Below are 144,179 nucleotides of genomic sequence, written 5' to 3'. Positions count from 1 at the left end.
GCACATTGCGCAGGATGGCATCCAGGCAGGTTTTGAATATCTCCAGAGAAGGAGACTCCACAACCTCTCTGGGCAACCTGTTCCAGTGCTCTGTCACCCTCACAGTAAAGAAGTGCCCCCTCATATTCAGATGGAACCTCCTGTGCTTCCGTTTGTGCCCGTTGGCTCTCATCCTGTTGCTAGGTACAACTGAAAAGAGACTGGCTCCATCCTCTTGACACCCTCCCTTCAGATATTTATATACATTCTCCTCTTTTCTAGGCTAAACAGGCCCACCTCTTTCAGCCTGTCCTCGTACGAGAGGTGCTCCAGTCCTCTAATCATCTTCGTAGCCCTCCTCTGGACTTGCTCCAGTAGTTCCATGTCCCTCTTGTACTGGAGTCCAAAACTGAACACAGTACTCCGGGTGTGGCCTCACCAGAACTGAGTAGAGGGGGAGGATTACCTCTCTTGACCTGCTGTCCACACTCCTCCTGATGCAGGCTAGGATCCCATTGGCCTTCTTGGCCACAAGGGCACATTTCTGGCTCATGGTAAGCTTGTTGTCCACCAGGACTCCCAGGTCCCTCTCCGCAGAGCTGCTCTCCAGCAGGTCAGCCCCCAACCTGTACAGGTGCCTGGGGTTGTTCCTCTCCAGGTGCAGGACCCTGCACTTGCCCTTGTTGAACCTCAGGAGGTTCCTCTCCATCCAACTCTCCAGCCTGTCCAGGTCCCTCTGAATGGTCGCACAGGCCTCTGGTGTGTCAGCCACTCTGCCAAGCTTTGTACTGTTCGCAAACTTGCTGAGGGTGCACGCTGTCCCTTCATCCAGGTCACTGATGAATAAGTTAAATAGCACTGGACCCAGTACCAACCCCTGGGGGACACCACTAGCCACAGGCCTCCAACTAGACTCAGCACCGTTGAGCACAACCCTCTGAGCTCTGCCATACAGCCAGTTCTCAATCCACCCCACTGTCCACTCATGGATCCCACCCTTCCAGAGCTTGTCTATGAGGATGTTATGGGAGACAGTGTCAAAAGCCTTGCTGAAGTCAAGGTAGTTAACATCCACTGCTCTCCCCTCGTCCATCCAGCCAGTCATCTCATCGTAACAGGCTATCAGGCTGGTTAAACATGACTTCCCCTTGGCGAACCCATGCTGACTATTCCTGATCACCTTCTCGTCCTCCACATGCTTAGAGATGGCCTCCAGGATGAGCTGCTCCATCACGTTTCCAAGGATGGAGGTGAGGCTGACTGGCCTGTAGTTTCCTGGGTCTTCCTTCTTGCCCTTCTTGAAGACTGGAGTAATGCTGGCTTTCTTACAGTCCTCAGGCACCTCTCCTGTTCTCCAAGACCTTTTGAAATACTTTGCACAGGTCCAGGTAGATGATGTCAGTTGTCTTCCCCATCCACAAATGCTGTAACCCCATTGCAGAAGGACACCAGATTTGTCAGGCACAATCTGCCCTTAGTGAAGCCATGCTGGCTGTCACCAATCCCCTCCTTATTTTCCATGTGTGCAATGTGTGCACCCTCATTGAGTGCACCCTCGGTAAGTTTGCGGACGACACCAAGTTGGGGGGTGGGGGGGAGTGTTGATCTGCCGGACGGTAGGAAGGCCCTGCAGAGGGACCTGGACAGGATGGGTCAATGGGCAGAGGCCAACTGGATGAAGTTCAACATGGCTACGTACTGGGTCCTGCACTTTGGTCAGAACAACACCATACAGCGTTACAGCGTTACAGGCTTGGAGCAGAGTGGCTGGAAAGCTGTGCAGAGGATAAGGATCTGGGGTGTTGGTCAATGCTCGCCTGAACATGAGCTGGCTGTGCGCCCAGGTGGCCAATGGCATCCTGGCTTGTATCAGGAAGCCAGCAGGACTAGGGAGGTGATTGTCCCCCTGTACTCTGCTCTGGAGAGACCACACCTTTTGTACTGTGTTCTGTTTTGGGTCCCTCACTACAAGAAAGACATTGAGGCCCTGGAGAGTGTCCAGAGAAAGGCAACAAAGCTGGTGAAAGGTCTAGAGAACAAGTCTTATGAGGTGTGGATGAGGGAACTGGGGTTGTTTATACTGGAGAAGATGAGGCTCAGGGGAGACCTTATTGCTCTCTACAACTACCTGAAAGGAAGTTGTGGGGAGCTGAGGGTCGGCCTCTTCTCGCAGATAACTACTGATAGGACTAGAGGGAATGGCCTCAGGTTGCACCAGGGGAGGTTCATATTGGAAGTGAGGAGAAATTTCTTCTCAGGAAGAGTAGTCAGGTATTGGAATGGGTTGCCCAGGGAGGTGGTGGAGTCACTGTCCCTGGGGGTGTTTAAGGAAAGGCTGGACTTGGTGCTTAGGGACATGGTTTAGTGGGTGATATTGGTGGTAGGGGGATGGTTGGACCACATGATCTTGGAGGTCTTTTCCAACCTTAATGATTCTATGATTCTACGTGCCTTAGCATTGTTTCCAGGAGGATCTGCTCCATGATCTTGCCAGGCACAGAGGTGAGACTGACATGCCTGTAGTTCCACGGGTCTTCCTTTTTTCCCTTTTTAAAAGTGGGGGTTATGTTTCCCCTCTCCTAGTCAGTGGAGTGACACAACTTCTCAAATATGATGGGCAGTGGCTTAGCAACTACATCAGCCAGTTCCCTTAGGATCCGTGGATGCATCACATAAGGTCCCATGGACTTGAGAACCTTCAGGTTCCTTAGATGGTCTCGGAATTGGGTCTGTTTATCAGGAAAAATGATTAGTTAAATGTATGATGCAGTTAAACAGCATTGCAAAGAATTATCACAGAATCACAGAATCATCTAGGTTGGAAGAGACCTCCAAGATCACCTAGTCCAACCTATGACCTAACACTAACAAGTCCTCCACTAAACCAGTTCTTCCTAATACCCAACCTAAACCTCCCCTATGCAACTTTAGCCCATTCCCTCTCGTCCCATCACCAGGCGCGTGGGAGAATGACCAACCCCCACCTCGCTACAGCCTCCTTTGAGGTATCTGTAGAGAGCAATAAGGTTGCTCCTGAGCCTCCTCTTCTCCAGGCTGAACATTCCCAACCCCCTCAGCCACTCCTCGTAAGACTTGTTCTCCAGACCCCTCACCAGCTTCGTCGCCCTTCTCTGGACTCTTTCGAGCACCTAGATGTCCATCTTGTAGCAAGGGGCCCAAAACTGAACACAGGACTCGAGGTGCAGCCTCACCAGTGCCGAGTACAGGGGGACAATCACTTTCCTACTCCTGCTGGCCACGCTGTTTCTTATACAAACCAGGATGCCGGTGGCCTTCTTGGCCACCTGAGCACACTGCTGGCTCATATTCAGCCGACTATTGACCAATACTCCCAGGTCCTTCTCCACTAGGCAGCTTTCCAGCCACTCATCTCCCAGCCTGTAGCACTGCTTGGGGTTATTGCGCCCCAGGTGCAGGACCCGGCACTTGGCCTTGGTGAACTTCATGCAGTCGGCCTCAGCCCACTGGTCCAGCCTATCCAGATCCTCCTGCAGAACCTTCCTACCCTCGAGCAGATTGACACATGCACCTAACTTGGTGTCATCTGCAAACTTACTGAGGGTGCACTCGATCCCCTCATCCAGATCATCAATAAAGATATTAAAGAGGACTGGCCCTAGTACTGAGTCCTGGGGGACTCCACTAGTGACCGGCCTCCAACTGGATTTGACTCCATTCACCACGACTCTTCAAGCCCGGCTATCCAGCCAGTTTCTAACCAAACGAAGCATACGCCAGTCCAAGCCAAAAGCAGCCAGTATCTTGAGGAGAATGCTGTGGGAAACGGTGTCAAAAGCCTTGCTGAAGTCAAGGTAGACCACATCCACAGCCTTTCCCTCTTCCACCCAGCGCGTCACTTTGTCACAGAAGGAGATCAGGTTCGTCAAGCAGGACCTGCCTTTCATAAACCCATGCTGACTGGGCCTGATCGCCTGCTTGCCCTGCAAGTGCTGCGTGATGACTCTCAAGATAATCTGCTCCATGAGCTTCCCTGGCACTGAGGTCAAACTGACAGGCCTGTAGTTTCCCGGGTCAGTCCTCTGGCGCTTCTTGTAGATGGGCGTCACATTTGCTAACCGCCAGTCAACTGGGACCTCCCCCAATAGCCAGGACTGCTGATAAATGATGGTAAGCAGCTTGGCCAGCTCCTCCACCAGTTCTCTCAGTACCCTTGAGTGGATCCCATCCGGCCCCATCGACTTGTGCACATCCAAGTGCCGTAGCAGGTCACCAACCATTTCTTTGTGGATAGTGAGGGCCACATCCTGCTCCCCATCCCCTTCCACCAGCTCAGGGTACTAAGTATCCAGAGAACAACCGGTATTGCCCCTAAAGACTGAGGCAAAGAAGGCATTGAGCACCTCTGCCTTTTCCTCATCTCTTTTAACTAAGTTTCCCCCCGCATCCAGTAAAAGGATGGAGATTCTCCTTAGGCCTCCTTTTTGTGTTGATGTATTTGTAAAAAGATTTTTTGTTTTCTTTAACGGCAGTAGCCAGATTGAGCTCCAGATGAGCTTTGGCCTTCCTAATTTTGTCCCTGCACAGCCTCGCAACATCCTTATAGTCCTCCCTAGTGGCCTGCCCACTTTTCCAAAGATTATAAACCCTCTTTTTTCTCCTAAGCTCAAGCCACAATTCTCTGTTCAGCCAGGCTGGTCTTCTTCCCCGACAGCTCGTCTTTGGGCACGTGGGGACAGACCATTCCTGAGCCATTAAGATTTCATTCTTGAAGAGCGCCCAGCCTTCCTGGACTCCTCTGCCCTTCAGAACCGCCTCCCAAGGGACTCTACCAACCAGTGTCCTCAGCAGCACAAAGTCAGCCCTCCGGAAGTCCAATACAGCGGTTTTGCTGGTCCCCTTCCTGGCCTCGCCAAGAATAGTGAACTCCACCATTTTGTGGTCACTCTGCCCAAGACAGCTCCCGACCACCACATTTCCCACCAGTCCTTCTCTGTTTGTGAAGAGAAGGTCTAGCGGGGCGCCACCCCTGGTAGGCTCACTAACCAGCTGCGTCAGGAAGCTATCTTCCACGCTCTCCAGAAACATCCTAGATTGCTTTCTCTGGGCCGTGTTGTGCTTCCAGGATATGTCAGGGAAGTTGAAGTCCCCCACGAGAACAAGCGCCGATGATTTTGCAACTTCTGTCAGCTGCCTGTAGAACTCCTCGTCCGTCTCCTCATCCTGGTTCGGCAGTCTATAGCAGACCCCGACCAGGACGCTAGCCTTGTTGTGCCTGCCGATCCTAACCCAAAGGGACTCGACCTTGTCATTCCCAGCCTTGAGTTCTACAACATAGAAAGACTCTCTAATATAGAGAGCCACACCACCACCCCTTCTGTGCTGCCTGTCCCTTCTGAAGAGCTTATAGCCAGGCATTGCAGCACTCCAGTCATGAGACTGGTCCTACCACGTCTCCGTGATGGCAACCAAGTCGTAGCCTGCCTGCCGCACGATGGCTTCCAGCTCCTCCTGTTTGTTACCCATGCTGCGTGCATTGGTGTAGATGCACTTCAGCTGGGCCATTGCCTTATCCCCCGGCCTTGCCATTGTTCCCCCTGGCACAGCTCCAACTAACCTTAACTTTTCTAACTAACCTTAAGCTTTTCTAACCTTAATGATTCTATTCTATGAGCTTGCTTAACAACTTCCCTATAGACAAGCCGAAATGCTTGTTTCAAATACGTTTCATAAATGCTTTATTATGTCCCCAATTTAGAAAAATGCCACATGATTATTCAAATATAAACATAGAATTGTTTTATTGAATGTATCATCTCCACCTAATATGCTATGCAGTGAGAATTCTAATGTTAGTGATATCACAAAATAACATTCTGAAATGTAACATTTGAGCTAGAAAATACCATCCACAGTCTGAAGAGAGCCATTTAACAAAGCTGCTTTTTTCCAGACTGCAACACTAAAAAAATCCTAAGTGAATAACATCATATTTTCATACAATACTCTTGTTCTACACTATAAATTATAGCTATTACTTTTATTAATTGAAGCTGTCACTTTATGCTGTTAGGACAACTCAGCTATTCCAAAAAAAAAAAAACCTGTACTATTTTAAATGAAATATAATGGGTTACAGAGAACTCATTTGGACTTTCTATTAAAGTATAGTTATGATAAAGGCAAAAAACTATAAACTTCTAAAAGCAGACCAAATAAATAAGGACATTAATCTAGTTTCGATTTTGATTTTACTGGTGTTTAATTTTATTTATTTTTTTAAATCAGTGTTCTAGTTCTCAAGTCAGCCAGGTGAGAAGTTATACAACTAAATTCAAGTTTAAAAAAAAGTAACGCATTTTACTGTTCTGTGAGAGAATGTCTGTGTATCATTCCACATCCATACCACCTACCTGACCATATACTATGTTTTTCACACACCAAATTTGAAAAGGTAAAACTGAAGCCAGGGATAGAAGAATGGAGGCTTTGCTCTCAGACCCTGGAAGCAAAGATATATTCACCTCTGACTGGAAAGACCCTGAAATGGAGCAGAAGCAACAATACAGGTGGACAATTTTACCTCAGGGGTTTACAGGACCACCGATTTATTTGGGCAAGTTCTAGAACATTCTAGAACAGATTTGGAGCAATTTCAACCTCCCAAGGAGGTGTAACTGTTAAAATATGTGGTTTATCTTTTATTGTCAGGACAGTAGAAGACAGTTGTGAAGGAAGCTACTAACAAGCTATTCAACTTTCTGGGAAAACAGGGCTTGGGACTACTGAAAAATAAACTACAATATGTAGAAGGAGAAGTATTTAAGGCATCTAATGTCTGAGGGAAAAGGAAGAATAAATCCAGAGAGTGAAGCCAGGGATAGAAGAATGGAGGCTTGTTTAATCACATTAAAATAGATGTTGCTGAGTGTCTTTGCTTACTACTGTGCAAATTAACCAAAACAAGGAGTCTCGGGGCTCCTCACCGGGGGGGGGGGGGGGCTTTTTTTTTTTTTTTTTTTTTTTGTTTCCTGACAAAAGTGGGGATCCTGTCTCAAAAACTAGCTGAGAGTGACCTTGTGGTTTGGACAAGATCAAGGAGCAGCTGAGTCCGTATAAAGGCAGGGGGACGACTAGTGGTGATGAAGAGGAGTTATTGGACTTCATCCCCATGACCCCCCGACAACCACCACCAGAAGGCACTGTGCAGGCACGGATAGGAGGAGTTTATGGAAGTGACCTCTGGGAGCTAATTTTAATACGAAGTAGGGATAGGTTATGTATATGTATAGGCATATAGGGAAACTTCATGCATATGTAACTCTTCACTGCATATAACCAAAGCAAGTTGCCACGTTGGAGAAGGAGGGGGAAAAAAAAAGCTGCATGGAAGCACAGAGAGAAAGGGCGGGGGGGGGGGGAAAGGGAAGGTTATTTTCTACTTCCCATCAAGGAGCAATGTTCGGCCACGTCCTGGGAAGCAAGGCCTCAAAACACAACAGTTGTTCAGGAGGACAGCCCCCTCCCCCATGAGAGCCCCCCCTTTTTATTGCTGAGTGTGACATCAGGTGTTATGGAATATCCCTTTGGTTGGTTTAGGTCAGCTGCCCTGGCGATGTCCCCTCCCCATCACTTGCCCACCCCCAGCCTACTGACTCTTGGGGGCTTGGAGGGAGTCCTGATGCTGTGCCAGCATTATGCAGCAATAGACAACACTGGAGTGATACCAACGCTGTTCTATCTATGAGTACATAGCACAGCACTGTATGGGCTGCTGCAGGGAAAGTTAACTCCATTCCAGACAAACCCATCACAGAAGACAACAGAAATAAATAGAACCAATGAAGCATTGACTATGCATAAAAGTCATCTAAATGATATTAGTCAGTATTACAAGCTTCGCATAGACAGAAGAATCCCTATAGTAGATGCTCATGTGATCATCTCTTCAGGGGAGGTCTAACTCCATTAGTTTGATTTATACCCCAAAGCAAAAAGAATTGATTCCTTCCAAAACATTTGTACATTTACTTGTTCAGTTGGTGACTTTTATGAAGTCCTACAATGGATTAGTTTAAAGCAGAAGTTGAAATTTGAAAACCACTTCTAGCAAGCATTAAATGCCTTCCTCACTTCATGCACCATTGAATGCTTCTTTTATTTTGCTTTAGTGTGCTATAAGACAAAATAAAGATACACACACCAAAATGTGACAGCCACTCTCATAAGTACCAGAAGCATTCTGAAGTAGCTTTGTTTTGCAAGGGGTTTCCTATTTAAGGAGCTTTTTGTCCCTCAAAATTCAAACTAGCTTATTATGAAAAGAAAACCATGACAACTGTCCATAAGAATAAAGCAAGAGTACATCTGACATAGACTGAACTTCTGAGAGTAACCATTACTGTTCCTAGGAGTCAGTTGCTGTGCAACTTAAAAGGGTATGTGGTACTTTCAGACTAGGAAGCATTAATAAACCTGTAGTCCTCCTTATAAATCCGACCAACTTGCTTAAAGAGCTTAAAACTCCTCACAAAGAGTCACACATACCTACAGACATCTTTTTAAAAAGGGTTATACTAACAGATTTTAACACTATATGTAAATATTAAAGCAGACAAAAATAAAGCAGTACATATCTGCACTGCATTCTAACTGAACGCAAACAGAAGCTTTCCTCTAATTCATCGTTTAGAAGGACAATTTAAAAAAGTGTGAAACATTAACTCAGATTTGGTGTTTAAACAGTTAAAACAACTGCACATGTTCCATAGAGATATTTTATTGTACACTTTCAAGAACAGTATATCAGACTCCATATTTTGGACCATAAATTAACAACCTTAAAAAAAACAGAACATCATGACACTTCATTTTACTTTTTAATATCTAAACACATCCAGAAGATCTTCAAGTTGACTACAATGGGTTCTTCTATATTTGTTAATCATTTTCAATCAAAAAAATCTGCAGGCCAAATTAGATATCTACAATTACCTACACAGGATCAGTGCTTTCAATGAAGTTTTTCACAAATCCACTGGAGAGGGACTAAGAAATAGCACGTAGAAGTAAACAATATGGCTTTTCTCCAAAGAGTTGTTGTATAGTAACAAAATTAATGACATCTATAGGAAATAGTAAGTCTGGCTTATGGATATGTTTAAAGAGCAAAAGCCGTATTACAATAGAGTACATTTGGCAATTGTCCAGCTGTCTATTGCCAAATTAAATACATAACACCTGAGCATTGCCTTTCCTTCAACAATAGGATAAGTTCTTATCTTTCCCAGATGATTATTCAGATGAAATCTGTGTTCAGATACCTCTACCTTTCCTTCAAATTAGATGGAGGGCAGTATCACAAACTATTTCCTTAGGAACACAAAAATAAAAAGATGTCACAAAAGTCATCAAAAAGGCTAAGATTAACTAGTCTATAAAATACCTAGTTTGTACACCTCAAAACATTTCATACTACTGTCATAGTACCTCTCAAAAACAGGTAATAAAAATGAAGACTGCTCTGAAAGCAAAAAGTCAAGGGGGGTGACAAAATTCTTCCTAAGAAATCATTCACGAAGACAAACAGTTTTGCATCTGGTATTTTGTTTCTTCAGAATTCATAAGCTTGCAATGTCCTTTCTAAAGCAAAACCAGACCTTTTCTTGCCTACATTAGGTTAATGGGTTTATAAGACAAACCATCATCTCTTGCCTCAACACTGTACTTTTAGGATTTAGCCTTGTAAAAAAAAAAAAATAAATAAAAAAAAATGCAGTGGCAACTAATGGATTCCAGAATCAAGCAATTATTTCCATCAACTAATTCATGCAAAAAAAATACACAAACTAATAAGCACAGTCTTTGCTACTTTAAATTACTTTAAAGGACAGATCACTGCAACGTTAAAAGCTACCCTACTGACCATGGCCTCAAAAGTGATGGAAAATAGCCTAGAATCATGATATCAACACAGCTACAGTTAAAGATATCTAGATACATTATGAAGTAAAAACACTTATTGAATTGTACTTAAAAATTACTGGTTATCTGAACTACATTGTACTGTCATGAATTTGTCAGATCTCGTTTCCACTGATATTGTATAGACTCACTTTAATTTTTAACCACAAGATTTATTCTATTCTAATGAGAACAAAGTAAATGACATCTTGTTATCTGTTGTCCTTCTGTTATGTTGAAGCATCTTGTTATTTGAAAACATCCCGTTATCTGTTAACCATCAGTCAGGCTGAGACTTGAGATAACTTGAGTCAACTGTCTTATGTCTTGTTAACTGAGACATCCTGTTATCTGCCGACCCTCAGTTAGGCCGAAAGCCAACTCAGCATTTCTACAGCTTGGAAAACAACTGATTAAGCAAAAGGTGAAAAGTGCATCATGAGGAAGTCCTACGGCCTTCCTCCCAAAGACCACTGCCCACATCCCAAAGACCCCGGCCCACAATTCTTGGAAGGCTTTGCGCAAGCGCAAGGACTGATAAGCTAATTAGCATATGAAGCGAGAGTAGGCGGGTTAGGTAATGAATATGTATAGGCGCTAATAGAATATTCATTGTTTCACTGTATAAATATGAGATAGCTTGTCACTTTGAACATGCACGATAGGCGGAAAGATCCCCCGTGCATCCAGCACTGCAATAAAGAATATACCACTTAAGGAAATTTTGGCTTCGATCTTTAAATCACCACTGAGGCAAATTCTTTTTCTGTGTTGCCCAAGGAAATACTAGAGACAGGAGGTACTTCAGCAAATAGCAGTTACAAAATACTCTAACTTGAGTTGTACCATAAGTAACCTTTTATTAGGTATTATAAGATAATCCCTTGAATGTAATTGAAGTAAATGAAACTTCTGCAGACAAACAGGTTTGTTTATGTAAAACAGGACAGAGCCTCAAGTTTGATGAGACAGCTTGGCTGAAGACAGATTTTTCACATAAAGAAATTCAACCAGAACCAGGCCCTACTGATATAAAACCTGCACCTGGGCCAGGGCAATTACAAGCACAAATACAGGCTGGGCAGAGAATGGATTGAAAGTAGTCCTGAAGAAAAAAAAAACCTGGGGGTATTGGTGGATGAGAAGCTCAACACGAGCCTGCAACGTGCACTTGCAGCCCAGAAAGCCAATTGTAACCTGGGCTACATCAAAAGAAGGGTAGCCAGCAGGTCTAGGGAGTTGATTCTCCCTCTCTACTCTGCTCTCATAAGACCCCACCCGGTGTACCATGTTCAGCTCTGGGGCCCCCAGCACAAGAAGGACATGGAAATATTAGAATGAGTTCAGAGGAGGGCCACGAGGACAATCAGGGGCTGGAGAGAACTGGGGTTGTTCAGCCTGGAGAAGAGAAGGCTCCAGGGAAACCTTAGAGCAGCCTCCCAGTACCTAAAGGAGGGCCTATAGGAAAGCTGGGGAAGGACTGGACTCTGTCAGTGAGTGGAGTGATAGGGCAAGGAGTAATGGTTTTAAAGTAAAAGAGGATAGATTTAGATTAGATATAAGAATGAAATTCTTTACTCAGAGTGGTGAGACACTGGAACAGGCTGCCCAGAGAAGTTGTGATGCCTGATCCCTGGAAGCGTTCACAGCCAGGTTGGATGAGGCTTTGAGCAACCTGGTCTAGTGGGAGGTGTCCCTGCCTATGACAAGGGGGTTGGAATTAGATGATCTTTAAGGTCCCTTCTGACCCAAGCCATTCTTTCTAAGACTCTATAAACCAGCACTCCTCTCTCCCCTCTTATGGAGGATCTATCTCATCTGTGAGGCTAGCATGCTTCTACCATACAAGTTGTGCAAGTTGAATGCTCCCTTTAGTCTTTTCCACTCTAATTCTTTCTCCCTCACACCTCAGCATCAAACTTTAAGTAATTGATGCAAGTATGTAGATCAGGCTTTGACAAATACACACATGCTTATTCTTTCTAAAGAACTGTTTTACATGTACATGATAAAGATCTATCTGAAGTGAAAAAGATAATGCCATCTACACTTCAAAAAATGTTTATGGTAAATTTAACATGGTAAAGGGTTATGGCACCAACAGAGGTGTTTAAATCAGCTTTCAGGTTGCTGTTGAGAAAGTGAGAAAAATAGATCCTGAACTGCTAAATAAACATTCTTTCTAGTCATTTACAGTTGACTAAAGAAGTCTTCCTCAAAATAGATTTTAAACATCAATTGTGTGTATGTTCAGATGAAGCCAGTAAAGTTCACCCTCCAAAATAAAACAGGAGATTAACAAAAGAGTAACTGTAGGGTATCCCTGCAGTTCAGTTGGATATACTTCAGATACAACTGATGTGCAATGCTTCCCAACGTTGCCACATCCAAACTATCTCAAGTGAACTGTGAAATGTTAAATCATGTGGAGGTGAAGCATCTAACAAGGAAAAGAACAGTGAATAGGAAACAATTCAGCAACAGGGAACTGAATTGAGGAGCTCAATCAAGACTGAAATTGAGCGTCAGCAAATACAGAAAACAGAATTGTAATATGTAGATTAACAGACAACACTATCAGCAATAGGCGGTGGGAAGCAAAACAGGTCAGAAACATAAATTGCAAAAACAAAAGAAGACGTTGATAAAACAGAAGATTTAAAGACTGATATTTAGTTTAACTCCTTTTCTAGAAACAAAATGAACAAGATATTTAAAGGATGTTATCTTCCACCACTGTCTGAATACAAAAAATCCCTTTCAAAATCTAGCATTTTGTCTTCCACTTTCACAGACTTGTGTCTGTTTGTTTAAAAAAAAAAAAAAAACAGAAGATCTAGAAAACTTTTTTTTTCTTAATACAATGTTACTTTATAGTTAGGTCAAAATTTCAGTCTTAGTTGAGAAAAGGTTTAATTCAAGAAGACCAATAATGGGATAAAAATACCTGTTTTGTGCCAGTTTGTAAGAGGCAACTAATAAAATGGAATTGAACATTAGAGAGATAAACTAGAGCAAATCTAAGGAAAGCAATTATACAGGAAACACCCATGGGATTTATGTTAAGAATCAATGAAAAACACTGGCTAAGGGTCTGTGAAGGATTAGATACCCACACAGTACTAATGTTTTTCTTCTTTTAAGTTAATTTACAAATAGGTTAAAAGCCACAACAGTTCTGTTACTATGTAGAAAAGCAATGACACCTTCATTAGTTAACAGAAAGACACTATAATAGGTACATTTGTTGTAAGAAGGGATTGTCTTCCTAAGACAACATAAGCTAAGGTTAATCAACTATAAGACTGTTTAAGAACATCTACTGAGAGAATACAACCTGATACAGGAACTAAATGACAACAAGAAACCATGCATACCAACTAGCAAGTTTGGACCACCTTAATTAAGAAAACATATGCACATAGATGGTTATTATTCCTATAGAGCTTTTCATTAAAGCCTTCTTTTGCTCTTCAGGAACAAATGTTTCTAAGAAAATAAGACAAAGACACAGCATTGGATGCTCTAAATACACGTAATTCTTCTGATTTTACTGAAAACTTAGTGGTTTCTATACTATCAGATTAAATTCTACAAGTAGTATGAACTAGAGAATTCAAGAAGGTTTGAACCAGTTCATGAAAGATAACGCAGTCAAGTATTCCATTTAGAACAAGTATGTTTATAAATAATGTGAAAATATCAATGAGAACAGAAAGTTGGGAACTCAGAAGCACGATTAGAGTTAAATTCTAAAGCTTGCAACCCAACAGATTGGTTTACAGAAACGACAGCTAATTACAGTGAAGAATTTCATATAGCACCCATTAGCCTCTCAACCTCCACTATTAACCACTAATCACACCTTCAAGCCAATTTTATATGATCTCTAATCCCTCTGCTGTGTTACCCACTGGCCTTCCCTATCAATACACAAAATATTCTGGAACATTACAAGCACCACAGCATCTCAGATCACAACTTCCAATAAAACAGATAAATTCCCTTCATAATAAACAACCACAGAACAATGTGCATCATTTTCGGAAAAAGTGGAAGTTATACTTATTCCCATATTATAAAATGGGTGAGAAGAAAGGTGGAGGACATGAAAGAATTCGAGCTGTCTTCCACCCCCACCCCCCCCCAATAGCAGAGCCCAAAGGAGCAACCCCTGCACAGATGCTGCAAGGAAAGAGAAGATAAAGGTTAGAGTAAAAGGAAAGAAGAAAAAAGGGAGAAAAAGACAAACTGTTATGCAAATGCGTGCATAACAGCTACATTCACCTGAACTGCGGAAGGTTGTTCTTGCTGGTAGCGGCTGTTCTTGTAGGTGACGATTAGGAAGGAAATGGAAAACAGCAGAAGAGCAGCTGTTGTTGACGAGTAATAGTCACCAAGGCTACAGTGACTATGGCGCTTGATTCACAAGGCAACAGTTGCTATAACTCACAAAAGAGAGAGAGAGCAAGCGAGAGAGGAGGAAGCAGTGACCCAGCCTAAGCTACCCGGAAGAGGCAGAGCCTTTCTTATGACGGACAGCTTCTAGGACCGGAGGGGAGGGGGTGCGGTTTCCTTAACGGGGAAGGAAAATAAGGTTGGCAGGGACGTACTAATTCCTCCGCCTCCCTAAAGGCATAAGATGGCACTTTCTATTCCCAACAAATGAAATAGCAGTACTATGACAATGGACAATCCCTGGATGTAAGTCACACTACATTAGAGAGGCTAGGGAAGAAAGATGATGGCTGGTGGCAGTGGCTGATTGTTCAAAAGGATAGCAACCGCCAAGCTGAAACCCGAGTGGGAGGGAGGAGAGAAAGGGGGTGTGGTCATATCTACATATCTATCTCCCGAGTGGATCACTCTTACTGACATCCTGATGTCACATCCGATTAGCAACCAAGAGAAAGTTTTTTTGCTTGTTTGTGTTTTTGTTTGCTTGTTTGTTTTTGTGCAGGGATCTCTGTTCAGGGGATTACTTTGCTTTTCCACCATTCTTGTTTCCTGCCACTCGGAAGCAATTGCAGAGTAAGCAGGAACTTGTTTTGTGCTCACTGTTTGTCACCTTTCTACTAATTTTTCCATCAGAAAATGGCAGGGAAGAGCTGCTGATAGATGGGGTATTTGTGGCCAGCAGGGAGGTGATTCTCCCCCTTCTCCCCCTCTATTCTACCCTTGTGAGGCCCCACCTAGAGTACTGCATCTAGGTCTGAGGCCCCCAGCACAAGAAGAAACTGAACCTGTTAGAGCAGGTCCAGAGGAGGGCCACAAAGATGATCCGAGGGCTGGAACACCTCTCCTGTGAAGATGGGCTAAGAGATCTGGGCATGTTCAGCCTGGAGAAGAGAAGGCTCCGGAGTCACCTCATTATGGCATTTCAGTACTTAAAGGGGGCTTTTAAAAAAGATGGAGTGTAACTCTTTGCTCAGTCGGATAATGATAGGACAAGGGGGAATGGTTTTAAACTAAAAGAGGTGGCATTTAGATGAAAGGTTAGGAGGAAAGGGGAGACCTTGTAGTGACTTTCCAGTACCTAAAGGGGGCCTACAGGAAAGCTGGGGAGGGACTCTTTGTCAGGAAGTGGAGTGATAGGACAAGGGGGAATGGCTCTGAACTAAAAAGGGTAGATTTAGATTAGACATTAGGAAGAAGTTCTTTACTTTAAGGGTGGTGAGGCACTGGAATGGGTTGCCCAGAAATGTAGTGATGCCCCATCCCTGGAAGTGCTTAAGGTCAGGCTGGACAGGGCTTTGAGCAACCCAGTCTAGTGGGAGGTGTCCCTGCCAACGGTAAGAGGGTTGGAATTACAGAATCACAGAATTTCTAGGTTGGAAGAGACCTCAAGATCATCGAGTCCAACCTCTGACCTAACGCTAACAGTCCCCACTAAACCATATCCCTAAGCTCTACATCTCAATTAGATGATCTTTAAGGTCCTTTCCAACCCAAACCATTCTATGATTCTATAAAAACATTTTGATAGGACAGAAAAGGAAGGGAAAATAATAAACGAATATACAAAAGAAGTAAGGCACAACACAGTTGCTCACCACGCACTGACCGATGCCTAGCCAGACCCTGAGCGTCTTCTGCTCCCCCCCAGCCAACTCCACACATATTAATTTTTCAGCTTGACATCATATGGTATAGAATATCCCTTTGGTCCATTTGGGTCAGCTGTCCTGGTTGTGTCCCCTCCCAGCTTCTTGTGCACCCCCAGCCTCCTTGCTGGCAGGGCAGCACAAGAAGCAGAAAAGTCCTTACCTCTGTGTAAGTACTGCTCTGCAACAACTGAAACATTGGTCTGTGTGTGTAGGAATGGGTTAAAAGTGGAAAATTGGTGAGGACAATAGGTTGAGAAGGGAAGATTGGTGAGCATGATTATAAATACACTCAAGTGACATTGCAGCTGGGATGGACTAAAGTCTGGAGAGTAGTAATGCAGGAAAACATACATGTATATCTATTGCTTTTTATGCTCTGTGTGTTTGACAAGTGGAACATCTTTGTATAGACTTGGAGTTGCCCTATCAGACATACTTGAGCTCCCTGCCTTGGTATGAAGAAGATCAAAGCACAGTGAAGATCAAAGCATGGTGGTAAACTACACCTGTGTGAACCCTTGATAAACAGGTGTAAACAACAGGTCAGCAATCCTCTAGCATGGACCGAGTTCAGCAGTGCCTGTGTCCCCATTTGTGTGCCTCTGCCTGAGTGTTGCTTGCTTCAGAGATCCCCTATTGGCAAGGCAATGAAAATAAATGTACCTTGTGTTTCAGCCATGGGTCTGTGGTTGTTCCTGCTGCCTGCGCTGACTCGCACATTTGGCATAGTCAGCAGGATCCAGGAACAGTTATGCCATGGCTAGCAAAAAAGTCAGAGGCTGGGGAGGCTGTGGTGGCGACTCCCCACATTCTGGGATGGCCCAGTACTGAGTGCTGAACCCCTGTGTCTGCTTTCCTAGCTATGATGGCTCCGCTGGAAGCATAGCCTGAGCTAGTTGACAGGGCAGTGGTTACCCCCTAGACAACTGAGATGGCTATGTGAGGATTGCCATGGAAAGTGGCATCAGAGTCTTCTTGCAAGCTGGCAGTGAGATTGGGATGGCTATTAGCTACTGGGTTTAGAGCTCTTGACTGTGAATTTGTAACATTATGTAGTAAAGCGAGAGAGTTGGAAGAGGAGGTCAGGACTTTACAAGATGCAAAGGTGATTGTGCAAGAAGTAAGTACTGCTCAAGCAGAGCTGTGCTATGAGCAGCAGTGCACTGTAGAACAGCTGGTGGTGCATATTGCTAACGAACAAAGGCGCAGATATGGGAAAAGTGGGGGTTCGCCTTCCCAAGTTCATACTCTTACTATTTAACTTTCATGGGATCCCAGGAAATGGGATAGAAATATCTGGAGTGAGTCTTCAGACTCTGAGATTGAATTTGAGCTAGACTTAGAAGGTAGGGAGGTGGTAGAAGCACAACATACAAATGAAGGGGCAGCAGGAGCTGGCAGATGAAGGGGTATAGATGACACACGCTTATACCCCAAAAGAGTTAAGGGAATTTTTAGAAGTGTGTCAGCAAAGCAGTGGGGAAGGTGTATTGGCATGGGTTTTGTGAGCTTGGGATAGTGGTGATGCATCTATCCATTTATTAATGGATGAAAAAGATCTATTAAGCCCTATAGCTGGTGATGATCAGATACAAAGAGGATATGCTCAATTACAAAATACCAGAGATCCCGATGGGCAGGTTATTATTGAACGTAAACTATATCAGTGGTTGTGTGCAGCAATTTTAATAGCATATGCAGATCCTGTCGAATTAGCATCATCCCTCAGAAATTGATATACAATGGAAGAAGTTATTAATTTAGTGCAGCAGATGGGGATGGCTCATGCGTTAAATTACAGAATCCAATCCAGATAGGGTAGCAGTAACAAGAAGTATCAAAATGCAGCTTTTGAGAGGGATGCCTGCTTCACTGAAACCTTTGATTATACCAACAGTCTTGAGTGCTACTGGTAATGTAGGCACCCTAGCAAATATCTAGAGGGAAATTTGGGATCTAACTTCAGGAGGATCTGTGCAGGTGGTACATAAAGGAAAGCCAGCAAAACCAAAAGGAGTTGCATCATGGGTAACAAGGAAACAGATGTGGAATGATCTTGTGCAAGCTGGTATCCCACAATCAGAAATAGATGGGATCACAACATGTTTCACCAATAGCAAAAGTTAGCACCCATGTGGAGAAAAAAAAAATTCCCCCTCCACCCTGCCTGCCACCTCAAGGCAAGGCCCTACCTGGCTGTTGTGGTCTCAGGTGAGACTGTGTGACGTGTGATTGAGACGTGATTGAGACATACTTTTGTACAAAGCGAGTGTGGAGTCCTGATCTGCAGTTCCGTAGCTACGTGAGGGGTGTGGCCAGAGACAGACGAAGTGTGAGATAAGAGAGAGAAAGGAAGAGTCTCGGGAAATTTGGTGTACAGTACCCCTTGCACGGGGAAGTGCTTGGCAGTACACCAGGGAATCTGGTAAACTCATAGGTGTGTGGTACCCCTTGCATGGTAAAGTGCTTGGCAGTACACCCCTATTTTCCAGAATTGGAACGTTAGTGTGTGGTATCCTGTAGGAGGGAAAATTCTGTAGCAGCACACTGACAAGGGCTAGGAAAAATGGGAAAATGTGGATTCCAGGGGACAGAGAGATATCCCTGGGGGAGTGCCTACTGACAGTTCTTCCTGAAGAATGATAAGAAATTGGAAAAATAATCCCAAAATTAGAGATTATAAAAGGAAAAAAAGAAAAAAAAAAGTTAAATATTGTGTATCAGTCTGGATAAAAGAACCAATTAAGGAAACAGCAGTATTTTAGCCAAAATAAGGGTCTGATGAAAATTCAGGCTTTAAGTTTATATGTAAACAATAAGATTCCTTTTTTGGAGAAGGAGCCAAATTATGCTCCCTATCATCCTAATATTGCACTGGTGGCAGCAGCAATTGCTCCAGGAAGGGAGACAGGGACTGCAATTAACACTGTCAACACTGTCCCTAGAGAAGGAGCATACTCTAGGCTCTGGCAAGAATTAGAACAAGGTAGAAGATATATTGAGAATTTCGCCTTCCCTGATACTAACAGTACTAACACTGTATCTTCTTAGGTGAACCCCTCCCACCTCTTCCTTACCAGCAGAGAGATTAGGAGTTTTAAGAAGGAGATTAAGTCTTTAATTAAGGACCCCATCAGGCTAGCTGAACAATTAGACCAGTTCCTAGGGCCTAACTTATACTCTTGGGGGGAAATTATGTCTGTACTAAGTATGTTGTTTACAGGGGGAGAAATGGGAATGATCAGGAGGAGAGCTGCTATACAAGAATGGGAAAGAGCTCATCCTCCAGGACCAGGGGTAATACCGGCAGGGCAGAAATACCCACTTGCCGACCCTGGCTGGAATAATAATAATGCGCAACACAGAAATCAAATGAGAGACTTGGAGTCAGAATGAGAAAGTACTCGTGGATGAATCCCGAGGACCCAGTATCCCAAGGACTCTTAAAAGTTCATTTTGTGATTAAAGCCTGGAAAGATACTCAGAAAAAGCTTCAGAAGGTGGGGGGATGTAGTGAACAGTCACTGGGGGGCCCTCCTGCGGGAGGCCCTGAAGGTGTATGTCAGGAGGGGAGATGAGAAGGAAAAGCAGAGAGTGAAACTAATGGTATTGACAGTGTAGCAAGTAGTGAGGCAGAAAGAGGAAGAAAATCTTCAGGGGGAGTCAGGGCCAGAATGGAAAGGAGAGGAAGATAGATGAAGGAATGGCAGGCAAGGAAAGTTACCTGTGTTGTGGCCTGAATCCTAGCAGGGACAGGCTTTGATAAGATGTTTTAAGTGTGGTCAGGCTGGCCACTTCAAATAGGAGTATCCAGCGTGGAAGAAGGAGGAGAGAGAGCTGTTATACATTTAGAATCTGGGAGTCGGGGCTTCTCAGAAAGCTACTCCCACTAACAGCCCCTGATAAATGAAAAAGGGCTCAAGGGTTAAGACAAGGACATGGGGATCACTCTACAATTATTGTTGCGGGCAAAACAGACTTAGCATAGGAAGATTAATAAAATTTATTACCTATTGCTGATAGGCTGTGACTCATGGAAAGCTGACTCCACAATCAGTAAGATTGTAAAGTAGGTATGTTTATTCAGCGCTGGGCAGCACGGGGGGTAGTCCCACCAAAGTCGTGCACCTCTAACACGGCAACTTTCTTTGGTTATATGCAGTAAATATTTACATATGCACAAGGTTTCCCAGTATGCCTATACATATTCATAACCTGTCCCCGCTTAGTATTAAAATTAGCTCCAAGAAGTCATTTCCATAAACTCCTCCCCTCTGCGCTTGCACGGTGCCTTCTGGTGGTGGAGGCTGAGGGTCGTGAGGATGAAGTAAGATGTCTTGATCAGGGTCGAACTTTTCACCTTGTCTCCTTGAGTATGCTCTCTGAGCCCTTGGTCACAATCTGGGCCATAAGGTCGGTTTGGTCCGGTTGTCCGGGACTGAGGGGCTCCTGTTATCTCGAGGCCTTGCATGTTTGACATTCTTTATCTTGTCCTTTTAAGAACAGTCCTCCTTATCTCTGAGTCCTTGGTCACAGTCCGAACCATAAGGTTGGTTTGATCTGATTCTCCGGGTCCCAAGGGCTCCTGTTATCTGGAGGCCTAAGCGCAGCACAGGCAAATGTAGCACATTTTAAGCAATGAATGTTGCCTACATATTCATTCTTAATCAGTCGCTCTCTAATTTCTAATCCCATGTTTCAGTCCCACCTTTTCTGGAAAATCTAGTAAATTCTTTTACTTAATACAAAAATTCTTCTTCCCAGTCTCTATGATATGTACCCCTCAATGCTTTGCCATGTACTTTTGTCAAGGAAGCTAATATAGCCATTTGTTGTAACAATTTCCAATTCCAAACAAGTATTACAAAGGACAATATTAAACATATACCAACTAATATCAGTAAAACAATAATTAGGTGACACAATGTGTTCAAAATCCCAGTTGCAGTTGCCGACCATCCAAAGAGTGCGTCCCACCAGTTGTGATTTGTGTCTTGTTTTACTCTTTGCAAATCTCTGCTTATTTCCTTTGTATCATGATGGACAGTGATTAGAGTCTTCTCTCCATTTTCCTGAATGCTTTTTAAAATTTTAATCAGGTCTTGGTGTTTAACTAGTTGCTTCACTAGCGTGAGGTTCATCCCAATAGGTGTAGGTAATAACTTGTGATACATTGTGTTGTTAGACTTGATCAACTGGTAGGATACCACTGGTGCCAAATATAGAAAGTCACACCCGACGATTCTAACAAAGTTACAAATACAGAAGTTAGAATGATTTTTGCTACGAAGAGTTATGTTCTCCTTATCTACTTCTACAAAATCACAAGCAGTTCTTAAACACACACAGCCTTGACCAATATATACAAGCACAGTCTTTTGACTAGTATTTGGATGAATTTCAAAGTGGCAGACACCTTGCTTCGTGTCAAAACATACATCCTGAGCATCAATTGTGTTGCTTTCACAAATAAATCCTTGTTGTTCCCAGGTAACACATGATTCTAGATTTACAGACTGCCATTTCCCATTCTCCATCCGTGCCCATGTTCTATGCTCCGAAGGATAGAGCACTGTCTCCTCATGGTTTAATCCTAGTGCAATGATGGGGTGGATAACATAAACTGTGGCATTACTTATAGTAAGCACAAAGGCAGTAGCCATGTTAACAATGGGATCATAGGTAAAATTCCATTAATCATTCGGCACCCTATTTTAATTTTGTCCCCTATGGTTCTTTGGTGTGTCCACCCTTCCCCTAATTTACGTCATTCTGATAGTGTATATAAATGGTCACCATTTGTTCGCCAGATGACCATAACTGCTAACTTTCCTTTAATGCTCTTATCCTCTGTTGTTACGGCTTGGGACCAAGGCCACTCACCATTCTCTATTATCATAGAGGCACCTTCTTGAATCACAATTACAACTATAAGCCATAGAAACAAAACAATTCTATCAACAAAATTTCTGCCAACCATATTACCAAATACTCCCGACCGTAATGTCCTCATTTTGTTCGACTAAGCTTTAGTTTCAGTTCATCGTCACCTGGCATTACTTTCCAGGGAGCTCCTGGAGCCTTCTTCACTTGAGAATGGTGGATCCAAGCGGCTTGTTCTCTAATCTTGATAGCAGTATGAGTTGTCAGCATCACTTGATACGGTCCATTCCAGTTTTCCTCTAGGGGTTGTCCTGAAAAAGTCTTTATATATATATAATCCCTGGGCTTAAAGGGGTGGATTGGTTGATCCAACCCTCTAGCCCTGGTCCCTAAAACAAATTTATGTACTTTATTTAATTGTTTCTGAAGTTCAGTTATATAAGCATATAAATATTCTGATCCTAACTGCGTTAGGTCCTCTCCACTAAATAGAAATTGATATGGCCTTCCATACAAAATTTCAAAAGGGCTCAAATTCTCTTTTGTTCTAGGTTTAACTCTGATTCTAAGTAATGCTAAGGGGAGGGATTGAGGCCATGACAAATTAGCTTCTTGTCCGATTTTAGCTATTTGTTGTTTAATTAAATGGTTCATTTTTTCTACCTGTCCACTTGCCTGCGGTCTATAAGGAGTATGTAGTTGCCAATCTATCTTCAGAATCTTACTTATCTGTTGTACCAATTGCGCACAAAAATGTGAACCTCTATCAGAAGACATTGCTACTGGAATCCCAAAGCATGGTATTATTTCATTTAACAAGACTTTAACCACTTCTCTTGTTTTGTTTGTTCGACAGGGAAAGGCTTTGGGCCATCCTGAAAATGTGTCAGTCAGAACCAGTAAATAACGATACCCCCCTTTTCTAGGGAGTTCTGAAAAATCAATTTGCCACTGTTGTCCCAGATAATTTCCTTTACTGATTATTCCAAATTTTATTCTATTCTTGGTATTGGGGTTATTGTGTAAGCAAATGCTACATTGTTGAGTTACTTGTTTTATCATTGTATATAAATTTCATCCCACCAGGCTCTTATGCAATGTGTCAGCTCCCCAATGTGTTTTATTGTGTTCTGTAAGAACTATGGGCCATGTCAAATTAGAGGGTATTATTACGCGGTTATCTTTTAAATATACCCATCCATCTGGTTTCATTTTACCTTTCAAATCTTCAATTAATTTTAAGTCTTTTTTGTATAATTTGGCTTTTTGGTTCATGTATATAGTTTGGATTTTACCATCTGGTATCAAAGACAATGCCTTCACCTCAGTTATTTCAGCTGCCCGTTTAGCCTCCTGATCTGCCAATCGATTTCCAATTTCAAAATCAGCATTTCCCTTTTGGTGTCCCCGACAATGCATGATAGCTACCTTTTCTGGTTGTTTTACAGCCTCTAACAATTTTTAAATTTCTTCAGCATGTTTTATCTGTTTTCCCTGAGCAGTCAGCAATCCACGTTCTTTCCAAATCACTTCATGAGCATGTACCACGCCGAATGCATATTTAGAATCTGTCCAAATATTTATTTTCCTTCCTGCTGCCAGTTCCAGTGCTCACGTAAGTGCAATTACCTCTGCTTTCTGGGTGGACATCCCAGGGAGTAATGGTTTGGACTCGATTACCTGTTGAGCAGTTGTAACAGCGTATCCTGCCTTACGTTGTCCTTGTTTTACAAAGCTGCTTCCATCAGTATACCAAGATTTGTCAGCATCTTCTAAAGGTTCTTCCTTAAGATCGGGTCGACTAGAATACACAGTCTCCATTGTTTCTATACAATCATGGGTTACGGGTTCATCCAGAGTTCCGCTAAGGAAAGAAGCTGGATTTACGACGTTAGTGACCACAATTTCCACATCATCTTGTTCTACTAATATTGCTTGATATTTTAAAAATCTCTGTGGTGAAAGCCAATGGTTTCCTTTTTGTTCCAAAAACTGTTGAGACCATATGGGAGACTAACACTGTCATTTTCTGTCCCATTGTAAACTTCCGAGCCTCTTGTACAACAGCTGCAACAGCCTGAAGGCATCCGGGCCATCCTTTACTTACTTCATCTAATTGTTTAGAGAAGTAAGCCACTGCTCGTTTATAGGGACCCAATCTTTGTGCTAGTACTCCCAAAGCTATCCCTTGTCTCTCATGAGAGAACAACCAAAAGGGTTTCGAGAGATCCGGTAATCCCAAAGCCGGAGCTTGCATCAATTCTCGTTTAAGTTGTTTAAAGGCATTTCGTGCTTCTCCAGTCCAGACTAACTTTGACTGATTACTCTTTATCAATTCATATAGAGACTTTACCATTAGTCCATAATTATAAATCCAAAGGCGACACCAACCTGTCATTCCTAAAAAGGTTCGTAGCTCCTTTACCATTTGAGGTTCTGGAGTCTGGCAAATGACTTCCTTACATTCAGTTCCTAGTTCTCATTGTCCTCCCGAAATTTCAAATCCCAAGTAGGTCACGCGTTGTTGAACCAGCTGGACTTTCTGTTGAGAGACTCGATATCCATTTAAACCCAGAAAATTAAGGAGACTTATAGTCCATTGAATACAACTCTCTTTAGTCTCAATAGCTATTGAGAGATCATCTACATATTGTAACAAAGCACCTTCAGTGTCCGGAGGCATCCAAGTTTCGAGTTCCCTTGCTAATTAGTTTCCAAAAATGGTGGGGCTATTCTTGAATCCTTGAGGTAGCACTGTCCACGTAAGCTGCGTCTTTCTGCCTGAGTCAGGGTTTTCCCATTCAAAGGTAAATAGGTTTTGGCTTTCTGTGGCTAAGGCTAGGCAGAAGAAGGTGTCTTTTAAATCCAGTACGGTAAACCAGACTTGACTATTCTTTAATTTAGTCAGCAAAGTATAAGGGTTTGCCACTACTGGATGTATATCCTCGGTGATTTTATTTATGGCCCTCAAATCCTGAACTAGCCTATAGCTTTTTCCATCTGCCTTTTTAATTGACAATATGGGTGTATTGTATTCTGATTCACATTCAACCAATAATCCATACTGTAGAAATCTATCAATTATCTCTTTAATTCCGTTCCTATCTTCGATCCTCAAAGGATATTGCTTAACCTTAACGGGTTTCTCTCCTGGCTTTAATTTAATAATTATTGGGGTCACATTTTTAACTCTTCCAGGGACTTCGGTGGCCCAAACTCCTGAATATACTTGATCTGTGATCTCTAAAGGTATTTCACTTTTAGGGTCAGTTTGTATTAGTGCCAAGCTCAACACGTTTATTAGTTGTTCTTCTCCTATCCTTAATTCCATTTTCCCTTTTTCAAAGACAATTTCTGCTTCTAATTGTTTTAACAATAACCCCAAGCAGAACTACAGGCTGGGAGATGAGTGGTTGGAGAGCTGCCAGGCAGAGAAGGACCTGGGAGTGATGGTGGATAGTCGGCTGAATATGAGCCAGCAGTGTCCTCAGGTGGCCAAGAAGGCCAACAGCATCCTGGTTTGTATAAGAAACAGTGTGACCAGCAGGGCTAGGAAGGTGATCGTCCCCCTGTACTCAGCTCTGGTGAGGCCACACCTCGAGTCCTGTGTTCAGTTTTGGGCCCCTCGCTACAAGAAGGACATCGAGGTGCTTGAGTGGGTCCAGAGAAGGGCGACGAAGCTGGTGAGGGGCCTGGAGAACAAGTCCTACGAGGAGCGGCTGAGGGAGCTGGGCTTGTTCAGTCTGGAGAAAAGGAGGCTCAGGGGTGACCTTATTGCTCTCTACAGATACCTTAAAGGAGGCTGTAGCGAGGTGGGGGTTGGCCTGTTCTCCCACGTGCCTGGTGAAAGGACGAGGGGGAATGGGCTTAAGTTGCGCCAGGGGAGTTTTAGGTTGGATCTTAGGAAGAACTTCTTTACTGAAAGGGTTGTTTGACCAGGCTGCCCAGGGAAGTGGTGGAGTCACCATCCCTGGAAGTCTTTAAAAGACATTTAGATGTAGAGCTTAGGGATATGGTTTAGTGGGGACTGTTAGTGAGACTGTTAGTCAGAGGTTGGACTCGATGATCTTGAGGTCTCTTCCAACCTAGAAATTCTGTGATTCTGTGAAGAAATCTCTACCTAAGAGTGCCCATGAGGAGTTAGGTATATATAAAAATATGTCCATGCCCCATTGTTTCCCTAACTTGTCCTTCAAAGGTTCACAAAAATAAGCCTTTTCAGGTTGATCGGTTGCACCTTTTACCCTAACATAATCATTCCGTAAAGGCATTAATGCTTGATTTAGAACCGAATATGTCGCCCCCATATTAACAAGAAATTTCACTTCCGTTCCTCCCCTAACTTCATTATAACCAGTGGAGGATCCGCTAGGGTAGATTCCCCAGGTCCCCGTTATTCCTGTTGAAATCAGGGGCCAATGATTACCCTAGAAAAAGGCTAGTCAGTTTGTCCTCCGAAGCCAGGTCCAAATCGTTGTTTGTTTGTTTGTTTTTTTGTTTGTTTCTTCCATTACGTTTCAGAGTTGGTCCAAAAATTCCATAGGGGTTTCTTTTGGACCTTGTTGGAAGCATATTCTCAATTCCCAATTCATCCAGATTTTAGTATGTACTTAACCGTTCATAATTTTCGGGATGATTAGGGTCTCAGTGGGGGTCGGTCAGGGGAATGCAATTGTCCACAGTTCCCTGAGGGGTCCCATTGGGAATCTGAGCTCACACATGAACTCAGGTTGTTTTAAGAGTTAGCTGCTTTTCTGTTTCCATGACAACTCTCTTGGACCCATCACAGTCCCTCTGCCCCAGAGGGCTAACACCAGTGATTTTGAGATCTCAGCCTCTGTTGGAGGCAGAACTATTAACATTCCTACATCCTCTTTCCCTGCTCATTCAACTTCCAACACCTTTAACACTTTCAACAACCCTTTTAACACTTCCTTTATCTTTCTCCATCCTGTACTTTTCTAATGCCAACATCAAAGGCTCAGTCAGGGCCCAAATTATTTCTGTACCTTTTCCCTCCAAGATGCTGAAACAACATCAGTATACAACTGTCGTGGTTTAACCCAGCCGGCAGCTAAACACCACACAGCCATTCGCTCACCCTCCCCCCTCCCTCTCTGGGATGGGGGAGAGAAATGGGAAAGCCCGTGAGTTGAGATAAAGACAGTTTAATAAGACAGGAAAATAATAACAACAACAACAACAATAATAACAATAATAATACAATTATGATAATACTACTACTAATAATAATGTGTACAAACAAGTGATGCACAATGCAATTGCTCACCACCCGCTGACCGATGCCCAGCCTAACCCCGAGCAGTCCGGCCCCCCCCCCCCGGCTAGCCACCCCTATATATTGTTTAGCATGACGTCAGATGGTATGGAATACCCCTTTGGCTAGTTTGGGTCACCTGTCCTGGGTCTGTCCCCTCCCTGCTCTTACTGCACCCCCAGCCTGCCCGTTGGCAGGACAGAGCAAGAAGCTGAGATGACCTTGGCTTAGTATAAGCACTGCTCTGCAACAATTAAAACATCGGGGTGTGTTGTGGTTCCAACAATATCCTTCTTCCACCCCTCGCCTCTGTTAAAAGCATATTTAAGATTACTCACAACATACTCTTACTTTACAATTATCACAACAACCTTCACAAACTTCACTTACATCAAAAAGAAAAAGAATTCACCACACCAAAATAAACATAACATCATCACAGCACCGACAAGGTGGACATTTTACACACACATCACCCCTCGTCCCTTCACCACACTAACATCTCACAGTTACTGCTTTCTTAAATTCTTCACAACTTGTACATTCCTAACAATCATCCTGCACATATTTTGCCCGTTACTTCTATCAACTATGATCCTTATCTCGTGGGTTCGAGCCCCACGTTGGGCGCCAAAAAAGACTGTCGTGGTTCCGCTCGAGTGGGCAGCCGAGCTCCACCACAGCCGCTCTCTCATTCCCCCTCCTCAAAGAGGAATGGGGAGAAAATATGTGAAAAGGGCTCAAGGGTTGAGATAAGGACGAGAAAATCACGCAATAATTATTGTAACGGGCAAAACAGACTCGGCATAAGGAGATAGTAAGATTTATTGCCTACAACTAACAAGCGAGACAAGTGAGAAAACAAAGAAAAAAAAAAGCAAACCAAAAGCACCTTCCCCCCCATCCACCCTCTTCCATCTCCTCCCCCCGAGCGGCTCAGGGGAACGGGGAATGGGGGTTATGGTCAGTCTACAGCACTTCTTCTCTGCCGCTCCTTCTCGGTCACTCTCGTCCCCTGTGCTGTGGGGTCCCACCCACGGGATGCAGTCCTTGATGAACTGATCCAGCGTGGGCTTCCCACAGGCAGCAGCTCTTCCAGAACTGCTCCAGATATGGGTCCGTACCACGGGGTCCATCCCTCAGGAGAAAACTGCTCCAACCTGGGTCCCCCACAGACAGCAGCTCCTGCCAGGTCACCTGCTCCTGTGTGGGCTCCTCTCCACGGGCTACAGGTCCGGCCCGGAATCTGCTCCGGCAGGGGTCTTCCACAGGCGGCAGCCTCCATCGGTGCAGGGCCACCTGCTCCACTGTGGTCTCCTCCACGGGCTGCAGCATGGAACCCTGCTCCACCGTGGTACTCCATGGGCTGCAGGGGGACATCCTGCTTCACCGTGGTCCTCACCACAGGCCGCAGGGGACTTCTGCTCCGGCGCCTGGAGCACCTCTCACCCTCCTTCTACACTGACCTTGGCACCTGCAGGCTGTTTCTCACTCCCGGCTGCTGTCTGGCGCAGCGTTTTTTCCCTGTCTTAAATATGCTCTCACAGAGGCGCAAAACAACATCGCTTATTGGCTCAGATCTGGAAAACAATGGGGCCCTTCCCAAACATGGGGCAGCTTCTTGATCCTTCTCACAGAAACCACCCCATGGCTCCCTGCTACCAAAACCTTGCCACGTAAACCCACTACAGGGTGTTATCAGCACTCTTCTCATCCTAAGCCAAAACATAGCATTCTACCAGCTACTAGGAAGAAAATTAACTCTGTTCTAACTGAAACCAGGACAACAACATTTCATCCTGTTCTCCTTCTCAAAAACAACATTGACTGTAATATGGTATTATAATTAATAGTTCCATTTAGGGGTCACTTTTCTTCACATTCAAGCTTATAAAGTGGCCACCATTGATTACAATATTTTATCAATGTTTTCCTGTTCACGCTTCCACTGGCAGATCCTCCAATATCCTTCCAATGACTCAAAAAACATTCTAAAGGGCTTTTCTTTAAAATTCCACCACTTTGCCTTCCTCCCATTTTCCCAGTTCACACTTTCAGAATACACTTATAACTTACAAAATGCAGCACGCAGGTATCTTTCTATAGCAATGCCATGAACCTACTATTATTACCAAGAATATAGCCAAAATCACAATAACAATAACCAGAGTCAAATTCCACATGCAGTAAGTCAGAAAACCGAAATAAGTAACACTGTAACAAATGAACCTTATAAGCAAACTTGCCAGGTTCCAAACGGCAATTGAATGCCAACAAAATCAAACAAAATCAACCGTATACTTAAGGTGATAGCCACAAAAGTATACACCACCCTGCAGAACTTTTATCTTCTTTAAGCCGATCGCCTCAGCATTTGCCGAGGCGATCGGCTCCGGGGCAGACGCGTTCTGCAGCGGAGCGGGGGATCGGGCCAGGCAGGGCTAATTTTTCCGGCATCGAGCCTACTGGAGGGAGCCGCCAGGACCCGGCAGCCCTCGTGAGGGAGGCTGACGAGGCGAAGGCGGAGCCAGCAGCACCCCCTCCCCAGCCATTCAAAAGCTGCCCCTAGGAAGCGCGAGCGACCAGGAGCGCGGCGAACAGGGCGGGCAAACAGGGCGTGGCGCGTCAGAAGGGCGTGGCGCGTCAGAAGGGCGTGGCGCGTCAGAAGGGCGTGGCGCGTCAGAAGGGCGTGGCGCGGCAGTTAGCGCAGGCAGGGCGCGCAGGAAGGGCGGAGCGCTCCCCCTACACACAAACAACACCTCGTTAACAACAGCCGTAGCTAGGTGATAATGGTCGCCACCAGGCACGGCGCGCTCTCCAGGAAGTCGGTACACACGCAGACCGACTACCCGTTAAAAAATGCCGCAGTTCAGGTCACCGGATGCAAGGAGTGTCTGAGCCTGTTGCTGCCATCGGCGGGAGGCAGAGAAACTGCGTGCGTGAGGTGCGAGCAGGTGGATGACCTGGTCCGCATGGTGGCGGAGCTCAAGGAGGAGGTGGAGAGGTTGAGGGCCATCAGGGAGTGTGAGTGGGAGATAGACTTCTGGAGTAACTCCCTGCAGGGCCTCAAGGGGAGGTGCCGAGGTGAGACTCCTCAAATGGGGGCGGACCCCCTGCCCTGTCCCCGTCGGGCAGAGGGAGGGGATCTGGGAGCTGAGGAGGAATGGAAACAAGTCCCTGCTCGACATCGCAGGCGATCCCCTCCCCTTCCGGCCCCACCCTCCCAGGTGCCCTTACGCAACAGGTTTGAGGCCCTAGAGATTGAGAGGCCGGTGTGTGAGGAAGAGGTAGCAAATGTTCCCAGGAGGATGCCTGGGGCGAGGAGGTCAACTCCGCGCCTCAGGACTGCCTCCACCAAGAAAGACAGGAGGGTTATTGTTGTTGGAGACTCGATTCTTAGGGGAACAGAGGGCCCTATTTGTCGGCCTGACCCTACCCGTAGGGAAGTCTGCTGTCTCCCTGGGGCCAGGGTCAGGGACGTTGCCAGGAAGCTTCCTAACCTGGTACGCCCCTCTGACTATTACCCCCTTTTGATAGTCCAGGCGGGCAGTGATAACATCGAAGAGAGAAGCCTCAAGGCTATCAAAAGGGACTTTAGGGGACTGGGTCGGTTAGTGGATGGAGCGGGAGTGCAGGTGGTGTTTTCGTCCATCCCTATGGTGGCAGGGAGGGGCTCAGAGAGGACACAGAAAGCCCACCTGTTAAACACGTGGCTCAGGGGCTGGTGCCAACGCAGAAATCTTGGGTTTTTTGATCATGGGGCACTTTACTCAGCACCTGGCCTGATGGCCGCAGACGGGTCCCTATCTTTTAGGGGAAAAAGGATCCTGGGCCAGGAACTGGCAGGGCTCATTGAGAGGGCTTTAAACTAGGTAGGAAGGGGGATGGGGCTGAGGCTAGGATTGTTGGGGCTGTGCCAGGGGGAACAATGGCAAGGCCGGAGGATAAGGCTATGGCCCAGCTGAAGTGCATCTACACCAATGCATGCAGCATGGGTAACAAACAGGAGGAGCTGGAAGCCATCGTGCGGCAGGCAGGCTACGACTTGGTTGCCATCACGGAGACGTGGTGGGACCAGTCTCATGACTGGAGTGCTACAATGCCTGGCTATAAGCTCTATAGAAGGGACAGGCAGCATAGAAGCGGTGGTGGTGTGGCTCTCTATATTAGAGAGTCTTTCGAGGTTGTAGAACTCGAGGCTGGGAATGACAAGGTCGAGTCCCTTTGGGTTAGGATCGGCAGGGACAACAAGGCTAGTGTCCTGGTCGGGGTCTGCTATAGACCGCCGAACCAGGATGAGGAGACTGATGAGGAGTTCTACAGGCAGCTGACAGAGGTTGCAAAATCATCAGCTCTTGTACTCGTGGGAGACTTCAACTTCCCTGACATATCCTGGAAGCACAACACAGCCCTGAGAAAGCAGTCTAGGAGGTTTCTGGAGAGCGTGGAAGATAGCTTCCTGACGCAGCTGGTTAGTGAACCTACCAGGGGTGGTGCCCCGCTAGACCTTCTCTTCACAAACAGAGAAGGACTGGTGGAGGACGTGATCGTCGGGAGCTGTCTTGGGCAGAGTGACCACGCAATGGTGGAGTTCACTATTCTTGGCGAGGCCAGGAAGGGGACCAGTAAAACCGCTGTATTGGACTTTCGAAGGGCTGACTTTGAGCTGCTCAGGACACTAGTTGGTGGAGTCCCTTGGGAGGTGGTTCTGAAGGGCAGAGGGGTCCAGGAAGGCTGGGCGCTCTTCAAGAGGGAAGTCTTAATGGCGCAGGAACGGTCTGTCCCCACGTGCCCAAAGACGAGCTGGCGGGGAAGAAGACCGGCCTGGCTCAACAGAGAATTGTGGCTTGATCTTAGGAGGAAAAAGAGGGTTTATAAGCTTTGGAAAAGTGGGCAGGCCACTAAGGAGGACTTTAAAGAAGTAGCGAGGCTGTGCAGGGACAAAATTAGGAAGGCCAAAGCTCATCTGGAGCTCAATCTGGCTACTGCCGTTAAAGATAACAAAAAACGTTTCTATAAATACATCAACACAAAAAGGAGGACTAAGGAGAATCTCCATCCTTTACTGGATGCGGGGGGAAACTTAGTTACAAGAGATGAGGAAAAGGCAGAGGTGCTCAATGCCTTCTTTGCCTCAGTCTTTAGCGGCAATACCGGATGTTCTCTGGATACTCAGTACCCTGAGCTGGTGGAAGGCGATGGGGAGCAGGATGTGGCCCTCATTATCCATGAAGAACTGGTTGGTGACCTTCTACGGCACTTAGATGTGCACAAGTCGATGGGGCCGGATGGGATCCACCCAAGGGTACTGAGGGAACTGGCAGAGGAGCTGGTTAAGCCACTTTCCATCATTTATCAACAGTCCTGGCTATCAGGGGAGGTTCCAATCGACTGGCGGCTAGCAAACGTGACGCCCATCTACAAGAAGGGCCGGAGGGCAGACCCGGGAAACTACAGGCCTGTCAGTTTGACCTCAGTGCCAGGAAAGCTCATGGAGCAGATCCTCCTGAGAGTCATCATGCAGCAATTGCAGGGGAAGCAGGCGATCAGGCCCAGTCAGCATGGCTTTATGAAAGGCAGGTCATGCCTGACGAACCTGATCTCCTTCTATGACAGAGTGACGCGCTGGGTGGATGAGGGAAAGGCTGTGGATGTGGTCTACCTTGACTTCAGCAAGGCTTTTGACACCGTCTCCCACAGCATTCTCCTCAAGAAACTGGCTGCTCTTGGCTTGGACTGGCGCACGCTTCGCTGGGTTAGAAACTGGCTGGATAGCCGGGCCCAAAGAGTCGTGGTGAATGGAGCCAAGTCCAGTTGGAGGCCAGTCACTAGTGGCGTCCCCCAGGGCTCGGTGCTGGGGCCGGTCCTCTTTAATATCTTCATCGATGATCTGGACGAGGGCATCGAGTGCACCCTCAGTAAGTTTGCAGATGACACCAAGTTAGGTGCGTGTGTCGATCTGCTCGAGGGTAGGAAAGCTCTGCAGGAGGATCTGGATAGGCTGCACCGATGGGCTGAGGTCAACTGCATGAAGTTCAACAAGGCCAAGTGCCGGGTCCTGCACCTGGGGCGCAATAACCCCAAGCAGAGCTACAGACTGGGAGAGGAATGGTTGGAGAGCTGCCAGGCAGAGAAGGACCTGGGAGTGATGGTGGATAGTCGGCTGAATATGAGCCAGCAGTGTGCTCAGGTAGCCAAGAAGGCCAACGGCATCCTGGCTTGTATCAGGAACAGCGTGACCAGCAGGGCTAGGGAAGTGATCGTCCCCCTGTACTCAGCTCTGGTGAGGCCGCACCTCGAGTACTGTGTTCAGTTTTGGGCCCCTCGCTACAAGAAGGACATGGAGGTGCTTGAGCGGGTGCAGAGAAGGGCGACGAAGCTGGTGAGGGGCCTGGAGAACAAGTCCTACGAGGAGCGGCTGAGGGAGCTGGGCTTGTTCAGCCTGGAGAAGAGGAGGCTCAGGGGTGACCTTATCGCTCTTTTTAGGTACCTCAAGGGAGGCTGTAGCGAGGTGGGGGTTGGCCTGTTCTCCCACGTGCCTGGTGACAGGACGAGGGGGAATGGGCTTAAGTTGAGCCAGGGGAGTTTTAGGTTAGATGTTAGGAAGAACTTCTTCACTGAAAGGGTTGTTAGACATTGGAACAGGCTGCCCAGGGAAGTGGTGGAGTCACCATCCCTGGAAGTCTTCAAAAGACGTTTAGATGTAGAGCTTAGGGATATGGTTTAGTGGGGACTGTTAGCGTTAGGTTGGAGGTTGGACTCGATGACCTTGAGGTCTCTTCCAACCTAGAAATTCTGTGATTCTGTGATTCTTACTTATGGGCAGTTTCAAATGACTGGTCTACCAAACAAACAAACCAAAACCAAAATAAACAATACTGTCACTTACAGCGATGGGGTCCTTATCTACCTCCGCAGTGATCCGTTGAGTCAAGGAGTCCCTCCGAAAAATCCTGGGGGTACCCTAGGGGGTCCCATTCCCAGCGGGTCCTGCAGTCCGACAGAGAGGGTGTCCCATCTGGGTCGCCAGATTGATTCAAAGAACAAAGCCTAAATTTCTTAGTGACAAAGTATCCTTTATTGTCAGTGCTGGATGCACGGGGGATCCTTCCACCTAACATGCATGTTCGAAGTGACAAACTATCTCATATTTATACAGCAAAACAATGAATATTCTATTAACGCCTATACATATTCATTACATAAACCTGCCTACTCTCGCTTCATATGCTAATTAGCTTATCAGTCCTTGCGCTTGGGCAAAGCATCCCAAGAATTGTGGGCAGGGGTCTTCGAGACATGGGCAGAGGTCTTTGGGAGGAAGACCGTAGGTCTTCCTCATGATGTACATTTCACCTTTTGCTAAAGAATGCCAAGTTGGCTGAATCAGTTGTTTTCCGCAGGAAAAGCCGCAGGAATGCCAAGTTGGCTCAAGTTAGCTCAAGTTTCAGCATAACTGAAGGTCAACAGATAATGGGATGTTTCAATTAACAGTGTTCTATATGGAGTGGTAATTCGTGTCAGAAAAATGGTTGATATTAATAAAGAAGGGGGAGATTTGGGAATGTGGCAATGGGGGTCAGAAAGCCTTGTGGTTGATGATAACATCAGACTCTTAACAATAAGGAGGGGATGGGAGGCGCAAGGAAAAACCGAGAATTAGAGATCCCAGCCCCACTGCCTCCCTATATTCCACCACCCCCACCTGCAGCCTCTCCGACTCCCGGGCTTCCCCACTCAGGGACCAGTGACTAGGAATATGTGGCCATCCCCATTAACTCCGGGGATGTCCGAAATTTTAAGAAAGAGACAGGAGGAGGGTAAGCGAGCTTTAATGGCAACTGGCATAATGTTTGCAGCTGCTTGAGGAATAATTCTAACTGGAATAATAACTGTACATTGTATATTGTATATATAAAAGCCCGGGCATTTTTGTTAAAGTATTCTTTTATACATATGTTAATATGTAAATATGTAAATATAAGAACTGCCATTGAGGTGTATGTCTAAGGGAACAAAATTTGCCCAGGCATATTATCGGCTCATCAGGTTTAAATGTCCTCAGTGTAATTGTCAACAGGCAGTTAATTTACAGTGGTCTGATTTTACTTGTGTATCTGTATATTGTGGATTTTGGAGGGATTGGGATTGACTAGTAAAGAGCTTCTAGGAAAACGGTGGAATATTAACCACTGTAGATTACAATAGGAAAAGTTCAAAGCAAAGAAATCCCGAGGAAAAGCCCCCTAGGATGTATACTAACACATTGGAGGGATATAGTGGGGTGAGAGGGTACAGAAAGTAAAGAACTCTTATCAAATATTGTAATCAATGGTGGCCACTTTATAAACTAGAGGATGGAGCGGAGTGGCCCCTAAATGGAACTATTAATTATAACACCATATTACAGTCAATGTTGTTTTTGTGGAAAGGAGGAAAATGGGATGAAATATGGTATATTGATTGATATGTTGTTTCAGTATCTTGGAGGGAAAAGGTATGGAATTAAGTTGGACTCTGACTGAGCCTTTGGTGCTGGTATTAGAAAAGTACGGGCTGGAGAAAGATAAAAGAAGTGTTAAAAGGGTTGCTAAAGGGTTTAAAGGTGTGGCATGTAGTATTTAACAGAGCTGTTTGAAATTGAATGAGCAGGGAAAGAGGATGTAGGCATTATCTAAGTAACAGTCTAGAAGTTTTGGTATATTTGCATATTTGCTGTGGTGTTTGTTCAGTTTCCCAAGCATGGGGGAAGGGGACGGGAGAGGGAAACAGCCTGCTCCACCAGGGGCCTCTCCAGCGGCCGCAGGGGGGCTTCGGCTCCAGCGCCTGGAGCGCCTCCTCCACCTCCTTCTGCGTTGACTTTGGTGTCTGCGGGGGGGGGGGGGGGGGGGTTCTCGCTCTCCCAACTGCTGTTGAGCAGCAGGTTTTTGTTTGTTTCTTTGTTTGTTTTCGTGGATGTGCTCTCACAGAGGCACGGACTGTGTTGCTCATGGCTTGGCTCTGGGCAGCAGTGGGCCCCTTTGGGGCCAGATGAAATTGTCCCTTCTCTACCACGGGGAGGTTTCTGGGTTTTTCTCACGGGGGCTGCCACTGCAGTTTCCCACCCCCACACCCCTCACACCCCCCAAACCTTGCCATCAAACCCAATACACTGGGGAACAGCTAGGTCATTACTGACTTGTAAAGTATCAGGGATTAAATTAACTAATGAAACCCTAAAAAGTGATGGGGGCAGAAGGGGCTGGGATAACAGTGCCACTTTGGGGGGGATACCAAGTTGAGACTAGGGGATAAAATGATCACTGGGTAATTATTGTATGTACCCAAGGCAGGGACTAACTTGTTGGGAAGGAATTTGATGATTAAATTGGGCATTCAAATAGTAAATTGTTAGACTGGAATAACAGTGTTATTAATGGAGTGCTCTCTGGCCCTGAGAGCAAACATACATGTACATTCACCTCTGACTGGAAAGACCCTGAAATGGGGGCGGAAGCAACAATATAGGTGGACAATTTTACCTCAGGGGTTTACAGAGACACCTATCTATTTGGGTAAGTTTTTAAAAAAAAAAAAAAAAAAAAGATTTTGGAGCAATTACAACCTCCCAAGGAGGTATTAATGTTACAAATATGTGGATCATTTTTCTATTGTCAGGACAGGAGAAAAGAGTTGTGAAGAAAGCTACTAACAAGCTATTCAACTTTCTGGAAAAGCAGGGCCTGGGCCTAGGAGTACTGAAAAATAAATTACAATATGGAGAAAGAGAAGTCAGGTATTTAAGGCATCTAATGTGTGAAGGAAAACAAAGAATAAATGCAGAGAGGATTCAGGGAATTGTTGAAAATTAAGAAAGAACTAAAGAGTTTTAAAAGAAAGATTTTTTTTTTTAAAGAATCAGGAGCCATGAAGTCTGAAGGAAAATGGATACTCCCTGATGGGAGAGAAATGCTGAATAAAGTGATAATGAGGCAAATATTAACTGTTTTACATCAGAAGAGTCATTGGGAGGTGCAAGCAATGTGTGATGTTGTTCTAAGAAAGTATGTCTGTGTAGGAATATACATTTTAGGGAAGCACATATGCAGAGGATGTACCATATGTCAAAAGGCAAATAAAAAGGTCTTCTGTAACCCATCTAGAGGGGGACGGGAGCCAGGGCTTTGACCTTTCCAAAGTATACAGGTAGACTTTACTGAGTTACTTGTTTGTCCTAATTGACCACGTGACTAGATGGGTGTAAAGCTTTACTGCAAGGATTAAAGCAGACCTTAGAGATTGAGTGGGATTTTCACAGCCCCTGGCGCCCCTCCTCTTCTGGAAAGGTAGAGCGAATGAATGGTGAAATTAAGAAACAACTAATAAAACTTATGCTGGAAACTAAGGCTTCTTGGGTAAAATGCTTACCCCTTGCACTGTTAAACATATGGACGCAGCCCAGAACTGATGTAGGAATTTCTCCTTTTGAAATGCTATACGGTATGCCCTATGACTTGGAATTGCCACTTGATCACCCTCAATTCTAATTAAGACTTGGAAAGAGACTTTTTTAACACCACGATGGGGAAGGCCCCATGTTGTTTTGCTTACCACAGAAACAGCTATTTGAACTGCAGAGAAAGGATGGATGCATGCCAGCCATGTGAAAGGACCAATCTGGGAAGGCAAATGGGAGGCAGCTCCAGGCCCTGACGACTTGAAGTTGACACTAAGCGATAAGTATTGTGTATTATCTGTGTATCATGGGAAGGGGAGGAGGCCCTGATTCAAAGGCTCCCTAGTAGGTTCCCCTGAAGAACACTGCTGCTGCCAAGAAGAACCGATACCTTGTAGTTCACTGCAACCGAACTGACAAGCGAGGCAGAGAAGTGAAAATGGTGGGGGATTGAGGGGCCGACAATTTAAAAACACCCTGGAGAGATGGGCTCCGACCACCTCCTACGATACATGGGAGTCAGTATCATCGTTTTGGTCAGCTATGGGTCTGCGCATCCCCACCAGCCTTTTAAATGGAGCTTGATCAGATGGAAGGATCAATTCATCATCCAGCAAACAACGACAGCGGGTGCTCCCAGTTTCTGCATCACATTATGTGACCTGGTGTCAGTGCAGCCATGCTTTAACCGATCAGGATTTTATTTCTGCCCAAGTTCTAACCCAGGAAAGGGGTACTGTAAATGCCTGAATTTGTATTATTGTGCATACCGGGGGTGTGAAACCATTGCTACAGACTGGACACTTGGGGCTGGATAAATTCTTACAAGTGGGATATGGGCTGCAAGGTTGTAACCAACAAGTGGATCCCCGTTACAGGTGGCGAGGGCATGGTATAGGTTATACAGGAACCTTCCACGGAAATAAAGAAATTTGCAAGGTTCTATATATAAATATAACAAACTCGGACGATACTAGCTGGGTACTAGGAAAAATGTCAGATTTTACGAACACAGAACAGATAGGGGAGGACTCATACTAATAAAAAAGGAGGATGCTGATAGGCCCCAGGCAGTAGGACCAAATGAGGTATTGTCAGAAAATGTCCAGGGAATCCAGCCTGCGGAAAATACTACAGTGCCAACCCTCGGCAGCCCTACAAGCTCAGGTAAAGCCGAGAATGATAACATAGCTGAGAATAACATATGGGGGGGGGTCATGAATGCCAGCTACCAATTATTAAACAAAACAAACCCAAATGTAACAAAACACTGTTGATTATGCTTTAGTATAAGGCCTTCATATTATGATGCTATTGGGGATCCTGGGGAGCCCACCCGCACAAACGAGAACAACCCTCTGCATTGCAATTGGGGAAAAGACATAAGGGTAACACTAACACAAGTCACTGGAGGTGGTAGGTGTGTACAGTTCCTAGTGGGAAGTGTCACCTATGTAATGTCACAGAGAATAGAAAACAATCAGCTGAGTGGTTAATCCCAGCCAACAACGCTAGGTGGGTTTGTTAGTCAGTGGGCGTAACTCCTTGTCTATCACTAAAACTCTTTAATGCGTCTCGTGATTTTTGTATAACAGGTGATAATTATACCAAGGATTCTATACCACCTTGAGGAATATATGTACACCCAACATACTGTAGCAGAATATCATTTAAAAGAAGGGAACCTATTATGGCTGTCACCTTAGCCACACTAATGGTTCTCAGGGTTGCAGGAGCAGGAACTGGAATTGCCTCCCTGGTAAAACAAAGTCAGGAATTTACCTCTCTACACATTGCTGTAGATGAGGATTTGGTCCGCATTGAACAATCCATATCGGCTTTAGAAAAATCTGTTAGATCCCTATCTGAAGTGGTGCTTCAAAATCGTAGGGGATTGGATCTGATTTTCCTGCAACAAGGAGGACTATGTGCAGCCTTACGAGAGGAATGTTGTGTATATGCTGATCACACTGGAGTAGTGAGAGACACAATGACCAAATTACGGGAAAGGTTAGAAAAACGAAAAAGGGAAAATGAAGCCCGCCAGAATTGGTACGAATCCTGGTTTAATTACTCACCTTGACTTACTACCCTGCTATCAACCATAGCGGGGCCCTTGTTGTTACTTATATTAGCACTGACTTTTGGACCATGTATATTCAATCGAGTAATCGCAATTGTGAAAAGCCGATTAGAGGCAGCTCATCTTATGCTTGTGCGTGCGAAATACGAATCTCTGGAGCAGGAGGAAGATGACGCTGAGACTTTAGTGCTAAGCAAGCAAATGCTTCAGAAATTCAATGAACAAAATATGTTAGAAAAAGAAAAAGGAGGGATTGTGATAAATTAGCAGGGGTTTGTTCATTGTCCTTGAGAATTTGAAGAATCTACTGAGGAGATAAGGTTTCGCAACTCACGGCATTGTGACATGAGGATTAAGCAAGTAGACAAACTTCCCCCACCTGAACATGAGCACAACGTTGTGCGTGATCACCGGAGGAAGAATAACGACCCCCAACAACAGACTGTACAGCCTCAGAACAAGTCTCGACAAGCTGGAACTTGAATGCTATAAAACAGCGACACTGGAAAGGGAAGTTGTGTGTCGTGGTAGAGTGGAGACTCCCCAGCCGCCCAGCGCTGTTTTGCTTGTGCCTGCTTACTTAATTAATTAATTAATAAAACACTTTTGATAGACCAGAAAATTTGCGTGGTCTCACTTATAACAAGATAACCAGTTATGAGCCAAAAGAGGTCCCCTATCAATGGTGGATAGAGGTAAGAGTTAATAATGAAGGAGGGTTAATTGGGAAAAGTACAATTATTATACACCTTGTGGAATCGTGAAATTGAAATACGAGCTAAATATGGGATTCCAACCACTGCTAAAAACTTGTTTATAAAACTTACAGAGAATATTGTGAAAGCGTTCTTTTATGGTTCAATTGGCCTTGGCCAAATTCGAAGCCAAGACACGAATTACAGAATCACAGAATCACAGAATTTCTAGGTTGGAAGAGACCTCAAGATCATCGAGTCCAACCTCTACCTAATGCTAACAATCCCCACTAAACCATATCCCTAAGCTCTACATCTAAACGTCTTTTAAAGACTTCCAGGGATGGTGACGCCACCACTTCCCTGGGCAGCCTGTTCCAGTGTCCAACAACCCTTTCGGTAAAGAAGTTCTTCCTAACATCTAACCTAAAACTCCCCTGGCGCAACTTTAGCCCATTCCCCCTCGTCCTGTCACCAGGCACGTGGGAGTGATTTAAAGATCAAAGCCGAATTTCCTTAAGTGGTATATTCTTTATTGCAGCGCTGGATGCACGGGGGATCCTTCCGCCTATCGTGCATGTTTGAAGTGACAAACTATCTCGTATTTATACAGCGAAACAATGAATATTCAATTAGCACCTATACATATTCATTACCTAACCCCGCCTACCCTCACTTCGTATGCTAATTAGCTTATCCGTCCTTGCGCTTGCGCAAAGCCTTCCAAGAATTGTGGGCCAGGGTCTCCAGGATGTGGGCAGTGGTCTTTGGGAGGAAGGCCGTAGGTCTTCCTCGTAATGCACTTTCTTAATCAGTTGTTTTCCAGGCTGTAAAAATGCTGAGCTGTCTTTCGGTTTAACTGGGGGTCGGCGGATAACAGGATGTCTCAGTTAACAGGACATAACAGACAGTTGACTCAAGTTATCTCAAGTCTCAGCCTGACTGAGTGTTAACGGATAATGGGGTGTTTTCAAATAACAAAATGCTTAAACGTAACAGAAGGTCTATGGATAACAAGATGTTTACTTTGTCCTTGCTAATTTTTAATCACAAGTTCTATTCTATCCTAAAGTAAGTTTATACAATATCATTTCACAAGTTTTATTCTATCCTAAAGTAAGTTTATACAATATCAATCCACAAGCTTTATTCTATCCTAAAGTGAGTTTATACTATATCAGGAGAACAGGCCAACCCCCACCTCACTACAGCCTCCTTTAAGGTACCTGTAGAGAGCAATAAGGTCGCCCCTGAGCCGCCTTTTCTCAAGGCTGAACAAGCCCAGCTCCCTCAGCCGCTCCTCGTAGGACTTGTTCTCCAGACCCCTCACCAGCTTCGTTGCCCTTCTCTGGACCCACTCAAGCACCTTGATGTCCTTCTTGTAGCGAGGGGCCCAAAACTGAACACAGGACTCGAGGTGCGGCCTCACCAGAGCCGAGTACAGGGGGACGATCACCTCCCTAGCCCTGCTGGTCACACTGTTTCTGATACAAGCCAGGATGCTGTTGGCCTTCTTGGCCACCTGAGCACACTGCTGGCTCATATTCAGCCGACTATCCACCATCACTCCCAGGTCCTTCTCTGCCTGGCAGCTCTCCAACCACTCATCTCCCAGCCTGTAGCTCTGCTTGGGGTTATTGCGCCCCAGGTGCAGGACCCGGCACTTGGCCTTGGTGAACTTCATGCAGTTGACCTCAGCCCATTGGTCCAGCCTATCCAGATCCTCTTGCAGAGCCTTCCTACCCTCAAGCAGATCGACACACGCACCTAACTTGGTGTCATCTGCAAACTTACTGAGGGTGCACTCAATGCCCTCGTCCAGATCATCGATGAAGATATTAAAGAGGACTGGCCCCAGCACCGAGCCCTGGGGGACGCCACTAGTGACTGGCCTCCAACTGGACTTGGCTCCATTTACCACGACTCTTTGGGCCCAGCTATCCAGCCAGTTTCTAACTCAACGAAGCGTGCGCCAGTCCAAGCCAAGAGCAGCCAGTTTCTTGAGGAGAATGCTGTGGGAAACGGTGTCAAAATCCTTGCTGAAGTCAAGGTAGACCACATCCACAGCCTTTCCCTCTTCCACCCAGCGCGTCAGTTTGTCACAGAAGGAGATCAGGTTCGTCAAGCAGGATCTGCCTTTCATAAACCCATGCTGACTGGGCCTGATCGCCTGCTTGCCCTGCAAGTGCTGCGTGATGACTCTCAAGAGGATCTGCTCCATGAATTATTGACATTCAAATGAAGAGGAGGGATTGTTATATATGGAGTGGTAATTCGTGTCAAAAAAATGGTTGATATTAATAAAGAAGGGGGAGATTTGGGAATGTGGCAATGGGGGTCGGAAAGCCTGGAGGTTGGTGATAACATCAGACTCTTTAACAATGAGGTCATCAGTAATGTAAAGAGTTTACAGGAAACAAAGATGGAGCAGATCCTCCTGAGAGTCATCACGCAGCACTTGCAGGAGAAGCAAGCGATCAGGCCCAGTCAGCATGGCTTTATGAAAGGCAGGTCATGCCTGACGAACCTGATCTCCTTCTATGACAGAGTGACGCGCTGGGTGGATGAGGGAAAGGCTGTGGATGTGGTCTACCTTGACTTCAGCAAGGCTTTTGACACCGTCTCCCACAGCATTCTCCTCAAGAAACTGGCTGCTCTTGGCTTGGACTGGCGCACGCTTCGTTGGGTTAGAAACTGGCTGGATAGCCGAGCCCAAAGAGTCATAGTGAATGGAGCCAAGTCCAGTTGGAGGCCAGTCACTAGTGGCGTCCCCCAGGGCTCGGTGCTGGGGCCGGTCCTCTTTAATATCTTCATCGATGATCTGGACGAGGGCATCGAGTGCACCCTCAGTAAGTTTGCAGATGACACCAAGTTAGGTGCGTGTGTCGATCTGCTTGAGGGTAGGAAGGCTCTGCAGGAGGATCTGGATAGGCTGCACCGATGGGCTGAGGCCAACTGCATGAAGTTTAACAAGGCCAAGTACCGGGTCCTGCACCTGGGGCGCAATAACCCCAAGCAGAGCTACAGGCTGGGAGAGGAATGGTTGGAAAGCTGCCAGGCAGAGAAGGACCTGGGAGTGATGGTGGATAGTCAGCTGAATATGAGCCAGCAGTGTGCTCAGGTGGCCAAGAAGGCCAACGGCATCCTGGCTTGTATCAGGAACAGCGTGACCAGGAGGGCTAGGGAGGTGATCGTCCCCCTGTACTCAGCTCTGGTGAGGCCGCACCTCGAGGACTGTGTTCAGTTTTGGGCCCCTCGCTACAAGAAGGACATCGAGGTGCTTGAGCGGGTGCAGAGAAGGGCGACGAAGCTGGTGAGGGGCCTGGAGAACAAGTCCTACGAGGAGCGGCTGAGGGAGCTGGGCTTGTTCAGCCTGGAGAAGAGGAGGCTCAGGGGTGACCTTATCGCTCTTTTTAGGTACCTCAAGGGAGGCTGTAGCGAGGTGGGGGTTGGCCTGTTCTCCCACGTGCCTGGTGACAGGACGAGGGGGAATGGGCTTAAGTTGAGCCAGGGGAGTTTTAGGTTAGATGTTAGGAAGAACTTCTTTACCGAAAGGGTTGTGAGGCACTGGAACAGGCTGCCCAGGGAAGTGGTGGAGTCACCATCCCTGGAAGTCTTCAAAAGACGTTTAGATGTAGAGCTTAGGGATATGGTTTAGTGGGGACTGTTAGCGTTAGGTTGGAGGTTGGACTCGATGACCTTGAGGTCTCTTCCAACCTAGAAATTCTGTGATTCTGTGATTCTGTGATTCTGTGATTGAGGTGACGCCCTGCCATCTGGGGTTGCTTGTTTTCCCCTCTGTTAAGGCACGGAAGTTGCTGGGGGGGTTGCTGGTTAGAACTGTTAATATTTATTGTTTAATGTTATATGATAATAATATTATTAGTGTGATTTCAAGGGTTAACGAAACGCGGGAAAAGCAATCACGTTTTGTTGCTTCCGGGAACCTTGTGGTGGGCAGAGCATGTGCAGAAGAAGGGGGAGACAGTCGAAGCCGCTCCTGCAGTCTGGAACAAAAGGTTGCTAATGGTGATGGGGAAACCGTGAGCCTTTCACCCACAACGACCACCACAAAGAGAATTATAATATGAAGCGGGGATAGGATATCCATATGTATAGGCGTACTCCGGTTTCTTGTAAATATGTAACAGCAATGTCCTATATATATTTGGAAAGTTCGACGGGTGCGTGTGCGTGTTGGTAGAGCATAGACTCCCCACGTGCCCAGCGCTGTTTACTTGCCTTTTATAAATATTCTTTTATGTTACTAAATTCAGAGTTGAGACTTCATTTATAACAACAATATGCTTCAACATAACAGAAGGTTGACAGATAACAAGATGTCGTATATTTTGTTCTTATTACATTTTTAACTACAAGATTTATTCTATCCTAAAGTGAGTTTATACAATATCACTTCCTGGGCTGTTCCTGAATGGGCTGCAGCGTGGAGATCTGCTCTGCTGCGGTACACCATGGGCTGCGAGGGGGTCTGACTTCTCCACCAGGGGCTTCTCTGTGGGCCACAGGGGGGCTTTGGCTCCGGCACCTGGAGAACCTCTGCACTGCACTCCCCCTCCTCTGCACTGACCTTGGTGTCTGCAGGGAGGTTTCTCACTCCTCACTCTCCCAGATGCTGTTGTGCAGCAGTTTGTTTGCTTTTTTTTTTTTCCTTTTCTTGGATGTGCTTTCATAGAGATTTAAACTGCATTGCTCATGGCTTGACTCTGGGCAGCGGTGGGCCCCTTTGGAGCCGGCTAAAACTGGCCCTTATCTAACATGGGGCAGCTGCTGGATTCTTCTCAGAGGTGCTACCACTGCAGCCGCCCCTGCTGCCAGAACCTTCCCATGTGAACCCAATACACTGAGGCAGCTAGGTCATTACTGGCCTGTAAAGTGTCAAGGCTTTATTATATATGGAGTGGTAATTCGTGTCGAGAAAATGGTTGATATTAATAAAGAAGGGGGAGATTTGGAAATGTGGCCATGGGGGTTGGAAAGCCCCGTGGTTGAGATTACATTAGACTCTTAAAGATGAGGCCATCAGGAATATAAAAGAGTTTAGAGGGAACAAAGAAGGGTGATTCAGGAGACTCCATGCAGTCTGGGGTTTCTTGTTCTCCAGCTGGTCTCTTGTTCTCCAGCCCTTAAGGCATGGATGTTTCTGAGGGTTTGCTGTTGTTGTTACATTCAAAGTTGTTTGACCAATGAAAAGTTGTTTTGAAAAGAACTGCTGTGGGGAGAAGGGTATAAGAGGGGAACCTGTCCTCAAGATGAAAAAAAAAAAAAAAAAAAAGGGCAACACGATGTGATGAAGTTATGATCAATAAAGAAGCAGGAAAAAGAAGTGAAGAGAAACAGGCTAGCAGAATGGAGACCAGGACGGGAACAGGCACATTGATCGCCTCATGAAGATAGGTTCGGCCAAACTCAGCAAACCGCTCAAAGAAGAAAGTCTCTGGAAATAGACGCACTGGAGCTGGAAAGAAGCTCAAGCTGAGAGAAGCTGACCTACACACACAATTGCCTCTCGCTGGCCAAAGTTGCGCATTATGGGGAGTCATATGTCCTTAGAAACACAGACTGTCCTGGTAACCTTACAGCTTATTTTCCTTATTAACAATCGGACAGTTTATGAGCCTGAAATATGGGCCCAAACTGAGGTCAAGGTGTAGGACTCTGCAACTAAAAATGACAAGGTTGCAGCGGGATTTCTCGGTGTAATATACCATAAATGTTTGTTCATTGTCTTTTGTATTATAAGAACAAGGAGTTCTGTTTGGGGGGTGGGGGTAGTGAAGGTTTCTTGCTGAGCATAGTGGGTTTACATGGGAGAGGTGCTCCAGGCGCCGGAGCAGAAGTCCTCTGCGGTCTGTGGTGAGGACCATGGTGAAGCAGGATGTCCCCCTGCAGCCCATGGAGTACCACGGTGGAGCAGGGTTCCATGCTGCAGCCCGTGGAGGAGACCACAGTGGAGCAGGTGGCCCTGCACCGACAGAGGCTGCCGCCTGTGGAAGACCCCTGCCGGAGCAGATTCCGGGCCGGACCTGTAGCCCGTGGAGAGGAGCCCACACAGGAGCAGGTGACCTGGCAGGAGCTGCTGTCTGTGGGGGACCCAGGTTGGAGCAGTTTTCTCCTGAGGGATGGACCCCGTGGTACGGACCCATATCTGGAGCAGTTCTGGAAGAGCTGCTGCCTGTGGGAAGCCCACGCCGGATCAGTTCATCAAGGACTGCATCCCGTGGGTGGGACCCCACAGCACAGGGGACGAGAGTGACCGAGAAGGAGCGGCAGAGAAGAAGTGCTGTAGACTGACCATAACCCCCATTCCCCCGTTCCCCTATGTGAGAAACACTCCGTAGCCAATAACTTAGGCTCAGGCAAGGATCTCAGTGAAGTAGTAATTTATTCGCGATTGCAATGGCGGGCGCCCCACAAGCAGGAGAGAGCGCATCTACTAGTTCCAAAACACAGTTTATATACCTTTTGATGGCAGGACCCTCCCCTGTTTCCCCACTGAGTGGGTAATCCAGGTTCACAATCTATCTGATGCTTCACAAACAATGCATGGCCTTCAGTTGCTGGCCTGTTAAATTTCAAAATTCTTTTGACATTTTTACTGCTTGAAGTGGTAATGTTTCTTCACTTATCTGACTTGACTTGACACCATGATTTTCACCTAATTGTCCTAAGGAGTCTGATTGTCTGCATTTTACAAGGTCGCCTGCTAAACTTTCTTATCACTGTAAGCATATCTCAGTACCACATTCCCTCCTTCCAAACAATGTAACTCTGCAAAAACATTTCTATTCCCACAATTCCCCCCTTTTCTTTTTTTTTTATAAACTGCTGATTTTTGCAAAAACTCTTTCTATTTATTTATTTATTTATTTATTTATTTTTAGTGTAATTTGGTAAATATCTTCCTCTTCTTCACTTTCTTTACCCTCCATTTCCTCTAATATCATTTTATCTGAGTAGGGTGGTGGATCTATGGTCATTTGTTTCAATAATGCGGTTTCAATTAACCGCTGGACAAGTCCCCTTACACAGGGGATAATGTAACAGCCAATAGCTGTCAAAACTCCTGCTACTATAATTGAGGATGTAAATATGGACATTACCATCTCTTTCCATTTACCAAACCAAGATTTCAACCATCCTGTGATGGAAGTGTCTGCTCCCGAATTTTCTGCCAATTCATTGGCAAGGGTGGTAAGCCCTTGCAATGCTCTTGTTACTGTGCCATCCGGGGCAGTATTGTTAGGGATAAAAGTACAACGGTTGCCCAGCATCACACATACACCACCCTTCTCCACGAGCATCATATCTAATGCTATCCTGTTTTCCCAAGCCATTTTGCTGATGGCATCTAGTTGTTCAGCGATTCCTCTCATCGCATCCTTGGTATAATTGATGAATCTCTGCTGATTATAATAATTAATCCAATCCACATTTTTATTGATTGTTACCCACCAGAACAGTGACTCAAACCCTGCAGCAATTTAATTTCTGGCTTTATGTTCATCCGGAACTCCTCTAGGCACCCCAATGGAATCTATGTATACTCTATCATCAAATGATATTCCTAAGCCTCTTTTACTTCTTCTGGGTATTTGTGATGTTTCTTTTTCAAATGCCAGGGTGAAGGGTATAGCTGATTGAACAAGTGCACAAGTACCTCCCCAATTAGATGGTAGGGTGGACCGTAAGATCTTCCCTCCACTGTACCACCAGAGATCTGCCCTGGGGATCTCTAGTCTTGAGCAGTTTCCCATCAAGTCCTTGGTAGCACAAGGCAAATTCTCCCAGATGCCAGGTAGCACTCACACCCTGCCGAGAGAGGCAAGCTGTATGGTTACCTATAGCTGTAGAGAATGCAGGGGGAACAGTGATATTGCTATCATGCAAGAAACAGCAAAGAGAGACTTACAGGCCTCATTTCCCCAGGCAGTCTTTTCTTGGTACAATGCAATCATACATCGCATCCCTTGGGAGTCTTTGGTCCACCCCCATGGGAAGGGCACTATCTGGGCAATCGGTCATCCCGAGGCACAAGCGTAGCAGTAGCTACGGTTGAGACTCTGGACTGTATATTTGACCCATTCTATCCAGGCATTCACATCCCCATACCCTGTTTGAATCTCAAATGTTTGAACTGCCACATTTCAGTGGGCCTCCTGTTTTCTCTCCTGTTTTCTCCTTGAGTTTCTCCCTTTCTCTGATGGCAATAGAGGATTGTTTCCATACAGCTATTCTCAATCTGGCTGTTGGGTCTCTCCCAGTTATTTGTTCTTTCTGCTCAATTGTCATTGGGCATTTAAATCTCCACAAGCTAACACCTCACAAGCATCAAACGTGATGGCTTGTGGTACATAACCCTCTGTCACAGTCACCCATATTTTGATGGGGTATCCCGTTTTTGCAATTATCTGGTCATGCCTTTTCCAAGTTACCAATTGACCGAGGCCTTCTCTGAGGCCTAGAATCACTAAAAACAAAATTAGTAATCGATTTTTCCCTGTCATTATTCTTAAACCTTAGGTTTCCAAATAATTATCAATACAAAGAGTAAGATGTACACTACTACTATAACAACCCCCCCTTGGGAGCACTGCAATTCGCTATAGGTCTGTCCTTTCTCTCAATCACAAGTCACACTCGTTAGTTACCTGTGAAAATAAAAGGTTAGATTACAATTGTAAGCTTTTATCCTACTCAGAGTCCATTATGAGATTTTTCTCTTTGATTTCAACTTCCAACAAGTCTTTTGTAGGAACAGCTTCCCAGGTACTAGGGTCGACGGATGCCTTCACTCGAGTATAGTGAGTCCAACCATTTTCCGCAGTTCTTACTGCTGTTTCAGTGGTCAGTAATTGTCCTTCCCATTCAGGCCGGAATTGACTCTTTCCAGGTCCAAATCAGGACCTGGTTTCCTGGGTGATGGTGGTGAATGGGGAATTCCAAAGGTGGGGTTTGAGCCAACAACCCACAGGTCCTGAGAGATGACAAAGAAGAGGACAACCCCAGAATACAGTTCTTAAGAAAACTCTCTTGTTTTGAATTGTGGTATCTCATCCCTTCTGCCCAGATAGGGCAATCTGAACAGCATCTCATATGGTGAAATTCCTATATCCTTTCTTGGTGCTGTTTAAACCTGTAGGAGTAAGCATTTTACCCAAGGAAGTTGGGTTTCTAACACTAGTTTAGTTAATTGCTTCTTTAATGTCTGATTCATTCGATCCACCTTCCCAGAAGAGGAGGGGTGCCAGGAGCTGTGAAAATCCCACTCAATCTCTAGGGCCTGCTTTAATCCTTGCAGTAAAGCTTACACCCATCTAGTCATGTGGTCAATTAGGACAAACAAGTAACTCAGTAAAGTCTACCTGTATACTTTGGAAAGGTCAAAGCCCTGGCTCCCGTCCCCCTCTAGATGGGTTACAGAAGACCTTTTTATTTACCTTTTGACATATGGTACATCCTCTACATATGTGCTTCCCTAAAGTGTATATTCCTACACAGACATACTTTCTTAGCACAACATCACACATTGCTTGCACCTCCCAATGACTCTTCTGATGTAAAACAGTTAATATTTGCCTCATTATCACTTTATTCAGCATTTCTCTCCCATCAGGGAGTATCCATTTTCCTTCAGACTTCATGGCTCCTGATTCCTTAAAAAATAATACTAATTTTAAAACTTTTTAGTTCTTTCTTAATTTTCAACAATTCCCTGAATCCTCTCCGGATTTATTCTTCATTTTCCCTCAGACATTAGATGCCTTAAATACATGACTTCTCTTTCTCCATATTGTAATTTTTATATATATATATATTTTTTTAATACTCCCAAGCCTTGCTTTCCCAGAAAGTTGAATAGCTTGTTAGTAGCTTTCTTCACAACTCTTTTCTCCTGTCCTGACAATAGAAAATGATCCACATATTTGTAACATTAATACCTCCTTGGGAGCTTGTAATTGCTCCAAAATCTTTTTTTTTTTTTTTTTTTTTTTAAAAAAAACTTACCCAAATAGATAGGTGTCTCTGTAAACCCCTGAGGTAAAATTGTCCACCTATATTGTTGCTTCCGCCCCCATTTCAGGGTCTTTCCAGTCAGAGGTGAATGTACATGTATGTTTGCTCTCAGGGCCAGAGAGCACTCCATTAATAACACTGTTATTCCAGTCTAACAATTTACTATTTGAATGCCCAATTTAATCATCAAATTCCTTCCCAACAAGTTAGTTCCTGCCTTGTGTACATACAATAATTACCCAGTGATCATTTTATCCCCTAGTCTCAACTTGGTATCCCCCCCAAAGTGGCACTGTTATCCCAGCCCCTTCTGCCCCCATCACTTTTTAGGGTTTCATTAGTTAATTTAATCCCTGATACTTTACAAGTCAGTAATGACCTAGCTGTTCCCCAGTGTATTGGGTTTGATGGCAAGGTTTGGGGGGTGTGAGGGGTGTGGGGGTGGGAAACTGCAGTGGCAGCCCCCGTGAGAAAAACCCAGAAGCCTCCCCGTGGTAGAGAAGGGACAATTTCATCTGGCCCCAAAGGGGCCCACTGCTGCCCAGAGCCAAGCCATGAGCAATACAGTCCGTGCCTCTGTGAGAGCACATCCACGAAAACAAACAAAGAAACAAACAAAAACCTGCTGCTCAACAGCAGTTGGGAGAGCGAGAAACCCCCCCGCAGACACCAAAGTCAGCGCAGAAGGAGGTGGAGGAGGCGCTCCAGGCGCTGGAGCTGAAGCCCCCCTGCAGCCGCTGGAGAGGCCCATGGTGGAGCAGGCTGTTCCCCCCCTCCTGTCCCCCTCCCCGATGCTTGGGAAACTGACCAAACACCACAGCAAATATGCAAATATACCAAAACTTCTAGACTGTTACTTAGATAATGCCTACATCCTCTTTCCCTGCTCATTCAATTTCAAACAGCTCTGTTAAATACTACATGCCACACCTTTAAACCCTTCAGCAACCCTTTTAACACTTCCTTCATCTTTCTCCAGCCTGTACTTTTCTAATACCAGCACCAAAGGCTCAGTCAGGGTCCAACTTAATTCCATACCTTTTCCCTCCAAGATACTGAAACAACATATCAATATAGCATATTTCATCCCATTTTCCTTCTTTCCTCCTTCTTCCACTCCAGATATTCCTATTCAAAGTGGCCAGCCTGGCCACACTTAAAACATCTTATCAAAGCCCGTCCCTGCTAGGATTGTGTTGTCCCTGCACAACACAGGCAGCCTTCTTTGCCTGCCATTCCTTCATCTCTCTTCCTCTCCTTTCCATCCTGGCCCTGACTCCCCCTGAAGATTTTCTTCATCTTTCTCCAACCCTCTGCCTCACTACCCGCTGCACTGTCAATACCATTAGTTTCGCTCTCTGCTTTTCCTTCTCATCTCCCCTCCGTACACACACCTCCAGGGCCTCCCGCAGGAGGGTCCCCCAGTGACTGTTCACTACATCCCCCACCTTCTGAAGCATTTTCTGCGTATTTTGCCAGGCTTTAATCACACAATGACCTTTCAAGAGCCCTTAGGATACCGGGTCCTTGGGACTCATCCCTGAGTACTTTCTCATTCTGACCCCAAGTCTCTCATTTGATTTCTGTGTTGCACACTATTATTATTCCAGCCAGGATTGGCAAGTGGGTATTTCTGCCCTGCCGGTATTACCCCTGGTCCTGGAGGATGAGCTCTTTCCCATTCTTGTATAGCAGCTCTCCTCCTGATCATTCCCATTTCTTTCCCTGTAAACAACATACTTATAGACATAATTCCCTGCCCCAAGAGTATAAATCAGGTCGTAGGAACCGGTCTAATTGTTCAACTAGACTGTTGGGGTCCTCGAATAAAGACTTCCTCTCCTTCTTAAAAGTCCTAACCTCTCTGCTGGTAAGGAGGAGGGGGTGGTTCACCTAAGAGGATACACAGTTATTGTTAGTACTGTTAGTATCAGGGAAGGCAAAATTCTCAACATATCTTCTTCCTTGTTCTAATTCTTGCCAGAGCCTAGAGTACGATCCTTCTTTAGGGACAGTGTTAATTACAGTCCCTGTCTCCCTTCCTGGAGTGACTGCTGCTGCCACCAGTTCAATATTAAGATTATAGGGAGCATAACTTGGCTCCTTCTCTGAAAAAGGAATCTTATTGTTTACACATAAATTTAAAGCCTGAATTTTCATCAGACCTGTATTTTGGCCAAAATACTGCTGTTTCCTTAATTTGTTCTTTTGTCCAGACTGATACACAATATTTAACTCTCTCTTTTTTTTTTTTTTTTTTTAAATTACTTTTCTTTTACAATCCTTCTAATTTTGGGATTATGTTTCCAATTTCTTATCATTCTTCAGGAAGAACTATTAGTAGGCACTCCCCCAGGGATATCTCCCTGTCCCCTGGAACTCATATTTTCCCATTTTTCCTAACCCTCGCCAGTATGTGCTACAGAAATTTCCCTTCTGCAGTGTACCACACACCAACGTACTGAAAAATGGGGGTGTACCGCCAAGCACTTCCCCGTGCAAGCGTTACCGCACACCTATGAGTTTACCAGATTCCCTGGAACTCGTACTTCCCATCTTTCCTAACCCTCGCCAGTATGTGCTACAGAAATTTCCCTTCTGCAGTGTACCACACACCAACATACTGAAAAATGGGGGTGTACTGCCAAGCACTCCCCCGTGCCAGCGTTACCGCACACCTGAGTTTACCAGATTCCCTGGTGTACTTCCAAGCACTTCCCCGTGCAAGGATTACCGTACACCAGATTCCCCTGGTGTAGTGCCAGCACTTCCCCGTGCAAGGGCTTACCATACACCAGATCACCCGACCCCCAAGGCAATACTTAATATTTCTTACCTTGGTCTGTGCACAGAGTTACCGGATCGATTTTTAAAAAAACCCGGAGTGCCTACCTTCTTCCTTTCCCCACTACTTCATGGATCCTGCCTCTTTAACCAGTCTCGGGCCCTCTGTCAGCTTTCCGCAGAACCGCCACCGTTGATGCACAGGACCGCTGAAATCAGCGGGGCATGCCTTCCTGCTGCTGCGGCGGTGGGGCTCCCCAGTAGGTGACTGGATCCCAGACGAGCCCCCAAATTGTGAGAAACACTCCGTAGCCAATAACTTAGGCTCAGGCGAGGATCTCAGTGAAGTAGTAATATATTCGCAATTGCAATGGCGGGCGCCCCACAAGCAGGAGAGCGCGCATCTACTAGTTCCAAAACACAGTTTATATACCTTTTGATGGCAGGACCCTCCCTTGTTTCCCCACTGAGTGGGTAATCCAGGTTCACAATCTATCTGATGCTTCACAAACAATGCATGGCTTTCAGTCGCCAGCCTGTTAAATTTCAAATTTCTTTTGACATTTTTACTGCTTGAAGTGGTAATGTTTCTTCACTTATCTGACTTGACTTGACACCATGATTTTCACCTAATTGTCCTAAGGAGTCTGATTGTCTGCATTTTACAAGGTCGCCTGCTAAACTTTCTTATCACTGTAAGCATATCTCAGTACCACATTCCCTCCTTCCAAACAATGTAACTCTGCAAAAACAACATTTCTATTCCCACACCTGCGCCACTCGGGGGGAGGAGGTGGAAGAGGGTGGATGGGGGGGGGAAGGTGCTTTTGGTTTCTTTCCTTTGTTTCTCACTTCTCTAGCTTGTTAGTAATAAGCAATAAATCTTACTATCTCCCTATGCCGAGTCTGTTTTGCCCGTTACAATAATTACTGCGTGATCTTCTCGTCCTTATCTCAACCTTTGAGCCCTTTCCTCTTTGAGGAGGGGGAGTGAGAGAGCGGCTGTGGTGGAGCTTGGCTGCCCACTCAAGCAGAACCAGGACACTGAGATAAGGAACTGTGAAACGCCTGACTAGATATTGTGCAAACTGCGGGTTGTTAAACTGGTGTAGCAACTTCCTTGCTCTATGGGGAACAAACATGACCAAATAAGGAAAAAGAAGTTGAGCCACAATGCAGAGGAAGACTATGGCAGGAAAAAGAAGTGAGCCACAATGCAGAGGAAGACTACGGCCTTCATCTTTACGACCACCAGAGGGACTGAGACGACCCCCTAGCAACAGTGCGCACAGCCGCAGAACATACCCGGATGTGCTGCGTATTTCCGGAACTACCAAGCTATAAAAGGGGACTCTGGTGGGGGTGAGGCGCACGCTGTTGGTGGAGCAGAGACTCCCTGGTCGCCCAGCTCTGTTTTGCTTGCTGTTTGCTTACTCAATAAATTCCTTTATATGATTAGTACAATGCTCTCTGAAAATTAATAAAGGGGGCAACATATAACAAATTTGGTGCCGTGACTTGGATGAAGGCAATTTGATTGAAAAACCCTTCAAAGGGGGCGCCCCGCTGATTTCAGAGGTCTTCGCTAGGACTACTTTCATTCAAATCCTTCACTGATTAATCCTAAATTCAGCAGCAAGCAAATAAAGCCGGCAACCCCTAGTAATCTTTGTGCACGAACACCAAACGAAGACTCAGGAGTGAGTAAGTATAGGCCGGTGATCCGTTCGGTTGGGATTGGGTACCACGGAGCGTGGCGTTGTAAGACGTCCAGCAGGACGAAGCGAGTGCGGACCCCTCGGTAGTGCGGTTCCCACATCCCGCAAGGGACTGGGCCACAAAAAGGGGGAAGCGATTTGTGTGTGTGTGTGTGAAGGTGCTCCGGAAGATGGGACAGAAGAAGAGTAAGCCTTCTGGTCCCATGGGTGGGGTAACGTCTGATGTTAGGTTACCCCCTATTCCTCCAGATAGTCCCTTGGGATTAATGATTAAAAATTGGGATAATTCCCCTTCTAGGCAGGGTAGGAATAAAGTAAAATGATACATTATTGTGTTGAAGTTTGGGGCGGTAAACCGATTAGAGGAGATCACCTTTACTGGCCTGTATTTGGGTCTTTTGAAGATTGGGTTTGTCAAGCCCTAAATATTTATGTGAACTCAAAGAAACCTTTTAGTTTGGAAGAAAGTGAGTATGCACATTTGTGGATCAGCTCGGAAACTCGAGCCAATTTATATCCTCTAAAAGAAAAAGGAGGGGATGGGAGGCGTAAGAAAAAACAAGAATTAGAGATCCCAGCCCCACTGCCTCCCTATATTCCACCACCTCCACCTACAGCCCCTCCAACTCCCAGGCCTCCTAACCCGCAACCCCGGGGAGACTGATAGCAACTCTGACTCTAGTGCTCGGGGACCAGTGACTAGAAGTCAGGCCAGAAGACAGCAGCTTAGAAACGAAGGGGGGTTGTATCCACTAAGGGAAATAGCAATGGGAGGACCACAACCAGGTATGGGATATGTGGCCGTCCCCATTTAACTCCGGGGATGTCCGAGAATTTAAGAAAGAGATGGGAAACCTACTGGAGGACCCCTTAGGGGTGGCGGAACGGGTAGATCAGTTCTTAGGGCCCAATATCTACACCTGGGAAGAGATGCAATCTATTTTAGGGATATTATTTACATCAGAAGAGAAAGGAATGATTAGAAGGGCTGGAATGCGAATTTGGGATCAGCAACACCAGCAAGGTCCGGCAGCAGATGTTAAATGGCCATTACAGAGGCCCAATTGGGATAATCAGGACCCTATACACCGTGGCCATATGAAGGATCTTAGGACCATTATCATTCAGGGAATTAGGAAGTCAGTCCCGAGAGGGCAAAACATTAATAAGGCCTTTAATGAGCAACAAAAAAAAGATGAAACCCCGACAGAATGGTTGAAAAGATTACGCAAAAGCCTACAACTTTACTCAGGACTAGATCCAGGAACCCCTGTGGGAGAGGCCTTGTTAAAAACTCAGTTTGTGGCAAAGTCTTGGACGGACATTAGGAAAAAAATTGTAGAAAATAGAGGACTGGCAAGACCGGGGTCTAGACGAATTGTTAAGGGAGGCACAGAAAGTGCATGTAAGAAGGGAAGATGAAAAGGAAAAGAAACAAGCACGAATAATGGTGGCCGCAATGCGGGAAGGGCAGAGAGGAGTTGAATATAGAAAAGGGTTGAGGATAGTTCGCCAAAAACTAGAGGGAGAAGGAAAGGTGACAGGACGTGGATTGAGGGATGTGACTTGTTTTTACTGCAATAAGAAAGGTCATATGAAGAAAGAGTGTCAACGAAGAATAGAGGATGAGAAGATGTTTAAGGAAGACTAGGGGTGTCAGGGGCTCTATTTGCTGGGGACCCGAAAGAAAAATGAGCCCTTGATAAAGTTAAAAATAGGCCCCAGCACGAGGAAATCGAGTTCCTCATAGATACAGGGGCTGAAAGATCTACAGTCCAAAATTTGCCTTTAGGATGTGAAATCTCGACAGAAAAGGTTCAAGTAATTGGGGCAAAAGGGGAACCCTTCGGCGTCCCTATTATTAAAGAAGTGTTAATCGAATCAGATTCTAAATTAGGGGTGGGATCCTTACTCTTAGTACCTGAGGCAGAATACAATTTGTTAGGTAGAGACTTAATAATAGAATTGGGTATAAGCTTAGAGGTAGTAGATAAAGAACTGAAAATTAGGTTGTGTCCTCTGAGAGCGGAGGATGAGCAAAGTGTAAATCCTGAAGTTTGGTACACTCCAGAAAGTGTAGGAAGATTAAATATTAAGCCCTTTAAGGTAACTATAACCATCCCAGGTGTACCAATGAGAATTAAACAATACCCCCTGTCTGAGGAAGGCAGACGAGGGTTAAAGCCTGAAATTCAAAGGTTATTACAAGGGTTGCTAGAACCTTGTATGTCCCCCTTTAACACTCCAATATTACCAGTAAAAAAGAAAGATGGCAAATATAGATTGGTACATGATCTAAGAGAAATTAATAAGGGAACCGTGACCAGATTTCCTGTTGTGGCAAATCCCCATACCCTATTAGGCCAATTGCACCCAGATGACCAGTGGTATAGCGTAGTGGATTTAAAGGATGCATTTTGGGCATGTCCTCTGGAGGAAGGTAGTAGGGATTATTTTGCCTTTGAATGGGAAGACCCAGATACCCACCGAAAGCAACAGTTACGGTGGACTGTCCTTCCTCAAGGATTCACTGAATCACCTAATTTATTTGGACAAGCCCTGGAGCAAATTTTACAAAATTATGATAGGCCACCAGGAGTAACATTAGTACAGTATGTAGATGACTTGTTATTAGCAGGGAGGGACAAAGATGCTGTTAGGCAGGCCAGCATACAGTTGTTGAACTTTCTTAGCCTGCAGGGACTGAAAGTCTCAAAATCGAAGCTGCAGTTTGTAGAACAAGAGGTAAAATACTTGGGCCACCGACTAAGTAAGGGAACTAAGAAATTGGACCCAGACAGAATCAGTGGGATATTGGCTTTAACGACCCCACGAACTAAGAGACAGGTACGACAATTATTAGGGTTGACTGGCTATTGTAGACAATGGATTGAAGATTACAGCAGCAAAGTTAAATTTCTCTATAATAAATTGACTAAGGACGGGTTGCTAAAATGGACCAAAGAAGGTGAAAAACAATTAGAAAAATTGAAAGAAGATTTAGCACACCCTCCAGTGTTGAGTCTTCCGGATTTGAGGAGACCGTTTTTCTTATTTGTAAACAGCACTGAGGGCACTGCATATGGAGTATTAGCCCAAGAATGGGCAGGGAGTAAAAAGCCTGTGGCTTATCTGTCTAAATTGCTGGACCTGGTTAGTCAGGGCTGGCCAAGTTGTTTACAGGTAATAGTAGCAGCTGCTTTATTAGTAGAAGAAGCACAGAAAATTACCTTTGGAGGAGAGATCAAAGTAATATCCCCGCACAATATCCAGGGAGTACTACAGCAAAAAGCAGAAAAATGGATTACCGATGCTAGGCTACTAAAATATGAAGGAATTTTAATCTCCTCCCCAAAACTGTCATTAGAAACAACTTCTCTGCAGAATCCAGCTCAGTTTCTCTATGGGGAACCGAATGAGCCCCTAGAACATGACTGTCTCCGAAATACAGAGGAACAAACAAAATTAAGACCTGATTTAGAGGAAGTGGAATTGCTAACAGGGGAACAAATCTATGTAGATGGTTCCTCACGAGTAGTGGAGGGGAAGCGAAAATTGGGATATGCATTGGTAAATGGAAAAACTTTTGAAATAATTGAATACGGACCTTTGAGTCCAAGTTGGTCTGCTCAGGCCTGCGAATTGTATGCTATATTACAGGCCTTAAGACTGTTAAAGGACAAAAGTGGCACAATATATACAGATTCTAAATATGCTTTTGGGGTAGTACACACATTTGATAAAATATGGGAAGAGCAAGGGCTCATCAACTCACAGGGAAAGGGATTGGTACACCAAGAACTGATTACCCAAGTCTTACGGGCCATCAGAGGACCCAAAGAAATTGCTGTTAAAGGACATCAGCAAGGCCTCACCCCTCAGATCAGAGGGAACAATTTGCAGACCAGGAGGCTAAAAGAGAAACCCTGCTTAGCTTCACATTACAAGAAAAGAGCAAAATGATCCAAATGGGGATAAAAGAAACAGATAAGGGCAAATGGGTGCTGCCTGATGGACGGGAAATGCTTTCGAAATCTGCAGCTTTGAGGGTATTACAAAGGTTTCACGAAAACACCCACTGGGGAACTCAAGCATTGGTGGATCAATTTGCAATAAAGTACATGTGCATTGGAATTTATAATATAGCAAAATGAATTGTAAATGATTGTTTAACTTGCAGAAAGGTAAACGCCCAACACATGAGAGAAAAAGTATTGGGAGGTCGGGAATTGGCTCACCGACCTTTCACTAAAATTCAATTGGACTTTACAGAGCTCCCAAAAACAGGGAGGTACAAATATCTATTAGTGATTGTAGATCATCTTACACATTTCGTTGAAGCTTTCCTGATGGCAAGGGCCACGGCTCAAACTGTGGTAAAAATATTACTTGAGAATATTATTCCTAGATACGGAATTATAGAAACAATTGACTCTGACTGAGGCCCTCATTTTGTCTCCAAAGTGTCTTGAGAGACTATGAAAGCTCTAGGAACAAGTTGGGAATACCACACTCCGTGGCATCCCCAAAGTTCTGGAAAGGTAGAGCGAATGAATGGTGAAATTAAGAAACAACTAATAAAACTTATGCTGGAAACAAAAGCCTCTTGGGTAAAATGTTTACCTCTCATGCTGTTAAACATATGGACACAGCCCAGAACCGATGTAGGAATTTCTCCTTTTGAAATGCTATATGGTATGCCCTATGACTTGGAATTGCCACTTGATCACCCTCAATTACAGGATGCCCAGTTAAGACCCTATTTAATGCAACTCATGAACCGACAGAAGGAGTTACGAGCAAAAGGTTTGGTAGCACAACGCCCTCCGTTAGATATAGCAATTCATAAGATACAACCTGGGGACAAGGTTCTAATTAAGACTTGGAAAGAGACATCTTTAACAACACAATGGGAAGGCCCCTATGTTGTTTTGCTTACCACAGAAACGGCCGTCCGGACAGCGGAGAAGGGGTGGACTCATGCCAGCTGCGTGAAAGGACCAGTCCATGAGGATAAGTGGGAAGTAGCCCCAGGTCCCGAGGACTTGACGCTGACACTGAGATGAACTCGATAAGTATTGTGTGCTGGCTGTGTATTGTGGGAGGGGGTGGAAGCCCTATTTATCTAGTTCTTTGAAATGGGTGCAAATAATTTCTCGATTCCCCTGAAGAATACTGCTGCTGCCAAGAAGAATCGATACCTTGTAGTTCGCTGCAACCGAACTGACGAGCGAGGCAGAGGAGTAAAACGGTGGGGAAGTACTAAAGAGGCTGAACAAGGCCAGTTTAGAAGCACCTTGAGGAATGGGTTTTGGCCACCTCTTGCAATACATGGGAGTCATTATTACGACCTTGGTAAGCCATGGATCCGCGCACCCCCATCAACCCAACAAGTGGAGTTTAATTAGATGGGAAGATCAAACCGTCCTCGAAACTGTCACTACAGCCGGCGCACCAAGTTTCCATACTACTTTATGTGAAATGATAACTACCAACGGTCTGTGTCTGAATGTAACAAGCTACTATCTTTGCCCAAGTTCTAACCCAGGAAGGGGCTACTGTAATTACCCCGGTCATTATTACTGTGCTTACTGGGGATGCAAAACTATTGCTTCAGATTGGACTCCCGGGGCTGGTCAAGACAAAGAGACTCCCCGGCTGTCCAGCTCTGTTTTGCTTGCTGTTTGCTTACTCAATAAATTCCTTTATATGATTAATACAATGCTCTCTGAAAATTAATAAAGGGGGCAACATATAACACTCAGCACCTGGCGAGCAATCTCTGAGGCCTTAAAGAGCCATGTGGAGCCACAATCACAAACGTGTGGTTTGCCAGACAGTGAGGGAGCTGCGGGCTCCTTTACTGATCCGACTGCTACGCCATCAGCCCCTCTGCTGCTACAGCCATCGAAGGCTTTTGCTGTTCCGCCCCCTGCTGACCTGGACGTGCCTTTTGACCCAGGCCTATTGGCCTTGAAAAGGAGATGGATATGCTTTTCTTCGATCCGGGAAGAACGGGATACATAAGGCCTGAAGACCAAGTTGCTTGACAACTTAAAGCAAGACATATTGTTCAGAAGGAATGGAAAATGGAGACTTGTTTGTAATCAAGAAAAGGAATGGAAAATGGAGGCTGTTAGGTCATGGAACTTAAAGGACTGTTTGTTACCTTTTCTGATTTTACATATGTATAGACATACTTGGGTTTAGTATGTAAAAGCCATGTTCTATATGTTTAGAATGTTTGATTTTCGTGTGTGCGTGTTGGTGGAGCGTAGACTCCCCGCACACCCAGCACTGTTTACTTGCCTTTTATACTTTTTATGAATATTTCTTTTATAAATATTACTAAATTCAGATTGAGTTGAGACTTCATTTATAACAGCTTAAATTAACTAATGAAACCCTAAATGTGATGGGGGTAGAAGGGACTGGGATAACAGTACTGCTTTTTGGGGACACCAAGCTGAGACTAGGGATAGAATGATCACTGGGCAATTACTGTATATATGCAAGGCATGGACTAACTTGTTGGGAAGGGATTTGATAATGAAATTGGGCATTCAAATAGTAAATTGTTAGGCTGGACTAACGGTGTTATTAATGGGGTACTCTCAGACCCTGAGAGCAAAGGTATATTTGCCTTTGAGTGGAAAGACCCTGAAATGGGGCGGAAGCAGCAATACAGATGGGCAATTTTACCTCAGGGGTTTACAGGGCCACTGATTTATTTGGACAAGTTCTAGAACAAATTTTGGAGTAAATCCAACCAAAGCCAGGAGGTGTTACTGTTACAGTATGTGGATGATCTTTTATTGTCAGGACAGGAGAAAACAGTTGTGAAGGAAGCCACTAACAAGCTATTTGACTTTCTGGGAAAACATGGCTTGAAAGTATTGGGAAAATAAATTACAATACATAGAAGGAGAAGTCAAGTATTTAGGGCATCTAGTGTCTGAGGGGGAACAAAGAATAAATCCAGAGAGGATTCAGAGAGGATTCAGGGAATTGTTGAGCTACCCCTACCCAAAACTAAAAAGAAGTAAAAGTTTTAAGAGACAGAAGTTTTTAAGGAATTAGGAGTCGCAAAGTGCAAAGGAAAACAGATATTCCCTAATGGGAGAGAAATACTGAATAAAGTGCTAATGAGGCAAATATTAACTGTTTTACGTCAAGAGAGTCATTGGGGAATTCAAGCAACGTGTGACGCTGTGCTATGGAAATAAGTTTGTGTAGGAATATGTAAGGAATGTTTCAGCAATTCGTATCAATAGAGGGCTTGAAGGGTAAACCTTGAGTCTCTGATATCTGGGGGGATGGTTCAGAATAACTGTTAACTACTGTGTTAATAATACAATATTACGGGCTATATTATGGCGGGGTTAAACCACAACACAGAGCTGTTTGAAGTTGAATGAGCAGGGAAAGAGGATGTAGGAATGTTAATAGTTCTGCCTCAACCAGAGGCTGAGATCTCAAAATCACGGGTGTGAGCCCTCTGGGGCAGAGGGACTGTGATGGGTCCAAGAGAGTTGTCATGGAAACAGAAAAGCAGCTAACTCTTAAAACAACTTGAGTTTATGAGTGAACTCAGATTGCCAATGGGACCGCTCAGGGAACTGTCGACGATTGCATTCCCCTGACCGACCCCCCACTGAGACCCTAATCACCCTGGAAATAATAAATGGTAAATACCAAAATCTGGTTAAATTGGGAATTGAGAATCTGTTCCGACAAGGTCCAAAAGAAACCCCTATGGAATTTTGGACCAACTTTGAAATGCAGTGGAAAACAAAACAAAACAAAACAAGAACAAACAAAAAGAATATGGACCTGGCTTCGGAATACAAACAGAGGCAATTGGCTAGCCTCTTTCTAGGGCAATCAGCCCCTGATATCAGAAAGAAATTGTCTTGGGCTGCAGGCAGGAATGACAGGGACCTGGGACTTCTACCCTAGCAGGTCCACTGGTACTCTGACCAGAGGATGCACTTCACATCTAAGGTGTTACGGACTTAACCACAGCCCTAGGCATTAAATGGGAATACCATACTCCATGGCATCCACAAAGTTCAGGATGAGTTGAGAGAATGAATCAAATGATTAAACAACAACTGGCTAAATTAATGATTGAAACACAACTGTCTTGGATAAAATGTTTGCCATTGGCATTATTGAATATTAGGACTATGCCCCATAGTGAAACGGGTATCTCACCTTATGAGATGTTATATGGAATGCCGTATTCCCAAGGAATGACATTGAATTATTATTTGATAGAGAATTACGAAAGCCAGAAATATGTGAACATGACAGGGAAACAACTACAACAATTAAGGGAAAAGGGAATTTTAGCACAAAATGTCGCACTGGGGTTTGCTATTCATAAGATACAAGAAGTAGTAATGAAAATGTATTAGCCTAGGAGCATAAAAACCAGCCGCCTGATGTAACTTGTGTGCGTCTTGGTGGAGCAGAGACTCCCGGCGCACCCAGTGCTGTTTGCTTGCCTCTATTCGTTTAATAAATTGTAAACTTTGATTGGAATCCTATTTGGGACTCAGTCATTTATTACAAATATATATACTCTGGCTGAACAAGTATGCAGGAGTTGTGTAGTATGTCAAAAAGTAAACAGGAAAATTATCCGCAGTCAGCCCAAAGGGGGGCAAGAACCAGGAATTCAATGCTTCCAAAATGTATAGGTAGGTTTTACAGAACTCCTTAGAGTAGGTAGATTTAAATACTTATTAGTCTTGGTCGATCATTTTTCAGGGTGGGTGGAAGCTTCCCCTTCAGTATCTGCTTCTGCGAACATTGGCACTAAAGTAATTCTAGAACAAATAACTCCCAAGTATGGAATTGTTGAAAATATTGACTCTGATCAAAGAAATCACTTTATGTCAGAAATATTGCAAGGGCTAATGTGGACTCTAGGAATTAAGTGGAAATTTCACATTCCTTCGCATCCTTCCTCTTCTGGAAGCATGGAGAGAACTGAAACTGCAACCTGAGTGGGACGGACTGTTCCAAGTGCTCCTGACTACTGAGACGACAGTAAGAACCACTGAGAAAGGGTGGACTCATACCTGGGTAAAAGCATCAGTTAACCCTGATGCCAGAGAGACTGCATTATCAAAGACTTCTAATGTTGAAACTGTTAAAACTATCTATTGTAAACCTTTAACTTCTCCTTAGAATAATTCTTAATGAATTAATAAGTAAAAGGGATTGAATTACACAGAATTGGAGTGTTTCCAGGGAACACTCTCTGAAAGTGGGAGAAAAAGAAAGGGGAGTGTTTAATCCCCACCAGAAGAATCCTTATTAGTTTGTGATTTTTATTGTTTTTCTTAATTATTATTTCTTTATTATAGGGGTGTATATAGATATATAGAAAGGATGTATTTTAAGTTTATCTTAGTAATACCTGTTCCCAATGGATTAGTGATAGGATGGAAGGAAAAATCTGCATTTCCAGTTAATCCAGAACATCTCTCAAGTTTTATCTCAAAATAATTGTTGGATTTGCACCCAGATGCCTAGAAAGACTGAAAAGGCCTTGACCCTGATTGCTATTTCCATCAGCAACTGTGTCTGGATCCTCTAGATTTATAAAAATGACAGATCATACACAGTCCCAGGAAGGAACAGATTTTGAAGTTGAGTACCCTACACACAATCCTGGCTACAATATACTGTGTTATCAAAGGTGCTTTTTAAACAACATTGATAGAAAACTCGGGGAGCAATATTACTGACCCTGGGTGTGGAAATATCCATGAAGTAGGGAATAATCCATACTGTACTGAATATGGTAGTCACGGGAATGCTAATATACATAATGCACACCAGATACAACATGAGAATGCTGTAACCAGATGGCCTGTCCTGAATGGCAAGGGGTAGTACTGGCTATATGGCAATAAAGCCAGGAAGGTGTTGTCCCTAGGATGGAAGGGAGCTTGCACCCTGGAGGCAATAATTCCAAATATAACTATTATTGAAGACCCACAAAGCCAAAGCCCCCTTGAGACCACACACAGAATTAAGCGGACTCCAGATAATCCTCTAGTAAAATTCTCTAGCATTTCACAGTTTTGCAAGGTGTTTTTTACCTTGGTTAGGGGTGAGTGAATTAGAAAACGCTATTGTAAGTATTTCAAAATCCAAAAATATTGTAAATATATTGAAGATCTAGAACATAAGTTTGATAGGTTTGCAAAAATAGTACTCTAGAATCAAATAGATTTATTAATAACCTCATAAGGAGGAGCGTGCACTGTAATTATTACTAGTTGCTGTATATATGTAGATCAAATGGGACGAATTTGACTGATCTAAAAAAATATTTGGGGAAAAAAAAAAACAACACAGCAAGATCCTACATAGAGCAGCTCAACATGACACTTCCTGGGGATTTAGAAACATTTGGGAGAAGCTAATTTCGTGATTACCTGAATAGAATTGACTCAAACAACTATTTGTTGGTATTGTAATAATCATGGCATTATATATCTGTCATCCCCCGTGACACGCGATGAAGAATATTGCACCTTAATGTTGGAAAAACTCAAGAGTGTGGTATGTGAAGAGGTGCAAAAGCAACAATAGGAGTAAGAAGAGAAGAGGGGGGAATTGTGAGAAACTAAGTTTTGTTTTTTGAAATAGAGAACTAATTTTCTGTATTCCAAGGTAGCTGTGCAGTCATAATAAGGAGAAATGCTAAGTAGATAAGTGGACAGTAGAAGGCCTCACTGTTCCAAAATAAGGTAGCAGCTTGAGAAAAACAGGATGAGCAGTGTGAGAACAGTAAAACAAAGATCACAAATTCTCAAAACATAAGAAAGGATAAATTAAAGGATTGAAAAAAAGAAAAATTGTACATATATGGTATAGAGGAGTGTCGAGTAGCTTGTGAACCTGTAGTACTCAGCCAATGAGGAAACAGGGGAGGTGATCAGGTGTCGGGTAATAGGGAATAAAAGGTTATGATTTGTTTACTAAAATGTGCTCCTGATTGACAGGACGCCCGCAATTGCAATTGCAAATAAAATAGCTTCACAGAAGATCCGTCTGAAGAAAATTATTTGAGATTTTTCTCACTGTCCTGTACTACTAGTCACTGGGTGTCCATGTGATTTAGTCAGTATTTTGTTTTAGTTTTGGATTTGTTCTGGCACTTTGACTCTGAATGTGTTCTTGACATTTCTTAATGGAAAATGCTTAACAGATCACGATTTATACTGGGAAATTTGTTGCAATAAGTGATATTATTTGTAGTAGTGATTGCTGGTTTGTGTTGCTTGAGTGGAAGGTGTAAGGGTTCTCTGCGTGATTGCATGATTGTGCTGTGTGAGTGAGATGTAGTATCGCTGTGAAGCAAGTGTGGAGTCCTGATCCGCGGTTCCGCTATTCTGTGAGGAATATGGCTGGAGATGGATGAAGTGTAAGAGACTGAGAAAAGACATCATAATAGTGTTATTGATAAAAAGACCCCTCTGGGTTGTATCTTGGCCCACTGGAAAGACATTGGTGGACCACCCAGAGGAAATGTTAATTGTAAGACTTCAAGTAATATTGTAACCAATGGTGGACTTAATAGAGAGAAGAAAAAAAAATCAGGATCGAGACTGGGGAGACATTGATCTAATGTTGGGGGAGATGATGGAAACAGAAAAGCAGCTAATTCTTAAAACAGCCTGAGTTCATATGTGAGCTCAGATTGCCAGTGGGACCACTCAGGGAACTGTAGACAATTGCATTCCCCTGACTGACCCCCACTGAGACCCTAATCACTCCGGAAATTATGAATGGTAAAGTAAATACCAAACTCTCATTAAATTGGGAATTGAGAACTGGTTCCGAAAGCTATAAATCATTCAAACATGTATAGTATCCAACAAGATCCAAAAGAAACCCCTACGGAATTTTTGGACCAACTTTGAAATGCAATGAAAAAAAAAACAAAACAAAACAATTTGGACCTGGCTTTGGAAGACAGAGGCAATTGACTAGCCTCTTTCTAGAGCAATCAGCCCCTGATAGCAGAAAGAAATTACAGAAATTGGAGGGACAAGACCCAGAAAGGTTACTGAATGCAGCGTGGAAAGCATTTAGGAATAGGGAAGATGCGAAGGACAGAAGTTATATAAGCAAACAATGGCTGCACTAGAACAGAAAGGGGGGGGGGGCAAGGGGGAATTGAAAAAAGGTAAAGAAAGGACTTCAGTGGGGTTTAGAGGAACATTAGAACAGAACCAGTGTGCGTACTACAAGAAGGAAGGACACTGGAGGGGAAAAAAAAAAAAAAAAAAAAAAAAAGAAAAAGATTGCCTTAGGTTGCAGGATAAACTTGCAACAGTCAGAGCAGGAATGACGGGGACCTGGGGCATCTACCCTAGCAGGTACACTGGTTGAAATAAAGCTAGGGAACAAAGAGAAAGGCTTGGATTTTTTTTGTTGGTTACGGGAGTTTCTTTCTCTGCGTTAATCCAAAAATTGATTCTGGAAAAGTGCTTAGTCTGAAAATATAATAGGAGCAACTGGCCAACAGGAAAAGACATTTTTTGCAATGCTTGAAATTTAAGTTGGGAAAAATGACTGGAATACATCATTTTTTATGCTTACCCAATTCACCAAGGCCCTTATTAGGAAAGGACTTGCTGGAAAAATTGGATGCAAAAATCTCTTTTGAACAAGGGAAAATGGAAATAAAAGTAATGACTTGCGGAAAACAGACTCCACAATCAGTAAGATTGTAAAATAGGTATGTTTATTCAGCGCTGGGCAGCACGGGGGGGTAGTCCCGCCAAAGTCGTGCGCACTTGATGCAGCAACTTGCCTTGGTTTTATGCAGTAAAGTTACATATGCATGAAGTTTCACAATATGCCTATACATATTCATAACCTGTCCCCGCTTCATATTAAAATTAGTTCCAAGGAGTCATTTCCATAAATTCCCATCTGCGCTTGCACAGTGTATTCTGGTGGTGGTCATCAGGGGTCGTGGGGATGAAGATTGATGACTCTTCCTCATCACCGCTAGTTGACCTCTTGACTTTGCGCAGACTCAGTTGCTCCTTGGCTGTGAGGCTGTGAGATCCCGAGTTTGTGTCCTTTTTATCAGCACATATTGTGACACCTACACCATAATCTCGAATTTTAGTAAGTAACATTTTCGCATGGGAGTAGTTCAGATCTCTCCCCTAGATGTTTGCAATCATCCTTGCCAAATGGACATGTTCCATTTCTTGGGTGTGCAAAGGTCAATGTCCAATTCATACTGGGTATGCCCCATATGGGGAATTCTAGGTTGCCTCTAGGCAGCACTGTGCACACCTAACACTCAGAAAGGTTGAAACTCACTGCCTGGGTGAGTTTCACATAGGTATTGTGCACCCACTGTTCAGTTTCCTTGACCAATGATAGAAATGTAACCTTCCAGGTCACATCTGAGTAACCTTTCATGGGGTCTTGGGTGCCTTTTTCATTCTGTTGTGATGGATACAGGCATTCTGCTCCTTGATTCTGATCGCTGTGACCTGGAACAGTCCTTCCCACTGAGGTTCCAAGGTCTTCTCTGCAAGACACTTTACATACACATAATCTCCAGGTTGTCTATTGTGCACTGGTCCATCTAACCCTCTACCCGGAGTCCCACTCACATGCTTTCCAATTTCATTAAGCTGTTTACCTAAAACCACCATATAGGAGGTCATGATTTCATCACCTACTTGCATGGATATTCCTCTTTGTATTCCATAGGGTCATCCATATAAGATTTCAAAGGAGCATAGCCCTTCCTTTGCCCTTGGTATATGCAAAAGGGCTAAAGGAAGAGACTGAAGCCAGACCAAACTTGCTTCCTCTCCCAATTTCACAATTTGCTGTTTGATTAAGTGGTTCATTTTTCTACTTGGCCACTCGACTGAGGGCGATATGTGGTATGAAGTTGCCAATCTATACCCAAATGGCAGCTAATTTGTTGTACCACTTTTGCCCCTGTCAGAGGATATAGTTGCTGAAACACCAAAACGAGGTATTATTTCTTGAATCTTAATTACCGCCCGAGCCTTGGCTGTTCTAGTTGGGAATGCTTCTGGCCATCCTGAAAAGGTGTCAGTTAATACTGATAAATACTGATACCCCCTTTTTCTTAGGAGTTCAAAAAAATAATTTGCCACTGTTTGGAGCTTGATTACTTTTATACCTGTCTAACAATGGTATACAAATTAGGCCTTATCCATTTTTTATTTAAAAACTCTTATACTACTTCAGCTCCCCAGCATGCTTTATTATGTTCTCCAATTACCATTCAATTTAAAATGGTATCACAATTCTCAATCATTTATTTATGTTATAACTGTAGGTATTCTACTTCATTTTCTAAGGCTTTTGTTTATGTCTGGTTTTCTGTTCCTGGTACTAGTGCCAAAATTTGACTCTCAGATGCCCGTTCTGCCACTCCTTTGGCTCCTGCATCAGCCAATCTATTTCCCCTTCCAATATCAGTATCTTCTGCTTGATGTAAGCAGGTATACCTCAGTATCTCTTCTGCATGTTTAATTGAGAAAGATAAAAGTCCTCTCTCCTTCCAAATTGCCCCGTGTGCATGCACCACACCAAAGGTATATTTCAAATCTGTCCAAATGTTTGCCAGCTCAAAAGCTCTTATCAAGGTGATGATTTACACCTTTTGGGATGATGTTTGTTACCGCATATCCTGTGAGGCGAAATCCCTGGTGGACGAAGCTGATGCCATCTATATACCAGTCCTCTGCATCTTCTAGGGGTGTATCCTTTAAGTCTGGTCAGCTGGAGTATACCATGTCCATTGTCTTGATGCAATCATGAATGGGTGATATGGAAACTCTGTTACTAAGGAAAGAGGCTGGGTTCACAGTATTAGTGCCAAAAAAATTAGTAAACTAATAGTCCATTATACACATTCCTTTTCTTCTTCAGTAGCTATCATCTGTGTGTTGCAACAATGTCCCCTTTTCCCGAAGGGGTCTTTCAAACTTCAAGATCACAGTTCCCGAATATGGTGGGGCTATTCTTGAACCCCCGTGGTAACACTGTCCATGTAAGCTGAGTTTTCCGTCCTCAATTAGGATTTTCCCATTCAAAGGCAGAGAGTTTCTGGCTTTCAGTTGCCACGGGCAGGCAGAAAAAGGCATCCTGTAAATCTAGTACCATGAACCAAACTTGACTGTTTTTCTCAGTTTGTAATTCCAATCATTTTTCCCAATTGAAATTTCAAGCACTGCAAAAAAACGCGCCTTTTCCTGTTGGCCAGTTGTTCCTACTACATTTACAGACTAATTAACACAGAGAAAGAAGCTCCCATAACCAACAAAAAATTCAAGCCTCTCTCTTCCTTTCCTAGTTTTTTCTTCAACTAGTGGACCTGCTAGGGTAGATGCCCCAGGTCCCTGTCATTCCTGACTGTTGTAAGTTTATCCTGCAGCCTAAGACAATTTCTTTCTGATATCAGGGGCCGACTGCCCTAGAAAGAGGCTAGTCAATTGCCTCTATTTGTATTCTAAAGCCAGGTCCAAATTGGTTTTTTGCTTGTTTTGTTTTGTTTTCCATTGCATTTCAAAGTTGGTCCAAAAATTCCATAGGGGTTTCTTTTGGACCTTGTTGGAACAGATTCTCAATTCCCAATTTAACCAGATTCTGGTATTTACTTTACCGTTCATTATTTCCAGGGTGATTAGGGTCTCAGTGGGGGGTCGGTCAGGGGAATGCAATCGTCGACAGTTCCTGAGCGGTCCCACTGGCAATCTGAGCTCACACATGAACTCAGGTTGTTTTAAGAGTTAGCTGTTTCCATGACAACTCTCTCAGACCTATCATGGTCCCTCTGCCCCACACCCCTAACTCCCTCTCTCATTTCCCCCTTTTCTAAAAGTTAGTAAATTCTTTTCTAAAAGGTTAGTGAGTTATTGTATTCTCCTAACTCCCTCTCTCGGTAACATATTAAACTCTATCCCTGGGAATCCAGAGAAAGCTCCAGAGAGGACTCCCTGAATGGATGTAATTATGAACCAAGTGTCCGGGCGTTTGGGCTACAGGAATATCTAGGAGAACAAAGAATGTAGTACCTGAAAAAAAATGATTTAAAGGAAAATGCTCCCAAGGTATGCCAAAAGCTATACCCACCAAAAGTGGAAGACGGAATGGGAATGGAAGGAATAATCAATACCTTTCTTAAATATGGACTATTAGTCGAATGTGAGTTAGAATATAATACTTCATATAGGCCCAGTTAGAAAGGCAGATGGAACCTATCATATAGTCCAGGACTTAAAGGCCATCAATAGGATCACAAAAGATGTATACCCTGTAGTAGCCAACCCCTATAACCTTTTGACAAAATTAGAAAACAGTCAAGTTTGGTTCATGGTACTAGATTTACAGGATGCCTTTTTCTGCCTGCCCGTGGCGACTGAAAGCCAGAAACTCTTTGCCTTTGAATGGGAAAATCCCAATACAGGAAGAAAAACTCAGCTTACTTGGGCTGTGTTACCACAGGGGTTCAAGAATAGCCCCACCATATTTGGGAACCAACTAGCCTATGATCTTGAAGCTTGGAAAATCTCTTCAGGAAAAGGGGACACTGTTGCAATATGTAGATGACCTGTTGATCGCTACTGAAGAAGAAAAGGAATGTGTATAATGGACTATGATTAGCTTACTAAATTTTTTCTGCACTAATACTCTGAACCCAGCCTCTTTCCTTAGTAACAGAGTTTCCAGATCACTCATTCATGATTGCATCAAGACTATGTGTTGAGGGATTTTTTGAAACAGCAAGGAGGCCATGACTTGCTGCAGCTGAGCAAACCAAGCTACCAGGACAACTATGAGAAGTTCCCATGAAAATGTTCCCACATCACCCGATTGAGGAATTTAGACAAATATTGTTGCCAGCAGCTGGCTTCAAGGACGGGATGTCTGTCGTGTTTTCGGCCGTTCTTCCTGCAACATATGGTGCCCAAACAGGCTGAGACCCACAGATGCTGAGAGACCTGAGAGACACTGAGAGATGTTGATAGACCTGACAGACGCTGACAGGCCTGAGAGACGCTGAGAGACTCCGAGCACAGACCAAAACAGAGAGATCGTGGTGAGACATGGAGATAACGAGATCGCGGTGAGACGCGGAAAAATGATGTATTGCGGTGAGACGCGGGACATCCGTAGTCGAGTTGCTACGGGAGATCGGAGGTGTCAGTGGAAACAGCAGATGACCGCCACCGGGAAGGGGAGGGATGGGGGGACAGCCTGCTCCACCAGAAGCCACAGAGGGGCTTTGGCTCCAGCACCTGGAGCGCCTCCTCCCTCTCTTTCTGCGCTGACTTTGATGTCTGCGGGGAGGTTTCTTGCTCCTTGCTCTCCCAGCTGGTGTTGAGCAGCAGGTTTTTGTTTGTTTGTCTTCGTGGATGTGCTCTCACAGAGGCACGGAGTGTATTGCTCATGGCTTGGCTCTGGGCAGCAGTGGGCCCCTTTGGGGCCGGCTGAAATTGTCCCTTATCTGCCACGGGGAGGCTTCTGAATTCTCCTCGTGAAGAAGAATCTTCCCTTTCCCCACGCCCCCCCCTTCCACCGCGAATGTTGCCATCGAACCCAATACACTGGGGCAGCTAGGTCATTACTGACTTGTAAAGTATCAGGGATTAAATTAACTAAATTAAATTAAGTAATGAAACCCTAAAAAGTGATGGGGGTAGAAGGGGCTGGGATAACAGTGCCACCTTTGGGGGATACCAAGCTGAGACTAGGAGATAAAACGATCACTGGGCAATTATTGTATGTACCCAAGGCAGGGACTAACTTGTTGGGAAGGGATTTGATGATGAAATTGGGCATTCAAATAGCAAATTGTTAGACTGGAATAACAGTGTTATGAATGGAGTGCTCTCAGGCCCTGAGAGCAAAGATAATATTCACCTCTGACTGGAAAGACCCTGAAATGGGGGCGGAAGCAGCAATATAGGTGGACAGTTTTACCTCAGGGGTTTACAGGGCCACCTATCTATTTGGGTAAGTTCTAAAAAGATTTTGGAGCAATTACAACCTCCCAAGGAGGTATTAATGTTAACAAATATGTGGATCGTTTTTCTATTGTCAGGACAGGAGAAAAGAGTTGTGAATAAAGCTACTAACTATTCGACTTTCTGGGAAAGCAGGGCTTGGGAGTATTGAAAAATAAATTACAATATGGAGAAAGAGAAGTCAGGTATTTAAGGCATCTAATGTCTGAGGGAAAATGAAGAATAAATGCAGAGAGGATTCAGGGAATTGTTGAAAATTAAGAAAGAACTAAAGTTTTAAAAGAAAGATTTTTTTTAAGGAATCAGGAGCCATGAAGTCTGAAGGAAAATGGATACTCCCTGATGGGAGAGAAATGCTGAATAAAGTGATAATGAGGCAAATATTAACTGTTTTACATCAGAAGAGTCATTGGGAGGTGCAAGCAATGTGTGATGTTGTGCTAAGAAAGTATGTCTGTGTAGGAATATACATTTTAGGGAAGCACATATGCAGAGGATGTACCATATGTCAAAAAGTAAATAAAAAGGTCTTATGTAACCCATCTAGAGGGGAACGGGAGCCAGGGGTTTGACCTTTCCAAAGTATGCAGGTAGACTTTACTGAGTTACTTGTTTGTCCTAATTGACCACGTGACTGAATGGGTGTAAAGCTTTACTGCAAGGGTTAAAGCAGGCCTTAGAGATTGAGTGGGATTTTCACAGCCCCTGGCAGCCCTCCTCTTCTGGGAAGGTGGATCGAATGAATCAGACATTAAAGAAGCAATTAACTAAACTAGTGTTAGAAACCCAACTTCCTTGGGTAAAATGCTTACTTCTACAGGTTCGAACAGCACCAAAAAAGGATATAGGAATTTCACCATATGAGATGCTGTTCAGATTGCCCTATTTGGGCAGAAGGGATGAGATACCACAATTCAAAACAAAGAGAGTTTTCTTAAGAACTGTATTCTGGGGTTGTCCTCTTCTTTGTCATCTCTCAGGACCTGTGGGTTGTCGGCTCAAACCCCACCTTTGGAATTCCCCATTCACCACCATCACCCATGAAACCGGGTCCTGATTCGGACCTGGAAAGAGTCAATTCCGGCCTGAATGGAAAGGACAATTACTGACCACTGAAACAGCCATAAGAACTGCGGAAAATGGTTGGACTCACTATACTCGAGTGAAGGCATCCGTCGACCCTAGTACCTGGGAAGCTGTTCCTACAGAAGACTGTTGGAAGTTGAAATCGAAGAGAAAAATCTCATAGTAGACTCTGAGTAGGATAAAAGCTTACAATTGTAAACTAACCTTTTATTTTCACAGGTAACTAATGAGTGTGATTTGTGATTGAGAGAAAGGACAGACCTATAGCGAATTGCAGTGCTCCCAAGGGGGGGTTGTTATAGTAGTAGTGTACATCTTATTCTTTGTATTGATAATTATTTGGAAACCTAAGGGTTAAAAATAATGACAGGGAAAAATCGATTACTAATTTTGTTTTTAGTGATTCTAGGCCTCAGAGAAGGCCTTGGTCAATTGGCAACTTGGAAAAGGCATGACCAGATAATAGCAAAAACGGGATACCCCATCAAAATATGGGTGACTGTGACAGAGGGTTATGTACCACAAGCCATCACGTTTGATGCTTGTGAGGTGTTAGCTTGTGGAGATTTAAATGCCCAATGACAATTGAGCAGAAAGAACAAATAACTGGGAGAGACCCAACAGCCAGATTGAGAATGGCTGTATGGAAACAATCCTCTATTGCCATCAGAGAAAGGGAGAAACTCAAGGAGAAAACAGGAGAGAAAACAGAAGGCCCTCTGAAATGTGGCAGTTCAAACATTTGAGATTCAAACAGGGTATGGGGATGTGAATGCCTGGATAGAATGGGTCAAATATACTGTCCAGAGTCTCAACCATAGCAATTGCTATGCTTGTGCCTTGGGACAACTGATTGCCCCGATAGTGCCCTTCCCATGGGGGTGGACCGAAGACTCCCAAGGGATGCAATGTATGACTGCCTGGGGAAATGAGGCCTGTAAGTCTCTCTTTGCAGTTCCTTGCATGATAGCAATATCACGGTTCCCCCTGCATTCTCTACAGCTATAGGTAACCATACAGCTTGCCTCTCTCGGCAGGGTGTGAGTGCTACCTGGCATCTGGGAGAATTTGCCTTGTGCTACCAAGGACTTGATGGGAAACTGCTCAAGACTAGAGATCCCCAGGGCAGATCTCTGGTGGTACGGCGGAGGGAAGATCTTACGGTCCACCCTACCATCTAATTGGGGAGGTGCTTGTGCACTTGTTCAATTAGCTATACCCTTCACCCTGGCATTTGAAAGAGAAGCATCACAAATACCCAGAAGAAGTAAAAGAGGCTTAGGAATATCATTTGATGATAGAGTATACATAGATTCCATTGGGGTGCCTAGAGGAGTTCCGGTTGAACATAAAGCCAGAAATCAAATTGCTGCAGGGTTTGAGTCACTGTTCTGGTGGGTAACAATCAATAAAAATGTGGATTGGATTAATTATATCTATTATAATCGTCAGAGATTCATCAGTTATACCAGGGATGAGATGAGAGGAATCGCTGAACAACTAGATGCCACCAGCAAAATGGCTTGGGAAAACAGAACATCATTAGATATGATGCTCGTGAAGGAAGGAGGTGTGTGTGTGTGATACTGAGCAACCATTGTTGCACTCTTATACCCAACAATACTGTCCCAGATGGCTCAGTAACTAGAGCATTGCAAGGGCTTACCACCCTTGCCAGTGAATTGGCAGAAAAAGTAGGCATATTTACATCCTTGATCGTAGTTGTAGGAGTTTTGACAGCCATTGGTTGCTGCATTATCCCCTGTATAAGAGGACTAGTACAGTGGTTAACTGAAACCGCACTATTGAAACAAATGACCATGGAGCCACCACCTTACTCAGATAAGGCGATAATGAGGAGATGGAAAGCAAAGAAAGCAAAGAAGAAATCTACCAAATTACACCTTAGAGAAAGGTTTTGCAAAAATCAACAGTTTATAAAAAAAAAAAAAAGAAAAGGGGGAATTGTGGGAATAGAAATGTTGTTTTTGCAAAGTTACATTGTTTAGAAAGAAGGAATGTGGTACTGAGATATGCTTACAGTGATATGAAAGCTTAAGCAGGTGACCTTGTAAAATGCAGACAATCAGACTCCTTAGGACAATTAGGTGAAAATCCTGGTGTTAAGTCAAGTCAGATAAGTGAAGAAACATTACCACTTCAAGCAGTAAAAATGGCAAATGGAAATTAAAATTTAACAGGCCGGCTACTGAAAGCCATGCATTGTTTGTGAAGCATCAGATAGATTGTGAACCTGGATTACCCACTCAGTGGGGAAACAGGGGAGGGTCCTGTCCTCAAAAAGTATATAAACTGTGTTTTGGAACTAGTAGATGTGCTCTCTCCTGCTTGTGGAGCGCCCGCCATTGCAATTGTGAATAAATTACTACTTCACTGAGATCCTCGCCTGAGCCTAAGTTATTGGCTACGGAGCGTTTCTCACACACTGCCACCTTGTCGTTTTTAGTTGCAGAGTCCCACACCTTGACCTCAGTTTGGGCCCATGTTTCAGGGTCATAAACTGTCTGATTGTTAATAAGGAGAATAAGCTGTAAGGTTACCAGGACAGTCTGTGTTTCTAAGGACATATGACTCCCCATAATGTGCAACTTCGGCCAGCGAGAGGCAATTGTGCGTGTAGGTCAGCTTCTCTCAGCTTGAGCTTCTTTCCAGCTCCAGTGCGTCTATTTCCAGAGACTTTCTTCTTTGAGCGGTTTGCTGAGTTTGGCCGAACCTATCTTCATGAGGCGATCAATGTCCCTGTTCCTGTCCTGGTCCGTGTTCTGCTAGCCTGTCCCTATTCATTTCTTTTTTTTTCTACTTCTTTATTGATGACATAACTTCATTATATCGTGTTGCCTTTTTTTTTTTTTCATCTTGAGGACAGGTTCCCCTCTTATACCCTTCTCCCCACAGCAGTTCTTTTCAAAAACAACTTTTCATTGGTCAAACAACTTTGCCTGGCAACCAGCAAACACCCAGCAACTTCCATGCCTTAAGGGCTGTAGAACAAGCAACCCAAGACTGCACGGAGTCTCCTGAATCACCCTTCTTTGTTCCCTCTAAACTCTTTTACATTCCTGATGGCCTCATCGTTAAGAGTCTGATGTTATCACCAACCATGGGGCTTGTCGACCCCCATGGCCCCACTCCCACATCTCCCCCTTCTTTATTAATATCAACCATCTTCTTGACACAAATTATTACTCCATATGTTACCTATTAATGTAAAAGTTTATGCATCGCATCCTAAAATCTAGGGTCCATGAATAAAGGCTAATTGTATTTTCTAAGTCAAACAAGCTATAGAGAAGTGGGAACAGCGTGTGGATGGTGTTCAAGTGTTACTGTTTAATATAACACTCTATGCAAATAACGCAAAAAAGTCTATATACTCAGGACTGTTTACATATGAATAAATAGGGAAAATTAGCAAATACAGTATTTAAAATTATCTACAAAAATGTGTTTTACCAGGTATTCACTGTTTGTATCAAGTTTTAATGCAGAAAGTTGAGGACAATACCAAAGCGTATGAAAGAAAAACTATTTAAATAAAGATGTTTTAAAATTCTCCTTAGAAAACAAACAACTGAACTGAAACAAAGCCTAAAGCCAATAGGTGGCCTTACCAGCAAACATCTTCAATCAAAAGGCCATAACAGCTACGTTTTAACCATTACTTGATTTATTTTACACCATGAGGTAAAAGCAACACATTTCCTTTTAGTAAAGTATACACAAATAGCCTCACTCAGAATACACTTTAAATGCACATAAAAAAAAAGTATTCATCTTACAAATTGTTTTACAAACCAAATATACAATAGCTTTGAAAACACTATTTTAGAAAACAAAATCCAATGTAAAAAGACTGCTTAAAACAACTGAAATGATAAAGATTTCTGTATGGCTATCTTTAAAGTTTTCTTACTGCATCATCAATATCAGAAATCTGTTCCTTCAGCTGGTTCCACTGTTCTGGATTTAAAGAAATACCTGAAATGTATTAGAAACAAACACTTAGTACAATAAGAAAATTGTAATTCAGCATCTTGCATATTTACAACCAAGACTGATTTCATACACAAAGACTGTCACAACTATTAATGTTTGAGCTACATCAAGTGTAATAAGTCTCAGCTGCAGAGTTAAACTACTCAGAACACTTCAGTTTAGACCTTTAGCCCATCTCTGGACAGGTTTACCTTACAAAGAAAATGGGTACAATACAACATTCATTCACAAGTGTTTTGCTAAATGCAGGAAGAGAAAGAGCTCTTGCCCTAATAGGGGGCAGCACAAAATGAGGTGAGATGTAGGAAACCAATTCTATTTCAGTTGGCTGCTAAAAGCCAAATACCTCTGTGGACTGAACTAAGTATTTTCGATATACTATAATTCTGTGTTGTTTTCTTTTCTTGTGAAAACCTGTGGAATTCTTTCTTAAAGCACTGTGAATAACGTATGCTATAAGTAATATTTTAGAGAAGCTTTATTCTATTCCCTAGCACTCAAACCAACATGGAATATCACTACAGATTCTTGTGACATTCAATCAACCACTCAGTACCCCACAACTCATCTCCTCAGTTCTGAATTTTTACTTCCTCAAGCTCCAGTCCAGGCACACATTTCCATTGTGTATTAGCCTCCTCCTTCTTCCCCTACTAATCTCTATGCCAACTCTATGTAAGTAGAGGCTCAGAGGCCTACCTCTCACCCTCTCCAGCCAGGCTCTTCTACTATTTACCCCCTTTCTCCCCCCCTCAGTGATCAGGCTTCTTTCATTGCTTTCTCCCTGTAGGTGGAGCAGGACCTGAAAACAGGTAAAACTATGAATTCCACTTTTGGGGCTCATCACCCCCCCCCCCTTCTACTACTAGTGCTTTATCAGAGTACTGTTATTTTGAGCAGCAAGAAGTCTGCACTGTTACTTTTTCTAACGAGTTCTCCCACTAGTCTTTAGGTGGAAGATGTGTTTTGAAAACAGTTTGGTCAGGCATGCTAACCATTATTGGGGGACCAAATGTCATCAAGTTGCCCCTGAACAACATACAATATGAACTGTATGCAGGCATGAAGTTTAGAACTGCTATATGAAATAAAGGTATATTGTCATACATAAAGGTATATTGTCATGGTATATGACAAAGCAATTCCTAACTTGTGAGGAATGTTTTAACAATTCGTGTCCATAAAGAACAATTCTGTTTGAATCCTGTCTGCCTCTGGGCCCTGCACTGGCAATTTAATTCTTGAACCACAGCTGCAGTGTGTCCCAGTCTCCCCCTCATTCTAGTCAATTTATCACTTCTTAAATTTATGAACCTGTTTGCTTTTGTTATTCCGGACTTCTATTTCTAACACTGCTATAGATGTGTCTGTGAATGGCTGGGGAAGAATGTTTTAATTACTCGTGTGTCTGGGAGTTTCAGAACAACTGATAACAACTAGTGACTGTTATGGGATACTATGTGGATCTTTGGTATCTGGTTAGGGGGGGGCGAGAGATAAAGAGGAAGGAGAAAGAAGCTGAAGGACGGCTGGGAGACAAGACTTGAAGAGGATGTTCTATAAACTTGGCATGGTGCCCAGTAAGTACAAAGGGGGAGAGGAAGACTACGAGCCTTCAGCATGAAAGACCCCTAGAGACCCCCAGAAGAGACCCCAGAGGAGACTGCGCATGCTCCAGTAGGAGGGACTGCACCCCGGAAGCTAATTTTAATAATCTATTTTTTTTAGAAGTAGTAATGAATATGTATTAGTCTAGGAGCATAAAAATCAGCTGCTTGATGTAACTGGTGTGCGTCCTGGTGGAGCGGAGACTCCCGGTGCACCCAGCGCTGTTTGCTTACCTCTATTCCTTTATATTCTTTCAATAAATCCTATTTTTTTATTTAATCCTAATTTGAATCCTGAGCCATTTATAACAATTTGGGGGCTCGTCCGGGATGGCTATAGTTCCTGAATTCTGATTTAATCTAGGAGAGGCGCCCCACCATTTGGTGGCTCCTATTTGAGTCAGATCAGGACTAATGCCATCCTGAACCTGAATAAAGGTAAGCAAAGAATTTGATTTTTTTTTGAGCTCCCTTGCCGGCTGTTTTTTGCCCGTATTTCTGCGCGCGAAGATCCGGACGAAGACGACAGGGTCGTTTGGATACCGTTCAGTTGGATTCCGGTGTCCGGGATCGAACCGGACGAAGACGACAGTCGTTTGGATACCGTCTGGTTCGATCCCAGACGAAGACGCTTGTGGATACCGTCCCGTTGGACTCTGGACGAAGACGACTGATTCGTAAGATACCGTCCGGTTGGGTAAAGGTACGGTTGCCCGTGTTTGTGTGTGAGAGTGTAACTGAGGCTTCTAAAGTCTGCGTAGAAGTCTTTTTGTTTTCTCACTGGTTCTAATCTCCTGTCGGGGGGGGGCTGGTGAATGGAGTGATACGTGGGTGGGTGATAGGTCCTAAACCCCCTGCAAGACACTCTCACTGGGGGCAACCAAGGGCTGTGGGAATTGCCACTAGTAAAATTCCCGGATGGGTCAGATAAAATCGAAGACCAAGGACCAGAAAGGGAGCAAATTACCAGATATATGACCAAAAAGTCCATTATGAATAATGATTAGAAATTGGAACAATAGGGGCCCCAGAAAATTAAAGAGTAAATTGAAAATGATCCAGTATTTTATGATAGAATGACCAAAAGAACCCTTAAGACCCCATGTATTTTGATCCACGGAGGACGGGGTCTGTCAGGCTTTGAACATTAATAGTAGAATACCCGTGGATCCGGAAAAGAGCAAGCTGAAACATTGGAATTAGAAATTAGAGAGCAATTGATTAAGAATGAATATGTGCTACATTTGTGCCTGTGCTGCACTTATACCACCAGATAACAGGAGCCTCTCAGACCCCGAGAACCAGATCAAAAACAACCTCACAGTTCGGACTTTAATCAAGGGGTCTGAGATAAGGACGACTGTTCACAAAGGGACAGGTTAGGAATATGTATATGTATAGGAATGTTCATGTATATGTAACTCTTTACTAGAGCAATTTGCCACGTTAGGCGTGCACGACTGGTGGGACTACCCACCCCGTGCTGCATGGAACTGAGTAAACATACCTACTTTACAATCTTACTGATTGTGGAGTCAGCTTTCTGTGAGTCATTTTGGTGAGCCAGGCAGGAGACACTCTGCTCGGCTGTGGGATCGGCTGTAGCGTGGACGCCCCTAGGTGCACCCTGAGTGTTTTGCTCGGAGGGGACTCCACTCTCAGCTGCTCACCGCAGGAGCAAAGATCTCCTGAAACTGCAGACAAACGGTATGTTTTCAGCTGCTGGAGGGATACTAACTGGAGTGTTAATAATTGTATGTGTTTTTATGTATGTATTTTGTGTTGACATTTTGTATATTGTAATATTTGCATATTGTATGTATTTTGTGTTGAAAGTATTTGTGTAAATGTAAGGGTTTGAAACAAAGTGTTACAAGTCACTTCACAAAGAACACAGTCAGAGACAATACTTATTTGGTTGGTTATCATTCTAAATTAAATTCCTGTGGTATGAATGAGATGTGCTGGAGGCCTCCGTGTGCGATTGTGCTGTGTGAGTGAGACGTAGCGTTGTTGCAAAGCGAGTGCAGAGTTCCGATCCATGGTTCCATACTCTCCGCAAGGGGAGTGGGCAGAGATGAACGAAGTGCTTGACAGACTGAAAAGAAGTGCTGTTTTATCCAAGTTTTGAGTGGTGGTGCCTAATATATGGGCCCGGTGTATCTCGTGTATCTTGTGTATCCTATTTTTGCTCTTAAATGTTTTGACTGTGACAAGAAAAAGGCAGGAGCATGATCTGACTCTACTGGTGCTTTCGCCTGTGCTTCCTGCAACATATGAGGCCCGCACAGGCCGAGACCTGGACTCGCTGAGACCTGAACAGGCCGAGAGACTGGAGCGGCGCTGGGAGACCAGAGAAACTACGGAGGGACTACCGCTGGACGGAGAGAGCCCTGAGAGACACTGCAGAGCCACGGACGGCTCTGAGAGACACAGAATAGACCTGACAGAAGCTGCAAAACGCGGGGAAATTGAAGTAATTGCGGAACATCCGAGATCGAGTTGCTACGGGAGACCAGAGGCGTCAGTGGACACCGGCAGTCGACTCTCACCGTGAGGCGAGTCGGCACAGAGCAGAGGGGCGGAGATCAGGACCCTGCAGCCTGTCTGACGTAACCATGGAGGCAGCGGCAGCAGCGGCTGTGCTGCTTCACTCTAGCATTCTTTTTATAAAAGGTTTATCTTGCAATGCAAAAAAGACTATTCGTCCCCAGATCGGGGTTATAACTATTACTAATGACGACTTAGCTCTATTGCAGGGCAGGAGTGCAGAGACGCAGATTACACTGCCAAATGACCACGGGCAGGCTCTTTCACAAACCTAAGGTTGCAGCTGGCACTGCCTGCAGCCGTATAGCAGACGTTACACTCTCTTTCCTAACTAGTAATCATGTGTCTCATCCAGTTGTGGTGAATGGTCAGTGGCAAAAAGAAAAGGAGGATGCCACTGACACTAACAGCATGGGTAATAGGAGTAGTATAAGTGACACAGGTGACAGTGCGGGGCGCTCTGCCTGCTGCTCGCCCTCGCCTGACTGTGCACTGCTGCCGACAGTGCTAGAGTAAAATGTGAAGACTGCTCAGATGGCAGTGATGAGAGTGCTTGTGTGAAGAAGATGTGTGCTGAATCTGACTTTGTGTGCAACAGTGGTCAGTGTGTGCCAAACAGATGGCAGTGTGATGGGGATCCGGATTGTGAAGATGGGTCTGATGAAAGTGCTGAGCTGTGTCATATGAGAACAGTGTCATGGAAATGTGATGGTGAAAAAGACTGTGACAGTGGAGAAGATGAAGAGAATTGTGGCAATGTGACTTGTAGTGCAGCAGAGTTCACATGCAGTAGTGGACAATGTATTTCCAAAAGCTTTGTCTGCAATGGTCAAGGTGACTGCTCTGACCACTCGGATGAATCTTTGGAGCAGTGTGGCTGCCAGCCTGCACCTCCGGTGAAGTGTTCTGTGAGTGAGGTGCAGTGCGGCTCAGGTGAATGTATCTACAAGAAGTGGCGATGTGACAGAGATCCTTATTGCAAGGATGGAAGTGATGAAATTAACTGCCCTTCTTGGACCTGTGGACCAGACCAGTTCAGATGTGAAGATGGGAATTGTGTCCATGGGAGTAGGCAGTGCAGTGGTGTGAGAGACTGTCTGGATGGCACTGATGAAGCAAACTATAACAATGTTATTCAGTGCTTTGAACCTGGCAAATTCAAGTGCAGAAGTGGAGAATGCATAGATATCAATAAAGTGTGTAACCAGCAGAGAGACTGCAAGGACTGGGGTGATGAGCCCCTGAAGGAATGCAACATAAATGAATGTGACTGTCCAGCTGAGTTTGAGTTTGTAAACAAGAGAAACTGTGGAGGTATTGATGAATGCCAAAACCCTGGTAACTGTAGTCAAATCTGTATCAACCTGAAAGGTGGCTACAAATGTGAATGTAGCCGTGGCTATCAGATGAATCCTGCTACAGAAACCTGGAAAGGGCCTTGTCAGAAGATAAAAAAGAAAGTGTTTCAACAAGCAGCCACGAGAGGAAAGAATCACTGAACCCCCGATGTGAGGGACTGTACCTTGTTTTACTGACTACTGAAACAGCTGTGAGAACTGCAGAAAGGGACCCACGCATCCAGAATAAAAGGACCAGTAACTACTGAAACTTGGAGGGTTGAGTCCGCTCCTGGGAAACTGAAACTCAAGCTAAGGAAGAACTAATATTCTGGCAACGAGGCTCTGCATGAATTAAGGATGCCAAATAAAGGGAACAAGCCTGAAGGGAGGAAAGGGAGAAGGCAAGACCGGGGCAGGACCCTCCACTGCGGTGTGTATGGTCTACCGAGGGAGGCAACCCCTATGGGTATTGACTGCCGAGTGAGAGGGCCTCGACCGGACTTCTCCCATACTAAGATCAGGCTGTCCTGAGAAAATAACATAAAAAAACTCTTTTTTAAACCTATATAAAATTGTGATCATTTTACAGGAGCTGGATCACCCTGACAGGCTGAACGGTAACACAAGCCTGAATTGACCCTGAAAGCGGGCCTAACTCCTTGACGGAAGGCGTTTGCCTATTATGATCCAGATACGTGGGCAGAAGACAGATCCTGGGACTATAGGACCCCAGTATATATACTTAATAGAATAATTAGGTTATTAGCTGTAATAGAAATAGTTATAAATGATGAGAACTGCTTTGTATCAAAATTGCCTAGCTTTGGATTATTTACTAGCACAAGAAGGAGAAATCTATGGAAAATTTAGCTTTAGTAATTGCTGTTTAAAGATTGATGAAAAGGGTGTTTCTTCCTAGTAACTGATAGAATGTTATGTTCTGGTTTAGGATGAGAAGAATGTTAATAATATGCTGATGTTTTAATTGTTTTTAATTGTTACAGAGCAGTGCTTACACCAAGCCAAGGACCAAGCCAAATTCAGCTTCTCACTGTCCTGTCAGCAGGCAGGCTGGGAGGAAGGCCGGACTGCTCGGGGTTAGGTTGGGCATCGGACAGCAGGTGGTGAGCAATTGCATTGTGCATCACTTGTTTCGTACACATTATTACTAGTAGTACTATTATCATCATTATTGTTATTGTTATTGTTATTATTTTCTTGTTTTTATCTCAACTCACAGGCTTCACTTTCCCATTTCTCTCTCCCATCCCAGAGAAGGAGGGGGGAGGTGAGCAAGCAAACACAAACCTGGAAGGATATGGAATGGGATTTATTTTCATGGCTGCCTGGTGGACCATGGTTTAAAAGAGTGTTATTTTTATTGTTATGTGGTGTAATGATGGTAATGATGTTATTGTTTATACCTTGTATGATACCTTGTCTTACATTATTAATACACCGGGTGATAAATAGTAAAAAGGAAGGGGATATGTCAATTATGATTTTTAAGAATTGGACCCTCCAAGGACGGACTGATGAAATCCAGTTATTAACAACAGAAGTGACACGAATTGTTGATATTAAAAAGAAGATAAGGGATTGTGAGGAATGTTTTAACAATTCGTGTCCATAAAGAACAATTCTGTTTGAATCCTGTCTGCCTCTGGGCCCTGCACTGGCAATTTAATTCTTGAACCACAGCTGCAGTGTGTCCCAGTCTCCCCCTCATTCTAGTCAATTTATCACTTCTTAAATTTATGAACCTGTTTGCTTTTGTTATTCCGGACTTCTATTTCTAACACTGCTATAGATGTGTCTGTGAATGGCTGGGGAAGAATGTTTTAATTACTCGTGTGTCTGGGAGTTTCAGAACAACTGATAACAACTAGTGACTGTTATGGGATACTATGTGGATCTTTGGTATCTGGTTAGGGGGGGGCGAGAGATAAAGAGGAAGGAGAAAGAAGCTGAAGGACGGCTGGGAGACAAGACTTGAAGAGGATGTTCTATAAACTTGGCATGGTGCCCAGTAAGTACAAAGGGGGAGAGGAAGACTACGAGCCTTCAGCATGAAAGACCCCTAGAGACCCCCAGAAGAGACCCCAGAGGAGACTGCGCATGCTCCAGTAGGAGGGACTGCACCCCGGAAGCTAATTTTAATAATCTATTTTTTTTAGAAGTAGTAATGAATATGTATTAGTCTAGGAGCATAAAAATCAGCTGCTTGATGTAACTGGTGTGCATCCTGGTGGAGCGGAGACTCCCGGTGCACCCAGCGCTGTTTGCTTACCTCTATTCCTTTATATTCTTTCAATAAATCCTATTTTTTTATTTAATCCTAATTTGAATCCTGAGCCATTTATAAAATAACTGTTGGATTTTTTCCCTTGTTTATTATAAAATTTCAACTGTTTATACTGTTTGTAGGATAGCTACGTAAGCAGCTTGTAAGCGCATCACTGGAACATTAAACTCTCATGCTATCAGATTATTAACTTTATCCTAATAAAATCCAGTCCTGTTTCCCACAATGATAAACATTTCTATCTACATCATGTAGATCATCACTTTGCCTGCCCATCAAGTTTTGTTGTTGCTTCCCACTCAAGCTTTTGATTGATGTGATACACTAGTCTTTAAACACCAGAGTCATGATTTTTGTTAGACAGCAGCAACACATCCAAGAAAGAATTTTTCCTGTAAGGTACCCATAATATCCTGCTCATGCAAACCTATTATCAGTTGTTATCTATGAGATGTTGAAAATTCTGAAGCTTTCCAAACGTCTATTCACTGCGCTGCTCCCAGATACATCACAAAAATATAAATACCTTTAATCTTCAGAACAGAATGTTTCACACTTACCTCTTTCCTTTACATAATATGAAAAATGAGTGAAGTAAGCTTTTCTAAAGAAGCAACATGACATTAAGGAAAGCACTACTGCAACTATCAACTCATCCTCATCTTGCAGGTGGCCAAAGTTCCACAAACAGTTCAGTGAAAGGATGACGTAAAAATTAAGCATGGGAGTAGAAATTAAAGGTGTAAAGGCTTATGCTGTGTTCCAGATTAGACAGACACAAAGTACCAAAGCTCAAGCACTTCAAGTGTTTTCACGTCAGCTAAAATCTTGATCCCCCCACCCAAAAAAATTAGTCATATGGAATGTTTCTATTATTTTAATCTGAAATTTGATAAAAATGAAGAACACAATTGTTTTAAATTATTTAACATCTTATTTCAACTAAACCCAAACCTTTTCAGACAAATTAGAAATAAGAAAATCTGACCTCTGTTAGAGGCAAGAAATTGAGTTAATTAAGAGGAGAAAAAGTATGGTTACATTCATAGCTCCCACAATACATTTGCTTGTATCTGATGCCTTGTTTCTCTAAATTATGCAGGATCCGTTTAGAAAAAACAGACTCAGGCCAACAAAACCACTTCTCTTTTGTTTATAATGTACAGATACAGAAAAATACCTTTTCTGCCCGGCTTCATTTCACCTTCTTGATCCATCCAGTACTCTCTAATATCAATTAAGACTTTCCCTTTAAAGTCACGAACACTGACATACCTCATTTTACCAATCTGTCAAAAACACATAGAAGGATCTATTAGGTTTTTCACATATTAGAGCATTCACTTTTCCAAACAGTATTAGACTCAGACATATGACATTACCCACTGCAGCTTATTTTAGACTAATAGTTAATGACAATATAAACGAAGGACTTAAAAAACAGTTGAACATTCAATACATTTCTGCAAATGGGGCTCCTTCTAGAATAAAAATACCTATGTTCTTACCAAGTTGAATTCCTACAAAAGCCACTAATTTCATAGAATACCCCGAGTTGGAAGGGACCCATAAAGGACCACTCGTTGGCATGTTATGCAACTATTACACACCTGTTTAGCTACGGTATACATGCCTACACATATATATTTTCTTACTCCCCAGTCGCTTCCTTAATGTAGAACAGCTAAAATTTCCCTCATTATTTATTTACCATTTCTCTCCCATCACGGAGAATCCACCGTCTTTTGGACTCCTTTGCTCCTAATTCCCTAAAGGCTTCTATCTCTTTTTCACTGAATATTTGCTTTTCAGGTGGAGGTTTTATTTCAGGTACAAGAAGCAGCTTTGCTTCTACTTCTAATTGCAAAGCTGATTCTTTAGCCTTTTCATCTGCAATTCTGTTTCCCCATTCAACTAGGGAGTTTCCTTTTTGATGTCCTTTCACATGCACCACAGCAATCTCTTCTGGTAGTAACAGATTTTCCAAAATCTGTCAAATTAATTCTTCATGGACCAATTCCTTTCCCTTGCTGTTTACTAAGCCCCTTTCTTCTCAAATTTTTCCAAATGTATGTACCACCCCACATGCATATCGTGAATCTGTATATATAGTTCCCTGTTTCCCTTGCAACAACTTTAATGCTTGATTTAATGCATATAATTCACAAGTTTGAGCTGACCAATTACTAGGCAGTTTTCCCATTTCTTCGACATTCCCATTTGTTCCTTCAATAATGGCATAACCATTACATCTCCTTCCTTGTACCACCCTAGAAGATCCATCTATAAACAATATTTACCCTTCTTCTAAGGGCACCTCTTGTAAATCTGATCTTATCTTTGTCTGGTGATTTATTGGATCTTCAATCCCCTTTGACAAGAAGGAGGCGGGATTCAAAACAGGTTCTGTAGTTATAGTTAAATCATCCTTTTCAATTAGTATAGCTTCAGATTTTAGTATTCTGGAGTCTGTCAGCCACCTTCCTGCTTTCTGAGTGACAATAGTTTTCACTTGGTGAGGGGTAACAACAATCAGTTGTCCTCCAAAGGTCAATTTCCTGCTCTCTTCTACTAATAAGGCAGTTGCTGCTACTGCCTGAATGCATTCTGGCCATCCCCAGGACACGGGGTCTAATAATTTAGACAAATACGCTACAGGTTTCTTCTTATCTCCCCATTCTTGGGTTAACACCCCCAAAGCAGCACCCTCACTTACAGTTATAAAAAGATAAAATGATTTCTTTAGGGCAGGAAAAGCTAAGACTGGTGCCGTGATAAGGTCTTTTTTAATTTTTCCATTACTTTTTTCCTCTTTAGTCCAGTTCAGTATATTGGGTTCTTCCTACAATAATTTGAGATATAATTTCTTTGTTTTCTGCACATATGCCTCTATCCACAGTCTGCAATATCCAATTAAACCCCAAAATTTTCTCAACTCCTTCTTTGTTCTAGGGAGAGGAAGTTGCACAATTCCCTGAGTCCTTTCAGGGTTTACTCTCTGTCTGCCTTCAGAGATTAAATGTCCCAAATACCTAACCTCTTTTTTTACATACTGTAATTTACCTTTAGATACCCTTAGCCCATGTTCTCCTAAAAAAAAATCATGAGTTTGTAGCTTCTTTTACCTCCGATCTTTCTACCCCAGATATCAATAAATCATCTACATACTGTAACAATGTCATCCCTTCTGGAATCTGAAACGTTTCTAAAATCTTTTACAATTCTTGTCCAAGCAAACTGGAGGATTCAGTGAAACCTTGAGGCAAAACAGTCCATTTATATTGTTGTTTACAGCCTATTTCTGGGTCTTCCCATTCAAATTAAAAAATATCCTGACTTTCAGGATCCAGTGGGCATGCCCAAAAGGCATCCTTTAAATCTATAACGCTGAACCATTTGTGCTCATAAGGGATTTTACTCATCAGGGTATAAGGGTTAGGAACCACAGGGTGGCGCTTTCGTGTTATCTCCTTAAATTTTCTCCAGTCTTGTACTAATCGGTACGAACCACCTGGCTTTCGTACTGGTAAAATTGGAGTGTTATATGGTGACATACAAGGCTCCAAAAGATCATCTCTAACTAAAGGTTGCACTATAGGTTTCAGGCCCATTTTTCCTTCACAAGAGATAGGATACTGCCGTTTTCTAACTATTCAGCTCCCTTCTTGAACAGTTATCTTTAAGGGAGTTATATTAAGCCCTCCTCAATTTCCTTCCCTTACCCATACCATGGGATTTATTTCTTCTTCAACATTTTCTGTTAATAATTTCATTGAGACTGTTATTCCTTTTTCGCAGGTCTTCAATTGTAATCCTAATTTGACTATTAAATCTCTCCCTAATAAACTGGTCCCCGCTTCAGGTACATATAACAATTGACCAGTGACAGTTTTAGCTCCCCAGTATAATTGAGTAGTTTCAAAAAGTGACACCACCATACCAAATCCTTCTACCCCTGTACTCTTAAAGTATTACTAGTCAAATTGAGTCCTGATATTTTATAAGCTAAAGACGATCTGGCTGCTCCTGTATCTACTAAGAATACAGCCTCTTCTTTATTAGGTCCCATCTCTAAATTTATCAAGGGCTCTCAGTGGGACCACTGTTCAGAGAACCCCTGACCCCCCTATTAAGAGTTTATGATAGTAAACAATCTCCCTTCCCTTTTCAATTCAGGGCATTCTCATTTAAAATTACCTATTTGCCCACATTTAAAACATCCTTTCTGTACCTGTCTCTGTCCTGGCTGTGGAGGAAGTGGCCACTGATTTTACATTCCCATTCCCTTTTTCTTCTTCATTCCATCCTAACCCTTGTCTTTCTTAAAAATTCTTTTCCCATTGGTTCCCCCTTCTATCCCACCACTTGATTCACTGTGGAGATCATCATTTTCGCCTTTTGTTTCTGTTTCTCATCTTCCCTTCTAACATACACTTTCTGGGCTTCCCTCAAAATTTTTTTCTAACGGCTGTTCAGTTAATTCCACCCCTCCAATTTCTGAAGTTCACTTTGTATGTCCAGCCACACTTTCATCACAAAATTAATCTTCAAGAGCCCCTGCGCTATGGGGTCGTCAGGATTCATTCCTGAATACCTTCGCATCCTGTCCCTGAGCCTTTCCAAGAAACCACTCCGAGTTTCATCTTTACTCTGCTGAACCTCAAAGGCTTTAATAAAATTCTGAAACTTAGGTACTGCCTCTCTAATTCCTCTAATTACCATTTCTCTCAAGTTTCTCATGTTAACCCTATCCTGCACATTATTGTTGTCCCAATTAGGGTCCACATTTGGAAATTTTTGCTCTGCTGGAATCACTCCATCTCCTGGAGGATGATCCTTTTCCCATTCCTGCATTGCTGCTCTTCTAATCATTCCTCGTTCTTCCCCTGAGAATAGCAGATTCAGAATTGCCATAATTTCTCCCCAGCAATATAGGTTGGGTCCCAAAAACTGATCTAACTGTTCTGCTAATCCAATGGGGTCCTCAATCAGAGATTTCATTTCCTTTTTAAAATTTTGCACTTCTCCGCTAGAAAGGGGGGCAAATACATATCCTATCTGTCCAGATCCCAGCGGCACTTCACAGAGAGGATACATAGCAGCTTCAGTAGTGTTAGTAGTATTAGTACCAGGGAGTGGAAAATTCTCAAGGTCTTTTTTACATGGTTCCAATTCTTTTACAAGTCTGCAGTACCTCCTGTTCCCAGGGCTAATGTTACTTACAGTTCCTGTCTCTTCCCTCAGAGAAACTGCTACAGCAGCCACTGCTGCAGCTTGGGGGTTATAAGGAAGAGGTAAGTTATCCAGAAGGTCCCATTTATCATTTGTCTTCCTCTTTCTTTCCCTCTTTATTTTGATTTTTGCTCAAATCCAAATTTGTTCTTTGTATCCAACAAGCTGCATACTCCGATTCTTCTTCCAAAAATGGGAATTTGTTATTAACTGCGTTGGGTCTGTCTGAGCTGGAGTCACCTTTTCCCTGCAGCAGCCCACACAGTGCTGTGCTCTGCACTCGTAGCTGGAACAGCACTGATATTGTGATAAATTAGTGGGGGGTTTGTTCATTGTCTTTGAGGAATTTGGAGAAACTGCTGAAGAGATAAGGTTGTACAAATTAACGGCCTTGGTAAAGGGGAGGATTAAAGCAAGCAGATAACAGGAGGGAGTATTGGATACACATCCTTGAGTGAAACCAGACATCCTGTCTGCCGCTTCATTACCCCCACCTGAATACGAGCACAACGTGTGAACACCAGCAGAGGAACAACGACCCCCCCTCTCAACAATAAACTGCGCAGCCTCAGCCAGTTCAATAGGTCTCGATAAGCTGGAACTCGACTGCTATAAAATAGCTACCCTGGAAAGGGAAGGTGCGTGCTGTTGCGGAGCGGAGACTCCCCAGCCGCCCAGCGCTGTTTTGCTTGTGTCTGCTTACTTGATTAATAAAATAATTTCAATAGACCAGTAAATTGTGTGGTCTAATTTATAACAATTTGGTGCCGTGACTCGGATGAAGGCAAATCTGATTGAAAGACCTTCGGAGGGGGCGCCCCGCTGATTTCAGCGGCCTTCGCTAGGACTACTTTCAATCAAAACCCTTCACCGACGAACCCAAAATTAGACACAAGCAAATAAAACCGGTAAACCCCAGGCAACCTTTGTGCACGAAGCCCGAACGAAGACCCACGGGGTGGGTAAGTATAGGCCGGTGTTCCGTTCGGTTGGGGTTGGGTATCCCGGAGCACGACATTTGAGACGTCCAAGTGCGGACGAAGCGAGTGCGGACCCCTCGGTAGTGCGGTTCCCACCTCCCGCGAGGGACTGGGCCACGAAAAGGGGGAAGCGTTGTGTGTGTGTGTGTGAAGGTGCTCCGGAAGATGGGACAGAAGAAAAGTAAGCCTTCTGGCCCCATGAGGGAGGGATCCAATGCTGTAGGGATACCCTCTGTTCCTTCTGATAGTCCGTTAGGACAAATGATTAAGAATTGGGATGATTCCCCTTTTAGGCGGGGAAGGAATAAAGTAAAAATGATACATTATTGTGTTGAAGTTTGGGGTGGTAAACAGATTCGAGGAGACCACCTTTACTGGCCTGTATTTGGGTCTTTTGAAGATTGGGTTTGTCAGGCCTAAATATTTATGTAAACTCAAAGGAACCCTTTAGTCTAGAAGAAAGTGAGTATGTGCACCTCTGGATAAATTCAGATACGAGGATGCATCTATATCCTCTAAAAGAAAAAGGAGGGCGGGATAAAAAGAGAAAGGACTTAGAAGTCCCGACACCGCCCCCGCCCTATATTCCACCGCCCGCACCAACGGCTCCCGTCCTTAATGGACTCCCTGAATTAGCTAATCCAGGAGAATCGGAATAGGATCATGAAACACAGGGGCCGGTAACCAGAAGCAGGGCAAGAAATCAGAAATCTGCTTTAAGGGAGGGATTATATCCCCTATGAGAAATAGCAATTGGGCGGACCCCAGCCAGGAATGGAATATGTGGCCATCCCCATTAACTCTGGGGATGTCCGAGATTTTAAGAAAAGGACAGGAGGACGGTAAGCAAGCTTTAATGGCAACTGGCATAGTGTTTGCAGCTGCTGAGGAATAATTCTAACTGGAATAATAACTGTACATTGTATATTGTATATATAAAAGCCCGGGCATTTTTGTTAAAGTATTCTTTTATTCATATGTTAATATGTAAATATGTAAATATAAGAACTGCCATTGAGGTGTATGTCTAAGGGAACAAAATTTGCCCAGGCATATTATCGGCTCATCAGGTTTAAATGTCCTCAGTGTAATTGTCAACAGGCAGTTAATTTACAGTGGTTTGATTTTATTTGTGTATCTATATATTGTGAATTTTGGAGGGATTGGGATTGACTAGTAAAGAGCTTCTAGGAAAACAGTGGAATATTAACCACTGTAGATTACAATAGGAAAAGTTCAAAGCAAAGAAATCCCGAGGAAAAGCCCCCTAGGGTGTATACTAACACATTGGAAGGATATAGTGGGGTGAGAGGGTACAGAAAGTAAAAGAACTCTTATCAAATATTGTAATCAATGGTGGCCACTTTATAAACTAGAGGATGGAGCGGAGTGGCCCCTAAATGGAACTATTAATTATAACACCATATTACAGTTAATGTTGTTTTTGTGGAAAGAAGGAAAATGGGATGAAATATGGTATATTGATTGATATGTTGTTTCAGTATCTTGGAGGGAAAAGGTATGGAATTAAGTTGGACTCTGACTGAGCCTTTGGTGTTGGTATTAGAAAAGTACGGGCTGGAGAAAGATAAAGGAAGTGTTAAAAGGGTTGCTGAAGGTGTTAAAGGTGTGGCATGTAGTATTTAACAGAGCTGTTTGAAATTGAATGAGCAGGGAAAGGTGATGTAGGCATTATCTAAGTAACAGTCTAGAAGTTTTGGGATATTTGCATATTTGCTGTGATGTTTGTTCAGTTTCCCAAGCATCGGGGAGGGGGGGAACAGCCTGCTCCACCAGGGGCCTCTCCAGCAGCCGCAGGGGGGCTTCAGCTCCAGCGCCTGGAGCGCCTCCTCCCCCTCCTTCTGCACTGACTTTGGTGTCTGCGGGGGGGGTTTCTCGCTCTCCCAACTGCTGTTGAGCCGCAGGGTTCTGTTCGTTTCTTTGTCTGTTTGTTTTCGTGGATGTGCTCTCACAGAGGCACGGACTGTGTTGCTCATGGCTTGGCTCTGGGCAGCAGTGGGCCTCTTTGGGGCCAGATGAAATTGTCCCTTATCTACCACGGGGAGGTTTCTGGGTTTTTCTCACAGGGGCTGCCACTGCAGTTTCCCACTTTCACACCCCTCACACCCCCCCCGAACCTTGCCAGCAAACCCAATACACTGGGGCAGCTAAGGCATTACTGACTTGTAAAGCTTCAGGGATTAAATTAACTAATGAAACCCTAAATGTGATGGGGGTAGAAGGTACTGGGATAACAGTGCCACTTTTGGGGAATACTAAGCTGAGACCAGGGGATAAAATGATCACTGGGCAATTATTGTATGTATCCAAGGCGGAAACTAACTTGTTGGGAAGGGATTTGATGATTAAATTGGGCATTCAAATAGTAAATTGTTAGACTGGAATAACAGTGTTATTAATGGAGTGCTCTCAGGCCCTGAGAGCAAACGTATATTCACCTCTAACTGGAAAGACTCTGAAATGGGGGTGGAAGCAACAATATAGGTGGACAATTTTACCTCAGGGGTTTACAGGGGCCACCTATCTATTTGGGTAAATTCTAAAAAGGTTTTGGAGCAATTACAACCTCCCAAGGAGGTATTAATGTTACAAATATGTGGATCATTTTAAGGAAAATGGATACTCCCCAATGGGAGAGAAATGCTGAATAAAGTGATAATGAGGCAAATATTAACTGTTTTACATCAGAAGAGTCGTTGGGAGGTGCAAGCAATGTGTGATGTTGTTCTAAGAAAGCATGTCTGTGTAGCAATATATACTTTAGGGAAGCACACATGCAGAGGATGTACTATATGTCAAAAGGTAAATAAAAAAGGTCTTCTGTAACCTATCTAGAGGGGGACGGGAGCCAGGGCTTTGACCTTTCCAAAGTATACAGGTAGACTTTACTGAGTTACTTGTTTGTCCTAATTGACCACGTGACTGAATGAGTGTAAAGCTTTACTGCAAGGATTAAAGCAGGCCTTAGAGATTGAGTGGGATTTTCACAGCCCCTGGCACCCCTCTTCTTATGGAAAGGTAGAGCGAATGAATGGTGAAATTAAGAAACAACTAACAAAACTTATGCTGGAAATTAAGGCTTCTTGGGTAAAATGCTTACCCCTTGCACTGTTAAACATATGGATGCAGCCCAGAACTGATGTAGGAATTTCTCCTTTTGAAATGCTATATGGTATGCCCTATGACTTGGAATTGCCACTTGATCACCCTCAATTCTAATGAAGACTTTGAAAGAGACTCTTTTTAACACCACGATGGGGAAGGCCCCCATGTTGTTTTGCTTACTACAGAAACAGCCATTTGGACTGCGGAGAAAGGATGGACACATGCCAGCCGTGTTAAAGGACCCACCTGTGACAAGATGTGGGAGATCGCTCCAGGAAACAAAGACCTGAAGCTCACATTGCGACGAACTCGATAGGTACCGTGGGTTAAGGTAGAGGCTCTCCCCTGAAGAACACTACTGCTGCCGAGAAGAACTAAAACCTCGTAGTTGGCTGCAACCCAACTGACGAGTGAGGCAGAGGAGTGAATAAGTGGGGAAAGACATGGGCCTCAGCCATTCCTATCGGTATTTGGGGGTTCTCGCAGTGATTTCATCCTGCATAGCGACTCAACACCACCCCCACCAACCTTTTTAAATGGACTTTAAGTCGATTCGAAGATCAACAGGTTATTGCAACCCAGATAACATCGGGGGGGGGGGGGGCAAGCTTTACTTCTACACTATGTCAGCTGATCTCGAGGCCCCGATGCTGGGAATATGTGGGATTTTATTTCTGCCCAAGTTCTAACCTGGGAAGGGGGTACTGTAAATGCCTGAACGTGTATTATTTTACATACCGGGGGTGTGAAACCATTGCTACAGACTGGACACTCGGGGCTGGTCGGGATAAATTCTTACAAGTGGGATATGGGCTGCAAAGTTGTAACCGACAATTGGATCCCCGTTACAGGTGGTGAGGGCATGGTATAGGGTATACAGGAACCTTCCATGGAAATAAAGAAATTTGCAAGGTTCTATATATAAATATAACAAACTCGGACGATACTAGCTGGGTACTAGGAAAAATGTCAGATTTTACGAACACGGAACAGATAGGGGAGGACTCATACTAATAAAGAAGGGAAAACCCGAGACTTCCAAGGTCGTCGGGCCTAATAAAGAGTTACTAGGGGAAGGTTTGGTTGTCCAGACTGTAAATATACCTGGGACTGCCCAACCTACTACAGTGTTTTCTAGTAAGTTGACAGAGTTATCCTTTCCCACACTGCTTCCAAGCATTGTGAAAAAAGAAAGGGGTTGTACCCGAGGAGATAACTGAAGGGTACCGGCTATGTGTAAGTGTTAAGCCCCCATATTCAAATTCTTCCAAGTGCAATTGGGGTCAGGAAATCGGGATAACTTTGACCCAAGTTACGGGAAAAGGTAGATGTATCGGCACAGTTCCAAGAGATAAAATGATCCGTGCCATGCCACTGGAAAAAAAAAAAAAAAAAAAAAAAAAAAATGTGTTCCAAACACACAAATGGTTAATTCCTGCAAATAACATTAGGTGGGTATGTTCGTTGTTGGGAGACACTCCTTGCCTAACTTTAAAATTGTTTAACACATCTCATGATTTTTGTGTACAGGTGGTCATTATACCAAGGATTCTATACCACACTGAAGAGTATATGTATACCCATCACACAGTGGCTGAATACTATCTGGTAAAGATCATACTGGGGTGGTAAGGGATACAAATGACTAAATTGCGGGAAGGATTAGAAAAATGCAAAAGGGAAAATGAGGCTCGTCAGAATTGGTATGAATCCTGGTTTAATTACTCACCTTGGCTTACTACCCTGCTATCAGCCATAGCAGGGCCCCCTTGTTGTTACTTATATTAACACTGACTTTTGGACCATGTATATTCAATCAAGTAATCGCAATTGTTAAAAGTCGATTAGAAGCTGCTCATCTTATGCTTGTGCATGCTAAGTATGAATCTCTTGAGCAGGAGGAGGACAACGCAGAAACTTTGATGCTCAGCAAGCAGATATTGCAAAAATTCAATGAACAAAATATGTTTGAAAAAGAAAAAGGAGGGATTGTGATAAATTAGTGGGGGGTTTGTTCATTGTCTTTGAGGAATTTGGAGAAACTGCTGAAGAGATAAGGTTGTACAAATTAACGGCCTTGGTAAAGGGGAGGATTAAAGCAAGCAGATAACAGGAGGGAGTATTGGATACACATCCTTGAGTGAAACCAGACATCCTGTCTGCCGCTTCATTACCCCCACCTGAATACGAGCACAACGTGTGAACACCAGCAGAGGAACAACGACCCCCCCTCTCAACAATAAACTGCGCAGCCTCAGCCAGTTCAATAGGTCTCGATAAGCTGGAACTCGACTGCTATAAAATAGCTACCCTGGAAAGGGAAGGTGCGTGCTGTTGCGGAGCGGAGACTCCCCAGCCGCCCAGCGCTGTTTTGCTTGTGTCTGCTTACTTGATTAATAAAATAATTTCAATAGACCAGTAAATTGTGTGGTCTAATTTATAACAATATCACTCCAGTGTTGTGGCTATTGCTGCTTAGTGCTGGCACAGCATCAGGACTCCTTCCAAGCCCCCAAGAGCCAGCAGGCTGGGGGTGGGCAAGTGATGGGGAGGGGACATCGCCAGGGCAGCTGACCTAAACCAACCAAAGGGATATCCCATAACACCTGATGTCACACTCAGCAATAAAAAGGGGGGCTCTCGTGGGGGAGGGGGCTGATCCTCCTGAACAACTACTGCACGTTTTAAGGCCCTGCTTCCCAGGACGTGGCCAAACATCGCTCGTTGATGGGAAGTAGAGAATAATTTTTTTTTCCCCTCTCTCTGTGCTTCCGCGTGGACTTATTGTTTCTGTGGTTTCTTTTTTCCTCCCCATTCCCTTTCCCTTTAATTAAACCTTTCTCATCTCAAACCTCGAGTTCTCTGTGTTGTATTTTCTCCCCCTTCCTCTTTGAGGAGAGGGGGAGTGAGAGAGCGGTTGTGGTGGAGCTCGGCTGCCCACCTGAGTAAAACCACCACAGTCCTTTTTGGCGCCCAACGTGGGGCTCGAGGGTTGAGATAACAATAGCATTGGTTGAAGTATTTACAACTAACATACTGGTAGTCACAACGTTTGGTTTTCCATTAATATTTTTCTATGTGAATGTGTTGTATGTAATCCATTCCCTGTTCTCTTTTTTCCTTTACATCTGACCTGAGAAAGTGTTGAAGTCTGTGCTTGGTTTCTTTATCATGATGTGCTGTAACATACTGACCTTCAGTTTTGTCTGGTATTCAGGCCCGGCATTGTTATCCTCCTGGTCTCATGGAGATTATCTTTTTGGAAATATTAAGAATTACAACACCTACTTTTTTGCCCCAGCAGTCAATCTGTGAATAATATCGGGGGTGGTGCCTTCCACTTTTCTCCCTGTGGGCTAATTACAACAGCCTTTCAGTATCTTGGATACCCTTGGTCAGATATTATCCTCCTATTACTAGGTCTAGTGTTTGTCTTCTTCCGCAAGGTAAAGAAATTTATTAAGAATATTATCCAAGGACCTGTCCCCAGACAAAGTATTTGTGGGTGGCAAGGTGTGTGGGGGGATTTGGGCAGGTACCTGTCATGGTTTTCTCCTCCAATGGTTCTAAATTTCACCCCTGAACAAGTACAAAATCCAAGAAAACTGGTAGAATGTTTGAAAGATGTATGCCCTGACCCTGACAATACTAGAGAACTCCACCAGCTTGCTGCACTCTGCTGGGGTCTGGCTTACGCCTATCAAATGTCAATTAACATTGCCCAGCACCCTCAAGGGGATAGGGAGGTTCCTGAATTTGATGATGAGACAGCACACACTGTGACCACCCCAGAGGACCGACCATCTATGGTATCAGTCGCCCCTATAGTAAAGACAAAACAGTGGAAACAGATCAGGTCGTTTAATAAGGGAAGAAGCTCCTCCTAAGGATGAGGGAGAAGAGGAAAAGGCAGGCAGCTCTAAAGCAGTGTCATCACGGCAACATCACGGAGAAGAGACTGAAATCATAGATGAATCAGAAACTACTCGGTCTCTATCCTTGAGTGAGCTGCGAGAAATACGAAAAGATTTCAGTCGTCATCCAGGTGAGCACATCCTCACCTGGTTGCTTCGATGCAGGGACACTGGGGCCAATAGCCAACAGTTAGAAGGCAATGAAGCCAAGCAGCTGGGATCCCTCTCTAAAGAAAGGCTCATTGATAGAGTAATTGGGAGAGAGGCACAAGTTCTCAGCCTCTGGAGGTGACTCCTAACAGCTGTGAAAGAAAGGTATCCCCACAAAGAGGTGTAGTGGGTTTACGTGGCAAGGTTTTGGTAGCAGGGGGCTATAGGGGTGGTTTCTGTGAGAAAGATCTAGAAGCTGCCCCATGTTTGGGAAGGGCCCCATTGTTTTCCAGATCCGAGCCAATAAGCGATGTTGTTTTTCGCCTCTGTGAGAGCATATTTAAGACAGGGAAAAAACGCTGCGCCACACAGCAGCCGGGAGTGAGGAACAGCCTTGCGCCAAGGTCAGTGTAGAAGGAGGGGGAGAGGTGCTCCAGGCGCCGGAGCAGAAGTCCCCTGCGGCCTGTGGTGAGGACCATGGTGAAGCAGGATGTCCCCCTGCAGCCCATGGAGTACCACGGTGGAGCAGGGTTCCACGCTGCAGCCCGTGGAGGAGACCACGGTGGAGCAGGTGGCCCTGCACCGACGGAGGCTGCCGCCTGTGGAAGACCCCTGCCGGAGCAGATTCCGGGCCGGACCTGTAGCCCGTGGAGAGGAGCCCACGCAGGAGCAGGTGACCCGGCAGGAGCTGCTGCCCGTAGGGGAGCCAGGTTGGAGCAGTTTTCTCCTGAGGGATGGACCCCGTGGTACGGACCCATATCTGGAGCAGTTCTGGAAGAGCTGCTGCCTGTGGGAAGCCCACGCCGGATCAGTTCATCAAGGACTGCATCCCGTGGGTGGGACCCCACAGCACAGGGGACGAGAGTGACCGAGAAGGAGCGGCAGAGAAGAAGTGCTGTAGACTGACCATAACCCCCATTCCCCGTTCCCCTGCGCCGCTCGGGGGGAGGAGGTGGAAGAGGGTGGATGGGGGGGAAGGTGCTTTTGTTTTTTTTTCCTTTGTTTTCTCACTTCTCTTGCTTGTTAGTTGTAGGCAATAAATCTTACTATCTCCTTATGCCGAGTCTGTTTTGCCCGTTACAATAATTATTGCGTGATTTTCTCGTCCTTATCTCAATCCTTGAGCCCTTTTCACATATTTTCTCCCCATTCCTCTTTGAGGAGGGGGAGTGAGAGAGCGGCTGTGGTGGAGCTCGGCTGCCCACTCGAGCGGAACCACGACAGTCTTTTTTGGCGCCCAACGTGGGGCTCGAGGAATTTGAGATAAGGATGATAGTTAGTAGAAGTAACGGGCAAAAATATGTGCAGGATGATTGTTAGGAATGTACAAGTTGTGCAGAATTTAAGAAAGCAGTAACTGTGATATGTTAGTGTGATGAAGGGACGAGGGGTGGTGTGTGTGTAAAATGTCCACCTTGTCGGTGCTGTGATGATGTTATGTTTATTTTGGTGTGGTGAATTCTCTTTTTCGTTTTGATTTAAGTGAATTTTGTGAAGGTTGTTGTGATAATTGTAAAGTAAGAGTATGTTGTGAGTAGTCTTAAATATGCTTTTAACAGAGGCGAGGGGTGGAATGTAGTGGGTTTACGTGGCAAGGTTTTGGTAGCAGGGGGCTATAGGGGTGGTTTCTGTGAGAAAGATCTAGAAGCTGCCCCATGTTTGGGAAGGGCCCCATTGTTTTCCAGATCCGAGCCAATAAGCGATGTTGTTTTTCGCCTCTGTGAGAGCATATTTAAGACAGGGAAAAAACGCTGCGCCACACAGCAGCCGGGAGTGAGGAACAGCCTTGCGCCAAGGTCAGTGTAGAAGGAGGGGGAGAGGTGCTCCAGGCGCCGGAGCAGAAGTCCCCTGCGGCCTGTGGTGAGGACCATGGTGAAGCAGGATGTCCCCCTGCAGCCCATGGAGTACCACGGTGGAGCAGGGTTCCACGCTGCAGCCCGTGGAGGAGACCACGGTGGAGCAGGTGGCCCTGCACCGATGGAGGCTGCCGCCTGTGGAAGACCCCTGCCGGAGCAGATTCCGGGCCGGACCTGTAGCCCGTGGAGAGGAGCCCACGCAGGAGCAGGTGATCTGGCAGGAGCTGCTGCCCGTAGGGGAGCCAGGTTGGAGCAGTTTTCTCCTGAGGGATGGACCCCGTGGTACGGACCCATATCTGGAGCAGTTCTGGAAGAGCTGCTGCCTGTGGGAAGCCCACGCCGGATCAGTTCATCAAGGACTGCATCCCGTGGGTGGGACCCCACAGCACAGGGGACGAGAGTGACCGAGAAGGAGCGGCAGAGAAGAAGTGCTGTAGACTGACCATAACCCCCATTCCCCGTTCCCCTGCGCCGCTCGGGGGGAGGAGGTGGAAGAGGGTGGATGGGGGGGAAGGTGCTTTTGTTTTTTTTTCCTTTGTTTTCTCACTTCTCTTGCTTGTTAGTTGTAGGCAATAAATCTTACTATCTCCTTATGCCGAGTCTGTTTTGCCCGTTACAATAATTATTGCGTGATTTTCTCGTCCTTATCTCAATCCTTGAGCCCTTTTCACATATTTTCTCCCCATTCCTCTTTGAGGAGGGGGAGTGAGAGAGCGGCTGTGGTGGAGCTCGGCTGCCCACTCGAGCGGAACCACGACAAGAGGATATTGTATACCAAGTAGGCAAATGGACCACTATGGATAAGGGCCTCCAGCACCTGTGGGAATTAGTTGTGCTGGAGATGCTTTATAGTGATTTAAGCAATGCCCAGACACCTAAAGACCCTGATGAAGTCCAATGCACAGCATCCACGTGGCGGAAGTTTGTACGGGCTGCACCCTCATCACATGGCAGCACACTGGCAGCAATGGATTGGGAGGAGGGGATGGGGCCAACTGTGGATAACGTGTCCAACCAGCTTCATAAATATGAAGAAAATCTCTCTGCCCCAGTACGGGCCTGCATTTCAGCTGTGGAGAGACTGTCCCAATGGTTAGAACACATAGCTTCCTCCTCACCTAGACGGAAGAATCTTTCGGCCATCAAGCGCCAGCAGTCTCCGGCTCAAACAAGGGAGAATCTGGGACGCACACCACGGGGTACCTTGTGGTTTTATTTACGTGACCAGGGGAAGATATGAGGAAGTGGGACAGTGAACCAACCTCGGCCCTAGCTGCACGGGTATGTGAGCTGCGGAAAGATACAGCAGCAACAAAGAGGGCCCAATGGAGGATTGCTGCCCCAGTTTCTGTTGGACAGTCCCCCAGAGGCAGTAGAAGGGATAGTATTACTCCTGACCCTGACGAAGAGACTTCTGCTTCACATTTGGAAGAATTAATTGATAGATGCTCCAACCAGAACTAGTGGGGCCCTGCCTCTGGCCAGGAAGAGAGGGACAACCGGATTTACTGGACTGTGTGGATTCAATGGCCTGGCACACTGGAACCGCAGAAATATAAAGCTTTAGTGGACACAGGCGCACAGTGTACCCTAATGCCGTCAGGCTACCAAGGGGCAGAACTCATCTCTATCTCCGGAGTGACAGGGGGATCCCAAGAGCGAACTGTATTGGAAGCTGAAGTGAGTCTAACTGGGAATGAGTGGCAAAAGCACCCCATCGTGACTGGCCCAGAGGCTCCGTGCATCCTCGGCATAGACTACCTCAGGAAAGGGTACTTCAAGGATCCAAAATGGTTCCGGTGGGCTTTTGGTATAGATGCCTTAGAAACAGAGGGCATTAAACAATTATCTACCCTGCCTGGTCTCTCACAAGACCCTTCTGCTGTAGGATTGCTGAGGATTGAAGAACAGCAAGTGCCAATTGCGACTACAACTGTGCACCGGCGGCAATATCGCACCAACCGAGACTCCCTGATTCCTATCCATGAGTTAGTTCACCATCTGGAGAGCCAAGGAGTGATCAGCAAGACTCATTCACTTTTTAACAGTCCTATATGGCAGTGTGAAAGTCTAATGGTGAGTGGAGGCTAACAGTGGACTATCGGGACCTGAATGAAGTCACGCCACCACTAAATGCTGCAGTGCCAGACATGCTAGAACTCCAGTATGAACTAGAGTCAAAGGCAGCCAAGTGGTATGCTACAATCGATATTGCTAATGCATTTTTCTCCATCCCTCTAGCAGCAGAGTGCAGGCCACAATTTACTTTCACTTGGAGGGGCATTCAGTATACTTGGAATCGACTGCCCCAGGGGTGGAAACACAGCCCTACCATTTGCCATGGACTGATCCAGACAACACTGGAACAGGGGAACGCTCCTGAATACCTGCAGTACATCGATGATATCATCGTGTGGGGTAACACAGCAGAAGAAGTTTTTGGGAAAAGGAAGAAAATAATTCAAATTCTCCTGAAAGCTGGCTTTGCCATTAAACAGAATAAGGTCAAGGGACCTGCACAGGAAATCCAGTTCTTGGGGGTAAAATGGCAGGATGGACGTCGCCACATTCCGACGGATGTGATCAACAAAATAACAGTTATGTCTCTGCCAACTAGCAAAAAAGAAACACAAGCTTTCCTAGGCCTTGTGGGATTGTGGAGAATGCATGTGCCAGGCTATAGTCAGCTTGTGAGTCCTCTATATCGAGTGACTCAAAAGAGGAACTCTTTCGAGTGGGGCCCCGAGCAACAACAGGCCTTTGAACAACTCAAACAAGAAATAGCTCGTGCAGTAGCCCTTGGGCCTGTCCGTACTGGGCCAGCTGCGCAAAACATACTGTACACTGCAGCTGGGGAGCATGGGCTCACCTGGAGCCTCTGGCAGAAGACCCCAGGAGAAACTCGAGGCCGACCTCTGGGCTTCTGGAGCCGGGGCTATCAAGGATCAGAAGCCAATTACACCCCAACTGAAAAGGAAATATTAACAGCATATGAGGGGATTCGAGCCGCTTCAGAAGTTGTCGGTACAGAAGCACAACTCCTCTTGGCCCCACAGCTACCTCTGTTACATTGGATGTACAAAGAGAAAATCCCCACTACACATCACGCAACCGACGCTACGTGGAGTAAATGGGTAGCATTAATTACACAGCAGGCTCGAATGGGGAAACCCAACCGCCTGGGAATCCTGGAAGAGATTATGGACTGGCCAGAGGGCAGGGATTTCAGAGCACCAACAGAAGAGGTAACCCATGCTGAAGAGGCACCACCATACAATGAGTTGCCAGAAGACAGAAAGCAGTATGTGTTGTTCACTGATGGATCCTGTTGCGTGATAGGGAGCCATTGGAAATGGAAAGCTGCTGTGTGGAGTCCCACACGACAAGTTGTGGAGGCCATGGAAGGGGAAGGTGAGTAGAGTCAGTATGCAGAAGTGAAAGCTATACAACTAGCCCTAGAAATTCCTGAAAGAGAAAAGTGGCCAGTACTGTATCTCTACACTGACTCATGGATGGTGGCAAATGCTCTATGGGGGTGGCTGTGACAATGGAAACAGAACAACTGGCAGTGCAGAGGTAAACCTATCTGGGCTGCTACCCTGTGGCAAGATATTGCTGCCCGGGTAGAAAACCTGGCTGTAAAGGTACATCATGTAGATGCCCACATGCCTAAGAGTCGTGCTACCGAAGAACATCAGAACAATGAAGAAGTAGATCGAGCTTCGAAAATTGAAATAGCTCAGGTGGACCTGGACTGGGGATGTGAGGGGTGAGCTGTTTGTAGCTCAATGGGCCCATGAAACATCAGGACATCCGGGGAGGGATGCCACATACAGATGGGCTCGTGATCGAGGGGTCGACCTAACCATTGAGGCCATTACACAGGTTAGGTTACCCATCAGTGTGAGACCTGTGCTGCAATCAAACGAGCCATGAGGGTAAAGTCTCCCTGGAATAGGGGGAGATGGCTTGGATTTCGATACAGCAAGGCCTGGCACATTGACTGCATCCAACCACTGCCACAAACCCACCAAGGTAAACGTTACATACTCACCATGGTAGAAGCAACTACTGGGTGGCTGGAAACATATCCAGTAAACGAGTCCGACAATGGGAGTAACTTCCAAAACAATTTGGTCACTTCCTGGGCCAAGAGACATGGCATTGAATGGGTGTATCACATCCCTTATCACCCACAAGCCTCTGGGAAGGTTGAGAGGTACAATGGACTGTTAAAAACTATGCTGCGAGCATTGGGTGCTGGGATGTGGAAACATTGGGATATAAATCTACCAGAGGCCACTTGGCTAGTTAACAACAAGGGGTCTGACAGCCGTCCTGGTCCTGCTGAAACAAAAGCCCTACACACTGTGGGAGAAACTAAAGTCCCTGTAGTGCATGTGGGAAAGTGGATGGGGAAGACGGCGTGGGTTGCCCCTGCCAAGGGAAAAGGCAAACCCACTCATGGGATTGTCTTCGCCCAAGGACCAGGGTATACCTGGTGGGTAATGCAGAAAGATGGGGATATCAAGTGTGTGCCTCAAGGAGATTTAACAGTGGGAGAAAATTAATCTGTCATCCAAGTTATGTGTTGTAGGAGGACACTGCAGAACCAACGACAGGTCAACTTTGCAAGGAACTGGGCAAGTGCAACAGTGATGTGAGCTAAGCTGGTGCTGGTGTCAAGAAAACCAACTTCGCCTGCCCTGAGTGACCACATTGACAGATGAAGCTGAAACCATCAACAGTTTTTATGAGCATTTTGGGAAAAGACCTATGGAATAAAGGGAAGTACAGACATATAAATGCTTCAATGGACAGAAAACAATGGTGATGAGAACATCTATATACTAAACTGTACCTGATTGTGACACAAATGTTATGGAATAAGGGGTGGAAGTTGTGTTGGGTCTGTCTGAGCTGGAGTCACCTTTTCCCTGCAGCAGCCCACACAGTGCTGTGCTCTGCACTCGTAGCTGGAACAGCACTGATATCACTCCAGTGTTGTGGCTATTGCTGCTTAGTGCTGGCACAGCATCAGGACTCCTTCCAAGCCCCCAAGAGCCAGCAGGCTGGGGGTGGGCAAGTGATGGGGAGGGGACATCGCCAGGGCAGCTGACCTAAACCAACCAAAGGGATATCCCATAACACCTGATGTCACACTCAGCAATAAAAAGGGGGGCTCTCGTGGGGGAGGGGGCTGATCCTCCTGAACAACTACTGCACGTTTTAAGGCCCTGCTTCCCAGGACGTGGCCAAACATCGCTCGTTGATGGGAAGTAGAGAATAATTTTTTTTCCCCTCTCTCTGTGCTTCCGCGTGGACTTATTGTTTCTGTGGTTTCTTTTTTCCTCCCCATTCCCTTTCCCTTTAATTAAACCTTTCTCATCTCAAACCTCGAGTTCTCTGTGTTGTATTTTCTCCCCCTTCCTCTTTGAGGAGAGGGGGAGTGAGAGAGCAGTTGTGGTGGAGCTCAGCTGCCCACCTGAGTAAAACCACCACATTAACATACAAATTTAAGGCCTGACATATCCAATCTCTCTCAGACCTGTATTTTGGCCAAAATACTGCAGTTCATTTAACTGTTTCTTTTGTCCAGACCGATACACAATATTTAACCATATTCTTCCTATGTTTTTCCTTAGTTTTGCGGTTATTCTTCCAGTTTCTCAGCATTCTTTCTAAAGGACAGTCAGTAGGCATTCCCCCAGGGATATCTTACTGTCCCCTGAAACTCATATTTCCCCTTTTTCCTAGTTCTTGTCAGGGTGCTGCTACAGAATTTTCCCTCCTGCAGGGTACCACACACTAATGTTCCGATTCCGGAAAATGTGGGTGTACTGCCAGGCACTTTACCATGCAAGGGATACCGCACACCTATGAGTTTACCAGATTCCCTGGTGTACTGCCAAGCACTTCCCTGTGCAAGGATTTGCTGTACACCAAATTTCCCGAGACACTTCCTTTCTCTCCCGTACCTCATGCTTCGTCTGTCTCCAGCCACGCCCCTCATGGAGCTACAGAACTGCGGATCAGGACTCCACGCTCACTTCATACAAAAGTACATCTCAATCACACATCACACATAGTCTCACCCAACCCCCAAGGCAATACTTAATACTTCTTACCTTGGTCTGTACACAGAGTTAATGGATCAATTCTTAAAACCCAGAGTGCCTACCTTCTTCCTTTCCCCACTACTTCACGGATCCTGCCTCTTTAACCAGTCTCGGGCCCTCTGTCAGTTTTCCGCAGAACCGCCACCGTCGATGCACAGGACCGCTGAGATCAGTGGGGCATGCCTTCCTGCTGCTGCGGCGGTGGAGCTCCCCAGTAGGTGACTGGATCCCGAACGAGCCCCCAAATTGTGAGAAACACTCTGTAGCCAATAACTTAGGCTCAGGCAAAGATCTCAGTGAAGTAGTAATTTATTTGCGATTGCAATGGCAGGTGCCCCACGAGCAGGAGAGCCTGCCTACTAGTTCCAAAACATGGTTTATATACTTTTTGATGACAGAACCCTCCCCCGTTTCCCCACTCAGTGGGTAATCCAGGTTCACAACCTATCCAATGCTCCACAGACAAGACATGGCTTTCAGTTGCCAGCCTGTTAAATTTCAAGTTTATTTTGACTTTTATACTCTTTGAGGTGGTAATGTTTCTTACACAGTGATTTCCGCCTAATTGCTCTAAGGATTCTGGTTGTCTACGTTTTACAAGGTGGTCTGCCAAGCTTTCTTATCACTGCAAGCATATCTCAATACCACATTCCTTTCCTCTGAACAATGTAACTCTGCAAAAACAACATTTCTATTCCCACAGTCCAAACGCTTCTTGAACTCCAACAGGCTTGGTGCCATGACTACATCCCTGCGGAGCCTGTTCCAGTGTGCGACAACCCTCTCAGTAAAGAGCTTTTCCTTATATCCAACCTGAACCTCCCCTGTTTACAGCTTGACTCCATTCCCTCTCATCCTATCTCTGATCACCACAGAGAAGAGATAGGATGCCCCTCCACTCCCCCTCGTGAGGAAGCTGTAGACCAGAGGTCTCCCCTCAGCCTTTTCTTTTCCAGGCTGTGGAGAAGAAAAGCTGAGGCCTAGTGCCCTCAGCTGCTCCTCAAGTGTTTTCCCCTCCAGGCCCTTCACCATCTTTGTAGCCCTCCTCCGGACACTCTCCAACAGTTTAATGTCCTTTTTGTACTGTGGTGCCCAGAACTGCAGACAGTACTCGAGGTGAGGCCATACCAGCGCAGAGTAGAAGTGGAACAATCACTTCCCTCGACCAACTAGCAATGCTGTGCTTGATGCAGCCCAGGATACAGTTGGCCCTCCTGGCTGCTAGGGCACACTGCTGGCTCATATTCAGCTTGCTATCAACCACAACCCCCAGATCCTTCTCTGCAGGGCTGCTCTCCAGCATCTCATCACCCAGTCTGTATGTATAGACAGGGTTGCCCCATCTCAGGTGGAGGATCTGGTACTTGCTCTTGTTAAACTTCATGTGGTTGGTGATCACCCAGCTCTCTCTGCAAGGCCTTTCCACCCTCAGAGTCAACAGCTCCTCCCAGTTTAGTATCATCAAATTTACTGAACACACCCTTCCAGTCCTACATCCAAATCATATATAAAAACACTGAAGAGGACTGGCCCTAAAATGGAGCCCTAGGTGGCCCCACTGGTGACTGGCTGCCAGCCTGATGTAGCCCCATTTACCACAACCCTTTGAGTCCTACCCATCAGCCAATTGCTCACCCATCATATGTTTTTGTCTAGCTGTATACTAGACATTTTGTCCAGTAGGATCCTATGGGAAACCACATTGAAAGCTTTACTGAAATCCAAAAAGATTACATCAACTGGCTTCCCTTGGTTGACTAGATGGGTGATCTTATAAAAAGAAATCAAGTTAGTCAAACAGGACCTACCCCTCATGAACCCTTGTTGGCTGGGACCAATGACTGCATTGTCCCCCAGGTGTGCTTCAATAACTTCAAGAATCATCTTCTTCATAATTTTACCAGGCACTGACGTGAAACTGACAGGCCTGTAATTGCTAGGGTCTTCTTTCTTGCCCTTCTTGAAAATTGGTACAACACATTTGCCAGCTTCCAGTCTACTGGGACCTCTTCAGATTCCCAAGACTGTTGAAAAATAATTGAGAGAGGTCCCGCGATGACATCAGCCAGCTCTTTAAGCACCCTGGGATGAATCCCATCCAGACCCATGGACTTGTATGGATCCAGGTGGAGCAGTAAATCCCATACACGTTCAGGGTCGGTTGGGAGTTTATCATTCCCACCATCATGGTCCTCCAGCTCAGGGCACCCTGGGTCCCAAAGCCCATCATCAGCATTGAAGACAGAGGCAAAGAAGGCATTAAATGTCTCTGCTTTGCCTATGTCCTTGTTTGTGAGGTGATCATCCCTATCAAGTAGCGGAGCTACATTTTCTCCGGTCCTCCTTTTTCTGTTTACATATCTTAAAAAGCCCTTTATTGTCTCCAACAGACCTGGCCAGCATCAACTTTAACAGGGCTTTGGCTACACAAATTTTCTCCCTACTAAGGCGAACAGTGTCCCTGTGGTCCTACCATGTTGCCTGACCCTGTTTCCAGCAGCCATATAATATTTTTTTTTTTTCTGCCTAAGCTCTTGAAGAAGATCATCCCTGGTCAGCCAAGCTGGCCTTCTGCCCAACCTGCTTGACTTCTGATATTTTGGAATTGCCTGATCCTGTGCTTTTAGGAGGCAGTGCTTAAAGACTGACCAGCACTGATGGATGCCAACACCTTCAAAAGCCAGGGGACCTTGCTAACTATTTCCCTTAGTAGCCTGAAGTCTGCTCTCCCCATATCCAAGGCTGAAGTTTTGGTGGCAGTTTTCCTCCTGTCACCAAAAATTTTAAACTCAACCACTTCATGGTCACTAAGACCAAGACGGCTGCCAATTGCCATGTCCCCCCCAAGACCCTCTCTGTTCTCCAGCAACAGATCAAGGAGGGCACCTTTCCTAGTTGACTCCCTTAGCACCTGCACCAAGAAGTTATCATCAAGGTGCTTAGGAACCTCCTGGACCTGCTTGTGTCAGCCATGTGATATTCCCAGTTAATGTCTGGCAAGTTGAAGTCCCCCATAAGGACAAGGGCAGTTGATCTCTAGGTCTCTCTTAGTTCCTCAAAGAATAATTCATCAGTGTCATGGGAGTCTATTACAGATCACTTGGACAAGAATGACATCTCCTTTATTTGTTTATCCCTTAATCCAGAGTCTCTCAGCTTTGCTATCACCAACTGCAAGCTCCACACAGTTCAGCCCCTCCTTCATGTACATCACTACCTTCCCTCACCTCGCCTGCCCTGCCTATCCCTCCTGAGGAGCCTGTAACCATCTATTGTAACACACCAGTCATAGGACTCATCCCACCAGGTTTCGTTTATGCCGATGATGTCATTGCTCTGGGACTGGGCCAAGACTTCTAGCTCATCCAGTTTATCTCCTGATGCTGCGTGCCTTGGCGTAGAAGCACTCCAAATGCACCTCATTGTACGCAGCACCAAGTGGAGCAGATTGAAGGATCTCACTAGCACACAGTCCCTCTTATTCTGGCATGTCATCCCCTAACTTATCACTGGTAGGCCTGGTTTTATCCCTTTCCCCCTTAGACTCTAGTTTAAAGCCTTATCTATCAGCCCTGCTAACTCCTGAGCAAAAATCCTTCCCCCCCCCCCCCCCCCAGGAGAGGTGCATCCCATCTGACGCCAGCAGCAGACCTGGTGTCGCATAGACCCTCCTGTGATCAACAAACCCTGCTGGTGACATCAGTCTCAGAGCCACATACTGATGAGCTGAGTCTACCTGTCAACACTGATCCCTGCTACCGGAAGGACAGAGGCAAATGCAACCGGTACCTTTGATCCTTTAACCAGTCACCCCACAGCCCTGAAGTCCCTCTTGATTGCCCTTGGACTTCCCCTTGCTACCTCATCATTACCAGCCTGAAAAAACAGTAGTGGGTAGTAGTCAGAGGGCCATACCAGGCAAGTGACTTTCCTAGCAATGTCTCTTACCTGAGCCCCAGGGAAACAGCAGACTTCCCTGTGGCAAGAGTTCAGACAACATATCGGGCCCTCTATCCCTTTCAGAAGCAAGCCCCCTATGACAGTAACTCTGTTTTCTTTCTTGATAGAAGATGTAGCAATGCAGGGGGTAGGTTGCCTTGCCTTAGACACCCCTTCCAACCGGGATGGGCTTTCATCTACATCATTGTTTTGACTGTCAAGCTCTAGAGCCTCATACCTGTTATGTAAGGGTAGATGGAAAGGTGAAGTAGGCAGGGAGAAGGCTCGCCTACCATCCCAAGCAGAAAGCTGCTTCCATTCCCCCCCCTTGTCCTAGGTCTCCTCCTATTGCCTGGTGGGAAGGGGGAACTTCTGTTTCTTGTGTGGTGGCTGGCTCATGCATCTGTCTCAGAGAGGGTAGAGTATGCTTCCACCAGTCAATTTCCCTCTCCGATTCCCTGATGCTCCTCATCCTACTCACCTCCTCCCGAACCTCCGCCACCAGGCTGAGCAATTCTTCAACCTGGGCACATCTCCCACAGGCATACCCACTGCTGCTGTCAGACACTGACAATACTCGGGCACACTCTACAGCCCAAGACCTGGAGGGCCGCATGTTTCCCCAAGACCTCCGCCTGGGTAGCCACATGAGTAGCCATGGCTGGAGAGGCTGCAAGGGATGCAGAGGCCACGGCTTTCTGCCTAGTGGATACCATGGCTGGGCTCTTCACAGGCAGGTTACAACCACCACTGGAAAACAGCAGTGGCAGCATCACACCCAGACTACCACACCCTGCAATTTACTTTTGTTGCCTGTATTATAACTACCAAAGACAGCCATAAAGAAAGATTGAGTTCTATTGTCTATTAGTACATTTCCTATCTACAAAAAAAAAAAAAAATTAGATATTCACACAAGAAAAGCACAATTCCTAGAGGGGTCTTAATGGTGTTTGGTTGGTTTGTTTAAAAAAAGAAAATACAGATGGAAAATGAAAGGAAACCACCAAGTGGCCCCACACCTGTTCTCAAATCATCTTGATACTTCAATGGAAAGTGGTTAAAAATTTCTCACTGTAACCAGATGTTCCAAAACCAAAACTTTCAGTTTACCAGCACATGCCATGGCATGAAATTGTTAAAAATGATACTTTGGGAATTTCTGTACCACAACTTAACTGAATGAGGCCTGTTTTTTTTTTGAGGGTGGAGAGCAGAAGTGGAAGTATAGCATGTTTTTACCACACTACATATTTAGGATTATTAAATTTTCCCCACATTTGAAAATACATATACTCACATCAGACATTGGTGTGAATTTGAGAAGCAGAAGTTATGTAATAAAAACAACACAATTAATTTAAAAATGCTTAGAGTTCTGTATGTACTTTCTGTATACAGTTTCTAAAGAATGAACACATCTGTAGTGGGTTTACGTGGCAAGGTTTTGGTAGTGAGGGGGACCATAGGGGTGGCTTCTGTGAGAAGAATCCAGAAGCTGCCCAATGTTAAATAAGGACCCCACTGCTGGCCAGAGCAGAGCCAATAAGCAATGTTTTTTGCACCTCTGTGAGAGCATATTTAAGAAAGGGGAAAAAAACTGCTGCGACTCCACAGCTGGGAAAGTGAGAAACAGCCTTGCAGGCGCCAAGGTCAGTGAAGAAGGAGAGGGAGAGGTGCTCCAGGCACCGGAGCAGAAGTCCCCTGTGTACTTCTGTGGACCATGGTGAAGCAGGCTGTCCCCCTGCAGCCCATGGAGTACCACGGTGGAGCAGGGTTCCACACTGCAGCCTGTGGAGGAGACCACAGTGGAGCAGGTGGACCTGCCCTGAAAGAGGCTGCAGCCTGTGGAGGACCCCTGCCCAAGCATATTCCATGCCAGACCTGTAGCCCATGGAGAGGAGCCCACGCAGTAGCAGGTGACCTGTCAGCAGCTGCTGCCCATGGGGGACCCAGGTTGGAGCAGTTTGCTCCTGATGGACGGACCCCGTGGTACAGACCCATACCTGGAACAGTTCTGGAAGAGCTACTGCCTGTGGGAAGCCCACGCAGGATCAGTTCAGGAAGGATTGCACCCTGTGGGTGGGACCCCATGGCCTAGGGGACGAGAGTGATCGAGAAGGAGCAGCAGAGACAAAGTGCTGAAAACAGCCCCCATTCCCCTGTGCCACTCAAGGGGGAGGAGGTGGAAGAGGAAGGCATTTTTGGTTTCTTTCCTTTGTTTCTCCCTTCTCTAACTTGTTAGTAAGATTTATTGCCTATTACTATCTCCCTACTCTGAGTCCGTTTTGCCCATCACAATAATTGTTGAGTGATCTCCCTGTCTTTATTTCAACCCTCGAGCCCTTTGCATCATATCTTCTCCCCCTTCCCCTTTGAGGAGGGGGAGTGAGAGCACAGCCATGGTGGAACTCAGCTGCCCACCTGAGTAAAACCACCACCACATCCTAAAGCAAGCAATTTTAAAAACAAGGTGGTAAAAAAGCTTTATTAAGAATATTAATTTTCCTTAATAGATGCATTTTGCACTGACAATTTAACATGGGATCAAAAACATCTTACTAGCTTTAAGTAAGACCAGAAAACATGAACTCTTAAACTAATTAAAATCATCCACAGATGTTTAAGTCTAAGCTGTTACTTCATAAAATAGGTGTAAACAAGTGTGCTTTATGTTCAGTTGAAGACATTTTTCTTTTTTTGCAGACCATGTTAAATTAACTCCAAAATTTTTAAAACAATTGAAGTATCTTTAGATACTGTAAGCATGAAGCATTTTTTCTTACTTCAAGGTATCCTTCAAAATGAAGGAGAGGTTACAATTCGTAATTAATAAATCACTCATAAAATACTATTATTTCCACAGCACTAACAAATACAACACAAAAATAAGCTATGCTGTCAGAGCAGCTAAGTACTTTCAGACTTAAACTTAGTAATGTGGCCACATTTGTCAGCTCTGCTGGCAAAGGATATCCTAAATAGCCTGCATTAAAAAAAAAAAAAAAAGTTTCTTGGTTTTATACTATAACGCTTCACCAACTTCAAGTGACTTCTACACCTCCTTCCCTTCAAGTATTACTCAAGAACATCTTTTTAAGCCTTTAATCAAATGCTATCAGTGCGTTGCCAAGTAATTCAAGATTTGCTCTAAGAAATAAAATACAATATAGCAAATTAGAGATGCAATCACAGTCACATGATTTAGGATTTTAAATATAGAGACTACATATCGTAATTCAACTACAGTAAGACACGGGTGCAAGAACATAAAATACATATTATTTAGTCAGTAAGTTTACCTTAACTGGAAACAGTTCCAAATGAAAGTGCTGAAATTCTTAGATTTTACGCCTGTCTACATTTCATCTGAATGCTCACATTAAATTCAGAATGTTTAGTTGAACTCTATACAAAACAGTTGTCACTGATAAAAGCTTTAACACTGGTATCTAACATACAGTTCCAATTAACAACAAATATTTAAAAAAAAAATCAAGATTAGATATACCCAAGTAAATTGATTTTTCTTAAGGTCCAGATACCTGTAATTCTGGTACTGAGTCATTTCTGAACAATGTTTTTCCCACACACAGCAGCTGATAGTGCTAGAATAACTTCACTGGACTAAGACACCTTTCTATCACTATAATCACAGTAGCATTCCAAGGGTTGTATTGCTTTAAAGCAGGGAAGTTAATGCTGTTCAACCTTAATACACAAGCTCACATGTTTTTATTAGATATCACAGCTCTTCAGATACACTATTCTACTGAATTAAGTCCAAAAAACTATTTTCAGGTTTCCATTCCCTAAAATAAAATGCACTGAACTGTGCCTAGGTTACTTTCAAAGATATACAACTGACTTCCTACATGAGTTTCAGCAAGTATTTTTTACCTACATTTTCCCCTCTAATTGCCAGTTTCTTTTAAAACTGCATATACACTGTAAAAGCAGAAATTGCAAAATAAAAAGTCAGTCTATCTTAGCTGATAACCACATGTATAGCATAAGTACAGGAAGATAATAAATCCCTAGAACGCAAAGTTCTGTAAACAGCTGAGCTCTGCAGGACAAATTGGTTTAGAACATGAATTCTGGAACTGAGGTGGTTACCGATACAACACTATTCATCATTTCTATGATCAATCACCTCTAGAGAGCATCACAAGCTTATTATTTATTTTCAGGAACTTATGGTAGGTAAAGACATTACACCATGAAGCTGACGAACTTATTTCTCACAAGTCAAAAAGCAGATATAACTTTATAAAAAGAGGTACAGTGTGGGCAGAGTTCTTTTCACACAAATGCAAATAAATTCTGTGAAATGCCTTGCGTTATGCGGCTCCGTTCTGAACAGTCATACTGTATCTAGACAGCATTAACAAACCTTACCCAAATCAGACATAGGTAGATGACAGGATTTGTCAAACTAACCAAAGCACGCAATGCAGAGCTTACATGGGCTTGAAGCCACAGATGGGAATCTAATGCACGAACACTAAACCCTTCCACATTAACATGAATAACACTTCTCTTTAGGACCTCTAGCAATATCAGAAACTGAAGCAAAATGAATTTCTGCACTCCACTTCTGCCCAAACCTCTTTAACAAATTTCAAAGTATACTAGACTACCTATAAAGCTTAAAAAGGCCAAGATGTGTAAATAAAATACACTTGGTCTCATACTGAAATAATTCCCTATTACTTAGATTAATTCTGTTCTTAATGAGTTTCAAGAATAGTTACACCAACTTTAAAAAAAAAAAAAAAAGACTAAATATCGACAAAAATGCTGAATCTTCTGAATACAGCAGAGCTCTACGTTAAGGGAAACTGTATACTTCTAGAACAGTCTGAGGTTTAGAACATTAAGTCACTCAGTTTCACATTATTAGCTGCCACTCCTACACACAAAACAGTTGCACCTCAGTTAAGGTACATTAAGCTGATGTAGCATAAAAAAACCACAATGGCTCACATAACAGAAAAAGCAATCTAATATATATTTGCTGCTGAGTAACTAAAAGGCAGGCAGAGACCAAAGAACACTGATGGCTTAGGTCCAACTAGCGGTCTAGTACAGCCATTAACAGTGTCTTCAATCAAAGCCCTCCCTCTAACTAAACAAGTAAGGACCGATAACATTAAGAGTAAACTGCCCTGTATCATATAATCATGCAGGCCTTATCTCTTGAAAATATGTTTTGCCATATTTCTTTGCACAGCTACAGCCCAAAGCCATTTCTTTTGCCTTACCAAATATCGGAATCATCTTATTAGACATCCTTCCACAAACCTAAAAGTTCTTAGATACACTGATTAAGTTTTTCCTATCCCCTGCCTTTATCAAGCCACCTAGGTACAAACATTTAACTCTTGACCCACTCCCCTAAAATAGGGGATTCAAAGCTACATAAGTTCTTGCACAGCTACTGCTAACCCCAAGAACCATGCCCTGAGCTCATAAATGCATCTTGCTACTGAAAAAAATCTACATTCAGATGACCTTATAATCTCTTTCAACGTTCAATGAGAAAAATCTGCATCACAAAATAAACAAGCAAACCCTAATCCAAGGCATCATATTATAAGACCGGAATCAAGATGTCCTTGACCTACTTAAATAAAGAATCCATGCTTCAGTTTCCAAGAACCTATCTTTCAAGAGCCCCGATCAGAAAATATTTCTACCCAGAAACTACCCTGATTTAATATTTACAATATATTCATGATGAGCACTGTATTTACAGACAAAATGACTACCTAGAGAGTTACCATGGTCAAAAGCCAGGAGGGATAGCTAGATCAATTGCCACAACTCAGATTCTTTTTCTCTACTGAAACCTGACAAAGCTTTTTCCGAGTACCTCATCTGTACAGTAGCACCATAATACCCCTTTGACCAAGGCTTCTGAAGACTAGGCACTACGCTATCAAGATAGTCAATATGAACTTTGAAGCAGTATGAATATGATGTAACATGCTACTTTAACCAGGATTTAAGAGTCATCAATTTTACCTGAAACATATTCTCATCTTTGTTACTGCTTTGCTTAGAAGAAGCGGCACCTTTCGAGCTTTCACCCGTCTTTTGTTTCTTTACAGGCTTTTCTGGAGCTGCTTGCTTTTTCCGCTTGGCCTTGAAGCAAGAATAGAAATGCATGAACCATAGCTTTCAACCACTAGTTACAAAAAAGCTTCCATTAGAAGCTACAAACTACTATTACACACTACCACATTCCTTTTGTGATAGCAGGCCTCCAATACTGTACAATTTAGACTGGAATTCCAAAAAAAAAATCTCCAAATGAGCCTAATTCTGCTCCCAGTGAAATCTGTAATACTCTGGCTTTAAAGAGAGTCAGATCAAAGCATATTTCAAAAAAGCCTACTCTTTCTGCACAGCAATATTATTAGTTCAGTAGTTTTTAAATCAAAAAAATAATCTGATGGAAGTTTCACATTTTTCTTCTGAAAACAACAAAAATGCAGGACAGCTAACAACTTCTAAAAAATAACAATGAGATAACAAAGAAAGGATCTGGAAGTCACCTCTATTTAGGTAACTTTTTTTCCTTTATTATCAGAGTCCCATCTCTGTCTATAGCATAATGAATGTTTTCAAAATATTCAGATGGTATCAACTGTAAATCAGATTACTTGCAGATGCTATGAAGTTACCATTTCTATCAATATTCATGATAAACATACGCCCCCAGTCCACCTCCCTCACACCAAGAAAACAGTGATACAGAAATACCAAAAGTTAGTTTCACCTGCTAGAACCATATCATGGGTAGCCTCTTTCAAAGAGGAATGGTTGCAACACATACAGGAGGTTGTCAAAGAAAAAGAACCCTCATTACCCACTGAAGCAAAAAGTTCGAGTATAACTTCTCAAGAATACATTTCCCTACCAAAAAAAAAAAACAAAAAAAAAACAAAAAAAAAACCAAAACCATCACCTATTTTCTCTTATATTAGCATTTGACAGAATACCTAATTTGCTTATGGCAACTACATCTCATTTGAATCAATTCTGTAAAGCAGACTGTCTTCTCATATACATTAAAAGATCTAATGTATCCATTACCACCTAGCATTTCTAAAAAAGGTAATTCATTATTATACTCAGTTTTTGTTCATAATGACTGGTACACCAACAAAAACTTACAGATTAACTTAAAAATAAGTGGGAACACTTGATTTACACATTTAAAAACAGTTAACATGTAAACACTAATCGACTCAAAGACACTCAGGTTGGCCCAGCTTTTAAGTAAGAAACTAGCAGATAGTATTACAGTAAAAGAAAAAGAACACAAACCCTATGAGCAAGTGGTACAGGGATAAGTAGGCAGGTGGAGATTTTCTGCTTATACCAAAACCTTCTGTCTACGAAGCTTATGGCTAGATATGCCACGCGGAAAATATCGCATAAAGCAAAATGCAACTTAAAAAAAGTTTACCACAAGACAAAAACCTTACCTACTCAAGCCCTAATCTTTTTTCACGTGTCTGATAAATCACATTGAACAACACGTACTTTGCCACATAATAGTTATTACAATAGTAACAAACCACATGTAATTTTCACCTTTTTGTCAGCTTCACTATCTGAATCACTGGCAGATGAGCTTGAAGACACAAGTTCCTTTGACTTAGGCATTCTACAAAGAGAAAGCTAACATGAGAACACTGTACAATAGGTACATCCCATTACATCCAGAAAGTAATCTTCAAACCTGTTTGTAAATCATCACTTTATTCAAAACCCTCCTAAGCTTTCCTGTCTTTTCATATAAGCCTTAATACACACTGTTCATGTGATCTCAAGCACCATTCCCTATTCCCTTTTTTTTTTTTTCTGCAACTGTCTTAAATGCAGTGTTTTAGTTTCAAAACTGTTTAGAAAGGGACTTCTTTCCAAGAACACGGTACACTACTATCCTTCACTTGATTTCTCAATGCTACATTCATAAACAAGCTATTAAGGCCAAAGCATTATCTATATTCTTACACAAAGATTTTGCCTAGTTGAATAGGCAAGCAACAGCTATATAATCGTGCACTAAGCTAAACTTCCACCAATAATACAAGTCTAAAAAAAACCTTAGTTACAATGAGCTACAGCATTACAATTAATATTTCTACTGTTAAATTGCCAACAAGTGGATATTCAGCTTTCCTTGAATGCATGCTGACAGGTGTTTCTACATTTCTTTACTATGCAAAACGAATGTGGTAAGATATAGCAGTTGAACATCTTGCCTGCTACTAGAAACTCTTTGTGACAAGTAAGTTAAAACAGCTTATTTTTCTTCTTCAGAGTAAAAAACAATTCATTAACAAAAAAACTGAATATAAAACTTAAGCTATGAAAGGCTAAGAAAGTATTAGAGAAGCATATCTCAGTAAAGGAAAATGTGCGTTTTTAAACAAACTAGTGGTGAAATAAACCACATGCACAGGTAAAAACAGAGTTTGAACAATGCTAATGGCTCAATATGGTTCTAAAGTGGGGCAAATTCTGTCATAATAGCTTGGAAAACAACGACGGAAGCTGTAACACTGAAGAACCGAAACACCATATGCTGGAGTAAAACAAGCCATGCTGCAGGATTGGAGAAGCAAAGGAGAGCTGGAAGGGGGACAAGGCAAAATCAAGCAGTAAACCACATCGAAATCGAGAGGCTGAAGAGGAGACCGATAACGCTAGGGCCAGGAGCCACAAACAATAACCCTGAAGCCTGCATTAGGATGAGTAAAGCACCAACGAGGAGGAAGGTGGGGGGTAAAAATTTGAAGTTAAATGGGGGGGGGGGGGGGAGGGGGGGGTAGCGGTACTCCCTGAGGAGAGATTGGCAGTCAGAGAGGCAAGGAGACAGAACCACCTGAGAGAGTGAAAGACAGACCACACGAGGACGAAGAGAAGAGAAAGAGGAGCTGGGCACACCAGTAGGCGGATCCCAGCCGCCATTTTTCCTCCCTTCCTCTTTCTTCCCTCCCCCCCCCACCAGGGCAAGTGACGAGGGCCCAGATAGGAGTCGCGGGCAAGGCCGCCCAGGTCCTCTTATGGCAAGACAGCAGAAAGAGGGCAGCAGCGAAAAACAGGAGAAAGAGTTCCATATCATCCTGTCGACCCCCGTTCCCCCTCCCCACCCCAAAAAAAAAAGAAAAAAAAAAAAAAAAAAAAAAGTAGTGGGGAGGGGAGCAGTTGGGAACCGTCTATAGGCAGACTGCGACTCCGGCACAGTAGGAACGGAGTCCGAGTAGCTCCTTGCCACCATTTTTTCCCTCGCTCAAGACCTCATTGCCCCTCCTCCCCCCTCCCCCCCCCCCCCCCCCCCCAACGCGAGGACTTCTCCTCAATAGCGGTTCCTCCTCCCACCCCCAGCCCACTCCCCAGTGGGGCATCCCTCCCACGGGGTGCAGCAGACACTTGAGGAAAGAAGAAGAAAGCCCCAACACAGGGCTACCTCAGCGCGCCGCCCAGGAGGCATCGAACTCTTAGCAGACAGATATCAGAAGACAAAACAGATAAAACGACAACAGACCCAGCAACGCAAAAGAGGAAAGCCTAAAACTCACATCCTTCTCCACGCGGAGGTCCACTGTACCACTAGAAGAACGGAAGTGACGCACTGTGAAATCCACACCCTTGCCGTGTACCACGTGAAAAGGGGAAGAGGAGGAGGTGTTTAAAGGGGACGCGACCGCTTGTCTCTCGCCTTTTCTTCTGTGGTGGGAGCCTTACGTTAGGTGTGTAAAAAGGAATTCGGCTGTGAGGGGCCCATTGGTTGTGCAAACAGCTGTTTGTCGTGGCTGTTATTCGAGTTCTCCAGCACTCGCGCCTGAGGGGACGCCACCGCGCGTGCTTTGCATGCTGAGACTGCAGCCCCAGGCGTCACCTGAGGCGCTGTCTAGGAAAGTGTCGCTTCCCCTTTTTCGCAGCAGTGTGTGCTTCGTTTTCCTCCCCCCAAGTGAAGGTGTTGGTAAATGTTAACATAGCAACAGGTGCCTCGGTAGTGAAACCAGTATTGTTGCTAGCAATGTATACCATAAGTGCTTATTTAATCTAAACAACAGATAGTTAGGATAAATATTATGAGTATCTGGGAGATTATTGCTAGGTGAATAGTTTGGAAACTAAAGTAAATACCATTGAAATCCAATGTAATCAGTAAAGTATCTAAGTAACTGAAAAAGGTAAATAGAGATAAATAAAGGGACCAATCAGGTTAATAAAGGGGGTGTGATTATACCTGGGGAGGTGCCCCGCTAGGCCTTGTGTTCAAAGAGAAGGACTGGTGGGAGATGTGGTGGTTGGGAGCTGTCTTGGGCAGAGTGACCACAAAAACGGTAGAGTTCTCTTTTCTTTGCGAAGTCAGGAGGGGGATGTTGTCGACGGAAGGAAGACACAGACGCTCAATATGAGTGAACAGTGAACTTCAACTTTAATGGATAGCTCAGTCGCCTTTTATCTAGTTCGAACATAATCAACTCATACATATTGCAAAAACTAAGCTCAGGATTGGCTAACATTTCCCGCTCTTTTCAGGTAGTTCCTCCTTCTTTTAGCCACTATCCCGCCTTAGGGACTTTCCCAATTGCTCAAGGGCATCGTGTCCTTGAGCCTGATTGGCTCTCAGCCAGCTGCGTACGTGCCAGACTCATGTGAGTTGAGTACGGTACTTCACTAGCCCATTGCCTCCTAACTGCCCAACATCCACATGTCCTATTTCACTTAACCATTCCTCCACAGGGGGATCAGTAAAACTGCAGTCTTGGACTTCTCTAGGGCTGACTTTGAGCTGTTCAGGACACTGGTTGGTAGAGTCCCTTGGGAGGTGGTTCTGAAGGGCAGAGGAGTCCAGGAAGGCTGGGTGCTCTTCAAGAACGAAATCTTAATGGCTCAGGAGTGGTCTGTCCCCACGTGCCCAAAGACGAGTGGGCGCTGAAGAAGACCGGCCTGGCTGAACAGAGAATTGTGGCTTGAGTTTAGGAGAAAAAAGAGGGTTTACAATCTTTGGAAAAGAGGGCGGGCCACTCAGGAGGACTATGAGGATGTTGCGAAACTGTGCAGGGACAAAATTAGAACGGCCAAAGCTCGTCTGGAGCTCAATCTGTCTACTGCCGTTAAAGAAAACAAAAAATGTTTTTATAAATACATCAACACAAAAAGGAGGCCTAAGGAGAATCTCCATCCTTTACTGGATGCGGGGGGGAACTTAGTGACAAGAGATGAGGAAAAGGCTGACGTGCTTAATGCCTTCTTTGCCTCAGTCTTTAGGGGCAATACCGGTTGCTCTCTGGATACCCAATACCCTGAGCTGGTGGAAGGGGATGGGGAGCAGAATGTGGCCCTCGTAATCCACGAGGAAATGGTTGGCGACCTGCTACGGCACTTGGATGTACACAAGTCGATGGGGCCGGATGGGATCCACCCGAGGGTACTGAGAGAACTGGCGGAGGAGCTGGCCAAGCTGCTTACCATCATTTATCAACAGACCTGGCTATCGGGGGAGGTCCCAGTTGACTGGCAGCTAGCAAACGTGACGCCCATCTACATGAAGGGCCGGAGGGTAGACCCAGGAAACTATAGGCCTGTTAGTTTGACCTCAGTGCCAGGGGAGCACATGGAGCAGATTATCTTGAGTGTCATCACGCGGCACTTGCAGGGCAACCAGGTGATCAGGCCCAGTCAGCATGGGTTTATGAAAGGCAGGTCCTGCTTGACGAACCTGATCTCCTTCTATGACAAAGTGATGTGTTTGGTGGATGAGGGAAAGGCTGTAGATGTAGTCTACCTCAACTTCAGTAAGGCTTTTGACACCATTCCCCACAACATTCTCCTCAAGATACTGGCTGCTCTTGGCTTGGACTGGTGCATGCTTCGTTGGGTTAAAAACTGGCTGGATAGCTGGGCCCAAAGTGTTGTGGTGAATGGAGTCAAATCCAGTTGGAGGCCGGTCACTAGTGGCGTTCCCCAGGGCTCAGTACTGGGGCCAGTCCTCTTTAATATCTTCATCGATGATCTGGACGAGGGCATTGAGTGCACCCTCAGTAAGTTTGCAGATGACACCAAGTTGGGTGCGTGTGTCGATCTGCTTGATGGTAGGAAGGCTCTGCAGGAGGATCTGGATAGGCTGGACCGATGGGCTGAGGCCAACTGCATGAAGTTCACCAAGGCCAAGTGCCGGGTCCTGCACCTGGGGCGCAATAACCCCAAGCAGAGCTACAGGCTGGAACATGAGTGGTTAGAAAGCTGCCTGGCGGAGAAGGACCTGGGAGTATTGGTCAATAGTCGGCTGAATATGAGCCAGCAGTGTGCTCAGGTGGCCAAGAAGGCCAACAGCATCCTGGTTTGTATAAGAAACAGTGTGACCAGCAGGTCTAGGGAAGTGATTGTCCTCCTGTACTCAGCTCTGGTGAGGCCACACCTCGAGTCCTGTGTTCAGTTTTGGGCCCCTTGCTACAAGAAGGACATGAAGGTGCTTGAGTGAGTCCAGAGAAGGGCAACGAAGCTGGTGAGGGGTCTGGAGAACAAGTCTTATGAGGATCGGCTGAGGGAGCTGGGCTTGTTCAGCCTGGAGAAGAGGAGGCTCAGGGGTGACCTTATTGCTCTCTACAGATACCTCAAAGGAGGCTGTAGCGAGGTGGGGGTTGGCCTGTTCTCCCACGTGCCTGGTGACAGGACGAGGAGGAATGGGCTAAAGTTGCTCCAGGGGAGTTTTAGGCTGGATGTTAGGAAGAACTTCTTTACCGAAAGGATTATGAGGCATTGGAACAGGCTGCCCAGGGAAGTGGTGGAGTCACCATCCCTGGAAGTCTTTAAAAGACGTTTAGATGTAGAGCTTAGCAATATGGTTTAGTGGAGGACTTGTTAGTGTTAGGTCAGAGGTTGGACTAGGTGATCTTGGAGGTCTCTTCTAATCTAGACGATTCTGTGAAGATGGAATATACATTTATCAAATGAATATGAAGATAAGTGATGATTACGAGTGTATTATGCAAATGTATTTTTCTGAATTGTATAAATGTTTGTTGTGTGAGCAAATTGAACAAAGTTAGATTTGGGAAGACATGCCCCTAACTTCCGGTGGCAAATAAAGGACCTTCAAATAATCACTTTGTTGTTATGTGTCTTCGTGAACATTTTGACGACCCAGATAGGACCTTGTGGGCATTGCTGAGGCTGCTCGCGAACCGATCACGCTCCAGCCGGCACCAAGGAGTGTCTTGGGGAGCCATCGGCCGTGACCAACCCCGCTGCTCACAACGTACCTCTGGAAGGGTAAGAGAAAAGGTGCTTTCTGGTAATCAGTACTGATCTGACCTGGGAGCCTGCCAGTCAGATGCGGCGCAAGCCACGCACGGTTGGGCTAGGGAATTCCTGGGGTAAGCCTAGGTGTCATATGTAAGACAGTCGCAAAAGCGCTTCAGGTTCGGCAACAGTGGTCTGGTTTGGTAAAAGGTTATAGCTATATGCTGTGGTTCCAAATAAAAAAACTCAAATGTATTTTGGGTGGCAATACTCCCATACCACGATCTTCCCCTTTGGGCTGTTTACTAGCACACTGGAAGGAGGGAGGCTTTGGACAGGAGTTACAAAAAGGTAAACTAGTTGATTACTGTAATGTTTGGTGGCCACAGTATGAACTAGAAGATCAAGAGAGTTGGCCAGAAAATGGAACTTTGTAATACAATACTATCTTACAATTAATGTTATTTTGTAAGCAAGAAGGCAAGTGGGATGAGATTCCATATGTAGAATTATTTTTCTATTTGCGAGATAAGCCCGAGTGGCAACATGCTTGCGGGATAATGATGGCTGAAATAATTGTTGATGAGCAATGCAAAACATGTACAGGAGAAAAGCGCTGTATAGGGCATCAAGCGTTAGAGAATGGTATGTATTATAGACAGGACGATGGAAATATATATTTGGAAGTAGTACCATCAGCCCCATTAGAACAAGGGCAGGCTGTCAGGGAAGAAAGCGAGGATAGTGAGGGGGAGAAGGAAGTAGAAAAAGGAGCGGTAGCTTCAGCTACCCTGGTATCATATAGAACCCGATGATGAGACCAGAAAGGTGCTGCCAAATGTATGATAAGAGAGAAAGACGGAACAAGAAGACAAAAGAAAAACATAATTGCTCCTTTCAGACAAGGAGTAGGGACAGAAGGGCCAGTATATGTTAAAGTACTGTTTAATCCAGGAGACCGAGTAATTTGGAAACAAGTAGCAGGAATGTATCGGGAAAACCCTGATAAAGTAGCTAGGGTAATGAAAATGATAATTAAAACCCAGAATCCGGACTGGGATGACCTTCAAGTAATATTAGATACATTAATGGACTCAACAGAAAAGGATATGGTGTTAAGAGCAGCTAGAGAAAGAGCAAGAGAGGATATCTAGAATGGGTTAGTCCCAGGAAACATAGATCAGAATTTTCCAATGGAAGACCCACAATGGGACTATAACACAGGGGAAGGTATGAGAAGATTGAAAAGGTATCAGGACTGGGTACAAATAGGGGTGCAGAGTGCCATGCCCAAAACTATAAATTGGTCCAAACTGTATAATATTAGGCAGGAGAAAACAGAATCTCCCTCCGCATTTCTGGAAAGGCTTAAGGAAATCGCAAAGAAATATACTGACCTAGATGTAGAAACAGAACAAGCTAAAGCACAGTTAGCTCTTATCTTTTTAGTACAATCACAGAAAGATATTCAGAAGAAATTACAGAAACTGGAAGGAGGAGACCTGAGAAATATGGATAGATTGTTAGAAATAGCCTGGAAAGTATACAACAATAGAGAAAAGGAATCCACTAGGAGGCAGCAACAGATTCTGTTAGCAGTAATTCAAGGCAGAAGAAACCAAGGATTCAGAGGGAGAGCAAGAGGATTTGCTAGAGGACGGGGAGTTAGTATAGGAAGGGGTCGTGGAGACTTTAGTGGAAATCCAGGAGGAAGATCAGGATTGAATCAGTGTGCTTATTGTAAAAAGGAAGGGCATTGGAAAAATGAGTGTCCGTTTAGAAGAGACCAATTCTCGGGAAATTCATTTCAGAATCAGGAAGCCGTTAAGGCAATGGTGTTAGGAGATTTTAGTAGCTGACTAGATACAGAACATAAAGCAGCCAAAGAACCTTTAGTAAAGATTCAATTAGGGGATAAGGAAGTGAGGTTCTTGATAGATACAGGAGCAACATATTCAGTGTTAAATAGTTTAAAAGGACAATTACGAAATAAGACGACTACAATAGTTGGAGCCACAGGGAAGGAGGAGGAATGGCCATTTTTACAACCTCTTGATTTGCGTTTTGGAGGTAAGGAACTAAGCCATGAATTTTTGTATGTACCAGAATGCTCGATTCCACTCTTGGGATGGGATTTATTAACTAAATTAGATGCAACAATAACCTTTGAGGATGGAGAATTAATGAAGGTACCTGAGTCTAAAATAGGACAAATCCTGATGATCAAAGATAAACCCTTTGTTAAAATTCCAAGAGAAGTAGAAAATGCAGTCATACCAATAGTATGGGAAACAGATGTACCAGGGAAGTCAAAACTGGCACGACTGGTAAAGGTGGAATTAAAGGAAGGAGCCAGACCTGTTTGAATCAAACAATATTCACTCGAAATAGAAGCTAGACAGGGGATAGTGAAAATTATTGACAAATTTCTTAAATATCAGATTTTGGAAGAATGTAAATTGGAATATAATACTCTAATTTTTCCAGTAAAGAAGCCGAATGATGAATATAGATTGGTACAAGATCTTAGAGCAATAAATGAAAGAACAAAAGGCATTCACCCAGTAGTAGCTAATCCTTACACATTGTTAACATCTGTGAGAGAGAAATATAAATGGTTTACCATGATAGATTTAAAGGATGTCTTCTTTTGCATACCTCTTGATAAAGATAGTAGAAAATTATTTGCCTTTGAATGGGAAAACACGCAGAATGGATGAAAGACACAATTAACTTGGACAAGACTTCTGCAAGGCTTCAAAAATAGCCCGACCCTCTTCGGAAGCCATCTGGCCAAGGAACTGGAGATCTGGACAACGCAAGGACAAATACAGGTACTCATAAGTTAGTATTTGTTGTTACAATATGTAGATGAATTTTGATTGCCGCAGAGAATGAGTCACTCTGCACCCAAATAACCATTGAGATTTTAAATCAGTTAGGAATGGGTGGCTATAAAGTTTCAAAAGAAAAGGCACAAATAGTTTGCTCAACTGTAACATATTTGGAGTGTGAGATTTCTCAGGGACAAAGAAGTCTGGGCATCAACAGGATAAGAGCCATATGCACTATCCCGGAACTTCAAAATCTCCATGAGCTAAGGGCTTTCTTAGGAATGGCTGGGTGGTGAACACTATATATAATGGATTACGGACTCATAGCTAAGTCCCTTTATGAAGCTCAGAAGGCACATAATTTTATTTGGGGAAAATTACAGAAAGAAGCTTTTAAGAAACTTAAAGACGCTCTAATGAAGTCACCAGCTTTGGGCTTACCAGATCTATCAAACGATTTCCAGTTATTTGTACATGAAAGACAATGACTAGCATTAGGGGTACTAACTCAGCGACTGGGAAGCTGGAAAAGACCTGTGGGATACTTTTCCAAACAGTTGAATGCTGTAAGTGCAGGGTGGCCCTCACGTTTGTGGGCAGTGGCAGCAACAGTTCTCTTAATCCAGGAAGCAAGGAAACTTACCTTGGGAAAACATATTGAAGTTTTTGTACCACATATGGTAACAACCGTTTCAGAGCAAAAGGGGGGCCACTGGTTATCACCCAGTTGGATGATGAAATATCAGGCAATACTAACTGAACAAGATGATGTAACTTTGAAAATGACTAACTTGTTAAATCCAGAAGTATTTATATCCTAGTATTTCTAGGAACTGTTCCAGAAGAAGGACCGTTAGAACACAATTGTGTGGAAATAATCGAACATACTCATGCTAGCCGCGAAGATTTGAAGGATATACCCCTTAAAAGGTATGACTGGGAACTTTTTACTGATGGTAGTAGTTTTGTGGAAAATGGAACACGATATGCAGGGTATGCAGTGACAACCTTGAAAACAGTAATCAAAGCAAAACCTTTACCACCTGGAACATCGGCACAGCAAGCGGAATGGATAGCTCTGACTCGAGCACTGGAACCGAGTAAAGAAAAGATGGTAAATATTTGGACAGATTCAAAGTATGCCTTTGGAGTGGTCCACGTTCATGAAGCATTACGGAAAGAGGGTTGTTGTCCTCACAAGGGGCTAATATAAGATATCAAGAGGAGGTGTTAAATTTGATAAATGTGGTACAAAAAAAAAACCAAACAAGTGGCTGTTATTCACTGAAAGGCCCATCAAGGAGGAACCTCAAAGATATCAGAAGGGAATTGGTTGGCAGATCGAGCAGCTCGACAAATTGCTCGGAAGGTGTGGAGTGTGATGGCTTTGGTACCGCTCAAGGTAGGCCCCACTCATCTTAATCTTCCCAAGGAACCAAGATATTCGCCAGAGGATGAGAAATTAGCAAATCTCCTAAAGGCCCAAAAGAACTCTGATGGATGGTATGTAACCGCTACGGGCCAGGTGGTATTATCCCCCTTGGTGATGTGGGAAATACTCCAGACAAGACATAATGAGTGTTACTGGGGCGCAGAGGCAATGGTAACATTTTTAAAACGTAATATTATCTCTACACATATGTTAACAATGGCCAAACCAGTAATGTCAAAGTGTGAGATTTGTCTGAAAAATAATCCAGTAGCAAGAAAACATGCTGAAATGGGAAAAGTTGGAGTAGGAATAGAACCGGGAGATTACTGGCAAATTGATTTTGTAGAGTTACCTAGGACTAGGGGATATAGGTATCTTTTAGTAGGGGTTGACACCTTTTCTGGATGGCCAGAAGCCCTTCCCTGTCACACCAATCAAGCTAAAGAGACAGTAAAATGGTTATTGAGAGAAATCATTCCAAGGTTTGGGGTACTGTTAGGCATATCCTCAGATAGGGGACCGCACTTTATTGCATCCGTGGTTAAAGATGTAAGCAGGCTATTAGGAATTTCTTGGAATTTACATACTGCACGGAGACCCCAATCTAGTGGACAGGTAGAGAAGATGAACCAAACACTGAAGGGACAGATTAGTAAAATCTGCCAGGAAGCCAAAATACAATGGCCATAAGCTTTGCCTATAGCCTTATTGAGAATAAGGATAAAGCCAAGGAGTGGAATGTCAGTAAGCCCATACGAAATTATGTATGGAAAGCCTTATGAATCCCCAGAACCAAATCCTAATATGCACATAAAAGGGAACCAGGATGTTTATAATTATGTATTATCTCTTGGTAAAACTTTAGCTCGACTTCGAAGTGTTTTGGTGTGGAGAACCCTGTCCACAATATTCAGCCAGGAGACCGAGTGTATATTAAAAATTGGAACAAAGAACCCCTGAAAGAATGGTGGGCTGGACCTTATCAAGTATTATTGACTACTTTTACAGCTGTAAAGGTAGAAGGGGTGGATGCTTGGGTTCATTATACTCGGGTGAAAAAGGTTCCTGAACTTTGGTCGGTGCGAGCAATCGGAGATACAAAACTACAGATGAGGCACGTATAACCATACAATGTCGGGGTTCTTAACAATGGTAACAATAATTGTTTTGTGTAAATACCTTGTAATTGGGTTCCTAGAAATACCAAAAAAGTATAAGAAAGAGGAAATATTTGAGGGAGAAAATGTTACTTTGGAATGTGGAATGCAAGACAATAAACCAATAACAATTATCTCTCTACAGGTGGTTTGGGAGAAAATAAATGACTTTGGACAGAGACAGGAAATATACATAAATACAATCAGGGGCAATACAGGAGTGAAAGATGGATGGAAGGGAAAGGCTTTAAAGTTTCCTTTTAAAGGAAAATTGGAAAGCCCACAAATTAGTAGAACAAAAAGAAGTTTAGAAGAAGGGGCATATGAAGCTATATGGCATGAACCCTCGAGTGGAGTAAAATTTAGTTGGGCACTAGAGTTCCTGTTAGCACCGGTAGCTACTTACCGAAATAGGGAGATGATCTACAAACTTACAGGACAAGTAAGTAGGCTCGCGAGAGCCACAAAAGAGGGTTTTAGAGATTTTAATATCCAACTACAAGCTATAACTAAAATGACTCTACAGAACCGATTGGCATTAGATACACTCTTATTAAAGGAACATGAAGCGTGAGGATTTTTAAAAGATCGTATTGATCATTGCTGCATCCACATTCCAAATGTGACTATTGATGTAGAACATGATATAGAACAGTTGACTCAAGTAGAATGAGATGCAGAACAGGAAGAGAAAGATATGACGACAAGCTGGTTGGATAAAATTTTTAGCGGATGTGTTGCAGCCTGAATCCTAGCAGGGACGGGCTTTGATAAGATGTTTTAAGTGTGGCCAGGCTGGCCACTTCAAATAGGAATATCTGGAGTGGAAGAAGGAGGAAAGAAGGAAAATGGGATGAAATATGGTATACTGATATGTTGTTTCAGCATCCAGGAGGGGGAAAGGTATGGAATTAGGTTGGCCAATGACTGAGCCTTTGGTGAAAGTACAGGCTGGAGAACGATAAAAAGAAGTGTTAAAAAGCGTTATTGAAGGTGTTAAAGGTGTGGTATGTAGTGTTTGACAGAGCTGTTTGAAGTTGAATGAGCAGGGAAAGGGGATGTAGGCATTATCTAAGTAACAGTCTAGAAGTTTTGGTATATTTGCTGTGGTGTTTGGTCAGTTTTCCCAAGTATCGGGAAGGGGGGGGGATGGAGGGGACGACGACAGCCTACTCCACCAGGGGCAGGGAGCCTCTCCACAGACTGCAGGGAGGCTTTGGCTCCGGCACCTGGAGCACCTCCTCCCCCTCCTTCTGCACTGACTTTGGTGTCTGCGGGGAGGTTTCTTGCACCTTGCTCTCCCAGCTGCTTTTGAGCAGCAGGTTTTTGTTTGTTTGTTTGTTTTCTTGGATGGGCTCTCAAAGAGGCACAGGCTGTGTTGCTCATGGCATGGCTCTGGGCAGCAGTGGGCCCCTTTGGGGCCGAATGAAATTGTCCCTTATCTGCCACGGGGAGGCTTCTGGGTTTTTCTCACAGGGGCTGCCACTGCAGTTCCCCCCCCCCCGAACCTTGCCATCAAACCCAATACACTGGGGCAGCTAGGTCATTCCTGGCTTGTAAAGAATCAGGGCTTAAATTCACTAATGAAACCCTAAAAAGTGATGGGGGTAGAAGAGGCTGGGATAACAGTACCACCTTTGGGGGATACCAAGCTGAGACTAGGGGATAAAATGATCACTGGGCAATTACTGTATCTACCCAAGGTAGGGACTAACTTGTGAAGGGATTTGATGATTAAATTGGGCATTCAACTAGTAAATTGTTAGGCTGGAATAACAGTGTTATGAATGGAGTGCTCTCAGGCCCTGAGAGCAAAGATAATATTCACCTCTGACTGGAAAGACCCTGAAATGGGGGCGGAAGCAACAATACAGATGGACAATTTTACCTTAGGGCTTGGGAGTATTGAAAAATAAATTACCATATGTAGAAAGAGAAGTCAGGTATTTAAGGCATCTAATGTCTGAAGGAAAACGAAGAATAAATCCAGAGAGGATTCAGGGAATTGTGGAAAACTAAAAAGAACTAAAAAGTTTTACAAGAAAGATTTTTTTTCTTAAGGAATCAAGAGCCACGAAGTCTGAAGGAAAATGGATACTCCCTGATGGGAGAGAAATGCTGAATAAAGCACCAGTGAGGCAAATATTAACTGTTTTACATCAAGAGAGTCATTGGGAGGTGCAAGCAATGTGTGATGTTGTGCTAAGAAAGTATGACTGTGTAGGAATATACACTTCAGTGAAGCAAATATGCAGAGGATGTACCATATGTCAAAAGGTAAATAAAAAGGTCATCCGTAACCCACCTAGAGGGGGGCGGGAGCCAGGGATTCGAGCTTTCCAAAGTGTACAGGTAGACTTTACTGAGTTACCTAAAGTAGGGAGACTTAAGTACTTGTTGGTCCTAATTGACCACCTGACTGGATGGACGTACACTTTCCCCTCAGTATCTGCCACTGCGAACACGGTGGCTAAGGTATCAATGGAGCAAATAGTCCCTAGATATGGGATAGTTGAAAACATTGATTCAGATCAAGGACGTCATTTCATTTCACAAGTACTACAAGGGTTAAAGCAGGCCCTAGAGATTGAGTGGGATTTTCACACCCCCTGGCAACCCTCCTCTTCTGGGAAGGTGGAGCAAGTGAACCAGACATTAAAGAAGCAATTAACTAAATTAGTGTTAGAAACCCAACTTCCTTGGGTAAAATGCTTACCTTTAGCACTCGTACAAGTTCAAACAGCACCAAGGCAGGAAATAGGAATTTCACCATATGAGATGCTGTACAGATTAACCTATCCAGGCAGAAGGGATGAGATACCACAATTCGAAACAAGAGAGTTTTCTTAAGAACTGTGTTCTGGGGTTGTCCTCTTCTTTGTCATCTCTCAGGACCTGTGGGTTGTTGGCTCAAACCCCCACCACCATCAACCAGGAAACCGGATCCTGATTCGGACCTGAAAGAATCAACTCTGGCCTGAAGGGGAAGGACCATTCCAAGTACTACTAACCACTGAAACAGCCATAAGAACTGCGGAAAAATGTTGGACTCACTATACTTGAGTGAAAGCACCTATCGACCCTGGTACCTGGGAAGCTGTTCCTACAGAAGACTTGTTGAAAGTTAAAATCAAAAAGAAAAACCTCTTAATGGACTCTGAGCAGAAGAAAAGCTTGCAATTGTAAACTAACCTTTAATTTTCACAGGTAACTAATGAGTGTGACTTGTGATTGAGAGAAAGGACTAGCCTATAGCGAATTGAAGTGCTCCCAAGGGGTTTTTGTTCTAGTAGTAATGTACATATATCTTATTCTTTGTATTGATAATTATTTGGAAACCTAAGGGTTAAAAATAGTGACAGGGAAAAATCAACTATTAATTTTGTTTCCAGTGATTGTAGGCCTCAGAGAAGGCCTTGGTCAATTGGTAACTTGGAAAAGGCATGACCAGATAATAGCAAAAACGGGATACCCCATCAAAATATGGGTGACAGTGACAGAGGGTTATGTACCACAATCCGTCACATTTGATGCTTGTGAGGTGTTAGCTTGTGGAGATTTAAGTGCCCAACAACAATTGAGCAGAGAGAACAAGTAACTGGGAGAGACCCAACAGCCAGATTGAGAATAGCTGTATGGAAATGATCCTCTATTGCCATCAGAGAAAGGGAGAAACTCAAGGAGAAAACAGGAGGCCCTCTTTGAAATGCGGCAATTCAAACATTTGAGATTCAAACAGGGTATGGGGATGTGAATGCCTGGATAGAATGGGTCAAATATACCATCCAGAGTCTCAACCATAGCAATAGCTATGCTTGTGCCTTGGGATGACCGATTGCCCAGATAGTGCCCTTCCCACGGGGGTGGACCAAAGACTCCCAAGAGATGCGATGTATGTTTGCATTGTACCAAGAAAAGACTGCCTGGGGAAATGAGGCCTGTAAGTCTCTCTTTGCTGTTCCTTGCGTGATAGGGATATCACGGTTCCCCCTGCATTCTCTACAGCTATAGTTAACCATAAAGCTTGCCTCTCACAGCAGGGTGTGAGTGCTTCCCGGCATCTGGGAGAATTTGCCTTGTGCAGAAGGACCTTGAATGTTACCAAGGACTTGATGGGAAACTGCTCAAGACTTGAGACCCCCAGGGCAGATCTCTGGTGATACGGCGGAGGGAAGATCTTACGGTCCACCCTACCATCTAACTGGTGAGGCACTTGTGCACTTGTTCAATTAGCTATACCCTTCACCCTGGCATTTGAAAGAAAAACATCACAAATACCCACAGTTTTTATTCCCACAATAATTATCACCACTGTGCAAATATCAAGGTTGTCAAGCCATTTATTCATGGAAGATCAGCAAATGATCTCTCAGTACTTAATGCTTAACAGCAAGAGTAAAGACATTCCACATAAGATGTTCTTCATATAAAGAATATTAATGCAAAAAAATATATATTCTCAGGCCATGACATAGCTATTGGTTTCAAAGTTTTTACTAACTTTCATATTATAATAGTAATGGCAGTTCACGTCTTTGCAATTTCTATCTGCTTTGCTTTCTTATAGGTCAACACCTGGTACACAAATAATGCAAAGGTTGTCGGAGTATCACGTTCAGATCAACAGTTCTTTATGCATTTCTAATCAAGTCCCTCAGCCTTGAAATAAATCCAAATGACTGAAAGAAAGAGATTTTTATGCTGGATCTTAATGAGTTAAACCCTTCCACTTGCAACATTTCCTCCAAAGTTTTTTTTTTTTTTTTTTAAAAAAAAAAAAGAAGCTTTAATCTGCTCTGGTGGTCAAACAAGACAGTTGAGAGTCTAGTTTTTGAATAAACTTGAAGGTTCCCTCTAAGAAATCTTACCTACATCTGCTATTAAAAAAGAAAAAAAAAAAGTCCATGCTTGTTCAGTTTTAGTCCTTTAGAAGGAAGATTCAAAGATTTAGAGTTGAATTTTTTGTTGTTGTTGTTTAAACTACAGTCTTGGAGTCCTGTGGTAGTGGCAGGTATGTACATCTTAAAGTAGGACTGATGCCACTGCATGTTAAATCATGGACTTCTCACTGTATTTTGGTGATCTCCTTTCATATACGTGAAATTAAGTTCAAAGATTTGTTTTTCTTAATGCTAGCTTGCCATTTTTCTCTATGATATTTTTAGATGCACTAAGCTTTGGACAAATAGAGTGCTATTTAATCTCAGTTTGAAGTTTTGTGTTCCATTGTATGTTTTCATTCTGGAAATTCTTGTCTGTTGTTCTGTAATTTTAATAGGAACATAGATTGAGAAATTTTTTTTCCTATTTGGAAAAAAATCTTTTGAATGTTTCACTAAAGCTTTTCTGCCTTTCTCACTCTGCCTTATGGTTTGCAGTTTATTGGTCCATTTATTGTCCTTCCAGTCAAGGATATAGAAATAGGTATAGTTCAGAGTGCCCTAAAGGATCTAATCTAAATGTATTACTGTTTCATTTTGCAGTAAATCTGATATACATAAAACAAGATCGCATCTCTGTATGACAAACCACTGAGATTTTTTAAGCATAGACTATAAATCTGATTCTGTGAGCTAGCGGTAACATAAACAGATGTTATGTAATGGTTCACAAAGTCATCAAGAAGCATCAGGTTCTTACTAGGAAACTGCTGAGAGAAAGACTTCTTCCACTTTTTTTTTCTCCAAGAATATGGCAAATCTTGAACTTTTTTTCTGTCATGCTTAATAAGTGTGGCTTCTCATAACGTGTTATATTATAATATTTTTCAAGTGATATGTGCACTAGATTCAATGTGCAAAATTCAATTGGAAAAGTAACCTGAAACTTCTGCTGAAATTGCAGCTGAATCGAGCTGCCAAACAGGAGCTTCTGCACAGACATATGCAGTGCTGAAATCACAACATATAGGATGGAATATTTAGATTAGACTCATAGAAAATACTTAGATAAAAAAAGCTATGAAACCTAAGATAGAAATCTGTTATGAAATAAAGCTTTATTTTTCATCAGCTTTTGAAACTTGTCCTGGTTTCAGCTAGAATAGAGTTAATTTTCCTCCTAATATCTGGTAGGGTGCTATGTTTTGGCTTAGGATGAGAAGAGTGCTGATAACACGCCGATGTTTTAATTGTTGCAGAGCAGTGCTTACACTAAGCCAAGGAGTTTTCAGCTTCTCACTCTGTCCTGCCAGTGGGCAGGCTAGGGATGCAGCAGGAACTGGGAGGGGTGTAACAATGGCTTATGATATGATGAAATTGCTGGTCATGAGACTAACCTGGTATTTGTACTCAGCACTGTCGTCAACTCTATACTTTGGAAACCATATCTCGGAAACTATAGCAATTACACCTATTGACTTTTTTTTGTCAGGGAGCCAATCTGTGGAGGGGACAGAGGAAGATATTTTTTTCCTACTTGTTCACTCTCCCTTTCTCCTTCACCACCCTCTTATCATCTGAGCTAGTTATGATAGTTCTCCAAAATGTTGAATATCCTTGGGATACTCAGACCAGCATGTTCTTGTTGTTATGTCTCCTGAATGTGCTTCAGGTTTTGTTTAAAGTGAAACAACTACTTAGGAATCTCATCCAGAGATCTGTACTGAGGCGGGATAGTTGTGAGTGACAGGGAGTGTGGGAGGATATGGGCAGATTTCTAGAGCAGTGGGCACCTCCAGTCTTTTAGAAATTCACCCCTGAACATCTGCAAAATCCTAAAAAAAATGGTGGAATGCTTGAAAAAAGGGTGTCACGACTCTGGCAGTTCCAAAGAGACACAAATCACTGTAGTGTGCTGGGGACTGGCCTATGCCTTTTGAGCTGCAATCGATGCTACTATAAACCTAGTGACAGACCCTGTGGCCATTCCAACCCCTACAATGGACCCTGCGGCCTCTCCAGCTCCTGTGGCCATTCCAGCTCCTGCGGTCGTTCCAGCTCCTGTGATGGCCCCAGCGGTCATCCCAGCTCCTGTGACAGACCCGGCGGTTGTTCCAACCCCTGTGGCTAGCCCAGCATGTATTCCAACCCCTGTGGCAGGCCCTGTGGCTAGGTCAGAGAAACAAGCTGTAGCAGTGCAAGTTGCCCCTGTAGAGAAGGTGAAAAAATGGTATAGAGATTCAGGTCATTTAGAATGCAGAGAGTCTTCTGCTAAGTCTAGGTATAGAAAAGACGATGCTGGGCCATCAGGGATTCAGGAGGAGGAAGATGAGGATGCCGAAAAATCAACAGTAACTACCCGAAACCTATACCACCGTGAGCTATGAGATGTGTGAAAAGATTTTGGTCATTGCATAGGTGAGCAGCTTGTCACCTAGCTGCTCCAGTGCTGGGAAACCGGAGCCAGTTGTGTGGAATTAGAGGGCAGGGAAGCCAGACGGCTGGGATCCCTTGCTCGAGACGCTGGCATTGACAAAGCAATTGCAGATGGAGCACGACCTTACAGCCTCTGGAGGCGTCTCCTCTCAGCTGTGAAGGAAAGGTATCCCTTCAAGGAAGAACTTGTATGTCTACCAGGCAAGTGGACCACTATGGAGAAGGGAATCCAGTACCTGAGGGAATTAGCCGTACGAGAGGTGATTTATGAAGACCTAGACAACGGACAAACATCCACAGATCCAGATGAAGTCAGGTGTACACGACCCATGTGGCGGAAGTTTGTACGGAGTGCACCATCATCATATGCCAGCTCATTGGCAATAATGGCCTGGAAAGAGGATGAGGAACCCACAGTGGATGAAGTGGCTAAACAACTCCGGCAGTACGAAGAAAGTCTCTCCTCTTCCTTACAGGCCTGCGTCTCAGCTGTGGAGAAACTCTCTGAAAAGGTTCACCAACTTAAAGAGAATCTATCGTCCTCCCCACCTGAACCAACCAGTGTCCACCGGCCAAAAGAGAACACTGTGGAGAAACTTTCTGAAAAGGTCCACCAATTTGAAGAGAGATTATTTTTCTCCCCACCTGTACAAAGCAGTGTCTCAGCTATCAGGGGTAGGTGTTCATCCACACAAGGAGATCAATATGGTGGGTACGCACCCTGTGGTTTTACCTACGAGACCATGGAGATGACATGAGAAAATGGGATGGAAAAATCTACCTCGACCCTAGAGGCATGGGTACGTGAGTTGCAAAAGAAAACAATCAGGAAAAAGGGATTCTCTGAAAAGTTTGCTGCTCCAACTTCCAGCAGGCAGTCCTTCAAACACAGAAACGAAGAAGATTCTGACCAGGATTAGGGGGGCCCTGCCTCCAGCCAGGGGGAGGAAAGGGACAATCGAGTTTATTGGACTGTGTGGATTCGATGGCCTGGCACGTCAGACGCACAGAAGTATAAGGCTTTAGTAGACACCGGTGCACAATGTACTTTAATGCCATCGAGCTATAAAGGGCCAGAGCCCATCTGTATTTATGGAGTGACGGGGGGATCCCAGCAGTTAACTGTATTGGAGGCTGAAGTGAGTCTCACTGGGAATGAATGGCAAAAGCACCGTATTGTGACTGGCCCAGATGCTTCATCCTTGGCATAGAAGGACCCATTCAAGGACCCAAAAGGGTTCCAGTGGGCTTCTGGCATAGCTGCCTTAGAGACAGAGGACATTAAACAATTATCTACCTTGCCCGGTCTCTCAGAGGACCCCTTTGTTGTGGGGTTGCTGAGGGTCGAAGAATAGCAAGTGCCAATCGCTACCACAACTGTGCGCCGGCAGCAATATTGCACCAACCGAGACTCCCTGATTCCCATCCATAAGCTAATTCGTCAACTGGAGAGCCAAGGAATGATCAGCAAGACTCATTCCCCTTTTAATAGTCCCATATGGCCAGTGTGAAAGTCTAATGGTGAGTGGAGACTAACAGGGGACTATCGTGGCCTGAACAAAGTCATGCCACCGCTGAGTGCTGCAGTGCCAGACATGCTGGAACTCCAGTACGAACTGGAATTGAAGGCAGCCATGTGGTATGCCACAACTGATATCACTAATGCATTTTTCTCCATCCCTCTAGCAGCAGAGTGCAGGCCACAGTTTGCTTTCACTTGGAGGGGAGTCCAATATACTTGAAATCAGCTGCCCCAGGGGTGGAAACACCTCTAGTTAGTAGTTAAACAACTACTTAGGAATGTCATCCAGAGATCTGTCCTGAGGCAGGAGTGTATATAAGGCACAAACTACTCAGCCTGTGCTCTCTCCCTCCCAGACCCCATGAAGGGGTCGGGAATGGTCATCGATAGTGGGATGCTCCTGCACAGCATCACTGCCCACTCTTTCGCCCCTACATCTGGGTAACCCCTTCTGTATAAATACAAGATGAACTACTGTGGTGGGTGCACACGATTGTGGTGGGACTCCTTCCGCCATGCTGCACAGTGCTGAATAAACATACCTACTTTACCGCCTTACAGGTTGTGGAGTCTGTTTTCTGCAAGTCAGAGTATAGATATCTCACTTATGTATCCTAAGTCCATTGAGGATCTAGTGACAGGTCATGTCCTGTAAGTTCTTCTATGAAGGACTTGTACATGTATAGAGCCCTCTCCTGAAGTACTCTGGTATTTAATTGTAGGATTAGGGCTTTTGTTTTTCTAAGCAATAGCAATAAAATATGTTTACCCAATATCTGCTTTCTTCACAGAACAGCACTTTGACCAAAAGTGCACAACAAAGGTCAGAAATTTGTTCCTTTTCCTACTGTGCTTGATTTGTATAAGAAAGAACAAGACTTTGTGGTGGTTTTACCATGCTAGGCAGCTGAACACCACAACCGCTCTCTCACTCCCCCTCCTTAGATGAGGAGGGGAAGAAGTAAAGGGAAGAACAACTCACAGGTTGAGATAAGGATAGTTTAATTAAAGGAAAAAAAATTATTAAGGAAAGATTATTATTAATTAAATAATTTAACTAAAGGGATAAAATGGAAAGGGGAAAAGGGAGTGGGAAAGGAAAAACAAAACAAAACAAGTAAAGGGGGTGTGGAAGTGCAGAGGAAAGAAATTACTCTCTACTTCCCACAAATGAGTGATGCTTGACCATGTCCTTGAAGCAGGGCCTCAACGCACGTAGCCGGTGTTCAGGAGGACAGACATTTTCGTAACGAGAGCCCACCCCTCCTCTTTTCTTCCTTTTTCCGCCTTTTATTGCTGAGTGTGACATATGGTATGGAATATCCCTTTAGTTGGTTTAGGTCAGCTGCCCTGGTGATGTTTCTTTCTCACTTTTTTGCCCACCCCCTAGGAGGGTTGGAGAGAGTCCTGATGCTGTGCCAGCACTGCTCAGCAGCAGACACAACACTGGTGTGATACCACTGCTGTTGTACTGTTACATACACTGCTGTTGTGTTACATAGCTGTAATAATGTAAACTTCAGATGAGAAATTACTTTTCTCATTTGTTTTATGAACAAAAATATCTATGTTAAAGTTTTAGAAACTAAGAAAACCGTACTTTGTGGTAAGGGAAACCTGTCATTTTGTGAGAACAGTAGGAGATTCCAAGTAGGGATGTTTTGAATAGGTGGAGATTGTGGAAAACAAATACCTCTGAAGTGATCAGTTCTGAATTAATCCAGAAGTGTGTGTTTTATGAGCCTTGGTTAGTTTATGAAAACTGCACATCACAGTGCAAAACACACAAATGAGATGAAAGTATTTAAGGATTTAAGTGTTGCAGTATTCAGAATTTTGAGAAGCAGCCACTGCTCGGAGGGAAGGTTTACCTAAAGATGAAACAGTCACCAGGAGGAACAGAACTGCACAGGTGCAGGTTCAGTCACCCAGAGGTTGTTCTCAGAGCCACCAAAGAAGTGACTCTCCGTTCTACTGCTTTGATAATCAGTCAGCCCACCTCCCCTGATACTTGGGAAACTGACCAAACACCACCGAGAATATACCAAAACTACTAAACTGTTACTTAGATAATGCTCCTGCCTTCCCCTTGTCACACAAAAAAACATTTAAGAACAAAAATAGGATTACAAGAAGCACCGCTGGGCCCATATATCAGGCACCACCAATCAACACCTGGATAAAACCGCACTTCTTTTCGGTCTGTCATGCGCTTCATTCGTCTCCAGCCGCTCCCCTCGCAGAGAATACGGAATCGCAGATCGGAACTCCGCACTTGCTTCGCAGCGATGCTGCGTATCACTCACAGCACAATCACACAATCGCACAGAGAGGCCCCTTGCAATTCTCGCTCATACCATCAGAATATATCACTTAAAACAATGTTGTGGTTTAACCCGGCCGGCAGCTAAACACCACACAGCCGTTCGCTCACCCTCCCCCCTCCCTCTCTGGGACGGGGGAGAGAAATGGAAAGTGAAGCCCGTGAGTTGAGATAAAGACAGTTTAATAAGACATATAATAATAATAATAATAATACAATGGTGATAATAGTACTACTACTAATAATGTGTACAAACAAGTGATGCACAATGCAATTGCTCACCACCCGCTGACCGATGCCCAGCCTAACCCCGAGCAGTCCGGCGCCCCTCCCCCAGCTAGCCACCCCTATATATTGTTTAGCATGACGTCAGATGGTATGGAATACCCCTTTGGCTAGTTTGGGTCACCTGTCCTGGGTCTGTCCCCTCCCAGCTCTTACTGCACCCCCAGCCTGCCTGTTGGCAGGACAGAGCAAGAAGCTGAGATGTCCTTGGCTTGGTGTAAGCACTGCTCTGCAACAATTAAAACATCGGGGTGTTATCAGCACTCTTCTCATTCTAAGCCAAAACACAGCATTCCACCAGCTACTAGGAAGAAAATTAATTCTGTTCTAACTGAAACCAGGACACGGATTGATTGAAAAACTGCTGTATGCACTCATTGTGAATGGGAACAGGGACCTCCAATGTAGAAAGGAGGCCACAGGAGCCTTTGACCAACTAAAGAAGGCTCTCATGTCAGCCCCAGCTCTGGGACTTCCAGATGTGAATAAACCATGTTTCCCCTTCTCCCATGAGAAACAGGGGATTTCCCTGGGAACTAGCACAGGACCTGGGCCCATATCAAAGGGCAGTTGCTTATTTTTCTAAGCAGCTGGATGCTGCTGCCAAGGGATGGCAGGGATGCCTCAGAGCCGTTGCAGCAGTGGTGCTAAATATCCAGGAAGCATGCAAGTTCACCTTGGGACAGAAAATAACTGTACTAGTGTCTCACACAAGTGTCCACAGTGCTGGAAGTGAAAGGCGGTCACTGGCTTTCCCCACAAAGGTTCCTGAAATCAGCAGAAACCAAGGGGAGCCAGTATACCATGACTGCCTGGAGACCATTGAAGCTACCTACTCCAGCTGTCCAGATCTGAAGGACACTCCTTTTGAGGATGTGGAAATATGGGAGCAGCTACGTCATCAGCAGAAAATGACATGCTGGGTATGCAGTTACCACTACCAAAGACGTAATAGAACCTGGACTAAAAAGTGAGATTATTGGAAGCAGTTCAGCTGCCTGAAAAGGTAGCAATCATTCACATTAAGGCACACCAGAAGGTGAGCTCAGAAAAGGAGGAAGGAAATGATCTGGCGGACAGAGAGGCAAAAGAAGCAGCAGAAGGTGAGGTAGCAGCTGAGGGAGTCCTGATTCCAGACAGGCAAATTCCCTTTGAAGGTAAGCTTGTATATAACAAAAATTAATCAAAAGTCAGAAGGGAAAATATAACGAAGAGGGATGGGCTATTACCAAAGAAGGGAAGGGAAGCTAGTCATCCCCTCCAATTTATTGTGGTCACTGGTAAAGAAAGAACACCGGAAAACACATTGGGGAATAGACGCTTTGTATAACTGTTTTGGGTCTGTCTGAGCTGGAGTCACCTTTTCCCTGCAGCAGCCCACACAGTGCTGTGCTCTGCACTCGTAGCTGGAATAGCACTGATATCACTCCAGTGTTGTGTCTGTTGCTGCATAGTGCTGGCACAGCACTATGTCCTTCCAAGCCCCCAAGAGCCAGCAGGCTGGGGGTGGGCAAGTGATGGGGAAGGGACATCACCAGGGCAGCTGACCTAAACCAGCCAAAGGGATATTCCATAACACCTGATGTCACACTCAGCAATAAAAAGGGGGGCTCTCGTGGGGGAGGGGGCTGTTCCTCCTGAACAACCACTACGCGTTTTGAGGCCCTATTAGGGCAGAAGGGATGAGATACCACAATTCAAAACAAAGAGAGTTTTCTTAAGAACTGTATTCTGGGGTTGTCCTCTTCTTTGTCATCTCTCAGGACCTGTGGGTTGTTGGCTCAAACCCCACCTTTGGAATTCCCCATTCACCACCATCACCCATGAAACCGGGTCCTGATTCGGACCTGGAAAGAGTCAATTCCGGCCTGAATGGAAAGGACAATTACTGACCACTGAAACAGCCATAAGAACTGCGGAAAACGGTTGGACTCACTATACTCGAGTGAAGGCCTCTGTCGACCCTAGTACCTGGGAAGCTGTTCCTACAGAAGACTTGTTGGAAGTTGAAATCGAAGAGAAAAATCTCATAGTAGACTATGAGTAGGATAAAAGCTTACAATTGTAAACTAATGTCGTGGTTCCGCTCGAGTGGGCAGCCGAGCTCCACCACAGTCGCTCTCTCACTCCCCCTCCTCAAAGAGGAATGGGGAGAAAATATGTGAAAAGGGCTCAAGGCTTGAGATAAGGACGAGAAAATCACACAATAATTATTGTAATGGGCAAAACAGACTCGGCATAAGGAGATAGTAAGATTTATTGCCTACAACTAACAAGCGAGAGAAGTGAGAAAACAAAGGAAAAAAAAAACAAAAGCACCTTCCCCCCCATCCACCCTCTTCCACCTCCTCCCCCCGAGCGGCGCAGGGGAACGGGGGAATGGGGGTTATGGTCAGTCTACAGCACTTCTTCTTTGCCGCTCCTTCTCGGTCACTCTCGTCCCCTGTGCTGTGGGGTCCCACCCACGGGATGCAGTCCTTGATGAACTGATCCAGCGTGGGCTTCCCACAGGCAGCAGCTCTTCCAGGACTGCTCCAGATATGGGTCCGTACCACGGGGTCCATCCCTCAGGAGAAAACTGCTCCAACCTGGCTCCCCTACGGGCAGCAGCTCCTGCCAGGTCACCTGCTCCTGCGTGGGCTCCTCTCCACGGGCTACAGGTCCGGCCCAGAATCTGCTCCGGCAGGGGTCTTCCACAGGCGGCAGCCTCTGTCGGTGCAGGGCCACCTGCTCCACTGTGGTCTCCTCCACGGGCTGCAGCATGGAACCCTGCTCCACCGTGGTACTCCATGGGCTGCAGGGGG

General features: G+C 44.3%; 1 protein-coding gene across 1 annotated transcript; it reads right to left on the bottom strand.

Moving 5' to 3' along the window:
- Window positions 1–77,759: 77,759 nt before the first annotated feature.
- LOC311220880 (activated RNA polymerase II transcriptional coactivator p15-like) lies at window positions 77,760–120,887 on the bottom strand. Its single transcript, XM_084304513.1, has 5 exons — window positions 120,831–120,887; window positions 118,837–118,909; window positions 117,259–117,378; window positions 87,093–87,201; window positions 77,760–78,092 (listed from the first exon to the last, which is right to left on the bottom strand). The coding sequence occupies exons 2-5, from the start codon at window positions 118,906–118,908 to the stop codon at window positions 78,013–78,015; spliced, it is 381 nt and encodes a 126-aa protein (XP_084160639.1). The 5' UTR covers window position 118,909; window positions 120,831–120,887; the 3' UTR covers window positions 77,760–78,012.
- Between the last annotated feature and the right edge of the window lie 23,292 nt (window positions 120,888–144,179).

Source organism: Netta rufina (genome assembly GCF_964035555.1).
Source record: "Netta rufina genome assembly, chromosome: W".
NCBI classification, from domain to species: Eukaryota; Metazoa; Chordata; class Aves; order Anseriformes; family Anatidae; genus Netta; species Netta rufina.
Note: the sequence above shows the minus strand (reverse complement) of the source record. Positions and strands in the feature narration are given on the sequence as shown.

What these genes read in the sequence shown, in the direction of transcription:
- LOC311220880 (XM_084304513.1), bottom strand. Translation starts at nt 118,908, where the DNA reads ATGCCTAAGTCAAAGGAACTTGTGTCTTCAAGCTCATCTGCCAGTGAT. An exon ending in ATAGTGAAGCTGACAAAAAG is followed by an intron (nt 117,379 to 118,836) that starts GTGAAAATTACA and finishes TCTTGCTTCAAG; the next exon opens with GCCAAGCGGAAAAAGCAAGC. An exon ending in AAGATGAGAATATGTTTCAG is followed by an intron (nt 87,202 to 117,258) that starts GTAAAATTGATG and finishes TGTTTTTGACAG; the next exon opens with ATTGGTAAAATGAGGTATGT.